Source organism: Anas acuta, chromosome 13 (assembly GCF_963932015.1).
Source record: "Anas acuta chromosome 13, bAnaAcu1.1, whole genome shotgun sequence".
Lineage (NCBI taxonomy): Eukaryota > Metazoa > Chordata > Aves > Anseriformes > Anatidae > Anas > Anas acuta.
The window spans coordinates 14,236,183-14,347,756 of record NC_088991.1 but is presented as its reverse complement, the minus strand read 5'-3'; the positions used below and the strand labels follow the sequence as shown (position 1 = coordinate 14,347,756).

The 111,574-nt window shown below is 44.6% G+C and overlaps 5 protein-coding genes and 1 long non-coding RNA gene across 11 annotated transcripts; 1 reads left to right on the top strand and 5 right to left on the bottom strand.

The window, feature by feature from the left end:
- Positions 1 to 1,221: 1,221 nt before the first annotated feature.
- Positions 1,222 to 39,671, top strand: ARHGEF6 (Rac/Cdc42 guanine nucleotide exchange factor 6). 5 transcript variants are annotated; one of them, XM_068696655.1, is made up of 22 exons: positions 1,223 to 1,435; positions 2,420 to 2,503; positions 9,930 to 10,014; positions 14,840 to 14,967; positions 15,381 to 15,582; positions 18,201 to 18,271; positions 19,722 to 19,816; positions 20,935 to 21,030; positions 21,685 to 21,807; positions 23,062 to 23,200; positions 24,992 to 25,051; positions 27,344 to 27,490; positions 28,388 to 28,474; positions 29,458 to 29,536; positions 29,916 to 30,049; positions 30,345 to 30,470; positions 33,086 to 33,106; positions 33,942 to 34,035; positions 34,985 to 35,074; positions 35,848 to 35,947; positions 36,874 to 36,928; positions 37,326 to 39,671. In XM_068696655.1, exons 1-22 carry the CDS (start codon positions 1,271 to 1,273, stop codon positions 37,464 to 37,466), a joined length of 2,322 nt encoding a protein of 773 aa, XP_068552756.1. In that variant the 5' UTR covers positions 1,223 to 1,270; the 3' UTR covers positions 37,467 to 39,671. The 5 variants fall into 5 exon arrangements, with proteins under 5 accessions (XP_068552758.1, XP_068552759.1, XP_068552756.1 ...); XM_068696657.1 differs by lacking the exon at positions 30,345 to 30,470 and having other exon boundaries at positions 1,222 to 1,435; XM_068696656.1 differs by lacking the exon at positions 33,086 to 33,106.
- Positions 33,278 to 34,991, bottom strand: LOC137863507 (uncharacterized). The gene is made up of 2 exons (XR_011100927.1): positions 34,364 to 34,991; positions 33,278 to 34,278 (listed from the first exon to the last, which is right to left on the bottom strand). It is a non-coding gene; the product is annotated as an uncharacterized lncRNA (long non-coding RNA).
- Positions 39,672 to 44,173: 4,502 nt separating the features above from the next.
- Positions 44,174 to 49,746, bottom strand: CD40LG (CD40 ligand). The gene is made up of 6 exons (XM_068696670.1): positions 49,500 to 49,746; positions 47,526 to 47,663; positions 46,615 to 46,660; positions 46,323 to 46,370; positions 46,068 to 46,130; positions 44,174 to 44,739 (listed from the first exon to the last, which is right to left on the bottom strand). The coding sequence occupies exons 1-6, from the start codon at positions 49,653 to 49,655 to the stop codon at positions 44,372 to 44,374; spliced, it is 819 nt and encodes a 272-aa protein (XP_068552771.1). The 5' UTR covers positions 49,656 to 49,746; the 3' UTR covers positions 44,174 to 44,371.
- Positions 49,747 to 67,509: 17,763 nt separating this feature from the next.
- On the bottom strand, positions 67,510 to 78,052 carry VGLL1 (vestigial like family member 1). 2 transcript variants are annotated; one of them, XM_068696839.1, is made up of 6 exons: positions 76,456 to 78,052; positions 73,667 to 73,731; positions 72,643 to 72,872; positions 71,641 to 72,057; positions 69,594 to 69,659; positions 67,510 to 68,752 (listed from the first exon to the last, which is right to left on the bottom strand). In XM_068696839.1, exons 3-6 carry the CDS (start codon positions 72,851 to 72,853, stop codon positions 68,712 to 68,714), a joined length of 735 nt encoding a protein of 244 aa, XP_068552940.1. In that variant the 5' UTR covers positions 72,854 to 72,872; positions 73,667 to 73,731; positions 76,456 to 78,052; the 3' UTR covers positions 67,510 to 68,711. The 2 variants fall into 2 exon arrangements, with proteins under 2 accessions (XP_068552940.1, XP_068552941.1); XM_068696840.1 differs by having other exon boundaries at positions 71,641 to 71,755.
- A 4,145-nt stretch (positions 78,053 to 82,197) lies between these two features.
- HTATSF1 (HIV-1 Tat specific factor 1) lies at positions 82,198 to 91,675 on the bottom strand. Its single transcript, XM_068696836.1, has 9 exons — positions 91,349 to 91,675; positions 88,526 to 88,730; positions 88,146 to 88,193; positions 87,272 to 87,426; positions 85,976 to 86,139; positions 84,238 to 84,337; positions 83,871 to 83,960; positions 83,232 to 83,369; positions 82,198 to 82,818 (listed from the first exon to the last, which is right to left on the bottom strand). The coding sequence occupies exons 1-9, from the start codon at positions 91,535 to 91,537 to the stop codon at positions 82,534 to 82,536; spliced, it is 1,374 nt and encodes a 457-aa protein (XP_068552937.1). The 5' UTR covers positions 91,538 to 91,675; the 3' UTR covers positions 82,198 to 82,533.
- Positions 91,676 to 91,952: 277 nt separating this feature from the next.
- BRS3 (bombesin receptor subtype 3) lies at positions 91,953 to 103,229 on the bottom strand. Its single transcript, XM_068696837.1, has 3 exons — positions 102,361 to 103,229; positions 99,342 to 99,693; positions 91,953 to 98,725 (listed from the first exon to the last, which is right to left on the bottom strand). The coding sequence occupies exons 1-3, from the start codon at positions 102,789 to 102,791 to the stop codon at positions 98,318 to 98,320; spliced, it is 1,191 nt and encodes a 396-aa protein (XP_068552938.1). The 5' UTR covers positions 102,792 to 103,229; the 3' UTR covers positions 91,953 to 98,317.
- Positions 103,230 to 111,574: the final 8,345 nt, after the last annotated feature.

The following is a 111,574-nucleotide window of genomic DNA, read 5'->3' as shown; positions in this document are numbered from 1 at the left end:
TATAATCCTAAAAAGGCAATGTTGATTTCTTATTGGTGGCTATTAAAAGTGATAATTAGGTAGGTCCAAGTACCAAGCATAAGACCTGGAAAATGATGAGACAAAGCCATGCATTTTCATTGTATGTAGCTTTCATGTTGCTGTTCTATTTCTCTCTACACTTCAAATTACTGTGTAAGCAGTTTAGCAGAGCTGGTGTCTTGAAAGCAATAACAAGGTTAGGAACTGGCTTGGAATATTGTCATTGAGAAGTTGTCTCTGGTATATTTTGTTCCTGTTTTATAATCCATAATATTCTAGGTAGGCATCATAAACTGATGGGAAAATAGCTTTATTTTCTGTTTGAGCTGGTGAAAGCAGTTGCAAATGGAGACTGCAAATGACTGGGCTCTTTTAAGTTAATGTGGCCGATACTGATGGTTAATATCTCCCAGTTCAGGGTGAAAAACTGAAAACACTTGTTCTTTAGACAGTAGATCTTGAAGAGCTGGTAGGAAGTGCCGTTTTAATAGGACAAGTAAAATTGTTGGAAATTTTCATTTGCAACTTTGGGTGACTTAGTTGTGAACTTTCAGTTACCTATGATATTTGTTCTGAGAGATTACATTTCATCCAAAGGACCATTTTGGATTATATGTGTTTCTTACATAAAACAGTTAAAAAATACATATTTTTTTTTTGTACATTAAGTGGATAATCAGAATTTATTTTTAAAAAATGTCTTGAAAATAGATAACTAAAATGGCAATTTTACTAACAAGGCTTACTACAGAAAAAGTTAAGAAATGTTATTTAAAGTTAGTGTGACGTTCACCCCCAGTCATCTGTAATGGGAATTTCAATTTTAACTCTGTAAATATCTCAGTGTATTAAAGACATTTAGTACTTTGGGCAATAGCCACAAGTTAAGACCAGGTTTACAAGATGATAGTGTCTGGCAAAAGGAGAAAGTCAGTAGGTAAGAGGTTTTGTGGAATAAAAATATCCACATTAAATACTTCTATTTACAATAGTTGAAGATCTGCTTTCGCTGTCTCTTTAACAGAGCATGCTAGAAAGCGTTTTGTAAAAAAAGTCGTTTCTTACCTTAAAGTAACATTACTTCTGATTGTTTAGCTTTGGTGAGCATTGGTGCTGAGCAAAAAGGAGGGAGAAAAATAGTTTCACATTTGAGCTCTGCAACCAGCAAAAGAGGCAGGAAGATGTAATCACGGATGTGGGTTAGTGCAAGCCTCTGCGCAGAACTGCGCTGGTGGCAGAAGTCTCAGCAATGAATCCAGAAGAGCAAATTGTAACGTGGCTTATTTCACTAGGAGTTCTGAATTCCCCTAAGAAAATAGTAGATGATCCAGAGGAGTTCCTGAAAACTTCTCTGAAAGATGGAACCGTGCTCTGTAGACTCATCAATCGACTTCTTCCGGGATCTGCAGAAAAGGTAATTCTCGTAAGATGTATTTTGCTAGTCTGAAATAACTGCACGGTCATTTTGAGAGAACATTTTCTTTTCTTCATCAATTAGATGAATGATTAACGTTCAAGTTGCTAGTTACACCTGAGAGCAGAATATGATTTAGCCTTCTTTGGTTTTGTCTCTTGACATCCAGAAAAACAACCCCAGACTGTTGCAGTTGGCTGAGTTAGCGCATGTTCATTCAGTGACAGGAAACACTGGGCCTACCAGAGATGAAAATCGTGGGGTTGAATAGGATATGCAGTTTGTCTACATTTACTTAAATACCATGAATTACAGCAGTGTAAATACACTCTTTCAGAACTGTTACTGTAAAACACTTCGCTAATCAGGAAGTACCCTAGAGAACAAGATTAGGAATAAATTAACATTACATCTATGCAATTTTGAGCTGTTCCAAGTCCAGCAAATCCATTGGTACTGAAGTCATTTAAATCATGTGAGTACCTCATATTACAGTTTTACAAGGCATGTATTCAAACAGTCCAAAAGTGCTATATAACTGCAGGAGAAAAAAAAAAAGGAAGGACTCCAGTGAGAGATAGGAAATGGCAACACAGAAGAGAAGCTGTTAAATTAAAAAAAAAAAAATCTGCACTATAAAACAGGAGCATTTATTATTAAAAAACAAACAAACTTGCTAGCTCCTTTTGCTTATCTGATGGTTTGGGACTGTGTGTTCTTAAAAGTCATCAATTTCCCCCTGTCATTTAGGGCATTGTCATATGCTGACATTCAAAACAAGATGCCGACCATTTCAATTTATGCATCACTTCCTCCAGTGGCTCTTTCTTCCTGGTTCGACAGCTTGCCTGCCACCCCCATCCGCCCCCTTAAGAAGCTTCCCTAATTCAGTATAAAACACACGTGTCAATATTCATGCAGGCCTTCTGACTACAGGCTATGCGGAAGGTAATGCAATGATCTCAGTGGATTTTGTTTCTTTAGTATTGTCTGGAGCCTAAGAATGAAGCTGATTGCATCAGTAATATCCAAGAGTTCTTGAAAGGCTGTGCACTTCTTAAAGTGGAGGTAAGTCAGCTTGTATCCTTTACATTATTTTGTTGTAATATTGTGCTTGTTTAATAAACCTGAATGGAAGCCAAATGCTAGATGGACAAAACTGGTAGTCATTCCTAGTCTTTTGTATTAATAGCATAAGTAGGAGGATCAGTAATTTGATATTCTTTCTGGAGAACTTGAAGTGTATTGATTGTGAGCTTAACAGGTTCCTCCACATCTTTAAGAATCTAAATGGTCAGGTAGAAATACATGTGTCAATAACAGGAGTTCTGTCTAAAAAGAGTTAAGCAGGGTGAACCTGTGCATGTTTTGTTTTGTTTTGTATTGGAGGTAAGGGCTTGCAGTTTTTAGCCTTGTTTTACTATAAAGATGAAATACTTTTAATCCTGCAGTGTTTTTCATCCCTTTGCAAATGTTGCATGAGATTCTGCCAAAGCCATAATATTAAATTGATCCTTATGCATATAAACAATCCTAATGAAGACAAAGAGTCTATCAGTGGCTATTCCTGATCCTATATACATGCAGATTCTTATGCCTAAGCATAATTCATATTTGCAAGATCAGAATCTAAATGAATTACTTAAGACTTAAGCTAATGTGCCATTACATTTTTTACTAAATGCATATGGATTTAAAATGTATTTTAAAGACTTTTGTATCACACTGGCATTCCTAAAGTAGAAAAGAAGCCTGTAATTAAGAGCTGTCAATGTCTTGTTTAAAATACCAACATTGTGAAAAAGACAAAATCTGCCAGAAGCAAGGAACAGCATCCTTGAGCATTATGCAAAACATTCACGCACCACAGTGAGGAGAAAGTCCAATTCATGGTAACCCTGTTCCTGCACGTCTCCTTTGAAGGTCTAAGCAAGCAAAGATCCTTTCTTCTCTTCAGACCTTTTCAGCTAACCAGCATGAAAATTTGCTTATTTCAGAACTGTTTCATTAGCCTGTTGTTTCCCAGTAATCCATTTCTAAAGCCTTTTGCAGCAGCATAGTTTAAGAGCAGATATATATAGAATCACCGAAGGCCCATCACATCAGAAATCAATGTTGACAGTCTTCTAGTACTTGACCATGTGATTTTCTCAAATTTTCAGAGAGATTATTTTTCTGTTTAAAAACTTATCATAATGGTTGTGATGGAAAATACCACAAAATAGAAATCTTAAACATCTAAAAGATAAGGCAGGAGTAGTCCTCAACTGTTGTGTTTTATTTAACATCTCATAGTATTTAAACCACTTCTGCAATACTGCAGTCATTTCATGATTTTCAGATATTATGGAATAGCAACACTGCATCTCGCTCCAGGTGATGCTTTGATCTTTCCCATTCCTTTTCTTCGTTATTTTAACTTAAGAAAATTGTTTTAGCTTTGTTTGTTTGTTTGTTTGTTTTTCCTGTTTCTTATTTATAACCCCCTTAATCTTTAAAATATTCTCAGCCTTCAGTAGCTTTGATAATACTCATGTGGCTGTCTTGGCTGAAAGGAGACCTCAGCAGCCTTGTCTTGGCAGCCTTGTCCTGGCTGAAAGGAGACCTCAAAAACTGAATAAAAGCTCATGCTCAGATCTCTCCAGCTAAAATGATTTTTTTTAATTATTTGTTTTCAAAAAAAAATAATAGCCATATTAGAATGCCAAGTGAAGAGGGATGCTCAAGGCAGGACAGCTGACATGGTGGACAATTTATGGTACATGTGTTATGTTTCTCTCCAGCTCTTCTCTCCCCACACTACCTGTTTTTTTCTGAGTGCTCTAAAGGGAAAGCCACAGGGAACTTGAAAACCTTCTGCCCTGGAAGTCTTCAAAAGACGTTTAGATGTAGAGCTTAGGGATATGGTTTAGTGGGACTGTTAGTGTTAGGTCAGAGGTTGGACTCGATGATCTTGAGGTCTCTTCCAACCTAGAAATTCTGTGATTCTGTGATTCTGTGATTTGTTCCTCCCAAACACTGTCCTGTTTGGACCCTCTTGGCAATGGCACTCTAAAAGCATGCCTATAGGTGGCTCTCCGTCATGTCTGATACTTAGTTTGCCTTGGGAAGGGCTGCTGCCTTTCAGAGGGATTTTCTGCCCAGCTCATTACTCTGAAAGCATGCCGGGAGCATCAAAACAGGCAGGGAGCCTTCTTGTTCCAGGATCTATCAGCAATGAAGTTGCAGTGATCTGGTGTTAGGTCTGAGGAAAATGAACACAGGGCAGAAAATCTGTTCTGCTCCAGTTACTGGGCTAGAGGAAAGGGTAACATCAGGAAAGCTTTTAGTTTAATAATAGGTTTGAGTTCCATGACTGCCATGCTGCTGCTTCGGATTTGACAAAAAAAAAAAAAAAAGGGGGGTTCTGTCAAATTCAGCCATTCTCCAAGTGCTGCAGAACTCTTAGTTCTCTTAGTTAGGAAGCAGTAGCCTGGCATTAGGGCTGAGCTACTTCTCCTGCCTTGAGACTGACAAGTGAGTGCACGTTAAGGTCAGAGATTCTGTTCCTGTTGCAGATGTGAGCAAAAGAGGATGTTTGAGGACATGCAGAGCTCAGAACTTCCTCTGGATAAGGACCTGTGTGAAAGGCTAGTCCAGGGGAATCTCAAGCATTCAGGACATCAGCATCCCCTCCTAGCATCCCATGGCTTTGTCATGCTTTACTACAGCAATCCCTACCTTTATACTATGCCTTAAATTTGTTTCAGTCACCACACACCTTTGTATAGCTGCCACTTGGAGCTGCATACATCCCTCACGATGCTAGTGTGCTAGGAAGGCATGGGTTAGTGCAGAAGGTAGATTTTCCAACAGAATATGGTTGAAACTCAAGTCCCACCTTCCGCTGAGTAGATGCTGCTTGGCTCTCTCTTGTGGTGGGGGCATGCCGAGAGGTTACTCCCGCAGAGCTACATACGTGCACTTTCCTCCCACCCTTCTTTGTTGTCCTGGTAACTCAGTCTCAGGAAATGGGAGACAGATAGAGCAAGGCAAACAGCACCAAACAGCCAGACATAGGCTTGGACCCAGTGGAAGGGAGGGAAAAGGACACTGTGTGACCTTTCTGCTTTGAGTGGCTCTGTAAAGTTGCAGCAGCTCCACAAGCTGCTGGGGTGAGCTGGAATAGCACATCCCGTTGCAGCATGTAAGTACCCGACCTCTTCGTTTGCTTCAGCCCAGGACTGAAGCCTGCAAAGATTTGCTGCATCAGATGTGTTAGTCCTAAAACAAAGGAGGCAAGCAGAGGAGTCAACACCTACTTCTAGCCAGACAAGTGCTGTAATAAGGTGAAATAATGAGACTGCATCTAAGATTTTCCTGCTGCTTTTCAATGCCAGAATTTGCCTGTCAGGAATGCCTATCAGCCCAGCTCTGCTGCGACAGAGAATGTGGGTGCTTACTTGGAGCTTAACTGTCCTTAGGGGATTCTGTGGTGGACTGAGGAACAGTGCAGATAACCTCACTGCACTTTGTTTACACAAAAAAGCTGTGTAAATGACCCAAGACCTGGTCCAGTGAGAGTGCTAAGGCAGTGGCAGCTGGATGCTGGTGGGTCAAGGGGGAGACTGGAAGGCAACGGGGTCTGTCCCAAGGGCCAAAGGCAGTCTAGTGTCAGAGGGATCAAGCAGAAGGATCACAAGGAAAGAGAAAAATGATGAAGCAGGTAAAAAGCCCTAGCTTGTTCTAAGGTCAAAAAATGGGAACAAGGAGTTGCTTTTGCTGTTGATACCTCTGTGCATATATAACAACAACTAAACAGCTTCACTTACTGCTGAAGAAGCACGAGATCATAACTCCCATTCAGCAGCAGCATTTTATTGCCAGTATGACCACAAAACTTCTGGCAAGGGGATGGAATTTGTCAACTCAGACTGGATTCTGAAGATAAATCAATATCTGGATTAAATCAGACTGTCCAGAATGACCGTGAAGCGTGCAGCGTGTCATTGGCATTGTGGGTGGAACTGAAGCTCTTTCTGAAGTTGGAGGTGCTCGCAACTTTCACCAAAGTCTTTGTAGACTGAGACATTGGGAAGGCAGCTGAAAAATCATCACCCTCTTGGCTCCCCATCCGTGTGCTTCCTAAGCCTGCTCTGCTTTGTCTTTGCTCCTGCTTTCCTAGCTGGGTGATGTCCCCAGCACTGACCACTGCAAGCGCTGAGGAATGGATATGGCTGGGACAGCGACCCAGCACCTGGAGACCTCCTGCCCAGAGGTGTAGGGGGTGTCTGTGAAACCCCTGCATCCCCCATGGGGTAGGGGCCTGGCTGGGCTCCGCAGGGGCTGCCAGCGCCTTCATCTCCTCTCCATGCCGCAGCCCGCTGCTGTGCGGAGGTGTCGGGGAATTTCAGGCTCCCCGCAGGAGCGCGTTCCCGAGCAGATGGGCACACGCAGCACAGGCTGTGCGAGGACACGGCGTTTGGGAGAATGGCACTGCCTCCGCCGAGCTGCGGCTCGAGCACAGCCCTGCTGCAGTGTGTCTGCGTGGTGCAAGAGCTGCAAATACCCAAATACCATTTCCACGGCTTGCGTTTTCCCTTCTATCCTTTCCCCTTCGTTTTTCCTGTCGCTTTTTTCTCTCTCTCTTTTTTTTTTTTTATTTTTTTTTATTTTCCTCCTTCCTTTTCCCTCGCTTCCCCCTTTTCCTCCTTCCCCCCTTCCCCATCTCCCGTTCCCCCCCCCCCTCCCCACCTTCTCCCTCCCGCTGCCTCCCGGAGGGAGCCGCGGCGGGGCGGAGCGGGGCGGCGGCGCCGCCTTCCCCTTCCCTTTCCCCTTCCCCTTCCTTCCCCTTCTCCTCGCCGCGATCCGGCTCCGGGTCAGAGCCGCAGCGGCCGGCCCCGGCCCGCAGCACCGCCCGCCGCCGCCGCCATGCCCCGGGGCTGCCCGCCCGCCCCCCGCCCGCCGTGAGTCCCCTCCGTGTCCCCTCCGTGTCCCCTCGGTGTCTCCCCGCGGCTCCTCAGCTCGGGCTCGAAACGCAGCCCCAACTTTTTTTGCTGCACCTCCCGGGATTTCGGGTGCCGGGTGGCTTGCCGGGTTGGGTTTATGTAGGGATTTGGGTTTTTTTTTTTGGAGGGTCGGGGAGGTGTCCGCGGGAAAGGTTCCTCCGGTGGCTGTCCCCTGCTGGCAGCAGCAGTGCGGTCTGTCCGTCTGTCCGTCCGTCCGTCTGTCTGTCCGCGGTGTGGAGCTTGCAGAGCAGCCGGAGCGATTCGCTGCCCGAGATGCTGGAAGCAGGAGAAGCGTTTTAACCCAGATTCCCTAAAGGCAGCTGGAGATTTAAGTGGGGTTTTGCTTCCGTGCCCCAGCTCTTCCATGAGCTAATAGCAGAAGGTCTCTCCCTCCCTCTCTGTTTTTCGTCCAGCCTTGCAGCTTGTCTTGTAATTAGGAATGGAATTATGGATGGATTGCACTGGAAAAAGCAACTTTTAGCTCATAAATGAGGACTTTTCTATAAGATCAGTTTATTCTGGAACAAGCAGAAGAGTACATTTAAATTATGCTGGAAGAGTTTTTCCCATTGTTTCACAGTAGCTGTTCCAGACAAATTCTCCATCCAAAAAAGTCCTAAAAGTTTGCTTGCTTTCATGCTAGGATTTATTTGTGTATCTATCACCACCATTTTCGTCTGGACTTTTGTCGGCTGAGGACTCTGAGCTTGCAGCATTATTCTGTGCATTAAAGGGCTGGGGAAGTATTTCTCCACCTTGGTCCTTTAAGAAAAAGCCAGCATTCATTCAAGGCAGGACTTGTTTTTCTGGACTTACTGAAGTGGAAGAAAAAAAGGCCTGACTGAGAAAATGACACACCAGAGGGATGCACGCAAACACTGCAGCCTCGCTGTTTACTTTCCGCTGCTGCTTGGCAGGCGGGTGAGGACGCGGTGCTGTAACGTTGCATCCGCTAGCGGCTGCCAACGGGGTCAGCGTGCGCTGGGGCTCTCCGTTACCGTCTCCCTTTCCACGGAGGCTCTAACGTTGCTGCTCGGGGCTGGAGGCAATGCTCAGATAGCATCGGTTGCCACTGCGAGGCAGGAAAATAGTTCTCGCTCCATTTGGCACGGGGGACAGGGTCTGTGTGGTCTGCAGGAGCAAAACCGAGTGAGAGCGGGCAATAGGTGAGCTCCAGATCAGCCCGAGGTAGGTGGGGATGTCCCAGAGCTGCTGATTTTAATGTTTGTAACATTTGGGTGTGAGCCGCAGCAGTGTGTTTCCCCTCTGAGCACGGATTAAATTGCTTTCTCTCGGGTAAAGCCTCTCTCTCGGTATCGAGTGTCCGAGTCAGGTTTTTAAAATATAATCAACAAAGAGTGGCCTTGTACTGTCCGTGTTGGACTTCTGCTGCACGGATGTGTAGGGGAAAGAGACGCCGCGAGCATCTAGGGCTGCAGAAAAGGCCAGTCCCATTCCTCGTTGAAATATGCCAAGCGTACCCAAGGAGCTGTATGTGGAAAGCAAGAGAGGGCCATTTTAGAGGGTAGTACTACCCTAAAGATAATTAATGCTCTTGTACTTACATGGCAAGTTAAACTCCTCAGTACATTGGAAGTATTTGTGTGTAGATGGTGTCTGACAGGACAGCTTTAAAATCACCTTTTGTACTTGTTGGATTTGCAGATCTGTAGCCTCTGTCTGCAAGACAACGTATTCGTGGATTAGCAGGTGGTGTCTTGGTGGTACCACGGCCAGGGGCTTTTTGTATCGCTTATTTCTGCTTCATTAATGGAAGAGTTTGTACAGTCTGTCTGAACTCCAGGGCTTTTCTCCCGTATTAGTGGGGATTGTGGTGCTTTGGAAACTCAGGTTGCCCCTCTTTGTGGTGAGGGTGATTTGTAGAGGGCTGGGTTTACAAGATCAGGTTTTCCAGGCACAAAAAATAAGCCGTTGCTATCCGTGTATTTCTGCTTTGCCATTGAGACTCAGCAGAACAAAATTCTTTAGAGTGGGAATTTTGCACATCAAATAACCTTTTCTTGCTTCCTGTGAAAAATTGTAAATGTATTATATGTGCCATATTGCAACAGCAGAAAATTCTGTGTTTGTTTCTTCTGCTGTGGAAAGTGTGTGTGTGTGTGTGTATGTACAGCCTCAATCTCTTTAGCTTTAGATAACAAAAATAGCAACAAAATCTTTCCTTCCCTCAAGGCAAGCAGTAACCTTCTCAGCGATTTTCAAAGGAGTCCCTTCTCTGCAGGCGGCACCAATTGCTTCCCTCTGTGTCTGCAGCACTGCACTCCGTATGCCGATGGGTGCCCCTGCCCTGCCCGCCCCCCATGCCACCGGCACCCCAGAAATGCCCTAGCCCCGAAGGAAATTGGACTATCAGCCCAAGTAAAGCCCCTAGCCCTGCAGAGACATTTGGGCTACTTCATCATCTCTGGTGCCGTGCAGCAACATGGGCTGCTCAGACGCGAGAGTGAGATGTTTTGTGCTAAACTGACAAAGTTCTTTTCTTGCAGCTATTTGATCCACATGATTTGTACACCGGAGAACAGTTCTCCAAGGTCCTGAGTACATTAACAGCTGTAAATAAAGCTACCGAAGGTAAGAAAAAGTTTTTGTTTTTTTTTTTCTGTTGTATTTTCAAATCCTATTTCATATGCTTGCTGGGTGGGTTTTTTGGGAGTTCATTGTTTATGATGATTTCTGAGGCTTGTCAAATTGTGCTGTCAGCCTTGTGTGCCTGATACTGAACGCTAGGATCAATACTTCATGTTTCTATCAACTCCAGGTTTAAATGTGGTGCTTCAGAGTTGCTATATGCGCTTTGCACAACAAGATTATCTCTTTGCTCTAAGGAACCTCTGTTCATTTTTGACAGCATTAAGGGACCTCAAAGTAGGTCATTGTAAAGGAGCCTCGACGTAAATTAGCATGTACCTCTCAAAATGCAAATGTCAGATTTCAAGTAGTATGTTTTAGAGCCGAGCAGAAAAGCAGATCCATCTGTGTAATATCTTTACTGAATGTCAAAACAAACAACGTTGCCAGATGCTCAGTCAATTGTATTGATGTTCCTCCTCAGGGCTCTGTGGAGTAGGATCCCATAATTGGGAACCGAACGCTGACAATTGCAGCTGATGACTTTTCCTGTCGCACTCAGTGCAGGAGCAGGCTGCTGAAGCAAAGCAAATCATCTTCTCTTTTTTCCATCCCCAGTATTTGGCTGTTCTCTACGGGCTGCTATATGCCAATGTATTCAGTCACTTGGGCTTTGAAAGCAGAGGTTTGATGGGAGGTACAAAAAGGTTTTCTGTATCTTCAGAGACGGTTCCCTGCTTTCGTACTGACAGAGGAAAGGGTTCCAGTGTGGTGTTCAGGGGAGGGATACAAGGACCAAGGTCTCCTTACTGAGGGGCTGAGGAACACGTCTGCACTGCACTGAGCTGGAGAGGTGTTTCAGGGTGGAGGACACTTACCGCCCCATCATACAAAATGGATTTGCATAGAGAATCCTGCACACCCTCCAAAATCCAACATCAGCATGCAAGTTCAATTTCCCTGTGGGAATTACATTTTAGATGATTAAAAGTAGAAAAATTCAAAACCCAAAACGCCATTTTCCTTTCATGGGAAGGTTTTTCTGTTGATTTGCTGTGTTTTGTCTAAATTTAGTTTGTTTTGGTTTTGAGTTGTTTCACTTTTTCCATTTAATTTTTGCTTTGGGATTCTTGTCTGCTGGTACAGTGCTGCAGAGCTGCTCGGGTGCTCAGTTAAACAACCTCATTGCTGGGACTCTTCTTTCTATTTCCCTATTCTGTTCTGATGCAAGGTTTGATAAAATCCTTTTTATATTTATATGTAGTATATACTGTGCTTATATAAACTATTACATAAACTCTAATGTATATATTATATAAACATCAAGGGGTAGATGATACATACACACACACACACAGAGAAGTAAGCGTGAGCATGTGTGTGCAGTGCTGCTCAAAGAGCCACAGGTTGCCAGACTGCCCCTCTGCAGCCAGCCCTCAGCCCTGCCGCCAGCCTGCTCCCCAGCTGCCCGTGATGGGAAGGCAGCCTCAGCACATCTTGCAGCCTCTCACTGGCCCATTAAATGGCAGCACCCAGTGACCCCATTTAGAAAATTCCCGCGGTTCAATATGATGCGGATATGAAATGCAGATCACCTAGACAAGGAGTAGCCTTTGCAAACGCTGTAATTGTGATAGACATTAGCTTCATTATTCCGAGAGCACAGAGTCAGAGGCTTTCCTGGCTTTCCTGCCTCTCCTGGCATGTTGCTGGAGCAGAGACAGCGTGACTTTGCTCCTTGGGTGATGATGGGACAGCAAGGCTGCCGTGCTGTTGTTGCAGCAGTCCCCGGATTAACAGCCCCAAATTGTTTTTTGCAATCACAGGGGGAAGCTCAGGACACGGCTTTGCAGTGGAATAGTTTCTATCACGTGTTCCCCAAGGGGCTTTGGGGGAGCTGGGATCCTCTTGGTTTCATGGCAAACATCTGTTTGAGCATATGCTTTCTTGTTTAAATGTTAAAAAGCGCAATGCCTGTGATATAATTAGCTGCTCAGGCAGAGAGCACCCTTGGGAAAAGTACAGGGTAAAATAAATACATGTCTAAAACGTTTGCTTTTTGGTGGCTTGGCCAAGTTCCTGAGAAACAGGAGCCTGCATCCTACAAGCCGCCACTGCGGATGGCCCGGTTTGTCTGTCCGCCAGGGCTGAAAGGGGTGGCAGGACCAGCCTGCTGCTGGCTCCTGCAGCTTCTGCTGTCACAAGGGCTCCGGCAGAGCTGCGCATACAGCCCTTCCCTGCAGAGCACCCGACACCCATGTAGGAGACGGCGAGAAGGAGATGACAGCTAGGGAAGCGGTGCGAGAACGTGTTTCTGAGCATCCACTTGAAGTCCAAATCCTCACGTCTTCATGGGTCTTGCTATGCAAATAACCAGGGGCATGGTGAAGTGTTAAACTCAGTATTCGGCAGCTGTCCATCAGATAACAGCAACACAGAGCTTGATGCTTTTATCTGAAGGAGAGGGCAGGGGAGGAAAACCAGCTGTGATGGATCAGGCTAGGCTCTTCTGCCCAAAATAGTGTAGGAATGTGAGCAGAAAACCCAGCTATTTTAACCATAGTTTAAGCAACATATGGCAGCAGTGTTCCATGCTGGACCAGGCATAAAATAGGACACTGTCATGATGCAATATAAATGATACACTTCTCTGCCAAACTGTCAAAGTCAGTTTTACATTTGTTTCTAGGTTGCTGCAGATATTTATAAAAGCTTTGGAAGATAGGGAGGGGCAGAGAGAAGCATAAAATCTGCAGCAACCAAGTCATTTCCGTGGGACTGTGGCTGATTGCTTGAATAAGCAGAGAAGTCTAGACTCGCGGTCTACGCCCTCCCTTTTTAGAAGGAATCAAGGGAAGAACATCTCAAACTGGCAGCAGGCCACCCCTCCTGGTCTGTGTGTTGCTGGGAGCAGCTGAAACCACTCCTGCTCAAATATCAGGGTGCTTCAGAGAAAAAAAATCCTGTGTTTGCAAAGCGCCTTTTCCATACCGAGAGGTTTTGCTATTGCTGCTGCAGTCTGGGGAGCTGGGAATTCACTGTGTGGTCATCAGGCAATTGTGTAATGAGCAGGGCGAGAGAGAAAACTGACTCACTGATGGCACACTTGATTTAGCATGAACGTTTTCCATTATTAGAGCAGGGATTGGACAGCCCGGTGCATGTTTAAGGTATGGCTGTTGACCTGTAAGGCAGCAGCGCCTGGAAGTCGTAGTCAGGGACCTGGTCCCATTGTGCAAGGCATTGTAGAGAAAGACAAAGCAGAAGGCAGTCCCCTCTCCAAAGAGCTTGCAGTTTGTGTTGCTCCAGGTCTGATCTAAGGACGAGGTGTTTTTCTATTGAAACAAAAATCCTCTTGGGAGAATAAAAGCCCAGCTGAGTTCCAGTAACTCCCACCAAGCTTCCCCTTTGGAATGATTTTTCCATATTGACATTCAGACAGGAGGACAACAGGGAAACAGCAGTCTTAACTTCGTGTTTTCTGAGTCCTGCACACACTTGGTCGCTTGATCACCTTCTCCTGTTGCAGTACTTTCAATGAATACCTCCAAATGTTATCCAGAGGACCTGCACACCCAGCAAAGTGACACCTGCAGACAGCAGTCTGCTCTTCTCAGGGCTTTTGTGATTTGCGGGCATGCAAGCTCCACAGTGCAGTTGGAGAATAACTTCTCTGGAATACAGACATTTTCTTAGATCTAAAAAGAAGCTAGAAGGGAAATCTCAAAGTACTCCACACAATTTCCTGAACTGATAATATCTGCTGTTGCTTCATTTTTGCATGCTGGCACATAGAGAGGGGGTGATCTGATTGTTTTCCCACAGTGTGGCATGAGGCACAGTAGCAGAGGACTACTGGAACCTGCAGTGCCTTGAAACTCCTCTTTCCACAGCTGTGCAGCATCTAAGCAGGATTAGGGCTGGGTGCTGTGAGGTCCTGCAGAGGCTGGTGCTTCCCTTCAAGGTGATTCTCTCTCAGCACGGGGCAGTTGCAACCACAAAACTTTTTACCCTCTGGCAGGTTTCTCGGTGTCAATATAAAAGCAAATTGCTCATTGTGAAACATAGATCTGTGTCAGAGCAGCACTATTTCCATCATCGGGCATGTGGTGTCAGGATCAGGCCCAGAGACCAGTATGCAAAGCGACGAGCGAAGGAAGCAGCTCCGAGAGCTGCTGGGATGGTTTCATCCCTTCTGTGTGCTGTCGGTCTCCTGTCCTTCCTCAGAGGAACCCGAATCCCTCTCTCATGTGGCTTGTGGCATCAGTCCATGAACAGTAATCAAAATTGTGCACAGGCTCTCTCAGCTGTGTACTGAACCCAGAAGGATTTATCTAGAGAAGGATGTGCTGAACAGCTGTTAGCATTCTTCCCCACTCTGCGGAGAAGCCCACGCTGCAGCTGCAGAGGTGACCTAAGAGCGCTCACTTGCGAGCTAACCTTTGAAACACCTTCAGTGGGGCTTACTTGGATCCCAGAGACATTCCCAGCTGGGCAGCACCGAGCTAAGCATTAGTCTATTTTTCAGCTGTTTTAAGGGCGATTTCAAACAAGTAGTGCAATTGGATATGTGGCCACAGGGCTGGTGTAATGTAGGAGTGCCTTGGGATGTAATTCAGCTCCTTCCCTCATGGAAGAGTTAACCCAGCCCAGCTAAACCATCCTGACTGTTGACTGGGAGTCGCTTCGGTATTGTGCTCTGATAGATGCTCCTCCAGCTGTTGTCCCATGTTCTTGTTTCCCTTGTGGGCGTTGTTCTTTGCTTGGTGTGATGCAGAGGGATTGGGGAGTGCTGGGTTAAACTCAGATGTTGTTTTTGCTTTACCAGATCAGCCGTCAAAAGGGCCATGTTCGCATCTGTCGTCTCTTAGCTCTGCGGCTGGAGGTGCCCACGCTGACTCCAACAGCACAGCTTCACAGTCAGCAAGGGTGTTAAGGAGGCAGTCCAAGCCTGTGGTATCCTTTATTTAAAATTTTATTAAGGGTTTAATGGCTGTGGGGGCAGAGGGATGTGATCACTACCCCTGGGTTCTGCATGCCAGCGTGGCTTGTTCAGCCCTGATCTCCATCGCAGCTTTGCTGCCTTGGCTGGAGAGAGTCTGGTGGCTTCTCAGACTGTGGTGCTGCTCTCTGGGAAATGAAGAGGGCGATGCTTATCTGCTTCCCAATGCACCGTGAGACTGAATTAATTCTTGGGAGGGACCTCGTGATCCTCTGGCGGGACTGCTTACACAAGAGCAAGATGTTAGTGCTGTTTTGAAGTGCAATACTGAAAAAAACAGCTGTAACAACAAAGAACAATGGCTTGTCCTACTGGCTTCTGCTTTTTTGGACTATCCACTAATGTTTTTCCATGTTTCTTTCCTTAGGAGATGACCGAGAATGGCAGTCATCAGCTGGTGGTAAAGGCCAGGTTCAATTTTAAGCAGACCAATGAGGACGAACTCTCCGTTAACAAAGGAGACATTATTTATGTCACCCGGGTTGAAGAAGGGGGCTGGTGGGAAGGGACCTTGAATGGAAAAACAGGCTGGTTCCCAAGCAACTACGTCAGAGAAATCAAATCCACCGGTAAGCAAATTGCTTTCAAGGGCTGATTGAATGACAGTGGTATAATGCAGTGTAGATCCTTATGCCTTTGGGAAATTGCTGCTATTTATTAAGGACCGTTAGTGTGCTTAAAGCAGCAGTGCTAATGGAAGTATGAATGGCGCCAGGAGGGAAAAGCCCAGTCTTTCGCATGACTTGTTTGAGAGCTGCTTTGCCCTCTTCCCCAGTGTGCTTTGCCAAGCCCCAGCAGCACAGACGAGGCTGGAGATTGCTCCGTGGGTCTGCTTGCCTCCTGCTGTTCTGGGGAGCTGTCAGGTCGCTCCAGTGTCGAAACACAGAATTAGCTTTTTGTTAGAGACCTAGGTCAGGCCATGCATCTGCCTTTGATCCTGCCATTTCTGGCAGTGGTGGAATGGATGCTCCCAGTCTGAGTGAGGAAAGCAACAAAAACTCTATGGCCGTAGGGAAAGACCCCTGTTTTTGTGCATAGCAATGGCTGATTTCACATAGTACATTTTCCCCCAGATGCATTTTCTGCTGTGAAGCTGCAGGCAGTGTTGAGAAAAGAGCGAGGGAACAATCCATCTGATGACATTTGCCTTTATTGAGCATTGTCTCGAGTGTCCTTAACATCTTCTGAGATGTGATTTTAACCAGATGTGGGGTGACGATGACATGAAGCATGCCCCTGGCGAACTGCCCTTAGTGTTACATAGCCATTCAAGCAGTTCACCCTATCGTGCTTCTGAGGATGCGTGACAGTAAACTTGTTTTTTCTTAACGTGCCATGAAGACTTACAATAGATGCAGACCTGTTGTGTGCTCAGTGTTGTGGGTCAGGATCAGCCCTGGCCTCAAACACCGTGAGACATAAAGAGTGGGCTGCAAAACGTGCAACCCCCATTAGACATCGTTACTCCCACACTAGCAATCAAAAAAGAAGAGGAAGGAAGAACAAAAGTAATGAGTAAGTGTTCAGAATTAGGCCAGTTTTTATTTAATTCTAAATGAAATGATCTTTGTTAGGATATCTCATCTCCCACTATTTCCCTCGGGGAAAATGATGTCTGAGCTGGAGCAGGACGTTGCAGCAGAGATCGAAGCCTTGTCTGGCACAACCCAGGAATCACTAATTAAGTCAGTGAGTGGAGAAGAGCACCATTTTATAAAAGGAGAGCAAAATTCAGTCCCACGGGATAAGTCAGATGGGAGCTGCATGAAGTAGCAGCACCTCATTGAAGCCAAGGATGAATTCCCCGTTGATCCCGATGTAGGAGCGCATCAGATTTTGTTATGTGCAAAGCTTTCCCCCCTGGTCTTCCCACTTCACGTGGGAGCAGGGCTTGTTCCCGTGGTGCAGGCACAAAGCCCAGGAGCAGTCTCCTCTTGCTCGAGGGCACATGGCTGTGTTTCAGCGACGGATGCAGGGAGCATCAGCTAACCCACCATGACTGCTGCTCGGGGGACAGCCCTTGCTGCAAGCCAGCGGGAGCTGCTCTCCTCGCCTCCGAAGCGTGAGACTTGTCACTCTAAATAGAGTCACTCGTTTTTCAGCAGCGTCTGTAGTTCCACCGTGTCCTAAGCGTGCCCTTTGGGTCGAAAAAAAAGAGGCTCCTCCGAGCCTTTAAACGAGACACAGAGCTCCTGGCTGGAAGTGACAGGAAGCTCTACAAGGGCAATAATTAGACAATACGTCAAGCTGCACTTCCCAGCAGCTAAATTTATCAATTTCAGCTTCTCCCCTGCTGTCAGCATGAAAGTAATTGCCTTCCCTGAGTGCATACAGGGAGAAAGGCCGGCCTGGCCGCCCTGCACAGCGCAGCCCTCCGAGGGGCTGAGGACTGGCCGGCTCCACAGCTGCGACCGTGGGTCTCTCACCTGTGAGACCGAAGCCAGCCTGCAATGGGAACATCTCCCAGCAGAAGTGGGAGTTTCCCAGCTGCATGTCCTGGCAGCAATGCAGCAGAGGTCCTGCTTCCTCTGCTGTGAGCACATCCTGCTTGGTGGTGGGTCTGCTGGCCGGGGACGCGCTTTGCGAGGGAAGGACTGGTGTGGGGGTGTGTTTGTGCCTGTATGCACGTGTGGCGTCCGCAGCGATTCAGCAAATGCATAAGAAAAGGATGACAAGAATTGACTGCCAGGTTTCTGTGAGCTTTTTGTCTTCAAATCTGCCTTCATTCACACACGGATTTTGCATCACCAGTGACTGCAGGGATGGATCGGGGTTAATTTACTGATTGGTGTTGGCGTCAGTTTGCGAATTGCCTGGAACTAAATGCTATATCCAACATTTTTGGTAGACACCCATTTTTATAACCCAAATTTTGTGGGCCAGGTAAAGGTGCACTGTAGCTCCAAACCGTGAAATACACGGGGCTGCTGCCAGGGATTTAGGAGCAAACCCGTGAGTTGCTGCCAAGTGCTGTGCACTGCCATGGCTGCGGCTTGCTTGGCTGCAGCAAGTGACTGCACGTTGTCAATTCGCTCCTGAATTTTCTGAAGCAGAAAAACCAACCCTGCAACTGAAGTCGTGTGTTTACAGGGATGATGTTATGGTTGCTGGACATGATGCAGCAGTGACTCTTCCTGCTAGAATGAGAGCTGTGCACTATAATTTATTGATGTGTTTTTTTGTACAGATAAACCACTCTCTCCCAAAGCATTAAAAGGACTTGAAAGCACTCAGCTGACAAAGAATTATTACCCTGTGGTAAGTTTTAAAGTGCTGATCATACATTTTAATAAGTAGCACATTATTAATCTTCTGAACTGTCTCCTTACCTTAGAAAGCATTGAAACGATTTGTAACAATTGGTGACAGTATTTAAAATGCAATTGTTGCCATTTCCTTGATTCAGGGCTATCAAGACAATAAACCGCAAGTGGAAGTCACTGCAAAATGTCACGAGGAGAGGCTGAAAGTAGGCAACTAAGATAGCATAGCAGAGGTGGTAGTTTGAGATCAGTGTTGGAGAATAAGGCACGATATCTCAGTCCCAGTCCTTTCCTGTCTGTTACTATCTCCCATCGATAAAGATAGGGAGACAATATCATGGTGCAAGGCGAGCCAGATTAGGGCTGTGACCCACGATCTCTTGTTTTGGGTTTGGCTGGAGGTGTTACACCTGAGCTGTCTGCCCTCTGCCTCCGCCAGAAGCTGCAGCCCCCAGGAAGGGGCAGTGGTCACAGCTCCCAGCCTGGCTTGTTGGCCTGGTTTTGGAGCAGGTTGATATGCCAGGCTGTGACGTGTGGCTGCGGAAAGGTTAGAGAAAGATTGCCTGTTCTGCCATCTCGCTACCAAAGTGGTGATGTATGGCAGAGGGGGCAGGTACCTTCCTCCAGGCTTGAGTAAGGCCTGCGGTATAAGCCAGATAAAATGCATGCATGTGGACGTCCCTGCCTCTCGGTGCTGGAGGTGAAACATGCTCATCAGCATGTCTAAATATATTTCAAACAAAGCAAAGCAGAAACAATATCTCCAGACAGCTGGGAACCACCTCCACTGTCTCAAAAGCTCTTCTGCATTGAGAAACTGGAGTGTTTTGTTTTTTTGTGTTGTTTTTTTTTTTTCTTCTGCATTTTGAAACTGGGAGCGAGGGCCGTGGGTTTGATGTACCCTGTGCTGGAGGCAAATTGGCTGCTGAGGTGGAATCGCAGGGCCAAGCCAAATTCAGCACTTCCTTGCAGTGGCCAGTGAGCTGTGCCCTGGCTTGAGCTATCTCAAGAGCCATCCTTATTCTGGCCACTGTTGTGTTTAAATCGTTGCCTGCCTTTGTGCAAACGGTGGTCCCAGGATGCATGCACAAATCGTTTGTTTGCATACCTTGGCAGCCAGTTCTGCATGCAGGATTAGGCATGAGCCTCTCAGGAATCAAATACTAAACTCAGATCTGAACTTACATTATATTCATGCTTTGCCAGAGAAGAAGAAACAGCCCTTAACACCCGCTGTCCAGGCCTCCCCCGGTTTGCAGTGTAAAATCCATAAATTGAACCACCAGGGTTTTCCTGAGCATTCTGGGTTCTGCATTAACAATTTTAAATGCATTCATGGACGTAAAATACACTTCTGTGGTTTGCCACACTTGGAAGCTGATGTCATGTTCCTTTGACTAGTCCCTAGTACTAAGATCTACTCAGTGCTCTGTCTCTCACCCTAGGTGTTGCAAAATATTCTGGAAACAGAACGAGATTATGCGAAGGAACTACAGTCACTTCTGGGAACTTACTTAAGACCCCTCCAGTCTTATGATAAGTAAGATATAAGGGCATCTGAGATGGACAGAACCCCGTAAAATTGACCATAGTTCATTACTTTCCTGCTTTTGAATGTTTAGGGACTGTTACTGCCTCGTAAAGCCTCACAACTTCTCTGTGAACCAGAAAAAAAACACACGTTTGTACAGGTTTCTGCTCTTTCCCATTCCTCAGCAATCACGCAGGCGTTCAGCTGCTAGAGATGGGCATTTCTGTCCGACCAAGGGCTGGCTGCTACCTCCATCTGCAAGCTCCTGTGTGGCTGTCCTGGCATGCATGTTTTCTGGCGGTGTGCCTTGCATGGCTTCTTCCCTCGTAATTTGTCTTGCTGTGACTTCTCAGCCCCAGGTGGCACCTCCTAGTCATCTCTTTGTGTAGTGAGCAACAGCACATATTCCTGTGGTTAGGTTGCTTCTCGCTAAACCCAAACTGCTGCTGAGCAAGAAGTGATCTCCCCATCTATGCAGTGATCTGTTTAAAGTCCCTCCACATCTTGCCTTCCTTCCCCAAATCTTCACATTGGGATATCTCCAGCTGTGAAAATTTCCCGTGCTCCCAGCCTGCCTCCCTTGTAGGCGGCAAATGGCTGAAACGAGGAGCGTAAGGGAGTGACAGAAGCAGGATGACAGAAGCAGACATGGTACTTTTGGTTAGGAAAAATCCAACCTGGAAAAATCCAAAGGGAACAAAGCAACCCCCACCTTAGGGGCTACACTGCAGGACCCTCCTCATGTAGGAAACCCACAGCATGAGCCCACGAAGACAAAGTTGTCTCTGTGTCTGTGCACACACCTCCCTCCCTGCCCCTGGAAGAAATCCCATCTGTCTGTGTCTATTAGACAGCTAAACATCTGAGAAGATTAGCGTGATTAAGTGATTAAAATCCAATTAAGGTAATCCTTGACAGCAGACATCTTCTCCAGGAGGCTGTGTTCTGTAGCTCACAGATCATGGGTTTTGTGTTTCCCCATGCCCCATGGTGCATCTGGGGAAACAGAAATTCTTAGGCCTTTTTGGAAGGGCTGCTTGCAGATACCATGGGGTGCTCCTGAGAGCTGTGCTCAGAGGCACTGCCCAACATCCTTTTGATGCTAATTGGTGATTTGACTCTTCTAGGCTCAGCGCCGTGGACATCGCATCATTGCTGGGAAATGTGGAAGAAATCAGCGCGTTTCAGCAAACACTGAATCAAGCCTTGGAAGATGTTGCAAAGTAAGCTCGTGCCACAGCACTGAGGGTGTTAAGCTATTGAACTGCAGCTAAAAATAATAGAAAGACCCATTCATTAATGTTCCTCCTGGCTGCTGTCTTAGGCTTGTTAAATATAGAAGAAAATAACAGGATTGAAGAAAGGCAGCAGGTAGTGCTTTGGCAGGAGGTAGAAGAAACGTTGACATTTCTACTATTCAGGTGTCTGCTGAAGCAGCTGACTTCAGAGTGTCACTAGCCCAAAGATGCAGACACGTGCATGATGGGAGATGTGGTAGGCATGAAGATGGGATTGCCTGTGAGCAAAAAGCAAATTATCAGAGGTAATCCTTTCCCTTCAGGACCAGCCACAGGGGGCTGCAGCATCCCATCCACATCTCAGCTGGTGAGACAGGGCAGGCTGGGTCACCCTGTGTCCCAGGCTGGTACCGAGCTGGGATACTGTCTGCAGCACAGAAACCCAGTCTCACCTGAGGACCTCCTTCCTCCTTCTCGAGTGACAGGCATGGGTGTTTGGCTGGGTGCTCCGGTCTTGAAGTAACCTGGGAGCGTCCCCGTGCAGTGGGTGGCTCCTGGGCAGATGGGTGAGTGTGTCGTAGCTGTAGGGTGCAGATGGAGAGCCTTAATAACAGTGTGCTGGTGTGTTGGTGCTTGTAGGCTCTCCGAGAACCAGCAACGTGTGGGAGGCTGCTTTATGAACCTGATGCCCCAGTTCCGGTCCCTCTACCTGACGTACTGTGCTAACCACCCGTCTGCAGTCAATGTCCTCACGCAGCACAGGTGAGTAATGGAGGAGGAGACCCAGACCGAAATTCCTCCTTTAAAAGTTACTTCTGACATTAGTGTGTGAGCTGGCTTGGCTTTTGCCCCGCATGTTGACAGCAGGGATCCTGCTACTGGGAAAACTGCTGGGGCTTTGGGCTCTTCAGCATTGCCTCTGCTGCAGCGTGCAGATATCACCTGCTGCTTTGTTCAGCTCATGCAGCTCTGCCATGCACTGACCTGAGCTGGTCTCACAGGTCCTGTCTGTGCATGCAGAGCTCTCTTGCCTTGGGTAAAGCAGAGGCAATAACCCTTTGCAGCAGCAGCTCCTGTGCTTGTTACAGGCTAAGGCCCCGGATGCTGTTTCAGACTCACTGCTGCAGTGCCCACACACTTGCAGATGGGGGGGATGTTCCCTCGTGGTATGATGGTGTGGGGCACGTTCTTGTAAAAGGAGGATGTTTGTTAAAATCACCCAGTTACCCAGTTTAATAATTGAGCTGCTGTTCAGCTGTCTGGTTGCTCTGCAGACTCTTTGATAGATCACAGTAATAACGCCTTCCTTCACAACGTGTCCCACTTGAGCAGACACCTGAATTTGTGTAAGGTCATGCTAAAGAGCACACTAAGCTGAAAGGCTGCCACTGTGTCATCCCTCATGCAACTTAGCTGTCTCCCTGCAGTGATGTTAAAGCCAGGATCCCGGCTGTACTGTTTAATTCTTCCCTTTCTGTAACGGAAGCTTGCAATATATTTACTTACCTGCTGAAATCCAGCTTTATTCAACTTAACAAAGATCCTGGTTCCTGTAAATGATTCAGTTATTTGGTTCACTAGCCTGACCCCTTTTCTTAAAGAATCAGCTTGGACAAATGTGCTGACATGGGAGTTGTGTGTGCTAAAAACACCAGCATCCCAGAGGGGTCCCGGTGGCACAGCTCCCACCACATCACTGCACGTCCCCTGGCATGGCATGAGTATTGTCAGCCAGCCCACACCATCAACCAGACACCTTGCCCTGGGCTACTCTGCTGTGCCATCACCGATGTGCCCCAGACACTGCGTGCACACCCACCACCACGCAGCATCCCCGGGGAGCGGGCTCTTGTGCTGCTGTGTTTGCAGATGGTTACTGGGAGGGGAGGCTGGAATGCCTGTAAGTCAAGTGCAGCTCCGAAGAGAGCCCCGGCCCTCAGGAGAGCAATGGGAGGCAGCAAAACACAGCCCTCGGCGGTGCTGAGCCCAGCTTCTTGTTGTTGTATCTATTTATAGTGATGAGCTGGAGAAGTTCATGGAGAGCCAGGGTGCGGCCAACCCAGGCATTCTCATCTTAACCACGAGCCTCAGCAAACCCTTCCTGAGGCTGGATAAATACGTGACACTGCTGCAGGAGCTGGAGCGGCACATGGAGGTAGGTGGGACACCAGGCAGGCTGCGCCCCTGGGTGCTGCAAGAGCTGTCCCCAGACTGCAGGAGGCATCTCTGCTCCTTCCCCTAGTGCTGAAGCATCACACTGCTAAATGGCTAAATGTCCTTAATCCCCACTCCAAGGAGCTGGAAGGGGCTGTTCTATCTGCACGGGATATTAGCTGCCCCAAAGCGGGGAAGGTGGGGGAGGCTGTGGGAAGACATCGCCTGCTCTTTGCCTGAGCCAAATATGGGCCAATCCCAAAGTGGAATTCAGCGTCAGGCTACAGCTGGCATTTATTTGCCCAGCACCTAATAAATCAGTATTTTTATAACCGTTTTGTGGGATTTCTATCCCTGGCTGCTCACTCCTGCTGCACACAGGCATGTCCCCATTCCTTGCCCAGGGCTTGTGCTCGGGGCTGGAAGCAGAGCCGCGCACACAGGCGTGGATCTGGCAGCCAGTGCAGACACGGGGGTGGAGGAGCGAGTGCCTGGGAGCAGGGAGAGCAGCCAGCGGGTAGAGACTTCCTCAGCGGGCAGCAGATCTGCTCTCGGACGTTTGTCCCCCCCAGGGATCATTGTCGTCTCTGTCCCTCACTGCTTTGGTTCTGCTACTTGCCTGGTGAGGTGAGGAAAGCAGAAGTAACAGTCTGGTTTTAAATGTTTTTGCTTTTCCTTCTTCTGATATTAATTACTACCAGTTAATTACTCAGCAGACTTAGCCGTGACCATTCAAATCCATGTCCCAACCAAAGGATTAAAACCTCTGTGTTTGAGCAAGAGGTTTTTCTTTATAGGAAAGGGCATAAGACCCTGTACCTTAGGCAAACCTGGCCTCTCGCCTGGCTTGGCTGAGCTGCAGGGGCAGAGCTGAGCTTGGATGCAGCCACTGTGACCATACAGGGACCAGTGTGCTCTTTGCAGAATGCCATGTCAGGGTCAGCAGTGGATGCAGGGACATGCACATCACCTGTTTCTTTGAGCTTCTAAGCCGGGTGTGGGAGTAGGGGTTTTATTACATGAGTAAGGAGGGTTGAGGTTTAAGCTGTGATGCCCTGGGAAGTGTTATGTATGTATACAATGTGGGTATACGCAGTGTGGATGTATATAGCACAACATACCCTGCACTGCTGCGCAGCTGGAGATGGGGCAGGCCTCTGAACAGCCATGGGAGTAGCTCCATCACAGCCTAGATACCTTATGATTTTCTTGACATGAGGTCTGGATGGTGAAGAGCTTGTGATGTAGGGCCCTGAATTCCCAGGGAATGTACCAGTGTGCAGCTGCAGCCAGAAATAAGAGGCAGCATCCTGCTTTCCCCTCCCTGGCCTGGGATTTGCCCTCTCTTGAACCAAGAGTTGGAGATCCCGCTGATGCTCATGGAAACTGCACCCTTTATGGTGCAATGGCTGGAATGTTTGCACCCTAATAGAAGTTCCATTTGTGAATGTGAAACAAGAAACCCACCCTACCTGCCTGTAGGGTCAGCCTGTTTGAATTTATTTTCCTTAAGCTTTGTAAAATTATCTCTAGTCTTGCTCTGCCCTCTTTACACTCATTAAATAGGCTGATATCATTGAATTGCATAGCTGCTTTAAAAGATGCCAAGTTGAGCAGGGTGGTGAGGAAGCCAGCACTGGTACCTGGGGGATTTGGGCTGCCTCCTGTAGTCCCTGATGCCTGCCCCTTGGGGCCTTGCAAGCCCTGGGAGCACTGGAGCCATCAGTCATGTTGGGCGCTTTGCAGGGCTGTTGCTGTTGGTGATTCAGGGTTTTTTCTCTCCCTTCACTAGGAGGCGCATGCAGATCATGAAGACATCTTGAAAGCCATCACATCCTTCAAATCTCTTGTGGTAGGTGGCAATTCTTAAAATAGAGCACTCCATTTCAGAGCTGCATTTCATGAAGAGTGAGTCAAGCCTGACATTTGTCTCCTCATTTAAAAGAAAAGAAAGGTCTTTTAGAATGGAAAAGATGGGTGATAAAGACACTTAATTTCAGGTTTCAAGCCTAGAGTGCCCCTCTGCTTGCATGTTTCAGCAGTTAGAGGCTGGCTCTGCGCACTGCTGCAGAAAGCCATGTATGGGTAGTGGTGGTGGCTGGGTCCCTTTCATCTCCTTTTGCCTTTTTACCCTGGTAATTTCCCCCTTGAAACTATACAACTATACTGCCCCTTGCTCTTGCAGGTGAGCTGTGAAAGGTTAGTACCGGCGTCTGACTCAAATGCTGGTGCCAGCCGAAAGGTCCCCTTTGTGGACAGCTCAGGGCTTTGTTGAGATGCGCACCATGGGCATCAGGAGGTCCTGGCTATGGTGCAGGTATTTGTGGCTCCTGGTTCTATGGCCATCAGTGGGGAATGGACAAATAGCAGCAAACTGATGAGTCAGAGGAAGATACCAGCTCTGTTTCTGTGCGCTGTGTTACCTATGCCCCTCAAAATCCTAGTGCAATGAGATCAAAAAGAGGGGTGAAAACCATCCACATGCACAAAGGTTTTACCTAGCAAAGCTTTCTTTCGATTATAATAAAAGCTGTCATTTCTCTTTGTAGCCATTAAATACCTTTCACTATAACCACTCCAGATGTGGTCCAACTTCCTTCCTTAGCTTGGCAGATGCAGGCTTTCAGTGCTTAGCAGTGCAGATAAAAGATGCGGAGGAGAAAGTTCATAGAAAACAGGAAAGGGCGATCATGTTACATTTACTTAGAAACTCAGCTCCCGTTCCATTAATTCTAGTAGGTAGTAGGGGAGTAATTCAGTTAAATTATAAGATGTCATTCATCTGTAGGAATGCTCGTAAGTTTTTTTACTTGAAAAATGCACTGAGCAATGCAGCGTAATTATGGTAGAATGAAAGGGGTTTGGCATAGGTTTGAGGTTAGATGGGCAGAGATGCTCCTCGCAATGCACACGTGGTGCCTGGGACCAGAGGCTCCTGGGCAAAGGCAGAGCAGTAATTGCAGAACTCTGCCATTTGCTGCCTCTGTACAGATCGTGGTGGACTGCTGTGCATTTAGTATGAATTTGCATCCTGAGAACTTCAAATTCAGACAATCAGGGAGCTGCTGAAGCACCCAGTAGTTGCAAAACCAGAGGAAGCCCCCACAAAATTGTGTCTTTTCATACTAGACCCAGGGCAGCCTTTCCTTTGGGCATGCCTGAAGATCTGGATAGTCAAAGAATTTGCATGAAACTCAACTCCTTCCTGAGTCTGAAAGGAGGAAAATCTCCATCAGAAACCAGGGTTTGGAAAAACCAAGCAGTGGGTGAAAACTGAGCCCAGATTTGGCCTTGCAGCAATTTTTCCCATTGGCAGAAAGGTCAGTTAAAACAAGTTTTGCTTGGATTTGCAGGGCTGCCTTTGCTCAGTCAGCATTGTCCTTTGCTTGCTGAAAGCAGCTGCAAGACCGGCTGCTCCATGGAGCTCTAAGAGTCCACAACTGCAAGTATCGCTGCAGTCTTTCAAATCGTGGCAGCTTCAGAAGCTCCCTTTTGTGTTGCTGTACTGCATTGCTGAAATACTGTGCCAAGTTCTCACTTCAGGGTTTGCAGATTTTGATAAGAAAATATCTGCCTATCTGAGTTGTGGGGGCTTTGCAGTGCTGCAAGGATAAGTTTTTTTTGCTGTTTCAGCAAAGTTGGATGAATCTTTCTGAGCACCAGCAAAATGAGCAACATTTAACTCTGTGGCTATCTTGGTTTGGAAAATGTGACCCTGTAGTCTCAGAGGTAGAACTGGTTTGGAAAGAAAGGTTTGCTCGGTACAGTTTGCAATTTCTTTGACATTTTAACATATTCATTACATCATAAATTGCTGTGGTGTGATTTTTGACAAGGTTTGTGTAATAGAGCCAAAGCAGGCTTTTCTGGTTGAAAAGTAGTGATGCTTTCACAAGAAGGCAAGCGTTTTGTATGTGTAACTCTGGCCAATACTTTCGACCTTTGCTAAGTTTGTCTCATCATTCTGGGTCTCTTTTGGGGTAAAGCGGTGAAACCTGGAGCACTGCAGTCAAGTTTTGCATGTGGTGCAATCTGTTGAGCGCTGAGCCCACATGCAGGCTTGGCTGGTGAAACCATCTTCCTTAGGATGGTCTGCATTTGCATCTGCACTTTTGCTAACAAAACATACCGTGGTGATTTCCAGACTCAGTGTCAGGAACTGAGGAAGAGGAAACAACTTGAGCTGCAGATCCTTTCTGAATCCATTCAGCGCTGGGAAGGAGAGGACATAAAAACGATGGGAAACATCATCTACATGTCCCAGGTTATGGTGCAGAGTGGGGGGAGCGAGGTGAGTGCAGCTTCCAGGTAAAGACATTGTGACCAAATGCCCTCTGCTTGGGGGATCAGCTGTGCAAGGTGACAACTACTCTGACCCCAGGCCAGCAAAGTGCTCACAAATAATGCCAGTACATAATTTTACTGGGACAAACACTGCACAACTGGAACTGTGCACGTCTGTTAGAGTCAGGTATCAAGACCTGGTTGCTTATCTTCAGCCCTTCAGTGACACACTTTTCCAGCAAAAGAAGAGTCTTAGTGTCATACAGTACACTAATTCCTCTCCTTTCCCCCTGTGACTTACTCTGAGAAATGAGAGTGACTTTCAAGTGTGCATTAGCATCATTGTTTTGCCACGTCCTGTGCGCAGCATGGTGGCTGTAATGATGTTCCACTCCAGAGCTGACTGTGTTTAGCAGGGAACTGGAGGGATCCCTGCCAAACCCATCGCTGGTCCCGAAGTATCACATCTGTGCTTTCAGCAGATGCTTACCAATAGTGTTAGACCCATATATGCCACATGTTTGGTGTTTGCTGTCTGTGAAAGTGCCCACTATCGATGAATTACTTGCTTGCTATAGCAACTTTTCCCTGGGAAGGGAAGACCTGTAAAACAAAACCCTGCAGAGTCTAGTCCCCGAGTTTTGTTTGGGATGTGAACTGCTGGGGACAAATTAGTAACATCTTTAGGACTAGCAGGGTGCAGACAAAAATGTACATAGGCTCCCTTGGAAAAGCTGGTACAGCTTTACAGCATAAGATGCTGTAAAGAAATAAAAGCCAAAATAATTGGTTTGAGTTTGGTCTCTCTAAGGCTGTGGTTCCAGCTGTAGTGGGTACCTTTTGCTGCAGGAAAGTACTCATGGTACACTGCGAACTGGACTAACCTAAATTCTTACCCCCGCAGGAGAAAGAAGAGCGGTATTTCTTGTTGTTTTCCAATGTTTTGCTCATGCTGTCTGCAAGCCCACGGATGAGTGGGTTCATCTATCAGGTAGGCATGCTAAATGTGAAGTTGCAAGGCATTAGCTGTGAAAAAGGAAATCAGATATCTGATCAAATTCAAATCCCCTCCTTCCGTAAATCTCTGTTTTATGTAAATGGGCTGGGAACCAAGGCTTGGTTTTGCCATGCATGCCAGGACACTTACTGCAAGTAGCTTTGTCCTGCCAACTGGTCAGGCAGCATTTGTTAAGTGTGAATACTTTGAAATTAGAAAAAATATAAAAATCAAACACACCAATCCCTATCCTTCATGCTCTTCTCAAGAATTCAGTGTGTGTGTCAAGTGTCGGGAGCCAGCTGTGGGGTTTTGCCCCAGACAGCCAGCTGGTTGTCAGTGTTGTGCTGTCTCCGTACAATATCTCACTATTACAAAGCCCACTATAAACAAGCCCACATCTCCTGTGTGTGAGGCACCCCAAATGATGCGCTTCAGGTGTCTTACTATTCTGAACGGCTGCCATCAGGCTCTTTCTAGCTTGGCTTCTCTCCAGTTGCCTGAAACAATCAATGCCCTCCAGGAAAAGGACACTCCTCTGCTGATGTGTCATATGAGAAGGTGGTGAGGCAGACGGTGAAGATTTGGGAAGGATTTGGCTGGGTCTTTAGATTTTACCCACCAGTGGGAGTAAGGTGAACGGGCAGCGCGCCATGCAAAACAGAGGGAAAGGGAAGGCTTTCAGAAAAAAGAGGGGAAGTTGATAGTCCTGACTTCTTTGTAAAAAGGGTTTGCACCTCATGAATAGAAAGGGTGGCAGATGAGCTGGGGATGACTCAGTTGTCATGGGAGCCTCTTCTCAGGGGGTTGACCTAATTGTGCAGGGAAATCTAGATCCATACATTAAAGGATACTCTTCCTGCAGTCTGAGGCCTTCGCTAATCAGTTTTTAATGGCAGTTCCCAAAGAGTCAGCAGAAAGGAGCAGAACAACATGGGAAGTAGATACAGACATTGACTCCTCCTCAATTCTCCTAGGGAAAGCTGCCTTTAACAGGAATGACGCTGACAAAGCTGGAAGATGCTGAAGGGAATGAACACATGTTTGAAATTGGAGGTGAGTGTGGCCCCTGCCTGGGGCCGTCCTACCAGCCCGAACAGCAGCTGTCACCAGTGATACCAGTCCTCCTCCTCCTCACAACCACCACGCTGTGCTTTTTGCTCTTTTATCATGCGTTGTCTGAGTTCTGGGCATGTCCCTCCTGGTTGAGGCTACCTCCTCCCAGTGCCAGTTCCCTTGGCATCTCTGTGCTGCTCCAAGGCTGCCTAGCACTGGCAGCCCAGAGCAGGACAGGCAGCCACATCTTTGTGGTCTCTGGCCACTGACCTTTGCAAACAGAGGAGCCACTTGCTGCCCTTCTGAGCTGAGCTCCTCCTGTGTTTCTTCCTGCATCTCTACCACTTGCTAAAGATGGTTGTTTGACCCTCTGCTGCAGGGAACATGACAGAGCGGATCACCGTGTCCTGCAGCACCAGCCAGGACTTGCACGAATGGCTTGACCACTTGCAAAGGCTGACCAAAGGGACATGCAACACCGTATCCAAAACGCAGTCCTGGAGCGCTCATTCGGTAAGCGTGCTGCCTCCCAGCCTGTTTGCTGCCTGTTGGTTCTCAGCCCTGGCTGATCTCTCTTTTTCAGCAGCGTGCTGTGATATTGAGGTAATACAGCTATAAAACTTTTCACATCCTGCAGTTTTGTTTATAACCATGCGGTGCTTGTACCATTGTTCATATATCCTGCCCTAATTTTGTTGCAACTCAGGTATCTAAAAGGCATTCATGGTGAACCTTTGTCCATCCCCCTCTGCTTGACTACTTTGTTTGGTGGCTAACAATCTTCACTGCTTCTCATCTATTTTCTCAGACATTTAGCTCAACCGGACAGATCCGTGGCCCTCTGGAACCCCCCAAAATCCTCAAGCCTTGGAGCTTGAGCTGCCTCCGTCCTGCTCCTCCACTCAGACCATCAGCGGCACTGAGTTACAAGGAGGTAATCCTGCGTGCGTGCAGAGGACCCTGATTTCATGGCAATCCCTAGCGCTTGTGCCCAGGTTTCTTACCCATCGTGAAGGCACAGGTTTGCTGCTCCTTCAGTTAATAGGGATGCTGAGAAAAAATACTGTGTAAAGCTATGCCCAGCCGTGCAAACCAACGATGGATGCTTGTCGCTGCAGCTGGCTTTGAGCTGCAAGCAAAGCATAAGCACGTGTTTGCAGAGTCAGCCCTGTCCCTGGTGTTTGCTGTAGCCAGTGCTCTTGGGACAGGTGCAGGGGATTTTGTTGCTGTAGCTTGCAGCGTCCTTACCCCGCCTGCCGGATGTCACCAGTCTCCTCCTCTGGGTTTGGCCAGAGCTGTGTCACAGCAGCACTCAGGATCGAGCCCCCAGCCATGCTGCACCAAGAGGAGGAGGAAAAGGCCTGTTGGTATCCTGTATGATTCTCACCTATGTTTTTGTGGGGTGCTCAACCCCAGTGCTTTGCATACCCGTAACTTGCTGGGATGCAGCAGCTGGGGCGTCGCTTCCCCCGCAGCAACCCCCAGCCTGGGAGGCAGGAGGTGGTGTGGGGAAACCCAAAATAAACCCCAGCTCCCATTCTCACCCCCTGTTGCAACTGCAGTGCTGTCCTTCCCTACCTTGCGGTAAACTTTTGGGATTACTCACCAGTAACTCTGTAACGTTCCTTTTACTGAATGAGCACTCCGGTTCTGAGTCACCAGCCTTTCTTGGTACAGCAGCCTGGGAGCGTCACTGCCCAGGCTCCCAGCAGGGACAGGGACAGGGATGGAGCTCGTGCATGGCTCAGCCCCTCAGCATCCAAGGACTGGAATGCCCAGCAGCCGGCGGGGCTGTGGGTCCTCTGCTCCAGGCAGATTCTAGGTAGCTTCACAGCGTTTTGTTAGGTTTACTTCTTAAAATTCATTAAGCAGTGCGTTTCACTTTGGGAATTAAATTGTTCCAAAACCAAACAAGCAGGCTGGAAACCACCCTTAATCTTTGCATGTTCCAAATCCCTGATGTAGACTAAACAGTCCTGTGCTTGCATGGTGCATTAAAATATAAGGAAAGGCTTTAATTAGAGGAGAAATTTTGCTGTGTGAAAGTGCAAGGATGGTATTTATTTATAATGCAGAGCAAAACCACAAATTGAGTGATATCATTAATACCACAGCTCTCTGCAATTTCTCAGTTATTCTCGGCTGCACACAGCAGAAGTTAAACCATCTGCATAGAAAGGAGCCGAGAGGTTTTTCAAGAGAGGCTGTGCTGGCAGGGAGCTCCAGGGGCAGGATGGGGCTGCAAGCTGGATGGCAGCATGCAGGGCATGGAAGGACCAAAAACGTGGACATAGGCATCCCTCCCAACTCTAACGAGCCTTCAGGTAAAGGCACTGCAGAGGGTTCTAAGTCCCCAGATAGAGAAAATCCATGTCCTTGCATTGGGCGTGGGCATGCAGCCCACGGACACAAGCTTGTAACGACAAACGCAAAATAAGTTCAGTTGTTGGCCCAAAATTAAAGTAGGGCACAAAGTGAACTATGCTAACAGCTCAGCACATCACCTTTCTATAGCAAAGAGATAATGAATGAATACAAATATCAAATGTTATTTGCAGGGAAGGGAGTAGGGGAGTTTGGTTTAAAAGATTAGAGATTTTCAGACATCCAGTGTTACTTTAATTGGCTACTAGTAACGTAGGATGGGATGGCATAGTCTTGTGCATTTCCTCATACCTAGTTGTGTTCAGGAAACCCCAGAACCTGCTCGCATACCGCACAGCACTGTTGTTATTTCCATTGAAATTGGGTCATTTTTCCTGTTCTGTTTCCAGTAATCATTTGAAATGACAGAGCAGGTGCTGTGGGTAAAGCAGTGTGTCCGGATTCAGGTTAGCAAAGTGAAAAAGATTTACAGATGATTTCCACTTTTTTTTTTTCCTTTTCTATTTTTAAGCGGCCTGCTTTGCATTAGGTGAAGGGGTTTTTAGCATTGGGATTTCTAGCTTTTGTTGGCCAGACTGGCAGGAGAGCAGTGAGGCTCCCTGTGCCGGGCATCCCACGGATAGGACCCTCTGCAGGGTATGGAGGGAAGTCCTACTGCACTGATGCCTGATACTATCAGGTTTCCAGTGAGCATGGCAGGTGCCCTCCAGGAGGGTCCCCTTTGAGAAGACAAGGTCTTGGGGGATTGTCACCAGATTGGGCAGAGCAGCACATCCCTTCCTCCCTGGGGCTCGACGGAGCCAGGTGTGCTGGGTGGCTGCAGCACTGGCACCAGCTATGTAGGTGCTAGCCTATTTTAAGCACTTTTCTCTTAAGCAACCAATAGGTACAGAAATCTACTACTAACACAGGAGGCATGTTCTCTATTTTGACGTGTTCAGAGTGCATTAATGCCCACTTACCATGCGTTTCACATGTAACTTTTTCAGTTTTGCATAACACCGTTCTTTGCATGTTGATAGCAAAACCAGTACAGAGGGTGTGCCAAATTAATCACAACACTAACATTTAAATGTGGTTTAGAAATGTTGATTTAATGGACTTGGTCAGTAAAATCATCAGTCTCTCACACTCATCTTCTCTTTCTTTGCATATTCATTGTAGAGGATGTCTTATATCTTAAAGGTAAGGGTAGATACATCTCTTTGGCTTATCGTGGCAAAGACTGCTTATTGCTGTTCATGCTTCTTGTGCTTGCATGACTCTAATTTTGCCTGGCTGTATCAGTAAGTTAACATGAGAGTCAGTGGTGACTGGTAAATGTATTTTGAGAGATCTTTCGAGAAGGATTTAGGATTGTGGTACTAAACTTCCTGGCATGCCTCTCCTGCCACTTGTCATTCCTTAAAGTTTGTATTGCATGTAACCTATTAATATACTAATTCTCTCCAAATCAGCATGATTTGTAACTCAGCGAAGGAGATAAAAGCTAAAAGCTTATGTTTCTTACTTGTGGAGTCAAAGCAAACACTAACTTTGTGTGTATTTGTTTGTTTTCCGTGTATGTTGGGGGGTATGTATACTCTCAAACAAATTGTATACATTGAGAAACAATGTCATTTGCCCACTTCTTTTTAATTAGAAATCAAATTGAGTCAAGGAAATAAACAGTATTTAAGGTTTTCTAACAAAGACCACGGAGTTGTTAAACAGACCCGAAGTGCTGTGAATATGTTGGAATTCTTTGGCCAAAGGATATTAGCTGAGGGATATTTGCTAAAGGAGTGTGTCCTGCCCTGGACCTGCAGGTGCAATTCTCACCGCTGTTAGAGGGAGCAGTGGCTAAAGGACTAGTGCATGGGAAAGGCAAAAAGCATAATGTCCTCCAGCTTTGCCATTGTCTGCTTTGTAGTTCTCTAATGTGTTGTGCTTAACACAGACAGCCACATTCAACCTGAGCTGCTCCATTGTTTGAGCTGCCTTTGGTTCTGGTCAAGTACAAGAGTCTGTTTCTCTATAGGACTCCAGCAAAAGTCCAAAAACCATGAAGAAGTTTCTTCCAAAAAGGAAAACTGAGAGAAAAGCATCAGATGAAGAGTTTGTTATTAGGAAAAGTAAGTGTTGAATTTTTCTCTTCTTTTCTGTGGTTTCTTTGTGCTCAGTAATCTCCACAGGGCTTTGAGAGCAACCTTTCTTATGGCGCTGAATGTGGCACATGAGCAAGCCTACGTGCTGCTGAGCATGGGAGGCTCCTGCACATGCAGCCTTTCCCAGGCACTTGCAGATCCCCTCCGAGCTGTGACTGTCCTCATCATGATTCTTACTGTGAGATCACGTGGCTCTGGCTGGTCTTGTGGCTACAAAGCCAAGAAACTACGTCAAAACAGTTAAAAGCTGCACTAGAAGTGCACACCAGATGTGTCTGAGCTGGGACAAACTTACCTGTCCATGTTGTCAGGTCCTGGAGCCATTTCCACAGGGCACAACAGAATAAAAATGAGGCCCTGTTCTTGCAGAGGTGTTCACCTGCAAAGAAAGATGTCCTGACTGCTACCTGAAGGCAGTCTGGGATATTCCTTGAGGGGGAAGGGGTGAAAGGCCAGTGGTACACTGCTGCAGTATGACCCTGAGGTCACTTGAAGACAGCACTGAACCAGGGTTAGGAATGAAGACTTCACCTTTCAGAGTCCTATTGTGTTGTGGCTGTACCAAACATCCCCAGGGCACTGTCCTCCTCTGGGAAGCCCTCCCAGGAAGGCTTTTCTGCCTGCCCATCTCCCTGTGCTGCTGGCACCCAAAGTCAGGCATCATCCCCCAAATTTTGCTAAGGTGAGCCCTAGAAGGGCTTTTTCATACCATTTAGTCATAGTGCTTGATGTCACAGGATGTTGCAAAGGCCAGAAAATGTAAGGGAATTCAAAAAGGGATTAGGGAAAGTCCCCAAGACTGTCAGTCGAGGAAACAATGCTCTCTTGCTCTGAAGTCCCTTGACAGGAAGGCTGGGAGAGAAGAATCCAGAGCACCTGGCTTTTTGTGGCAGCTGTTGTCTGCAATGTCTTACAGGTACTGCTGCATTGGAAGAAGATGCTCAGATCTTGAAGGTGATCGAGGCATACTGTACCGGGGCAGGCTTCCAGCAAGCTCTCAGTTCAGGTGGGCACAAACAGATTAGTTAATGTTCATTCTGCCTGTAACACTGATAACCTGTCTGGGAAAAAAAACAGATGGTTGCATCAGACAGCAATGAGACTCATGCTAGGAAACTGTGTGGTGTTCAATCTTCAAGATAAGGGAGCTTCATCTACCTAGTGGTTTAGTTGCCATTGTTTTTCTTCTAAACACAGAGAATGAGGAGGTAGGAGGGTAGATGAGACACAGCTACTTCACCAGCACTTGCAGCACTTGTTAGGAATTAAACGAACCTAGTCAGTGCCTGTGGCTGTCAGCACTGAAAATCTGATAGTAATCTCAGGTTGCATATAGCTTTAGAAAGGAAGCATGAATATTATCTCTCAATCAGCTGCATGTTTAGAACAAGCTACTTCATAAGAACCTATCTAACATCTTAAACTCTGGAAATATAACTATTTATCATTGCTGGTAAGATGTCAAATTAAATCACTGAACTATCAAATAATGGCATATTTATAGAAGGGAGACCATATTTCTTCTGAGAGCTCTTGACCTGAACTGAGTGATTTAATTTATAAATAATGATGTAGCTTTAGGTGCCCTGAGCACTCTTGGAAACTTTCCCTTCGTGGCCTGGCTCTGGCTCAGCCGCACACCCCAGCCCGCATTTAACCCTGCTGAGCCTCCCGCTCCCAGGGCGAGTGACGGCTGCATTTGCTGTGCTGCCTCCGGCACGGCGTGGGCGCCAGGGAAAGTCTCCCTTTTTCTTCCTGATGAGTAATTCTTGCACACAGGCTCCCGTAAAGACTCCATCCCCCAAGTCCTTCTTCCTGAGGAAGAGAAAATCATCATCGAGGAAACAAGAAGCAATGGCCAGACTGTCACCGAGGAAAAGTAAGCAAGGCTGCAGATTCCCCTGTCACTTTTTGGAAGGATGGTTAAAAACCAGTGCCCTCTCCGTCCTCCGCCCACAGAAGTGGTCAGGAGCCTTATCCTGGCTGTGCCAGAAATGCCGGGCTATTCCAGTTGCTATTTTGTCCCTTTTCGAGAACAGAGTCACATTCCCAGCTGCTCTGACATGGCTGCAGCCTCCTGGGAGCCTGTGCCTGGGTCTTGAGAGCATTTATTGCGTCCCAGAGCCTCTCCGGATGTATTGAACTGGGTCAGGGAGGACAGAACCAAACAAGTGTTTTTTTTTTTTTAAGCTACAGACATAGCAGGCTGCTGCTGCTACCCCTCGTGAGGCTGTGTGATACTGCCTGTGAGTGCTCCCAGTCTGCTCCATAGCGCTTAATGCTTCAGCATCTGGGTTATTATGTTGGTCCCCTCCTTTTCTAACCCAGGCAGTGCATTCCTTTTTTTTTTTTTTTTTCCTCTCCAGCACAGCCTCAAGGAATCAGGGCCATTTAACAAAAGATACTCAGGCACTTCAATTTTAAACCCCCCTTTTTTTTTTTTTGCAGTAGCATAAACAAGGAAGCCAAAGCCACAGACCTTTGTTGTTAACTTAAAGAGAGCAGAACAAGGTTGCTTGGTTTGCTTTTTTTTTTTTTTTTCCTTCAGTGTTGAGAAAAGAGCCCTGAATTTTTGGCTGGTAGTCCATAAATGCTCCTGGGCTCTGTTTCCAGAGTGACTTCATAGGTAACAGTGCCAGTGGCAGCCCAATGCCTGCAATTGGCAGTGGAGAAAAGGGAGCTGGAAGCACCTTCCCCATAAGTGCTTCAGTCACAAAAGCTCCCATGTTGATGCTGTTTTACTGCACTTCAGCTCGTTCTGTTTTAGTTTGGTTTTTGAGTTTTTGCATTTTTTTTTTTTTGCAGGAGCCTTGTTGACACAGTTTATGCACTGAAAGATGAAGTCAAGGAACTGAAGCAGGTAATTTGAGTGGTTTTGTTTGTGCTGTGAGTCGAGTGGTCCATGCCCAAGAAACATCTCACCGATTGTTGGTCCCATCCTGAAGCTACTCTGTGCGTGCAGCTGGATGGTGCCATGACAGGGTCCTCCATCCAGGCTTGGAATTAGGTTTCCAGGAGGATGCTTCTGCCTGCTTAGTCCTGGAACTTCTTTGTGTGTCTGTAAGGTGGTGAGGGTCTGCTTGAACAGCTCAGACCACATGTAATGCATGTTCATCCTCTCAAATGAGCATTGACCTGCCAAATGTCCCTGGTATCTTGCCTCTGAGCCACATACAGCCAGGCACACAGAAGAACCTCATTGCATCGAGTGCATGGGCATTAACTGCATCTTTGTTCCTTTATTTTTCACCTTGTAGGAGAACAAAAGGATGAAACAGTGTTTGGAGGAAGAGCTCAAATCCAGGAAGGACTTGGAGAAGCTGGTCAGAAGGCTGCTGAAGCAGACAGATGAGTGTGCCAGGGAGGACACGGGGCGCAAGTCGTCTCTGATTGCCTGAATTTGGGGAGAAGCTGCTGGCAGTGGTGTGTGACCTCAGGTGTTTTTTGGGAAGCAGAACTGGATCCTTTGCCTCTTCTTGCTCCTTATTTTGTTGGTTTGGGGGATTTTGTTACCAAAAAAAAAAATGTCAGAGAGAAAAAAAATAGTTTTTCTTCCATCCAATAAGGAAATAAAGCAAACAGAAACAATCGATCACAACTAAAACAGTCAGCAAGCGGTCCGTGATTCACAATTCATCTGCAGCAACTAATACCTCATCGTACCTACTACTGGGAGCAAACACAATCTCTGCTAGCGATTGCCGCTCACAAAGGGTATGGCAGCAGTTTCCTAGAGGAAGCTTAAGCACTTTTTAATGCTTTCATTCTTTTCAAAAGCACCGGTACCTATTTATTGAATGAAAACATTACTGAGTTGGCATTGAGCAGAAACCAAAAAGCACCTTGCTCCTTTTTTTCAGATAATCACAACTGGGGAAGCTTTTCCCATCCACCTTCTTTTTTCCCCATTAGTTGACTGTAGCGAACTAGAGCCCAGCAATACTGTGGTTCCCGTGTGGCCTTGATACTGATTAAAATGTGCAATTAACATGAAGACATTTTAACTCCTTGGGGAAGTCAGATGTGGAGCACCTGTCAGAGCGCACGGGAAGGTATGTTGCACAGTACTGCCTCCTAACAGCTCGTGATTAGCACAACGGGTAACTGCTGTTCTGTCCCCAGCCCCTTTTGTTAAGCATGACCCTAAACTCCTACACCCTGCCTTCTTTTCACTTTGAGTGTCCAGGTATTGTATGAATTTATAGTTTTGCTGTGCTTCCCCTTGCAGGACATGCTTTTCTCTGTATGAAATGCAAACACTGCTTGACAGCAAAAACAACACCCGAATATGCTTGTCCCCTGCTCCCTTCTGCCCACGTTAGGCTCTCCTTCCCAAAGGCTAGGAACGTGCAGCCAACAGTCACTTCTCCCCCATTGCCCCAAAGGGGCTTTGCTGTAGGAAAAAGGAACTTTTGGTATAGGAAAGGTATTTATATTTAGGCTTTGACAAGAGCTGTAATGCTCCTGGGGCAAGGACGTGCAGTACCTTCCCGATCCATGCACAGCTCCTCGAACACAGCACACAGACAACATGCATATGTATCGGCTATCTTCATCTTATTTGGTGTTACATCCTAGTTTATAACTGATGTTTTCCTTCCTTAGCAGCATTATACAAGTAACCTTCTGTTAAAGTTAATAATAAGTCTTATGTATATCACAGGGCAGCATGGTCCCAGGGCGTGCAGATACACTGCAGCTCCTTAGTCATACCGTTACATTGTTCATGAAGGATATAATAGAGGCAATAATAACAACTCCCTCATTGCAATTAAAATTCAGCCAGAACATAGCAAATGGTGTTTGGGGAGAACTAGACTCTGAATCATCACAAGGAATGTAAAAAGAAGCCCTCTTTAAGCTGTTTCTAGGACAAAACAGACTTTTTAATTTTTTCCCTGGCTACATTTGCCATCTCCAGGGCATCCTAGTTGGACAGCAGCTCTCTGCATCCTTGCCTGGGTACACAGGTGAAATATTGGGTCAACAATTGAGTTCTGCTGTGCTGGATAATCATTTTCTAGGATAAAGACCTTTGCTGCACAAGTTAGCATGGCTGAAGTGCTGTTCTGGGATGCCGTGCCCAGATGCCCCAGCATCATCCAGGCCAGCTGCCTGCTCGAGGGTGGGCTGGAAACAAGGCTAGCAATGTGCAGTCAGTGCAAGGAAGTCAAGCAAGGGCCATTTGTGCTCCCACGGGAAGGTAGAAATGTTTCCCTGCTGCCCACAGTTCAGTTAAAACCCATGCTGTGTACATATGCATGTTTCTAAGATGTAATGTGATGCAGGGCACACTGGGACACTTTGGATCAGGCACTTGTCAAGAGCTAGAAGCCAAAAAAAAGAAAAGAAAATAAAAAGGAAAAGAAGCCATGCCAGATGGACAGCAATGTTTCCATATTTACTTTGTTTACAGTGCTTTGTAAATAGGTTCCAGTGAGTCCGTCTTTAGATGGATGTTGTGTCAGCTGCCTTCCAGTTTATCTTTGTCATGTAGGTTTATTTACTGTAACTACTTATGCAAGTTCAACTTTTCTAACATGTTTTTATTTTGAACAGTTTTTTAATTGACATTTTCAACAAATAAAGAAGGATAAAAATTGCTTCTTAGCCCTCAGTGCTGCTTCCTTTGTGTCTGTCTCACCTCTCTCTGGGGCTGCACCCGGGGAAGCAAGAGGGTACATACGAAAACCTCACTGAGCTCTCAGCAAACATTAGAATGAAAGCAAAGCCAACACTTGCTCTGGGCATTCCTGATTTGAGAAAAGATATCAAAACACCACAGCTTCATCACCCACCCACCCCCGGTCTACTGGGCACCGGGGGGTGCTTGTGTGAATGGTCACGCTGGCAGTTGGACTGTCACTCCCACCATTGCATGGCCCCACAGCAGGGAGGGAGGTGGTCCTGGGGCAGGGTGATGCACTTCCATCCCTCAAGTCGCACATGGACTCTGCTAACAGGGATGCTTTATGGAGAAATTGCTCTTCTCCATTGCACCAGTTGGTTGCTGTAGATAAGTCATTTCCTGCCTGAGACTTTTTTTTTTTTCTTCTGGGGATTAGGTGTGGTGACAGGATTTCCTTTGGTCTACCACTTGGACAAGACCTCCTGCATGCTGGTATTTTTAACTCTTTGGTGAGGATGCCACGTTCTCAACCTGTGCCTGAAGTGAGTCTGAGGCTTGACCACGGCTGCTGCTCAGAGCCAGCAGACCAGCGGCACAGAACGGCTGTTCTCAGCATGCAGGAGTGCTCAGCCCTGCTCTTCCTCTCCAAGCACATCAGTCAGAGCAGGAAAGCAGAAAAACAAGCAAGGCACACCGACCGTGGGTGGAAAATACTGAGATCTGCAAGGGAGCACACTTGAGCCTAAGTGGTGCTTCAGGGAGTTACTGCAGAGCCAGAACAGGACCACATTCAGACCCAGGTACCCCCGAACCTTTCGGAAGGAACGTTTCCCCTCTTGTGCCAACACAAAGCCAAATCCAGGCCTTAGCCAGAAAGCCTCCATCCTATTCTCCCACTGAATATGGGGCCCATTTGTCCCCTTCTGTTGTGCCAGGTCCCAAATGTCCCCTTTGCACAAGCAATATAATGGAGGCAGCACCAGCATCCTCCAAGCAGTAGGGTTTGGCACCAAACCACCATCAGTGTGAAATCAGACCAGGAAAGAAAACACCAAAACCCAGCTTCATCTGTGCAGCCCAAACCGCTGGTGTGGCCGGGGAAACCCCGGCGGTGCCAATTCACAGTAGCCTCACTGGCACGTGGCACTGCCACAAAGCCCCCGAGCCTGAGCCAAAAGGATGTGGGAAGTGAAGGCTCCCATCGCCCACGGGGCTGTGTGGTGCTCAGAACACCGCCTGCTGCATCCCACTGCATCTTGCCACCCAGTGTGGGGTCAGCAACTGCAACACAAGAGGAAGCAGGCGAGCAGGGCTGGTCTTTCTAGGGACAGGAAAAGATCATTTGCTAGGCTAGTAGTTAGACTTGACAATCTTAGAGGTCTTTTCCAGCCCGAATGATTCAGGAAGGGATGCTAGGGCAGGCTTGTCAGATCAGCAGCCACATCACCGCCATGCAGCCCTAGGCTTGGTGGCACAAGCTGGGGGGACCCCACTTGGAAACTGGTGTCACAACTTTTGTTTGAGGAAAACAAACAAAACCAAAAGCCTCATTTCTTACACAAACCTAAAACCCAATACATTTCCCAGTGGGTTCAACACTTTAAAAGCCACGTGAGCACCATCCCCAGCAGATGACCATGCTGTTGTGCCACGGCTCATCAATGTCCCTCTGTGCCAGTCCTGCCAATGTGCCCAGTGTATTCACCTCCCCCTCAACCCCTTTTCACTTCACTCAGAACAAAGAAAAATTGTCTCACAAACTATAAATTCCACAGCCCAAGAAATGACAGAGAGGCCCCACAGTGAGGGAAAAATCAATGTATTGATGACCTTCAAACTTTCCACGGGGAGAGGAAAACTGTCCGCCACGGCACCGGGGAGGAGAACAAAGCCGCTCAGGAGAAGGCCACGGTCTGAAATGCACAGCTGGATGGCAGCACACACATCTCCTCCCCTCCCACGCATTACCTCTCATCTGCATCCCACAGGCTATTTTTGGCAAGCGAAGAAACAGAGGCAAGAAACAAAAGCCCCAGGAAAGACAGTGGCACGAGGCAAGGAGCCCCACTTGCAGTGGAGGCAGCAGCTGTTGTTGCACAATTTCATTTAGTGGTTTTTCAGCCCAACAGCATTTCTGCTCCTGAAGGTTTCCTGCGCCTGAGAGCAAGCACTTCCCTCCCCACCCACTCACACCCATCCTACTTTTTCTCCTTTCTCAGAGTGCACAGCTTCGATAGCTTTTTGTTCCCTCATGAAGTATTCAAGACCCTATCCCCACAGTGGCCATGCACATGCACACCCCCAACCCCACGCTGTCCCTGCTACCCCCACTGCCCCCACCAGCCCATCCTGGAGGAGCTGTCTGGGTTTTGGCAGCAGCAGGGATGCAGTCGAACCTGTGCCACTGTAGGAGCTGACCAGTAATCCCTGCCACCCCATATACAGTAGCTGAAGTATCTGACCTGATGCAGGATCCAAAGCAGACAGCCCTGCAGGGCTTAGGTGAGTGTGGGAATCTTCTCTTCTAGCCAGGTGCTGTAAATCCCCCTAAATGAGCCCCTACAGCTGTACCTCATGCCTCATCACTGCCCTCCTGCCCCCTGCTCCAGCCCAGCCTGGCCAAAATGCATCTAGTGGTGCTGCCCAGCCCCAAATCCCCATCGTGCCCCAAGAAGGGTTTAGAGGCTGCCCCAGGATGTGTTTGGGACTGGCCGTCCCCACGGTGCCTCTGCACTGTCCTGCTGCCTTTGTGGTTCCCAGACCCCAAGCAGGGCCCCAGGAAGCCTCAGCATGCCCCAAACAAGCCTCAGCCCAGGTGAGAAGGGGCAGTGACTTCCGAAGCAAAGTGCCCAGCCACAGATGTCCTAATTCATCACTGGTGTTAGCTGTAGCATGATGGTGTGCAAAACCCTACACTAGCACATGTTGTGGGGCACAGAGCTATGCAGCCTGCACGGTGCTTTGGATGTGCTCAGACAGGGGGACCTGAAATGTTGAAATAAACTGCAAAACAACCACGGCCACATTCACCTCATCACGCTACGCAGTTTCCCATGCACTTTGGGTTAGTCTCCCTTTTCTGTCCACAAATACAAGGCAGTTTTAGCTCTAGTTAAATAAACAGTTTTATACATAGCACTAGACAAGAACAGTCCGTTCTCTAGCAAAGTTATGCAGCTTTGAAGAACAGCCACCCAACTACAAATTAAATTACAGTGATACCAGGCGGGCAGCCTCCGAGCAATCCTCTCCCGCCTTTGGGAGGGGACAGTGGCAGGCACCCACCACTGGCAACGTGGTGCAACGACTGCCCCGTCTGTCCTGGCACTGCCTGCAGTTGAGCACCGCAGTAGGATCAGGTCTGCAGCCTCAAACCAAGCAAACCCTAACGAGTGCTCAAATCTGAAATCTCTTCCACTTGCAGACCTGCTGACTTGTAAGAGTACTGCCAGTCTTTGTGCTCAGATAAGCATGAGCTGGATACCTAAAATCACTGTACCAGCAGTCTTGTGTCCTGCTGTGGCTCAGCTCATCCTCCCTGTGTGCCAAGCTGGAGGAAGAGGGTGAGGGGACGCCCTGGTGAGCTGTGTCACCTGGGTGCCCCTGCCTGAGGGCATGTCCTGCCCGTCTGCATTGTCCTGCTGTCCTGGAGCACCAGAAAATGTGCCACTGTGGACACATCTGTCCTCATGAGGACAGCCAGGAGATGCTCTACACATGCTTCTTGGAGGACTTGGGGAGAAGCTGTTCCTGCCACCCCTGTGCTTTCCTGGTCCTCCTCCCAGGGGAAGACATGTCTCAGGGGAGAAAGCTGGTCCAAATCTGACCATGGTGGCCAATGCCCCTTCCACAGAGTCTGAAATAATCCACAGGCAGAGGGCCCTCAGCCTGGGAGGAGGACAGCCTCACGAGCACATTCAGCTCACCAAGAGCAGAGCACCACCAGAGCCTTACCAGAGCTCTGGGCTGAAATCAGCAGCCACCCCTTGGCCACCAATAACCCCTCTGGTGTGGGGCGAATTTTGCCCCATGCAAACCTGGCTGAGACAATGGCACTCTGAGAAAGAAGGCTTGTTGAGCTCTGTAGATAGCTATGGGTGGAAAAAAAAGGGAGTTCTCAAGATAACACAGGCAGTTAGGGTGGCAAGGATGCATCACCAGCAGCCACCACGTAAGGACAGTGCATGGCTGATTGATTCCTTTAGAGGAGACGTTCCTAAGCCTTTTAATGTTTTTTCCGTTGATGTTTTGTAAGCAGATTGGTACAGGAGATAAGCATGAATCTAGCATGGAGGGAGTACCCCGAACCATCCTATGGTGTTAGGAAAGAAAGGCTGCTGGTAGAGCCTGCTAAATAAAGCTTATGTGGTACAACTGAGCCATCCTCCCTGCCAGGCGAGCAGGGCACGGTGGTGCACAGCCCCAGCACCTCCCAAATGGTCAGGAATGAAAGAAAACAGCAAAGTGCAGACAATGACAGCTTCAAACTTTGTTCCATTTCTGTTCTTAGGGCCCCTTGGCCCTCATTAATAAATAACAAAATATACAAATTAACAAACATGGGCAATAAAGAGGCAGAGGAACATAAATACGGGAAACAGGGAGAGCCACTTGGCTCAACAAAGTTGGGCTGGGCCTCCTGGGGAGGGGGGGGTGGCTTGGGGTGGCCCCCTCCTACAGCTTGAAGATGCCAAAGTAGGTGCTGCCATGGCTGTAGTTCACTATCGTTGAGTCTGTCACGTTGACAAAGATCATGTCGCCCTCCCGGAGCTCAAAGACGCCTCCCTCCCGGATGGACTGGAGATCACAGACAGCCGTGGAGGTGCTGTGCGTGTTGAGTCCCCTCATCAAGAGCCGGTCCTCTTCCATGGGGAGGTACAAATAAATGTAGAGGGTAAACGGTGCCGAAGCCGCTGCCTTGGTGCAGAAGCTGACTTGTGCATAGATGTAGTAGAGCCCTGCCTTCTCCACCTTCAGCTTCCCTTTGTGGTAGGATATCAAGCTGCTCATTGGGGCGTAGCTCGTCTTGTTCCACTCTAGCACTGTGAGGAGAAAGCATGGCTGTTGAGCTGGGACACATCCAGCTTGGGAGGATGATTTTTAGGGGATAGCCCCAGGGACATTGGGCATCACAGCCTCCATCCCCTATGGGGCAGGCAGGGAGGTGCTGTCCATCTCAGGACACCTTCTCCAGCCCATGGGACATGGGTCCCTGTCTCTGAGGCTGGGGCATGCTTAACCCCTGCTTCTGGTTGCTGGCCTTCCACAAGCCTTGTGTTGATGATGTGAGTGGAGGAGCACTTTGCTTTCTTTGTCTAGCCAAATGGAAATACTTGGGATGCAGGATCTCCATGGCTTTTGGTGGCCCAGCCTCCAAACGCTCTGAGCACTTCCAGAACACCCTTCAGTTCCTATATTCAGAGGCACCCATCCCAAGCCACACAGTTTTTCCAAGCTGGAAAAACTGCATTTCTTCCAAAGTCCTTTCTCCACTTGGCCTCCACTAGCTCCTGGAGAAGGTAAGACTTCTCCAGGGAAGGACAAAAATGACCGTCCCTCAGTTTTGGTGCACTGGATCCCTGTCAGGGTGCAGAGCTCCAAGGGTTTGCATGGTACATGTTGCTCCCACCTCTCAGAGCTCCGTCCACCTCACAGACCTGCTGCTGCCATAACTTTTGGAGCACTACTGTCCTTGGAGCAGCTCATGGACATTAATTCTGACTGGAGCCAGCACAGAAAGCTGAGGGACAGAAACCAGGAAAGCTTGGCCATGGGTGTTGAGCCGGGCTATGGCTCTGGGAAGGGTTCTGCACCTCCTTCCTACAGAGACAACCATGCAAGCAGTGAGGGTGAGCAAACCAGCTCCAAACCCTGCTCCAAGGGGAACCCCACGCAGCCTGTGGTCTGTGCATCCCATGGGGACACCCCTGCTCCCCACCACCGAGCTGCGGAGCCAGCTCTGGGCAGCCTGCTGAGCGCGGCGCAGCGTCAGCCTGCTTTGTAATCGCAACAAGTGCTTGAGCGGGGAGTTTTAAAATGCAGCAAGCATCTCGCTTCTTTGATCTTATCTAACACAGAGCTTTCCACAGGTAGACTGAGCTCTGGGTGAATTGCTGCGTCAGAGATGGAAAGAGCAGTTGCTGATTACTGGCAGTTACTCCAGAATTAAATCAAACATGCTCAGGTTGAGAAATCCTTCCCAGATTGAGAGGCTGACCTTGCAAACTCTTATTCACCTCGGAAAGCCTTGCTCCTGCAGGTGGGAGGCTTGCTGTGCCATGGGACATGTTCCTGTGCAGTGTCCCCGTCCCTGTTGGATACCCACCACCATGCCCAGCCCTGTCGGGTGGCACCAAGGGGTCTGCCTTACCTGGCACCGCCTTGTTGCTCTTCAGTCCTGCCATGTGGGCTGCAATCGGCTGCCTCTTCTCAGCTGAAATTGGGAAAGGTCAATGTTATTGAAGGCCGAGCACCCTCTCTCCCCCCGCAGCACGGCTCTCCACCAGGACCACAGCGCCTCCCAGCCTTGGGGTTCCCCCAGGGGCCAAATCCAGCTCAGAGACACGGTCTCCAAAGCAGCCCCTGAGTGAGACAATGACAGGACCTGGATGTGTCTGCTCCTTACCTGCCACAGATGTCTCATTCCTGCTCTTCGAGTGGGGGTGCTCATGACCTGCAAGGAGAAAAGGCCGAGGTTTTAATTTTGGGTTCATTTTCATTGCCTTTGTGCAGTGCAGCTGACTGGTGAGATAGCCATGCCTGGCACCTGGTCTCTGCCAGCTCTGAGTCGTGCACAGTCCTACCCCATGGGGACGCCCTGCTACGCCCGGCTGACCCCACCACAGTCACCAAAGGACCTGACCCTGTCCCCTGCAGCCACTCATCTCCCAGCCCTCCAGCAGCACCAGGACACTCACCTCTTTGCATTTCAAACTTTGGCCCCTCCTTGTTGGCTGCCCCATCCTGAAACAACAGCAAAAATATACATTTGAAACGTATATCCTTACATTTCTAAAATATAATATTTTAAGATGTACATATCAAACATTGGTAAAGCCTCTGTGTAAAAGATGCTTTCTTTTTAGGTTGGTGCTGTTTGGCACCAACAGCCCTGCCAGATCTCAGCAGAAGGGTCCTGACCTACCAAGCCCCCCAGGATTGTGTGTGGCTATGGTCTGCTCTGCTTTTTGCAGTGGAGGGGGTGGGGGGTTGCAAGGCTTTTCTTCTTAGGTTTTATGTGCCTAAAAAGCTGTGCAATTAAAATGTTGTGCAAGGTGGCTCTTCTGCACCCAAATGAGAGAAGTCTCTGGACTGGCAGGAGGTGGTGTCCCTGAGCCATGGGGAGGCATTTGCACAACGTCTTCCTCCTCCTTGCAGGAGCTGTGCTGCCTGGCCCAAGCCCTGCACCGTCATCAATGCCAAGGCAAAGAGAACATAAAGGTGCTCCCACCATCAAGTGGCCACGAGTATCCTCATGCCCACCAGGTGCAGGATGCAACAAGGTGCCAGACAGCAGAAAATCAATATTTTTCAGGCCACGATGGAGCACAGAGGTGGTAGCTCCATCCCACCCCATCTTGGGCATGCCACAGTTGGGTGCGCTCTGCTCAAGCCCGCTTTGAGAAAAAAGGGATGAGATTTTTCAGTAATGTCAATGCAGTCTAAAAATATCGTGTTAAAAAGAGAAGAATAAAAAAGGCCACATGCTCTGCAGCCCCAATGTTAAGGACCCCCCCTGGTTTTCAAAAAAACCTTTGGGTGATGTGTGTGTGTCAGGGATCCTCCCTGCACCTTCAGCATGGTTTGTATGCACTCAACATCAATCTACCTTGCCCTGGAGGTCCTTGAAGCCTTTTAAAATTTTTTCACAGTCCAATAATGTCGACTTCTGACCTTCTGCTGTTTGGCATTTCTGTACTTTCCTCAGGAAGATGTAGTCTTCATTTAAGCTCAACGCCTCTTCCATCTGCCAGTGGGGGAAAGAAGAGAGGGTCAATGGGCTGTTACTGGGAAAAGCAGGAGCGCAGCCAGGCGGTATCTATCCCTTCCCACAAGAAATTGCAGCCTGGGAAGCTTGGTGGCAGTTCCTCAGCTTTGGGAGGAGAGGGGCAGACTCCCACAAGCTGCCAGCACGGCATGTGCGCACACATCCACCTGGAGCTGCACTGACCCGCTGGCTTGCAGCTCTGGGTGAGAGGAGAGCTGCTCCGAGCCTCCTGGACCTGCGTCAATAATTAATGTATATTTTCCACTCTACTTTTTACAAAAGGTGGCTGGCAAATCTGCATCGGACTGCATTTATGATAGTGACACAGAAATGCCAGTGAGCAGGTTGGGCAGACTGCTGGGAAGCCTGCCTAGCACACCAGCGGCAGCTCCTTGGTTTTGGGTAGCTTATAAGTTAAACAAGCTGCCAGAAGGTCAACACAGCTTGTGAAATGTGGCTGAATTCTGCTAGGAGTTTGAGATTAAAAAAAAAAAAAAAAAAAAAAAAAAAAGGATTAAAAAATTCAGAAAGCTGAAAAAGAATGATATATATATATAATTGTATATGTAATTATATATATATATAATATGTAATATATAATTATATATTTTATATGCAATTATAATATAATATAGTTATAATCATATTATATAATATATTTATATAATTATATATATACATATATAAAAAGATTGATTTTTGAAATGACACTTGTTTTCAGAAAAACTAATATTTGGCTAGGCAACAAAGAGAAGTCCAGGCTGACTTCTGGCAATGTTGGGTCAGGTTTCAAACCTGCCACAAGCACTACAGAGAGCTGTAATCCTCCTGCCCCTTATGACTGCCCCCCATCTGCTCTGTTGCAGTGGGGCAGATGCCACAGCCCGGAGCTGCCACACTTGGCTCCAGCAGGGACCCCCAGCCCCCAGGCTGCAGCCCTCAATGCAGCAAAGTCCCCCTTCCACCCTCTGCTCCAAGCCACCCCGTTCAGATTTGTTGTCCGCCCTTGAAGATCAGCAGTTACTCACTTGTATCTCAATTCGGATCAAGACAACACATTTAAAACCCACTTATATAAATCTTATCTTTGCATCTGCTGAGGAGATGGGTTTTCTGTAACTGGTAGTCTATGTGTTTTCTGCTTTGGGAATGAAATGTTTTAGATCGGTGATTTTAAGCATCATGCAGTGCAGCTGCAGTTATAGCAACCTCAAAAACAGCTTTTCAGTTTTTTAAATTTTTGGTATGTATTGTCCCACGTGTGGGACAGGATTATGGATATTGTGTCCCCTTCATAAAAATAAAGACAAAATATTAAGATCCACTGTTTCCTTCCCAAAGCAGAAAGACAGTATCTGAAGTGCAATATTGGTAAAATTAATACATGCAAAAGCAGAAAAAAATTCATTTCTGGACTCCCTCCTCCTCTTCATGAGCGCCCCAGTGCTGCCAGGTGCCATGGCACCAGAAAGACCACCAGGTAACCCGAAAAGCCTGAAACAGTCCTTCGTGTTTATGCCCCCTCTCCTCTCCCAGACCGGCCACTGTCTGCCAGGTTTGCTCTTAGCAGCTCCTCTTTATTGACCCATTCTCTCTTTGTTAATGAAGGGAACGGGTCTCTTCCTCTGTGTACGTCTTCACTTAGTTGCAAATTAAAGCAGAAATAAGAACATGGGTGTATAAACACCACTCCTGCAGCAGTCCAGTGGCCATCATCATCTTGCACCGTATTCATCCTGAGAGCGATCAGGGCTGTCCACACCGAAGGCAAATTGTGTTAGCAATCCATCAGAGACACCCTTATTTTACACTTACCTTATCCATCTTCATGTGAAGATACAAACAGAAGAGTACAGTCCCGATTGTCTGTACTACCATAAATACAGCGAGGAAGCACATGAACATTTTCATGGTGCTGGGAGAGGTGCTGCTCATGGATCGGGGTGCAGCAGAGCCGTAGACTTCATTCATCCTCCGTGCACGTTGCTGGTGCGCCTTCAAATGATCTGCTTGCAAGTAGCATGAGAACTGTTGTGTGAGCACCCGCTGCTCAAGGGATACAGGTTGCAGCAACCTACACTTCCTGGAAAAAAACCTTCGTAGTGGGTACGTTTGTTCACTACCATCTCCCACAACAAAAAAAAGGTTACTTAGACTTTCTTCTCTGGTTCACTTCCATGCTTTTTCCTACCATCCTACCAGAAGCAGATATCGATTCTTATTCCGTATATTCATATTTGCCTTCGAAACACTCCTGACTCTGCCCCGGTGTTTTTTTCCTGTTGTGGATGAAAGCTTCACAACTAGTCAGCCTCAGAGCAATGAAGACTGCAAATCCATGGGCAGCACTGCTGAATGGTGGTGCAAGCTGCCAGGGGTTAGGAAGCACTTGGGAAGCCAGCTGTTTCTCAAAAGGAGAAGAAAGGCTTTTTTCTCTCAGTTTTCTTCATGAGAAGGACAATTGTGTGGCTGAGGCAGGTGGGTTGTGCTGGTTCCTGGCCTTCCCTCATGCTCCCTGTAGGTGAAGTCTGCCCAAGTAAGACGGATGCTCCTGGGGAAAGGGACACCTCTTCAGGCATTGGGACCCCAATGTGGGTGTCGTGCTCCTTGATGGACAGCCAGCAGGACTTTGGGTCTCAGTGCTTGGCCACCAGTTTGGAGAGACATGTTTTGAGCCATCTTCCCAATACCACAGTGAGGTTCTTACCCTGAATCCATGGGCACAAGGATCCTCAGATCGTACTCCCATTTATACATATGATATTTATTTTCTGGGCATAAAAATGGTTACTGAGGACATTGCCACTCCTGACAGCCACTGACATCCCAGCACCACCTCCATGCAACTTCAGGTGTCCTCCCCACGTCCCTTGGCCCAGCAGCAGAGGTGTGCTCCTGCCCCTGTGCATCCCCTGCCCATGTTTGCAGCTCTTCAGGCATCTGACACTATGCAGCCATGCAGGACCCATACAAAAATTCATGGTAAATGCAGAGGGGTCCTGCTTTCAAGAAGGGACAGGCCTCCTTTGCTCCATGCTTGAGCAAAGAGGATGAAGCTGGGCTGCCAGGCTGCCTGCACGGGGGCTGGGGCGCTGGTTTAAAGGCAGCGATCAAACCATCATGCAAAGTTGTTTTGAAAGTAACAGCCTGAAGGCAACGGTCTTATCAGATGTGCATGCAGCAAATAAAGGGCCGGATCCTGCCAGCAGCAGAAGGGCACTGAGCAGGGTGCTGCTCGCCTGGCAGCCACAGCAGAGGATGGCACTCAGCACCATGGGGTTGCTCAGCACGGCAGGATGAGGTCCAGCATTCGCTTTTTCTATCTACCCAATCTCTCGCATCCTGTCCTGTGTGGTTAGGGTGCTCTTAGCTGCAAATGCAAGCTCTGGTAACAAAGCACAAACATCTCTGCAACTCAGTCAGCTTGTGACCTTGGCAGGTTACCATGTGCCTAAATATAGCACCCAAATCACAAATGTGTGACAGCGCCAGGGTCTTTGTTGGCAGCAATTCAGTGACCAGGCAAAGGGCAGCCTGAGGCTGATGCCCTGATGGTGCTCTGGGGCCATTCATTCCCTTGACTTGCTGGGGCTGCCACCTCCCTGTACCAAGAGGAGCTTTGGGATGGGTCTGTAGCACACCCCCCCACCCACACACACAGCCTGAGGACACTGCCAACCAGTCCTTTCCTTCTTTTCTATCTTAAATTTGGTGTTAATTTTAGAAATGCCAGCCCTGGCCCCCTGGCAGGAGTCTGAGCTAACACCAAGCTCCCAGGCACTGTCGGCCATGGAGAGTTTGCCACCTTCACCAGCAAGAAGATGTTTCGTGGTGGACATCTCCAAGGACACCCCATGGCACTGAGGGCCACAGCTGCGTTGCTGTTTGGGGCTTGGGGCCATGGTGAGCACCAGTGCCTGTTCCCCAAAGTCCTTGTCCCATCCATTGCCCAGATGGCAATCACCGACATTTTCCAAGGCTCTTCAGAGTTTCCTCTGAACTAAAGAGTTATGTTTGGAGGAAGTCTTCATATGAGAAACAAAACGACATGAGAAGTCATTACTTAATACTTTCCCCGAATCCTGAGTGTCAGGACTCAGAGGCAGCCGATAACGTGTGAAACCACAGCAGTGAGTGATGCAGAGAGCAAGTGAGGTTTTGCACAACTATTCCTGAGCCCTGGCCGTCCCCATCAGATGAAACTTTTTCAAAGACGTTTCTGGATAGTCACCCATCACCATTTCACTGAAATGAGAAGAAGCTGCAGGTAATGACGGAAAAACCCAGCACAGCTCTGGCCACGTTGCACACACCTGGCTGGGGAGGCAGAATTTCGGTGAGGATGAGGAATGGCTCCCCTTCAGCATCCCCAACATGAAACATCGACAGAGGGCTGGCCAGCTTGCTCTGAAAACCGGGAAACCCATACTCAATAGTCACCAGCGCCCTGACAAAAAAGACGGGGTGGAAATTATGACAGGGGGGATCCTGGCAGAGATTCGTCAGCACACCTCGCTGGGAGGGCAGGCTGGCAGCTCCTCTTCAGGAAAACATTGCTTTGTGTTGGCAACCCAGTCCTGGCCATCTCCTCCAGCCCCTATCAACAGGTCCTGTGGTGGCTTCTGCTGTGGGCAGGAGCCCAAATCGATGAGGAGGTGTTGGCTGAGCTCTGGGCAAGGCAAAGCCCCGTCGAGCCATGCCCTTACCTCTGCTGGGCAATGCCAGGAAGCCTGGTAGGTGCTCTGTCACTGTTTCACACAGATGGTAGGGATGGGGCAAGAGGCTCCGAATCCTCAAAGCTCATGTCATCTCTTGCCAGGGTCAGGTTGTATCATGGCTCCACATCCTTGGCCACTTGGCTGCTGTAGGAGCTTGGGGGAGTGTTGTAGGGAGGTAAAAGAGGGTCATGGTCCAAAGGGATGATAGGCAACAGAGGAGGACCCAGTGCTTGAGGGAAGAGCCTGCCTACATGAGAATTCCCCAGGGCAGGTGAAGTTCACCCGCACCTGGTGACAAGCCCGGCACTGAGCAACCAAAAGGGTTTTCTTTCACCCCAAACTCTCCGAACATAACCATAACCGTCTGCTTGCGCACCCAAACGGGCACGGTTCCTCCAGCCTGTGTGAGACGATGGGAAAATGTGATCCATCGCTTGCATTCCTATTGACCTAGTTGTGGTATTTCCGCTGATCAGCAAATTGTCTCCACTGCACTCGGCACTCGGCTTTGTTTACCGAGAAAATATCCGGTTGCCTGCCACGGTGATCTGTCAAAGGCTGGGAGCGTTTCTGAATGCAGTAAGGTGAAAGCTAACGAAAAGAGAGTGATTTTTTGGGTGCCTGCTGTGGTTTCGTATAACTAGCTCTATAAATTGTGCTGCTCACCCCACATACTCTTTACAATTAACAAAAGCCAGGTGCCGTGAAGTACTAAGAACAATAGATTCAGAAAGAGGATTTTATTCTGAGTCACAAAAGGAGTTTGCTTGCAATGCCGTGGGAGGGATGCAAAAGGGAACCTGTAAGAGAAACCTGAATTTGTCCCTTCAGCACTGGGCTATGGTTAGAAGGGAAATTTGAGCTTGTCCATAGTTTGTTTTGCCATTTCTTTAGATTTTCCTTCTGCCATATCTCCCAAGTCTTCAGGATTACGCCTGTCACCAGCGAGACGGGACAGACGGAGCCAGAACGTCACAGAAAACATCACCAGCATCCGGAGAAAGAAAGGTTACATTGCAGTTTCCGTTCATTTCTTTAACTGTATGAATTAGAGAATGCTCCAGAGTGAAGAGCAGCAAGAGGCAGGCTCAAGGATAGGAGGAGAGGTCAATACTCGTGATGGTCACATCTCCCTGTGGAAGAGAACAGCAGATGTTGGCTGTAGCCACTACTGCGATAATGGCAGGCTGCAGCCTGGTTGTTCGTGGTGTCCTTCACCCATAAAGTCCCAAGTGGAGGTCAGCAACCTTGCCAGGCTCCAGCAGGTGTGAACACAAGCCATCCTGGGCTGTGACACAGCCTGGCTGCTGGGGAGCACCCGGGCTAAAGAGCCAGGGGCCAATGCCCACACAGGTGAGGGGACATCTGCCCCTTCTCTACCACCTCGCAGAGCAGCAAAGAGCAACAGGGAAAGGCTGCAGGGGACAGCACCAGGTGCTGCTCTCCCTCTGAGCTGCCCTGCTCCAAGGGCTGTCATCTCCTGTGCCCTTCCCACTGTCTGTCCTCTCCCCCAGCCCCTTGGATGCACTCCAAGCTGGTCTTTCCCAAGGGGATCGGGGGGGTGCAGAGCTAGGAGGGGCAGAGGAGCCAGCCCCCCTGGAGGATGGAGAGCATGGAGGGGCACGTGGCTCTCGCCACATCTGGGCAGTGATGTGCCGTACTGAGCCACTGAGAGCGCGCATCTCCAAACTGCTGATGCAGAGCCTCACTGCAGCCGTGAAACCACAAATGGCACTAGAAACTTCTTGCAGTGACGGCTGCACCTACCTCTCCTGGCTTCCTAAAAATAGAGCTTGGCACAGGGCAGGCTGCAGCCCTGGCCCTGCCAAACAAGCGTGAGTCACCACGGAAGAAGGCAGGAGCACCCCGCACATCCCGGGGTGCAGCTCTGCCCGGCACAAGGTGCAGAGACCCGGAGCCATCAAAGCCGAAGCGAAACGCGCTGGGGATGAGCAAAGCACATGGGAGGTTTTGCACCCAGCGGCCGCCTCCCACGGCAGGGTGCCATTGGGTGGGTGGGGGGGGGCCCAGCTTTATCTGTGCGTCGCCCCCGGCTCCCCAGCCCAGGACAGGACCAAAACAGCCACGGCATCTGCATCTGTGTGGGACTGGTGAGCAAAACAAAAGTCTCAGGGAGGAAAGGAGGAATGCGGCTGCTGTGGGGGTCAGCAGTGCCCACCAGGACAGGGCCACCCACCCTTCAGCTCCCACTACCCCACAGGGGTCCCTGCCACCTGGGAGGGAAATGCCCCTAGGTCAGGGTCTCTACCTAAGGATGGGGTCACAGCCCCTGGCCAAATTTCAGGATGTGAAATTATCAGACAATGGGGAATCATCCAAAGCTGATTTGGCAGCCTTTAATTTAAACTTCTGCCTTGCTTTCCCACTCTGAGCATTCCTCCAGCGCCACCCCAACCCTCCAAAGCAGTACTTGTGCAGGGAAGGTGGCAGAGGTAGCAAGTTGCTGCTGGAGCCGTTTGGGCTTCTGTCCACCTATGCCGCATGGTTTGTGTCACCAGGCAAGCTGGAAAGCAAAGGCACATTGTGTTGTGCTCCTGTCTCATCACTCCATGTGAGATCGGCCACACTCTGAGTGGTGACAGCAGGGGCTGAAAAGGCTGGTTGCTAAATCTTATTAATGTTTCCTCTTGCATTAACATAGGATTTAGACACTGTGGAGAAGATGGTGACCAAATCTACTTGAAGGGGTCCCCCTAGAAGTGCCGGACAGTGGGAGAAGTGGTGTCTGCTTGGGAGACACCCAGCGTGCATCCCCTTGGGTCACTGGGATCCCTTGGGATCCTGCACAGCCCCTAGGTGAGAACGGGAGTCATGCTGCTGAAAATGACAGCAGGCAGGATGGCAAGGGTGAGCTGCCGAGTGGACGAGCCTTGAGAGGGGCAGACAAGGAGAAAAGCCTTAGCCCCTGTCTGACACTGGCCATACCATGGAGAAGGCAGCACCTGCACATAAATCCACACACTGCCACGCTCCCTAATAGATGCTCAGTCTGAGAGCCCAAGCACCATGATGCACACACGTCCTGAGCCAGCAAAACCAATCCTGAATCTCTCACAAAGCAACGTGAAGGCAGGGTAGCATTGCCTTCAGTCGTGTGCAACAGACACCGCAATGGTAACCCACAGCGCTTCGGTCTCAGCGCTGGCAGAAGCGAAGCTTTGAGCTGGGCTCGTGGATGTTGCTGCGCCTGCCGGGAGCCCTCTGCCCATGCCCTGTCCTGGCCATGCTGCAGCACCACGGCCTCGGCTGGTTTGCAGCAGACCTGGCCACAGCTCACTCCTTGGCCACGCTGCAATGGCCCGAGCCTTGGGACGCAATCTGGCTAACAAATCCAACACAAAATCCCTGTGAGCTTGCGGGAGATGCGGCAGAGAGTGGATGCTAAAACAACTCTGCCATCTACTGACTCCTCGGCTCCCCTCCCTCCCCTGCCCATCCCTGCTGCAGCCACGCTGAGGCTAAACCGAAGTGTCTGGCTGGATCAGAGCACCATCGCCTCTCTAGTGAAATTAAAAGGAAATGACACAGGCAGAGGTGGAAATGGAAGAAAAACAGCCCTGAAGGCCTCAGGCCTGGTGTCGTGCACCCCTCACCCTGCCAGCATGGGAGGGCACCTCTCGGGCTGAGCCCTAGTTGCGGGGTCAGCTCTCTCCTTGCAGCATGGCAAGGCAAAGGAGCCACTGCTGCAGAAAGTATCAGTGGGAGGCACCAGCCACGAGGACAAGGGTGTCACCTCAGGGTGCTTCTGCAGAGGAAAATGTCAGCAGCATGGTGACAAATGTCAGACCTGCATCTCAGGGGCCACGCACAGCCTCTCCCCGTAGCCCTCGGGGGCAGACGAGGACATTTCCATGGCCGTGTGGCAGCAGGATGATGCATTGATGTGGGGGTGTGTAGGATGTTTCTCTTTCTAAAGAGGAATGCACAGAGGAGCTGTGGCATGGCCATGGGCTCTCAGCTGGATGCATTGGAGGCTCTGGGGCCTGAGCTCTGTGCCACTGCAGGCTCTGAGGTCCCTTACACCCTCACTTAATGCCTTGGGTGAGAGAAGCAAAGCTGAGCACCCTGCTGAGCTATCTGGGCTACGCATCCTTTCTGCAAAGGGTGCTTCACACTTGAAAACGAGTAATGAGGTCAACAGACATGGCCTCACACAACAACATGCAAAGGCACGGCATCAGGTAGCCCACCTCCACTGCTCCTTTCTGCCCTTTTCAGCCAGCCCCAGCACTTCTGATGGCACAGGCAGCTGCAGTGCTGAGATCCTGCTCCCACCCCCAGCCAAGCCCACCCCTCTCAGGCAGCACCACTTCTCCTCGGGTGTCTGCCTTCAGCTAGAAGGCACAAGGCTCCAGGAAAAGCTTGGAGATGCTGGCTCTGCCCACCAAAATGCCTGTGCGATGGATGGGAGCTGGCACTGGCTCTGCAGACAGCAGGTTGGAGCCTGAGCCAGAGCAGTCAGTGGGTCCCTGCTGCACACCCATGTCTCTGGCTGGGCTTGGGAGAGGGCAGCAAGGTGAGCTGGGGGCTCAGGATGCTGTGTGGAGGTGGCTTTGCAAGGATGTCCCCAGCAACTTCCCTCCTAAGGGAAGTAGCTATTTTCAGAGCCATCAAGATCTCCTCCATCACCTGAGTTTTGTGACCAGAAGGGGCTCAGCGCAGGCAGTCTGTAGCTGATGGCAGCCTATCCCGGGCAAGCTTTAGACCATTTTAACACCCTGTTCTTTCTCCACCGCTCAGCCCACACCATGGCCCTGAAGCATCCCCTCCATGGGCTGGGAGTCCAGGTTGGCAGATCTGCTGCGGCTGTCCCCAGGCATGAGCAGTGCTTTGTGTGTGTACTGCTGCTGATCGCTGTGAATGCCACTGTTGCAGCATCAGCCTTCCCCAAGGTGCCAAAGGGAGGGAGCAGAGAGGGTTTAGGCTCTCCCCCAGAGCTCCCCAAGTCAGAGAAGAGGCATTTCCAAGAAGTGGCTGCAGCCCCTGTGAATCACAGCTCTGGTGGGGAGCCGGGCATCTCCCGTCCTTCCAGGAACGCAACAGCAGAAAATGCTGCAGCCTCACCCCAGGGCCCTCTGATACTGGGACCAAATTCACTGCAGTTTCTGGGTACAAGTCAGTCTTACCAGCAGATGCGAAACACTTCTCGGAGCTTGCAGGCTGCTTGCAGAGGGCTGGGAGACGTCAGCTTGCCTCGTGTTCACCACAGGGGCCAGGCTCGCACCCAGGCAGCTGCTGCAGGGTGCTGCTGTGCTGGGAGCCCAGCACCCGGCCCCGGTCATGGTTGCATCCTGGCAAGAGCAAGATGAAACGAGACAGTGCCTGGAGTCCCTTGGGACAGCAGGATGGGGCTAAAAACCCACATGAAAGGAAATGAGAGCTAGCCATATGCAGCCTCCCCAGGGTCACATCACACTGGAGGAGCAAGCTGCATCTGGAAAAGGCTACTGCAAACGTACCCCACTCATCCTTAAATTGGACACAGAGCTCTGGGTGCACGTGCAGGGGCAGATCCTTACAGCAAACTGCAGAATCATGGGATTCAGCTTTCCTGCTAACATCCCAGTATCATGTTCCTACTGCCCCAGCAGATTTCTAAAAACCCTGAGAACTCCCTCTCTTGCTGCAAAACACCATGAAAGGAAAACCCATAGAACATGTTGAAGGAAAACACCCAAATGGCAAGAACCATAAGGAGAGAGAAAAGGATTGTGTTCAGGGAGGGGAAGAGGAACATGCTGCTCTCAAGAAACTGACACCATTTTGCTGAGCCATGAGAAAACCTACCCACATAAGTGCTGAGTGTGGTCAGCCCTGTGACTGTAACCTGGGGCAGCTGTGCTGGAAATGGGGCTGAGCGGTTTGAGAGAAATTAAAGCAAACCCCACAAATATCCCAGCTCTTTCCCTCAGACTCCTTCATGCCTGCCACGGGCCATCGGGATGTGGCTCCTGTTGGGTTGTGCTGCTGCAGTCTGTGTCAGGATGCTCGCGATACCCTGGAGAAGTCAACTGGGATGGTGTTCACCAGAGCGGGGGCATCTCTGCTGCTGGGGAAGATCCAGGGGTGGAAAAAAGCAAACCTACACAGTGGGGTTAGAAAGAGTCACTGTGCCAGCTCTCGCCCAAAGAACAATAGGATTTCAGAGGGGAATTGGCTTCCATTGCTGCGTTCAGCATCCCAAGAGATGCAGCTGCTGAGGAGCATGAGTGAGCTTTTGGGTTTTCTGAGTGCAGAATTCCCCCTAATTCTCAACAAACTAGGCAAACCCTCTGCAGTCAGCAGCAATATTGTAGCAGCTTGGTATTGCAGCACGATACTGAGCCCCAGTGTTGCTGCACACACACACGTCTCCTCCCCACCAGCCATCCCCCAAGACCAGCAAGGTCTCTGGCAGTGCCACGTGCTGCAGACACTTCCAAGCAGAAGCCTACATTTGGTGCAGGAAGGCAAATTTCCCCCCATTCCCTCTTTCTGTGCATGAAATAACAGCTGAGCACATGGTCTCTGAGGTGGCCATCAGGACCTTCAGAAAGGGACTGCTTAGGTTTTTTTCTTTTATTTTGCACGGCAAGAACATCAATGGAACTGAAAGTAGGTTCACACCACAGTGCCCACCCATGCAAAGCTATAACGAACCACAAAACCAGGCAATTACACAATCTTCTTTTAATATTTACCAGGCTCATTTTCCGAGCACTGGCTGATGCTGGAAACAGCCTCCGAAGAGTTTAGTGGTAGAAATGACCTCTTGGCCTGCTCTCAATAGAAAAAACACTGAGCTTGTCCTTGAGGGCAGAAGCATGTGATTCAGGCCTCTAAGAACGAGCCCCAGTCTTCAAATAATCCTGCAAGTGCTCGGATTGCTTCTGGTACAGTCCCAGGAAGGCTTATAATACTCTCCCTCACATAGCTCAGCTCAAAGAGGGAAGATGTGAAGCATCTCCACCCAGCTGACCTTCCTCACCCTCAGGCCTCTTCACAGCCTGTCAAGGCTTCCTGAATCCCCGCTGCCAGCAAAACCTCAGCTGCTGGCTGTCAGGGAGGACACTGGGGTTTCCTTCCAGGCAGAAATCCGGTGGGGTATGTGGGCAGGACATGAGCTGCCATCACAGCATGCCAAAGCATGCCAGGGCACCTCCTGCTGTCTCCTGGGGTCTCATGCCCATCAGATGCAACCCAGGACCTCGGGGCAGAGGCAGGACAACCCTTCCACCAGCAGCAAGACAAGCACAGCTTTCCCTGCCGTGAAACCTCCACTTCCACTTAGGTAATGAGAATCCCACAGTAAAATCAAAGCACCCAGAACATCAGCTCGTTTGTTGAATTAGCACATTTAGCCAATTAACCTCAAGCCAGACACAAAAGCAGTGGTGGATGCTGAGCAGCTGTTTACACAATGCAGCTCCTGCCAGGACATGCTGTGCAGGGCAGCCCATTAACCATGGAGATCAACAGCACGGTCCCACAGGGCTCTTTTTCACCCTGACACTTGGGGGATGCGATCCAAAGAGAAATAAAAGCCAAGCTCCCCTTGTCAAGCTCCAGAGACATTAGGACATCAGTGCAGGCTCAGGAGGGGCAAATGTCTTCCTTCAGAGATGTGAGTGGTAGAGTGTGCTGTGCACACCTGGCAGAGGAGACGTACCAAAGGAGTGTGGCCACATCCCGAAAACCTGCAATTCTTTCACAAAAGGCAGGCCGAGACCTCTGTAGTAAGCTGGGGCAGCTGGGCTCTCACTGAAGTCCACAGACCAGGGAAGTGAGGATGAATTGCGGCCAGCATCTCTGAACAGGTTGAGAGCTGGGTTATGATGCAGCCTGAACAACTGAGCCAGGCCAGCCCTGCTGGAGCTCAGGGGACACCATGAACACAAGACACCTTACACTGAGACCAAAGGTTTGGTGACCACCTCCGGCAGTAGCTGATAGTCCAGAAAATTAAAGTCCCACCAAAATCCGTCTGCAAGTACCTAAACTGGGGGTTGCATCAAGAGCACTGCCTTTAGGAGAGCCTTGTGTGTACCTCTGCCTCTCCAGCATCCCAGGGCTGGGAGCACCACAGTTGGCTTACGCACTGCAGCAGAAACACTTTCTTCCCCTTGTTGCGCCCTGCTGTCTGATCCTTGCTGAGCCACTCTCCAGTTTTCATTTCCTTAGCAGCACGAATTCACTAGTCCTGCTGATGCAATACAGCAATGTAGCACTTATCAGGCTAAACCTGGTAGGAAGTCGGCTTCCCACGCTGCACCACTTGCTGGCAGCTCTGGGATGCAGTGCGGCTCCCGGGGAAGCAGCGGTCGCTGTGGGAGCCAGGACCTGGCTTGTGGTATGCAGTCTGCTGTTGCCTCCTTTTGAGGACTACGGCACATGCAGGCACTGGCAGCATGCACAAGCTTTGTATAACCTCTCTTCCGCTGGGCTTTGCAGTTTGCTTTTCCAAATATCTTCTTGTTTTATTATCAGGCAGGAGGACAGGATTTGCATTCCTTACCTCAAGCCATTCCTTATTCTTGTGTTTTGTTTTTTTTTTTTTGTTCTTTTGCTGTCTGTTCAGCAAATGTAATGTTCAAAGACCGCAACAGCAGCAGACCATGAAAAATGTTAAGGTCTTTGGGATCAGCAAGCATCTTTTCATTCTGTGCATTTACATAGCGGATGAGCCTTGTCCTGAAGGAGCCTCCTGGAATTACCACGCCAGCATCAGAACTTTGCATTTTTCACCCCGGCACCAGATATCCATCACAGTCACTGGCAGCATGGTGAATCCACCCACAAACAAGTGGCAAACCTAACGGCGTGTGGGGCAGCACACTGCATGTCCTCAGGCATGCAGAGCACTGCTGTTAGCACTAGCAATATCAAACAGCGATATAATACACACAAGCAGCCAGAGGTGACCCTTGCTGTTTTGACTGCAGGTCCAAGCCCTGAATCAGGCCCTTTAAAGAAACAAAGAATAATGAATCACATTTATCCAAGAAATAAATGGCAACATTGAGCAGTCAGGAAATGCACAACCAGACTCACTTCCTACATGGGGAGTAACAACATCTTCTTTCATGCCATAATGGCTTTCTGCTCTTAGGACTTTTACTGTATGCCAGATGACTGAAATAGAGCTACTTGTGTTTAGAGCCCCCGCAGACAGAGTGGAGTTAATGAAACTGTTACTTTGGCTGAGGTTTCAGAGGAAGGGCTTGTAGAGACCTACAGCAACAAACCAAACCTAAACGCAGCCTTGAGAGAAGGGCTCTTAGATTTATATCCAACCACTGTGAAAACCTTAGAACTGACAGATTATCAGCTGCAAAAGTTACCCAAACCTACTTCTAAATAATCATGAAAGTAGCTGTCAACCGAGAGGAGTCTCAAAAACACACATCAAGAGCCAACACAACAGCTTAAAAAATCCTTCAAACTCATAGACAAGGGAAGCTGTACAGCTTGACTCATTTAATTGCTTAAATCAAGCAAAATTCCAGTTTAATAACAGCCTTATATACAAGGAATATGTCACAAATAATGCGTCAACAGAAATACGTTTAACACAAAGAAGTTAAACTGGTTCTGTGGCAGATGCTCGTTTACATATGTATTGATTTAATTACAGATTTCTCTCCCTGCTTTCAAGATTGCTAAAAAAGATTCAGAACACAATTCCAGAACCTCTCAAGTTGAGCCAGGGCGATGAGATGCACTAATTTTTCCTTTGGTTGTGCCGACAGAGATGTGCAACAATCCTGCTCTTATTGACGTAAACAAAGTCAGAGGCGAGGGCAGTCCTGGCGCTGCCAAAGCTCCGGATGCACCACTGGATGTGCCGCTGTTTGTGGCTGCCTTCATACACATAAAAAGCGGAACCAGGCCAGAAGACCCTTGGGTTTTCAGTCTGCATTAAAGAGAATTTCTGTGCATGCTTCAGCTGTGTACATGAAAGATGGGGGGAATGCGTGTGCAGAGGGGAATAAACCTGACTTTAGGTTCAAGCACTCCCCAGTTTGCAAACCACAGAAAGCGTTGTTCCCAGGCAAGGAGGAGCAACAGAGAAGGCTCTTATTTCCCTGAAACCCCTCCCTTCCCAAGTGTTTCTGCATGGAGACAGGCAGCAGTTCTCATTAGTCACTGTTAGACAGTTGTTTTGTGCCCTCCGGCCTGTCAGTGTGGGAAAAATGCCTAAGAAAGCTTAGCCTGACAGCCTGCTGCAGAGCCGGCAGTGCGAGCGCCCCGCAGAGCTATTCCAGAGCTCGTTCCCAGACAGTTATTTCTCACCAGTGTTTCCAGGCTGCTTTCCTGTGTGAGGAACAAGAAGGAAGAACTATTTTTTGGGGTACCATTACAAGCCTGCAGGCAGACACAGTGTTTCTAAGCAGGGACCGCTGCAGCGAAGCAGAGATGGCACCAGGCACTTACCTATGTACCCAGTGATTGTGCCCAGATATAAGACGTGTAAGAGATGGCAGAATTCACACCCCCATTAAGGGAGAGCCCCAGAATCAGACACCTGCATCTCAGGAATGCTCCTCACACACCCCAAAGCTAGCAAAGCATCCTGCTGGGATGCATGTGGTGACTGCTCACCCATGAACAGGGTACCTCTGCTTGCATCCACGCTTGGGCAGGACAACCCAAATCACCCAGGGCAGGCATTGGGCAATCGTTTCATGCTCCGTCAGCAAACAGGGAGATCAATGAGTGGGTGCTTGGAGTCTGCATGCAGCAAATTGGAAACAGCCCCTGCCCCTCCTGCCCCAGCCCTTTTACTCAGTGTAAATCACACACGGTCCTGCTACCTGCAACACCCTGTGCTCCTTGATGCTGTGCCTCTAGCAAGGACCTTTGTGATTCATGAGCAAAATCATGCCTAGCTGCTCTTTGCACACTTCCAGTCAGCACCTATTGCCAACACCTTAGGAGGGGAAAAGAGAATTTGATGCTAAACTCTTCTTAAAATGTGGAGCTAAGCTAGCATCAACAGGTAATGCATGGTGGATGGAACTGTTAGTATAACATGGCTTAAATGTCTCAGTTATGTGGTAGCTTGACTGAAGTCAGGATTTTTTCCTTAAAATCTACTTATTCTATGTTTTAAAATCTCCTTTATGCATCAAAAAGTCCAGCTGGAGTACTAATCTAATTACCCATCATTTTTAATTAGCCCTGGTGTTTTTCTCTGGAGCAAGTTGAGCTCAGTACCCAGATTGCACACAACGTTCCTCACCCTGGTGAGCTGCACATGGTGACGTCTGTTAAATATCATTTATCCGGCACTCTCTTGAGAATTGATAATATCTAGGTAGTTCACAAGAAGCGATATTTGTCCTTCCTGCCTTCCTGAGAAGATCCAGACCTGATGTTTCTGGTTACACCATACTCCTACACAACACTGTAAAAATCCAGAGGTCCTGGTCTCCAGAGCCACCGCCAGAACCAGCTGGACATGGAGGCTGCTCTGTGGGACCAGGAGCTGGATAGGGTCTGTGAAACCTGTGGATGAATACAGAGTTGATCTGCCAAGATTGTGTCATGCTGCCTTTTGTTGTGCTTCCCCAAATTTTGTTCTCCTTCAAGTGTCTCTATCCAAGAGAAAAACCTGCCCAGGGAGGTGGTGGAGTCACCATCCCTGGAAGTCTTCAAAAGACGTTTAGATGTAGAGCTTAGGGATATGGTTTAGTGGGGACTGTTAGTGTTAGGTTAGAGGTTGGACTCGATGATCTTGAGGTCTCTTCCAACCTAGAAATTCTGTGATTCTGTGATTCTTTTAGGGTCTCTTCATAATTACTGAAGAGGACAAGGGACTTTTAGGATGTGGTTTACCTGATCAGTTTTATACTTCAGGGTGGGATGTTCAGACTTACAAACTCTTTTGTCTGCACTGTCTGTAAAGAGACCTTAGAGAGATTCCACTGTCTGTCTACGTGGCTAGATATGTATGGAGAAATTATCAAGACAAAGAGGAAGAAAGCAAAGCTTTCATAGAAACCAATCTTTAAAGAGCAAGAGAGAGTTAATCACATGAAAGGCCAAAAAAAGGTGTTATCCCTTGACTGCATCTTCCAGTGGTATCTGCAATAGTGGGGACCAAATTAGCTTCAGCAAGGATACAAGACAGGTAGGCAAGGCAAAGGGACAGAACAACAAGGAACAGAAAAACAAAGGAGGAGAAAAGTTGTTTAAATAATTGGTGGAAAACTCCTTTGTAGCAATGCACTGTGGTGGAGGCTCTGGGCTGGACAGGGACCTGCACCTTAACATAGAGGCAATGCCTTCTGAGCACAAGGACTCTGCTGAGCCCTGGGTGCAGCCACCACCAATGCACACCGAGTACTTCTCCCCAGCAGGGCCAGCACTCACAGACGGCCAGACACAGGAGGCAGCTTGCGACAGCTGCGACAGCCCAGGATTATTCTAGGCTGTGCTCAATTACAAGAGACACCCTTTGGGTGTTCAGTACATTCAGTTTCCTTCGATCCACTCAATTTGTTTTTCCAGCTGGCAGAGGGATTTACCTAGAGTAACATTTCTCTTTGGTAAATACAGGGCTTTATGAGCTAATGCAAGAGGTTTATAACACTGAGCATAGAAACCTTTAATCCTGGTGGCTGGGAGAGGGTTGTTACTTTATGCCTCACCCAGGCAGAAAGGTAGTCTGTAGGAAACATACAAAGTATTGCTTGTTCCTGTTTATGTTACCTTGCCCATTACCTAGCACTTGCCAGGTGGATAAAGACATGAGGAAAACACAGCTCTCTCTGCTCAGGCTGAAACCCAGAGTCTGCAAAGCCCAGGCTGAGAGAGCCTGTGATGGAGATGCAAGAGCACAGGATGATGCAAACCTTTGCACTTTCCTGTGAGCATGAGCTGGGTGCTCTTCTGCACAACCAGGACGGGTCTGCACCACTTCCCCTGTGCCCTAGGACCCGAAAAACCCATGGAGTGATGACACCTGACCACATGGAGACTGACCACATGGAGACAGCTCGAAGACCTCAGGTCAGCTTGGGGACAGCAGCGCTGCAGGAAGCTGGCACGCTGAAGGGCACTGTGGCTGCTGACAAGCAATGCAGCAGGAGCTGCAGTGGCTCAGCAGGGATGGGGTGCTCTCTTCATGCCATGCTTTGGGGACCGCCACATCTCAGCTGGCCCTTATCCAGCTCCAGCCAACCAGGTCTGCCCCAGCTGCCACCACACTGCTGCCACCCCCCCACAATCGCACCTTTGCACCTCTTCAGCAAAGAAACCACGATATCTGGATGATGCGACCACAGCCGAGCTGCTTGCACAGCAGCACTGTCACTGAGGTGACACACAGCCCTCCGAAACGGCATGTGATACCAAAACAGGGAACACTCGGCCCCTGAGGCACTAAAACCACCAGCCTGCAGCACTTCCCTGCTGAAACCCTCCAAGATAGAGAAGGCAGGGGAGAGCTCTCTGGATCACTTGGAAATGGCACAAGAGGAGGCAGCCCTTCAGAGCACCACACACAGGGTTTGGCTCAGCCACCATTTTCCTGGTAACTTCTGGGCACAGGAGCTCACCTACCCCTGAACAAGGAGCTGACATATTTTCCTACCCTTGCTTTCTCTCTCCATGCTGGGGGAGGGAGGATGCCATAAATTCACTGTTCTCTTCCCAAAACTGCTTGTTTTCTTCAATGCTTGGAGATGTTTTTTCTTAATAAAAAAAAATAAGAATCACTCATTTCCTGACCTTTGAAGCACTGTAGCTGTCTAAACTAAAGGTGTGAGACATGCCAGGCCTGCTCTGGCCAGAGCTTGTCCAGAGCTGCTCAACAGGAGGAGGGCTGCTCAGTGCAGAGCTTTAAAATCAATAAGATGGCTGTGGCCAAGTCACCTGGTAGCATTCCTGCCTTATTTTTCTTTCTTTCTTTTTTTTTTTATCCTTCAGTTTTTTCTTTAATAGTGAAAGAATTGTTCCTGTTTGTCACCACAGTCCGTGACTATTTTTAACGCTGCTCACAAGTGACTAAAGCAGGGTGGAGCAGCTAAGCCAGTCACGCTGCTCCCAGCCACCCACAAAGTTTATCTGACCATCAGAGCAGGAGCTGGAATGTGGCCACCTGTCCCTGCAAATGTCTGTGTCCAGGGACATGCATGGTTAAAAGGTGCAACAGTTCTGCTGGCTTATTAAAAAAAAAAAAAAAAAGCCCACACTCCCCACAGGATATGTGTATCAAATATACTTGCATACTTGCAAGAGATAGATGATTTCTCTCAGTGTTCATACTCACAGAGCACATAGTTCACATCTCAGCTGCCCCAGTCATCACAAAAAGATGGGAGGAAAGCCATCCATTCAAAGAAAATAATCCTGGGCTGGAGCAGAATGCTGTGAGCTTACACACTACCCAAGTGAAGGCAAATAGCTGTTTCCTACAGGGTCAGTAAATTACCGGAAAATGTAATGCCCAGGCCACATTTGTCCTTCTGTCCTTTGGAGCAGTCTCTGCAGAGATGCATGAGCATGCAGGGAGGCGGAAGCTGCTGAAATGGGCACAGACCAAGCATCCCTTCTCCTCCCGTCACCACAGTGATTGCTGCATTCAGAGTGGGAACCGAAAATAAACGTGGGAAGCGCCAGATGGTAGCTGCTGAATGCAGGGCGCTGCTTGCCAAGCCCTTCTGAGCAAAAGAGCACCCATTCTGAATGGGAATGAAGATGCTGTCATCAGAGCATAACAGCAGTGTGAGAGCATCAGGGACACATCGCAAGGCTGAGGCAGAAAAGCAAGAAACAGTACATTCTGGACAAACAATATTGTCGAGAAAGAAATAATGTATATTGTAGGCTTTTTATAAATAAGATCCCCTCAGGCTGGCCAGGCACTTGCTCTCTTTTGCCAGGTCTGCTGCACAAGGGCAGGACGACAACATTGCCAGGCATTGCAGCAATAGCTTGAAGCATTCTAGTGTCAAGGCAGAACCACTGATGTCTCATGTCCTTGCAATAAGAGACATGCATTTAAAAAAACATTTCCACCCCCAACTCCCTCCACACACACTTTGTCCAGCTCTAGATGGTTGGCTCACCAGAAATACTGACTTAATAGTTCATCTTAAATATTTTTATCTGTGACATGCACAGGACCAAATTGTTTCAAGAAGCATTAAACTTTAAAGGCATTTAAATATATCATTATATGTCTTTACAGACCTTAGGGATAAATCATTTCAGCATTTTCTTTTAGGGGGGATGGCAGAGGCAGACAAAAATTTTAAAGAAATAACTTCAATGGAATTACAACACAAATTGGCAAAGGAGATGTAGAGAGTACAGTGCAGAAATCTTTGCTTTGACTCGTAGAGGAAGCCAGATTATTTTACCATGTAGCCTTAAAAAACTGAGAAAGGTGGATGTAATAACAGAAGAACTAATTGGAAATGTATTAGTAAAGTTAAAAGAGAAGAAAGGCAATTTTGTAAATTGAAAAAAAAAAGAAAGAAAAAGAAAATATTAAAAATCACCTTGTTCAGATGGCTGAGCCCTGCGGTATAGTTATTAAAAAAAAAAATCAATCACACAATTTATTTAGAAAAAGAGTTCCTTTTTACCTGCAGAGAGGCTGGGAAAATAAAACATTCCCAGCTCCAGCTTTTTGCTCATAGTAGGATTTTAATCACATCCAATGATTTCTACATTTCTTTCCAGATCTACAGTTAAATTATTGTTTTCCAGAAAATTATACATTATGAGGGCAAAACAGAGCCTTCATGCATATGCTTATTATGTAGTTTCTGAAGAATGTCCCCGTGAATTGCATGCATAGCCACAAATTATCATATTTATATTTTGGGAAGTGCAGTAATGTACTTCTCTGGTGGCCTGTGGTTGTCTTGAAGTCTTGCAAAGGGAGCCCACAGTCTAATACTATTTTAAACAATATGGAGATATCAAATCAAGATAAGAAGTTGCAGCAATGAATTTATATTAATTGCATCCCTCGAAGATAGAATTGTGCTTCTTATCAAGAATGAATAAAAAGTGCTGAAAGTCCTTTTAGAGAGGTTTAAGTGTAAAAAGCCGTAAGTAGACATTTCTTCACAACAAACAGTCTGTTAGGTTCAATACCACAACCATCAGAAATTATTTACTGAATAGAGAAAGATTTTTCATTCTTAAAATAGTAAATTGTATGTGTATTCTTCCATCTGAAAGAAAAAGCATGGCATAGCTGCAGTTCATTTCTTCTTGATTCACAGTTGCAAATAATAAAAGTTCATGGCAAGAACTTTCTCTGTCAGAATAAAGTAGAAACATCCTGTTGCTAGAAGTACAAATCCCGTCTTCTGTCATGAATCTGAATACCTGAAAGACATAGCATTATCAGGACTGTCGAACAGCATAGTCCATGCAAACCCTTAGGATGTTGTGCAAACAAAATTGCACCTTTTGGTCTTCTCTGATGCAAGAGGGCACTTACTAGAATAACCAGAATGACCCATCCAAGGTCTCCCCAAAACATTGCACATCAAAGAACGAGCATCAGGGTAACCTCCCAGATACAGGATACAGACCAAAGAACACAGAAGCCCAAATACTTTGGGAATAATTTTGTAGAACTACCCTCCTAGCAGTGTTGTAGGTTTGCTGGTGAAAAAGGGACCAGAGCTAGCACACAGGTCAAACAGGGAGCACAGCATGAAGCTGGATGCTTGAGAAACAAAGCAAAGAGCAGTCTGCTGCAAAGCCACAAACTCCACAGCTACACCTCAACACCCCTAGAGACACACAATAAACATAAGTCCTACAGAAAGATGTAGCGTAAACTGTGCCTCACCAGCAGGGAAGACAGTACATTTCTTCAGCTAAGATTATGACAAATCCACCACCTTACATTTGGCATCTTTCTGGGATTTGAAACTTGGACAGGTAGTGAAAAATAGGCATGTTGTGAAGTGGCAGTCTGATGCTACAACAACAAAAACTAAGGTAGATGTGATTTTTCTAACTTCATCTCATTTTAACAGAATGTTTTCCCTCTTTCTGGTTAATGTAATTATAGGAGGTAGTATCTCTGGGGGAAAGGCAAATTTTGAAATGCAGTCTGGAAGCAGACAAAACCAGCTTTAATCCTTTGTGCATAAGAAAGGCAACTATCCTTTACAAGTGAGCATTAATTTGTTCCAAACCTGCTAGCATTACTCACCTGCAGTGGCATGGCTTGCACTTGTACTGGGATTTTCTGAGCCCTGGTAAGAGTTTGCTTTCCTGTCTTAAAAGAAGAAAAGAAAAATACTGGAGATGAGCTGAGATTCAGCATAGAGCTAAAAGTAGGAAGCAGTTCCTAAAGAAACCTTGTGCTTTTGCAGCCCAGCCTATAGCACAGGTGCTGGGGAGCTCTGTGCTGTCTGGCACAGAAATATACACTTCCATAAATATAAATATCAGCTGTTCTTAAACATGACACAGCGCAATGAGGAGTATATTTAACAGAGCCAAGAAACAGGGACTCTGACAGCCAGACTAGATGCATACATCCAAGGAACTTGCCAAAGGCTCCCTGTGAGCACAGGCCAGTTGCTTATCTATTCTTTCTGGTTTGCTCGATAAGCACATGTATAGCATTACACAGGTGGTGTTATGAGGCTCCCCAAACATTCAGAAAGGCCTTGTGAATATGCCTAAAGAAAATACTTTAATTGCAGGTGGTTGTGGGACATTAAGCAGTTTCATTTCCTTTCTTTTAATTTTTCACTCAATTCCTTTTTGAACCATTGAGCTGAAGTTGACCGTTTTTTGTGCTATTTCCCCTTATTGACCTGAGTTTCATGAAACATCTCATTTTTTTTTATTTTTTTTTGGAGGCGTCAGTTCCTCAGGCTCGCAAACCTTGGTAGGCTCACATTGCCCCCTTGGGGAAGAGAGCACCTACCTGTGTTCTTAAATGAAGTCCTAGAAACCCAGACAGTGTCTTTAAAGCAATTAGACTGTCCCTTAATAGCTGAAAAAAGTCTAGTATGCATGCCTGTGAAATGCATACGTATAGTTTCAGCTATATCTATATACGTACCTATCATGAGCAGAAAATTTGCATTTTCCATGCATGGGTAGGCATGCATTAGGCACTCTAGTAGGAATAAGTTAGCAACAGAACTACAGCTGGGGTCCTTATAACAAAGCTTTGGTGTAGCCTCAAAAGAGGAGCTGCGGACCAGACCACATGCAGATATAAACAATACTTTTAGCTCATGTCCTGCCAAATTTCTGCTGATGCAGATTAGAAACTGGGTAACCAGTAGGTGTTTTGCAGCTGGTTATTTTTCAAAACCAAAGGCTCGTGATCACTTCTTCACACGCCTGGTCCTTTTTATCTAGAAGCACCAGGTAGCACGTGCTGTTTTTTTCTAGCAGACTCCCTAAACAATTTCACAACCCATTTTCTGGGAAGCCAGTGCCAAGCTGCCATCCGGGAACGCCCAGGAGCAGCAATGCAGCTGTACCTCAGCCGAGCACCCAGGCTCCAGCCAGGAAGCTTGGTCACAGAAAACGTCTCAAATGCAGAAATTATTCACAAGGGAGCAATGTCATTCAGCAGCCCCAGATGCTGTAGGTACGTAAGCTCCTAGGAAATGGACTTTAGTCCTGATGCACAAAATCAGGGTTGTGATTCCTACTAATTGTTAGTAATAAATAAAACAATCTTTGCAACTCCGGTGTGAACTGCTTTAGGATTGGAAACTCTACTGCAGAGAGCAGTCTCAGCCTTTCACACACACACAGGGCAGCACAGCTTCATGGAAGAGAGCCATTAGCCATGAAGTGAGGCAAGGCTGGCCCACCAGCCCCCCTGCCCACATCTTTCCAGCTGCAGATTGAGACTAGGGAAGGGAGAAAAACACCCAGCCTTTCTGATAAGGGCTGCAATTTCACATCTCGTATTCACAGCATCATTAACGCCATGAGTAGTAAGATAGTTGCTCAGGGCTCTTACCTAGGCACCCCTTTCTAATAATACAGCAGCATCAGTGCCACCATGCCTGTTACCTACAGGCTAGAGATCTTGATAGCATATGGGTAGTATCTATATTCACTTAAGTGAAGTGCCACAGTATTCAGCAATGGTTATCTACTGAAAACTATTTCTATGAGCCAGGCTGAAGAAGTCTCAGATTTTAGCACTTTTGGGGCAGACTGTGTTATTTGTCTCTTTGCATAAGTTGCCATCAAAGAATAAAGCGATAGTATTTCCTTACCTCCCCCAGGAACTGAACTTTGACTTATATTTTGTAATCCAGTAGGTCCAGTCATACAAGCAGGACTTGAGTGTTGCTTCATGGTACATTCTTGCATGGATGTTAGGCACCTTTCCTGTTGCAGAAGACCAAGAAGAGAACCGTATTTCCTGTCAGAGATCGGTTCATCTACCACGTGCAGGTCAGGCAAGGCATGATGATACACCGAACTGGTAAGAGCGGGAGTACCGATCGAAGGGAAGGGCCACAGATCTGCAGGTTGAGTTGGATGACTCCGCAGAGCTGATGGCTGGTACTGGCCTGCCATACCAGCAGCAGAAAAATTCAGACCAGAGTTTGACATGCTTGTAGCAGAAGATGAAGGATATGGTTTGGAGCAATGTGAAGAGAAATTCCATTGATGGGGAGACATGCTATCTACTTAAAAAGAGAAAGAAAGCATCTGAAGTCTCATCAATTCCTGCTTTTTTTCCCCCCAAGGCAAATTCCAACATATTTCTAAGGAAACATTCCTAGACTGCATATTCATTTTTACTGAAATTATATATTCAGTTTTAGTGCTGGCTATCTTAAAAATTAATAATAAATTAATACTAAAAGCAGGCTAAATCACTACCACTTATGCTTTCAAATTAATATTATACATTTTTTTTATTACAGGCCATTGGCATAGGCCAAGTTTTAACACTTGCAAGCTTAGACAAATCTCTTTTTGCAAAAGACAACAAATTAAGCCATAACGCACTTACTGCATCTGACAGTGACAGAAGCTGGAAAATGAGGACCTGGTCTTGCCAACAAGCCCATGCAGAGTTTGGGAAGTATCCCAGCAAAGAGAGGGATTTATCCAGGAAGTCCCTGCTCCATAAACCACTGCTTTCAAAGCATGATTTTGCTGCTATTTGCACACAGTTCCAAATTATTCATCGACAAGATATGCATGAGAAAACACAGCACATTGCATCTTATATTTCTTAGTGAGAGCTAGTCACCCCGGCTCACCGTTCTTCAGGACAACAGTCTCGCTCTTGTGCTTCATGCTCAGGTCTTGTGGGTTCTTGGCACCGCTTAGAGCTCTAGAAAAATGTTCATCTACCACGCTGTTAATATCCCCTTGGAAATATGTAAACACGACACTCTGAGACCCCCATTCTGTTTTCACGGGTTCTTTGCTTTTACATGGCTTTGGAGAGAGCTTCCTTGTTTCCTCCATTTTCAATAACGAGCAGCTCCTGCCAAAAAAAATAGAGTGGTACAAGAAGTACTATTCAACTTACATCGCACAGCCAGCATGAGCCCATCTTCCTCCTGAAACTGGTAGTGCCAGAAGAACTGCTGCTGGTAAAATGAGATCCTTTATCTGGGTTTCTGCCCTTGTCACTCACCTTTTCTTTCTGATTTCCTTAATATATCCTCCTAATGCAAAATACTTCAGGAACATAACAAAAGGAGAAATCTTTCATTAAATACGCATTACATTTTTCAGAATCATGATGGAAATGTATTTGTCCCAATCAGATAAATTGAGTTATACTTATCTAACTCACTCAAAACGGCATCTTTTGCTGCTGAGCTTTATGTTTGATATCACTATGCAATATATAATGTTATTAAGGGATAGTGCATCTTGAAAGCAGTAAATGGACCTAGTGGGTATCAGCATTGTATGAGTTACTGGTTAATGCCATAGCACAGGCTCTCTTGCAGAATAAAGTGGACACTTCTGTCCACCAGCTGCTGTTTCTCAGCCTGCCTTCATCTTTATAACCCTGGGCCTAGAATACGGTACTGTGCAAAAATACCCTGAGGATGGAACGATACTAAAAGAACTGTAGCACTCCAACAAAGTAAATCAGACAAAATACAGAGGTGGCAGTAGCTGTGGATAACATTCAGGATTAACTTATCAAAATGCTTTATTCAATTCTGTTTTCTGCATTGTTCAAAAAGTATATCGATAAAGTGAAAAAAAAAGAAAAAAGACTAATTGAAGCTTAAAATAATACGTTAAAATAAGGGAAAGTACCTTGATGACTTGTCAGCACACACCTCCACAAGGAAAAGATTTTTGTGAGTAGTTGTTTGCTTCACCTGTTAGACAGACAGACACACTCAACTTCAAATAAAATAATAATAATAATAAAAAAAGCCTTTTAAAACTTATTTACTATATTTTTGGCGGGGGTTGGGGAACAACTTACCTAGAAATGCAGTGGGTCTGACAGTTGCTTTAAGCTTGGGTAGCAAGACTGATAAAATATGCTGTAGCTCAACCAGAAATTAAGGATTTAAGGCAGAAATTACTCTAAAATCATTTGCAGGAAGTCAACAGAAGACTGTAAGACTCCTTTTTGTTCTCCTTAAAATCTTTGCTGCCAGATATGGTAAGAGTAGGGCAAGGAACATCTCCGCTTGCACTGGGAAAGCCTTGTTTTTATGCATTTGTGCAGTTTCTGGCCACAGGGGAGCTAGTTCTATAGCCAGACCTCGCAAATTCTGCTGTAATCAAAATCATATTTAGCAGTGCTCATACTATGAATGCAGTGAGAAATGCCTGCTGTTTCTATTCAGTTTTTCAGTCGCACTGTCAGCTCATCACATGGCATAGTATAATTGATTGACCTTGGTAGCAATAAGGAGGCTGCTATTTTTCGGACACCAGGGAAACCTTTGGTCAATCATGCAAAACCTAAAGAATCATCGGATTTGTGTTTCAATCCGCCTAACCCTGCAATAGGAAGCATTGATTAGCCCACTCCTATATATTTACGATATTTCTTTTCTAATAAACCCTCTAAATCCTCAGAGATGTTTCCCAACAAACATTGAGTTCATCCGTGTGCCTGAAGTATCTGCAATGGCTGTCTCCAACTGTCTGTATTTCTTACACATGAAAAGACCATTCAGGCTGCAAAGTCAAGTACTCAGACATTAGGAAATGTGGGATTAACATTATCCAGCCATAATCCATCCCCCTTTTCATGACTAATCCTTACAATCCAATCCTTAATTATATATGTCATTTTAATCTAGTCACCCAGCCCCCAATGCTGAGGCAGAGCTTATTTCTTCCCCTTATCCTCTTTTTTTTTTTCCTCCCTCTCCACTGCCCCCTCCCCAGACATTTAAACTCTCCCAACTCCTGCACTCCCTTCATCTATAGAATTCTCATCCACATTTACCGTTTGCTTTACATCTGGTTTTGGGTGTTAACTCTTCCTCCCCCATATACTCTGTTCAGTTCTCCCCCTCATCATGGTCCCTCCCACAGCTTGCCCTAATCCCCTCTCAACAGCTACCAGTTTGTGTTAAAACTCAAGAGTTCCTCAGTCCTCATTTTAGGATTTCAGCTGCTTTGCCTTTCCTGCATCCTTTCCGCAGCACCAGCCTCCAGTCCACCTGAACACAGTGGTGAGCATGGGACATACACAGGTTGGGTACCAGTTAGGAAATGCAAGGAGATACTCCATAACAGTTATCTGATCGGGAAGACAATCTTTCAGAAATTTTAATACTGACTGAACTTTCCCAAATGCAGTGAAGTTAAACCAAAAAGGTTCCTCCTGATTTACAGCTACCTTCCCAAGGCATATGAGGGGAACAGGAACTAGCACACCTCAGCCAAACAGCTAGTTTAAGCACAAGGACAGGCACTACTTTTCTCCAGCCTTGTTTCAGAAAGCAGTGCACTATTTAGCTTATGAAACTTTCTGGCTGCTCAGCTGGAGGCTGATGCTTGCCATGGAAAATTCCAACCCGAGCGGTGAAAGTTTGGCAAAGCCATCAGCAACCATATGGCTCAAGAAAGGGTTGGGAAAGATCAGATGATCTCGACAGCAAGCAGCAAACCAGCTCCTCTTACACTGCTCCAACTACACATCAGCATACAATTTACAAGGCATTAGCTGTGGCCCAGAGGACCATTTCTCTTGTTCCTCACGCACTGCAAGCCAGCCATTGTGTCTTTATACCACTTTATTAACATGTTTAAGTTGCTCATGACATTAATTGTAAGCTCCTTTGGCACCATTTATTGGCATGTAGCAGCTGTTAACGCTTGTGTGAACTGAGACAACAGTACAGTTACAACACTAGGAAAAATAATAGGCTGATAAAGAAATAAACCACCAATCTTGCTTTCATGCTCCTCTTAAAAATCTTTTGGGTTTCCTAACAAATAGTCATACGAATGCTGGATATAACCTGTTTCCTCAGTCCTCTCAGGGCCCATGGAGTCTAAGTCCTGACTCTAATGGCATTAGGTTTTGGAGCACTGTGGTCTCCATTACCTGAACATCTCGCTCTTCTATCTTCTGGCAGGAAGACTGGAAAAAAGGCAGAACTCCTTTTAGTCTGCTTGCCACAAACTGCTGCCAAAATATAGTAGAAGTGGAGCTCAGGATGAACAGACTCAGTGAGCCTTATGTTGCTCTCAGAATGAGCGGATTATGGCAAAACAGTGCAGGTAATTGTCCAAGTTATTCGCTCTTCAGCAGACAAGGCTACATGGTAAACAGGCTTAAGAGATGTGGTTGTTGACTGCTCACCGCAAGTGACAGCACTTTGTTTCTCACGTTTCCAGCCTGTGTCTGTGCTACTGATTTACCATCACTATAGCTTCAGATAGGGAACTCTTTGCTATTTCGCACTGCCTGAATCAGTCTTAAAAATAAAAACAAAAAAAATTTCCCACTTTCCAAGTGCTGAGCAATAATTCAGCAAGCAAACATTCTCCTTCATTAAGTGTCTTCCAAATAAAGGGGCATTTGAGAAAGCCAGTGAACATGCATTGAAGTTATCATTAAATTCTCATACCTTAACTCACTGTCACGAGCTCTGGCACACCGGTAAGATTTTCTCCTTGCGGGGTGGTCATACTGTGTCCAGCAGCTTGCGATCCTTCCCCTGTACAGCTATATACACAGGCAGCGACTGCAGGAGGAGACAAGCAACGTTCATGAACTCCCTACATGCTTTCTAGCCTCTAGCTGTGACTGAACTAGGCGTTTCCCTCAGCCTATCTACTAAGAATGCATGAAATGCACTCCAACAAGTCAACCAGGTTAGGAGGTTTCAGGAATGAGGAAAATAGGATTGTAAGCAGGGCTTTTTTCATGACAATGTACACAATCAAGACGACAGTGTCTGGACCTCAGAAGAGTTTAGAATAAAGTGATAAACAAGTTATAGTAAAGAGCCAAGCTGCTTGCTTGGCCAGGGTCAGAAAGGACTTTCCTGTTACAGGTTATATCACATTCAGCATTAAGAGTTTCACTAGAAATATCTGCAAGGAGATCATCCATCTCCATTCCAGATAAGCTGGCTAACCAATTGTGGTTTATTTATTTATGGATCTCTTTAAATGACTACAGAAATCTTCAGAAAATGAAAATATCAATCTTGTTCTGTAAGTGCTGTAGCAAGAAACCAGTGGGTTTGTTCTGTCTGTTGTTTTCATGGTAGGTTTACCAAAATTACCAAATTGCTGCCATTCCAAAAATGTTGCATCAAGGTCAAATTCACCAGTGTCAGCTAGAAAAATACACTGGTGAACTAGTCACCAGACTGGTGACAATACCTTCTCTCTTTTATTCAGTGGCTTAAGAGTTTGTTTACTCACCTAGGCAGAAAGTAGGGCAGCGCAAGACAATTCCCTCTGTAGAAACACGGCACAGAACGGATTCATACATCTCCCAGAACAAGTTAACTATCAGCCAGTAAGATTTTCCAGGACTGTGCTTAAGTCTTTTGGTTGACACACTCTTCACGTAAACAAATTTCAACCACGAGACAGGCTGGATTTCCAGTGTATCAGCAGGGCCAGTGCCCTCAACATCTGAATCACTCTTGGATCCACCTTTCTAAATTCAGTTTTATATTGCAGAGATCATTTCTGCTAGAGCTTTTTTAGACGTTGCTCATGAACTTCCTCTGAGGTTTGTAGTTAAAGCATATTGGTGTTAGATGGCATCAATTTATAGCCCCTCAGCAAACACCCTGAAAAACGGTCATGTAAAAATGAGATTGCTATCCCTGTTTCTTTCCAGTGTATGAACTGAGACAACAGATTACCAATGTGCTTGGTTTTAGCATTCAGAATGTCAAGCTTTCAACAAAATAACAGTTTTGATTTGTGATAATAATTAAAATAAATCTGGTTGTCCTAACTTGGGGTGGGAGGGAGGTTGGGACATGAGCATGGACATACACACCAGAAAAAAAATATCTCAATTACAGCTCTGTGGTTTCTGCAGTTATTCCTCCTGATCATTCTATCTTCAAGCAAGGTCCATAATGCACCAAAGCAGGATGAAGTCTGGGGCAAAACCCACAAAGAAGGAAGAAAAAATGTGACCCAGTGTAAGCATTAGCAACTCTAGCAACATCTATGCTTGACTCCAGTTCAAAAGCTCTGGCATGTTAACACACATGCTTTATGAACTGAAATCACTGCCCACCAAATGATACGGTCCTTTTTTTACCAAGGAAAAAACAAAAGAAATACATTCTCTCAGAACTCATAAGGAAAGACTTTGTTCATGAGTTTGTTTATTAAAAAGGTAGTATAAAACACAACCCCTTTAAGAAACAAAATTGAAGACAAATCAAGGGATTTTCAGATGCTTTCACAGGTCTAGAAATTTTTCAAATATAGTATTTTGAAATGACTTTTTTCTAGAAGGTAACTGAAGATGATCAATTTAACTTATCAAAAGAAAATAACCTTTCAGAAAAATTCCATGTCAACTTATTGAATTTTAATCTAACAATATACTTTGATATTACAGAATGAGAAAAAAAAACAAAAAACAAAACAATCTGCTGCAAAAGATTCCATACTTCTCTAAATATTTTACAGAACTTTCAAGAGTATCATGACAGTAAGACTTCAAGCCCTGTATAATGAGCACTGAAATACACACAAGCCAAATCAACACAAGTACACAACTTACATAGTTATATTGCAGTATGTTTCCTCAAATCAGAGATTTAAAAATCCAATTAAAACCTATAGGTATCTTATCCCTCTCCCCTTTTTTTTTCTTTTAAAGAATTCTGTTAGGTTATACAGTTCAAGAATTCAGGGTAATGATATTGATTTTTACTGGAAAGTTTAAAGGCAGGTCTGGGTTTCTATGAAGCATCCAAGACCTTTAAGTGAATTAAGCTAAATAAATTTGATATTGTGACTAGATTAACCTTAACTGAATAATGACTAGGACATGGTTTAGTTAAAATGCACTGCATTTAACATACTAATGATTTTAAATGAATTGCAATCCCTATACAAAGTGTAAGTTGTATGAAGGACTGAAATTCAATTAAAAAAAGCAATAAAAAAGTCAGCAGGAGAAAGATAAACATTTTGATGCAAAATGAAACTAACTCTCTTTACAGCTGCATATGCACATTCGAGAACCTGCTGCAACTTCCATGCCTGTTCTTTTGGGGCTTTTTGTTTCTAGATGTCTACCTTGGCCACGCTCCTCAAACACAATCTCTGATGAATACTTTTAATTCCATACAATTACCTTGCCAGCAAACCACTAAATAGTGTTTTGATTGTAAAGCAAACCACAATATGTCTTGAATCTAAGCAACTGATTTTGTACTACATGGTTAGGAAAGTGATCACCTATGCTGAATTATATGGCAGTAACCATTAGTTGATATTCTTTCCCTGTCGTTGGATTTAAATTTGCTTCACATCCAATTTGTCACACCATGCGAATTAGCAGAAACATGTGTTTAGTCCAAAACTGAGCAACAATTATCCGCAAAGTGTTTCAACCTGCTGCTAGTTATTGTTTTCATAAAATATTGAGAGGAAGAGACAACTTTTTCTTAAGATGAACCTCTCCCTAAAAGGCTAGGGATGAAGAAACATGCAGTACACTGGAACAGAACCCAAGGGCAATTAGAAACTGAGCAAAAAGTTTGATTTTGTTGCTACTGATGAGCAAAACAGATTATAAAGTCAACCCTGCATTCTCAGGAAAGATCCATTTTAGTGAATTTTTTATTTAAGAAAAAAAATACAGTGAGAACTGGATTGGGGTTTTAACCCTTTACTTATCTATTTATGATAATGCTCAGAGAAAAAATTAAAAGCAACTCAGCTTGTTCAGCTTCCAATTAGTTAAAATTTGATACTAAACAATATTGCTCTACACTATGAAAATTTTTATAATCTTACTTTAAAAATAGTAATTTTAACTTCTGTGAAAAATGTAATTTATGTTCAGATTAATTTATAAAAGCTTGCATCATTTAGAAAAGGAAATCAGAAGAATTCGATCTCAATGCTGAAAAGAAAGTCATGGCTCCATTAACCTCTCCATAAGTCATTAAATGCCTTGGTAATTCAATGAATAGTTTATAAAAATATATTTTTACACTTTACTAGGGAATAACAGAGGTAGACAAAAAGAAAATACCAATTTGAGTGTAACGTCACTTCAGAACAACATTTTTGTGGAAAAACAGCTTTTATTTTCTTAAGAATCCTAGTTAATAGGAAAGCCAGTAAAGCATTTAGTCTCAGTCTTTGTCAGTGCTCTACTTCAGCATGAAGCCTAGAGGAAAAGGTGAAGCAACTAACATCACATTTTACTTTTGAAACAAGCCAATCAAATTTGTACATCAGAGAGAGGAAGATGACTGCACAAGCAATGATTCTTTATTTTTCAAGTCTTTTTTCAAACACTAATACTAACCTTATTTTTCATATTTGATACCATGATAAGGCTTCATAGAACTGTACAATATTTATAACATTTGTCAAATAACTTCCCTATATCAATAGCAATTCCACTGTAAAACAGGTGATTTAACTGTGTAGAGTGTTGCATGACCAGGCTCTCTTAAAAAAAAAAAAAAAAGCTAACAGAACACAATAGTTTTACAGATCTAAAACTTTGAGTCTAGAAGCTGGAAGAAAAAAGGAGCACTGAAAGCAGTACTCACCACATTAATTTACATTCTTTTTGTGCCAAAGCTCTTTCTGTGCCCTCAGAGGTCTGTGGTGTTGTTTACCAATAAAAATCCCAGGCAGAACAAACAACCCAGAGATGTAATCTGAATATGCCACCACATACAGCTACAAACCAAGTAGTATTTCAGATTCCCTGAACTGTTCAAACACTTGCTTTGCTTAAATGTACAATTCACACTCTTGTAGAGATGAGAAAGTGGTCCTACTTCGACAGCAAGCATTAAGAGTTCTCCTTTACAATACAGCTCATTAAAATTGGAATTTTGTCATGCCAAGTCAATTAGCCCCCAGAGTTTTAAACCTAGAATTCAAATATGCTTGTTGTAAAACGATGTATTTTGTCACAAAAGGATGTAATTTATAACCACAATGACAAGTGTTAACTTAGATGCTCTGGTTGCCATAACTACCCAAATACACTGATTACAAAAAAAAAGAGTATGAGATAGACCACTAGAAAAAATATAGATGGCGATCTCAGAGCACAGTTTGAAAATACCAACTTTCAGAGTATTCTGAATACTTCAGGATTGAAATATACCCAAGAATTAGCATCTATGGTTTCTCACAATCCAATATGAATTAAAAAAAAAAATTAAAAGATCCTCCTTACAAATATGCACTAACAGCCATCCATATGAACAATGTGCTACGAATTTAGCACCAATATTATAAACAATTCCATAAATCTTTACTCTTATATCCTTAGGTATCAAAATAATGGGATTATAAATGAAGAATGACCATGCCGAAAAGAACTCCCCCAGAGTTATTTTCAAAAGCCTGTTTTTCTGAAGCTAGAACGTCTTCTAAATCTTTGTTCTGGGAAATATTTCTAAGAGAGCTAGCAATATATGGCTAGCTTTTGATTTTTTTCCCCATAGAAAAGAGTAATATTCTTTTAAAGCATGTGTTCAAGTATTCTAACATTTACACAACAAAATGTAGTTCAAGTTGCCAAAAGCCTTTAGGTTTTATGGAATACGGGAGATCTCCCCACTACCCGTTGAAGGGCACATTAAGGCTAAACCAAAACATTGAAGAGAACTCACACTCACCATCCTAATTAAGTTAAACAAAAACCCTTATTCTAACGCTAAAAAAAAGTCAAACCATCAAAAGCATGTCTACTGCATACAGACCGTAAGTTTAAGATCAGTCTTCTTTCATTATAGGCTAGAGTGTTTGCTCATGCATTTATAGTCTCCTTGACACAATTCCAGCCTCAAAAGAAGATCTATAACATCAATAAAGTTTTAAACAGGAGAATAAGAAAAATAATTTACTCAATGCTGTGATTTAACCATCTATCTTTACTCAGTTCTGTTATGTTAGCTATAGAAATCTTGTTTGTTTTCTATTTAACTTTAAAATTTGCAACTTATTATTCTATCATTTGCTACTTGATGTATACCAACATATCCAATGCATTCGCCCTATACGTATCACAGCATCTGTTCCATAAAATGATCAAAAGTACTCAGGACAAGAGTAATTTTAAGGATGATACCAAGTTTTGAGGGCTACAGGAAAATTAATGGCAAAATCCACAAATCTTGTAATAGCTTTGCATTACTTAAGTTCTATTTAGTTACATAAACTTTAGTGTTGGAACATATTTTACACTTATGTAATGAAACACAGACAAGCATAGATAGAACAAAAGCCTGATGAGTTCTGCTGTATTCTTGGCAACTTGAGTTACTTTACCTGAACAGCCAATTAATACAAACGTTTAGAACCTCATTAAATACTGCTTTTAATGAAAACTTCAAAGCACACAGTTGATGACATTCTAGTAATGCATATCATATGAACATTGTCTGCAGTCACCCTGAAGAAAGGGATAAACTCAAACATCACCCTAAAAACCATGCTTTCATAAAGCATTGAAAATGTTATGTATCTGCTTCAGCATCACTGCCTGCGAGGCTGCTGTCTGTGGATGGAGCACCATCTTCATTAATGCCCTCACCATTATTCTCCCTCTTATGGGCTTCATCATTTACATCCTCCTTAGATGTGTCATTAACTTTTGAAGGTTGTCTGCCTTCAGGCATTTTAACACTACTTGTTGCGGAATCTGAATCAGACGTAGTTTGCTGCTCCTTTGCATCAGGATCCTCTAGAAATGATCCCCACACCTTCAGCCTTTCTTCCCTTTCTCTTGCAGTCTCCTCCACCTATTAAAGATACATTTATACAAGTCACTACAATATCATGCTTGTAGAGAGAACACATTTACACAGATAGAAGTTATATGAACATTTATATTGCAATAATACCTCAAGACTTCAATAGGACTTGTTTGACTGCAAACTGATAATATTTATATCCAGTAACCAATCCTCTATGTTTACATATCTAATGCCCAGTTTTTAAGATGAAACAGGTCCTTTTTTTTTTTTTTTCCTGAATTCAGTAATTAAGTATAATCCTGTCCTTCTGAAGGCATCCTAGTAGTTTTTGTGGAGAAGCAAGATGGGACAAGGGAGGAAATGGAGGGGTGTGGGAAGGGGGTCACCAAGCACTTCTCAAATGAACACATTTACAGTTCAGAGGGAGAATTTAGCAAAGTAGAACCATGAAAGACTACCTGATAATCTGTTACACCATCCCACGTTTCAGCACTGAGCTGACGGCCACCAAACCACCTTCCATTTAGAGTTAGTTTGCACAGATCAGCTTCTGTTGCTTCTTTAAAGGACACAGAAGCCACACCATCGGGATGTCGCTGTAAGGGGAGACAAGTTTTATTTAATAGTATTCTAAATAGCATAACTATTCCATCATCTTTTAGCTTGCCTTACAAAATCAGTCAGGATATAGCTCCATCCTGACAATAATCTTTTTTGAAAAATAAGTTGTAGTTTTACATGTTTTATTCTACTGCTTAAGACTACTTTTTTTTTGTCACATAGAGCAGAATTTTTGAACACAGAAGACAAAACATTTCAGCTAGTTTAGCTATAAAGAAATTTATTTATAGACTTCAGACTCGCGGCATGTATCCAAGTTCCTAAGAAGTTAGGATTTTATCTTTACATAGGCTAAAGTAGACAAGTGCTTCAAAATTAATTTCTGAAACAGCTAGTTTTAAAATACTGAAAGATTAGGTCAGGTTTCTATCAAATAAATCCAAGAAAAGAAATGCTTCTCTCATATTTAAAGAATCCTATTTTGCACACTTCCAGACTACATCAGATCTACCAACACAACATGTAAAAATACCTACATCAAATATGAGAACCTTCTTTACTTGACCAAACTTCTCACACTCTGTCCGTAGATCTTCTCTGATCTCATTTAGCACTAAGGGATCCTCCTGCAATGCAATCACACATTAAACATTCTTTGCTTAACCAGCAATGGAATACATCTGCCAATCTATTAGGAGTTCACATATCAAGTGTTACGCTGTATTTTCAAAGCTACATGGAGTTGACAGCCCTCACTTGAGTAAATTTATTCAAAATAAACTACTTATTAAGGTTATTTTGTGCTAGCTTCTCCACTTTAAGAGTTACTCTGGACTCTTGGCAGGAAGTTTGATGTTACCTATAATAGCATATAATCTATAGTAGCAAATTGCATCTTCCTACCTCAAAGTCCTTTGGGTGAAACATATTCCTGATAATAACGATGCGTTCATGTCGCATTCGAGCTGCACCATCTTTCTTCTCAGGCCTCCAATCCAGCTGTCTAATGAAATGAAGCAACAGTAAGAAGATATTGTTGCGGCTCTCTTCTGTTTCTACAAGTATTTGTTGAAAAAAAATCATTAATTTTTTATTTCTTGCAATACATCAACTAAAACACATTTTGACAGATTTAAATTACTCTTAAAAATGCAATCAAAATAAAATTAACATTTCTACTACAAAGTAGTTGAGGTTTTCAAGTACTTAAACGCTCACAGAAATAAAAGCTACTTTAACAATTGAAGCATTTTTCTAAACAGTGAAAAATCTTCCAAGTTTCAATTCCTCCCTCATCAATTTAGATTAACCAGCTGCTGCCAAATACAATAAGTGTCAACATTCTAATAACCCTTCTAAATGAAGATTTATTTTGTAAAAGGAAATCCACTGTTCCCTTTGGTAAAATTTTACTGCTTATGTTTATACAAACACGCAAGAACACCTTGGGTCTTACAAAGATTGCTACAATCACAGTGTACAGAGCCACTGCCACAAACTAGCAACGCAATTCAGGTTATCTGTCCTAGGACTTTGCTGTCTCATAAAAATGATACTTCTTGGAGAGAAGTCTACTTCATATCCTGTAACAAAATAAAAAGGGACAAATTCATTTACACTTCTAAATCTCAAAATCTTAGATTTAAGGGAAAAAAAATCTTGTTTAAACTCCTCTTTGTATCTGCTACTTCAGCTGAAGAAAACCTGGATTCCCCATCAAGGTAGTTTGAAAGTAAATTATGCTCTTCAACTCAAAAGGAACACCAACTGAAGTCAATTTGTATAAGACAGGTTGAAAACAGCTAAATGACTTAAGAGAAAAGCACAATTTCTTATTCACACAAATTGATGTCAAATGCAATTCCATTATTTTCATACTTTACCCCCCTCCACACTAAAGACTTCTTAAAAAAAGAACTAGCAGTGTATCTTTGAGGCAGATACATTTCAAGCTATTTGAACTCTTAGACTTTGATCCCTTTAGCTACGGCAAAGTATATCTGCATTATTATTTAAAACGTTGAGTGGAATGTTGCTTTCATTAAAATGATAGTCCTATACAAACTTTTTCTTCTTTTTAATCTTCATCTTCCTCCAAAATGCAAAAAATCAATTATTAAAAGTTAAAAACAATATACGCATATATAATTTAAAAAACACAACAAAATATCACATACCAAAAGTCAGATGTCTGGGGAAATCTACAGAGATATTTTGATATTTGCTCCTAAGAAAGACAGCATCCCTTGCCATTTGTGGAAAGTAAAGTATGGTACAAACAGTACATAGACACCTAGGGCGTTACCACCTTATGCAAGTAAACTTAAATATGACAGAATTCAGGCATTCTCACACAATGGGGGAAAAAAGTCTTAACTCCCTCAAGTTGTAATATTTTCTTCTCTAACTGCAAGAATATTACATAGGGATTGAAGATTCTTAATTTGGCAGTTGTGAAGAAGTTCATTATGTCAACAGTTAACTTAGAAGCTCCTCCCCTCCAAACGTATATTATTTCCACTATTTCTCTCTCAGACTCTGGCTTTTGTGCAACTCTTAGAATTTCAACTAGAAGCAACATCTTACTAATAGCACTTAGAATTCAAGCAATATTCTACTGAAAGAAAAAAAAAATACAAACTTTTGCTGTTGAGACAATTTCTTCTTGTAGTCTTTACATTTCTTCTTCTTTTTGCTTGCATCATACTCCCCCTTCAGTTGGAACTTTGCAACTTCAACATGCAATTTATAGCCTCTAACTTCTGCCTCATCCAGAAGTCTCAAAGCAAGTTGAACTGATTCTCTCTGTGTGAAGACAAAACAGAGCACAAGCTTTAAAAAACAGAAAAACAAAAACAAACAACAAAAAAAAAAACAGCGCAGTCAAATTATTCCAGTAAGATTTAATTATTATTCTGCTACAAATTAATTCCCTGACACTTCCCAGCCATAAGGCTGGATCTCCTCTGAGTCTCAACTAAAAAAACTTCACTGAAACACACACAGTTGGCCATGTGGTTCTTTTATTACTATCAAAATAAAACCAGTATTTCTTTACCATTGTTTTAGCAGATTAATGCTCCCAAAAGCAATTGCTTACATTTCAACCAAGTTGATCATAAGAACTAGTCTGCAATGCACAAGCTGGTGAACTTAAAAAAAAAAAAAATCAGATGGTTGATTTATTTTCTGTTTTCTCCTATAACAGCAGACAGTTAACACTCTTAAGCCATTTAAAAATTTTTCCAAGAAGTTCTTCAGAGGGGAGACTGTCTTTATACTTGTGTGCTAAGCAGCCCTAACTTCTAAAATTATAGCCAGAATATAGAATGCAAGACAGCTGAGTTAGTACTACCCGTTGCTTCATGCAGAGTTAAAGCAGATTGCACTAGTGTACACTAACTTGCCAAATGATCCACAAGTGAAACACACGAAGGAAATACTACTGGAACACTAACTTTTATAGATTAACCAGATTTATCTGTTTTATTGAGAACAAGAACAGTTCTAAAATCAAAGTCTGAACTTAAAGCAGGTCTCAATTAAAAGCTATGAACACACAGCTACAGTATATGCTCCTTTCCATCTCATTATTTCTATGTTTTTGGCCACACAGAAGTGTATTTTTTTTCCTAAGTAAAATGTGAAGAGGTCTCCCATTCCACACCATAATTGCTGGCACCTAAGATAGGAACCTTTTTAGACATCTTCGGCAGGTATTAATGGATATTTTCAGTAGGGGGGGAACTGGGTAAAGGAAAAACAAATGAGGTACACAGACAGTGATTCCAGAGCTGCCCACATATCTGCTTAAAACAGACATCCATGTTCTGAGCTATACTTCAGATACATTAAGAATCTTCTTAACATGATTCTGAGGCAGTGGCCAAAAGGATCTTTACCAGAAAGGAATACCCCATTTCATTGCACCACTGACCTTTAGATAGCAACACAGGCCGTCTCCTTTGAGATTTCCTTCCTTATCTTTGTAAAGTTTGATTTTGTGTTCTTCTGTCTGCGGATCTCGCATAATGATACCACATTTTGACATGACTTGTACAAATTCATCTTTTGTAATGTCTGGTGGTAAACCTACAAAGTATGTTAAAACAGAAGGTTAAGTATGTTTAGTTGGTTCAATTATTATTATTTTTTTCGTATCTCACTAGAGCAGAAAAACCAGTGTTTCTTAAAATGAAAGATAGGAGACTTGGAAAATGTCTACATATAAAATAATAAATCACAGCCCTTGGAACTTTTTGTTATTACCTTTTAAACATTACTTCATACCAATATTTTGAGAACATTTTTACTTCTAAATAGGTTTAACATAGTGATATTGTTGTGCTCCCCAATATACAGACCTAGAGTATTCCTGTTACAGATAATACCAACCTTCCAAGTGCTCACAGCAATCTACATGAATGCTGCTATCCTGACCAAGTTTTAAGTCCCACTACACCTCTAAGCAACATAGAAAAAGCCTTATGAACAACCGTTTTCTCTACCCACAAATTCAGTAATTTTGCGACTGATAATTGCAAGTGATGCATACAAAACAAAGCGTGTCAACTATAAACTTGTTCTCTTTAACCTATTCCTTACAAGTTTGCAGGGATTGGAGAATGTCCCTTAGGTTACTTTTCTACATATGCAGTTATAAAGGTCACAAAGATGTTATGTGGACAGAAACAACGTTAAATAGTTTGAAAATGGCAGACTAAAAATGTAATATTAGAAGTCAGTGAGACAAGTCCAATTCTCTTTTGCCACTTTTAGGTCAAAGTAGGTAAATAAATGCTGTTACTTACCGGTCACATAAACATTTGTGTTTCTGTCCTCTTCAACATGAAACCATCCTAAAAAATAGAATTTTAATCCAGTTACATCAATATATTAAACATGGGAGCACACACCAATGCACTTCTGATGTTCACATTCCATCAGATTTCTAAGAAGTTTTTGCTTATTCACAGGAAAACCTCTGACCATGCTTGAATTTGCTTATTTTCCACCTCGTATACAGTCTTAGAAAGATGCCTATGAAATATCACACAATTTAAAATTTGTTTTGGAAGTTTGCAGAACGATATATGCCTTTACTGTTCATGGTAACACTGAACAACTGACAGTTTCCACTTGGTACTACGCAGATTGAGGCCTACATGGAAAGAAACACTTAATCACTTACCTGGCTCAAGCTTCCGTTTTTCTGATTTTTGCTTTGGATCTGTTTGTTTTGGTCCTTTCTCATTTGCCGATGGTTGTGTATCTGATGTCTTAGAACTTACTGGTAGCTTGCTGTCAGTTGCTGTGCCAGAAGCAGATGAACTGTCTGTGTCATCTGCATGGAAGCCATAGTTAGCATGATACGTTGCCAGAAAATCTTCCGTTATCTGAAAAAGAAATTGGGAAAATTAAAACAAAGGTTCGAAGAACTACAAATGCAGACTGGTGTGTTAGTGTTAATGTTCTGCAAATGACCTTAATTAATGATGGTCATTTTCTAATACAGCACCATAGAAAATAACAGTACTTTAAAACTTTTTTAAAAGAACTTTGTAAAAAGCCATACGGACAGCAAAAATTATTTCCTGACCTCAACTAACATATTAATTTCACACAGTACATCAAGTTTTGAAAAAAACATTTCACAAGTTCTGCCTTTTTATCATGCAAAGCTTTCTGCTTTCAATTTAAATGAGAACCGCCTGAAGGTCAGAAATGAAGAGCTCCTGACCACGCTGAAGAGATAAAGTGACACTGAAGGTAAGCCAACAATTTATCCACAGATGATGAATGACGGACACTTGTAGGCATCTGCCTTTTCACAGAAACATTTTCAGAGATGAAATATATTTGTGGTGATAGACAATAAATATTGCACTTGAACAGTGATATTAACACGTTGTTTATGGCTGCACATTGTACTTTATATTCAACTAATACATTCCATATGTTTTACTTTTTATTCTATGAACAATTAGCTTGGTCTTCTCTGGAGAGAGACAATATTTGGATAAAAGGTGAGATTAGCTAATTTCTATCTTTAGAGACTGAAAACAAACTACAAATTGCACCCAGTGCTGTCAGCCAAGTACATTTTAGTACTAGATACTAACAGTAACTTGCAAAACGATAACATATCGTAGCTGATTTTACTATCATCACTGCACAAGAAAGTGCTTTCTTAAGTTACACACATTGAAATTATTCTTTCCCAAAGCTTAGTCTTAAGCTTTGACCTGTGCTGCACGTGCTTTATCTGCATTCAAAAGGGAACAAACTCCATTCCAGTATGCTATTGTAAGAATGACACAATGGACAGTAGCAAGAGACCATGATGCTCTCATACCTTCCACGGTGATTTGAAGCTCAATATTTCAACTCTAAACTTCTATTTTTGACAAATCAAATCAGCTATGCAGAGTTGACAGAGACAGGCTTGCCATGGACCATAAGTGGCTGCTCTTACAGACATGGCATGACGTTAACGCCAAAAGTAATGAAGAATAAAACACACTCTGGAGGAAAAAAAGCTCTGAGATCCAGTAACATTTAGTATGTTTGACACTAGCAATCTTAGCAAGTCCACAGTTTCACAGTTAATGAAATCAAGAGAATTAAAAAGCTTCTACACTTTCTGGTGAACAGTATTGTCATTAGGTTCTCTGACAAAAACGAGTAACTCTGTGATTAAACCTCCTATAACTAGCCACCGTTCTCTAACGATATCATTTTCAACTTCACATGAACCCTTTTATTATGTAAAGTTAAATTTATTCTTAGCATATGACCTACTACGGACTGTCAAATTCTACCAGTCAACATCAAAGACTTTACTTCCAATATATGTGATCAGAGCGCCATTTCTACCATTACAACTACATAATTTTTTAAACACCTCTGTACAAGCATTAAGGAATGCAGGCAAGCATAAGGGCTTTTACTGGAATTTAAGTGACTCCATGCTTGCATGGAAAACAAGTACCCACAGAGTTCCTTGCTCAGGACTTCAAACTAGTTCTGGTGGCAGACATCATGGACAAGTAGTAAAATTTATCTCCGTACCCACTGTTGTACAGTTTGGTTCACTCAACCTTATAGGAAAGGAAACACAATACTTCAGGACATGCTAGCATATAATTAACTACTAATTACTCTGAAGTGGAAAGGAATCAATTAACCAAATGAAACACAGATACTCCAGGCTTACAGAAGAAAATCCCACACGTGTTTTTTCCTAGTAAACAAGGAAAGCAGATGAATTCAACGTGTGATTTTGTTCTGTGTATAAAGGGCTATAAAACGGTGGCATCTATTGATACAGTACTTTTGAAAGAAAAGTCAATAGACAAAGTTACAATCACTTTTATTATGTATTTGAACATCTCCAAATTTTTGAACAGGAAGAAACACTGGGAATGGAAGAACAGTTTTTTTAAAAAAGTTTCTGTGTTTACTGGATACAGCAACCCACAGTGAGCCAGGAATATTCAGTTCTCTGCTGTTCTGCGTTGTGAGTCTGGATTTTGCACGTGGTTTTAACCCTCTGTGAGCCATCTGCTGCACGGACACCTTACTAGGGCTACAAGATACAAACCTGGCTTCATTCTCACTCAGATTCTCTGAACTGCAGTGAAAGCACTGATTTCCCTGATAGATGGTGTAAAGCACCTTCATAGCTATAAACGAAGTAGCAGCCCCTCACTGCTGTATGGTAGCACGAGTATTTACATGCAGATCATCAGGCTGGATCACCACGTGAAGCTGGTGAGAGGCGGCATCGGTTTCACCTTTTCTATTTAAAATACTCGAAGGAAACACCGCAAAACGAGCGCTTCCCACCTGCACCTCACGTACACTGCATTTCGACGCACAAAACCTCAAGAAAGGGTGGCAAGAGGTGGTTGGGAGCGCAGGGCAGACGAGCCAGGCACTCCCCCACCTCTCCGGGCCCTCTCCGTGCCCTCCCCGCCCCCTGCCCGTGCCGTGCCCGCCCGGCCCGCAGCACCTTGGGGAACCAGGCCTTCTTCTCGCGGTCCCACTCGTAGGCCGCGCCGTCGGCCGGGTCCACGTAGGTGAAGGGGTCGGGGGCGGCCTCGCCCTCGCCCTCTCCCTCGCCGCCGCCGCGCTCGGCGTCGTACTGCTGCTGGAGCTGCAGCTGCCGGTAGAACTCCTCGTTGCCGTCCTCGCCGCTCATCCTGAACCGGGACGGGACCGGGGGGGCACGGAGGAGGCGTGAAGGGGGAGGCGCGCACCGGCAGAGGCCCGCCGCCGCCGCCGACCGAGCGGCCTGAGGCACCGCGCAGCGCAGAAGCGGAAGCGACCTCTCCGCCCGCCCCGCCTCAGCCAGTGAGGAGCGAGCTAGGCGGTCACGTGAGGGAGGCGCAGCCAATCGGGAGGAGGGAAAGGGGCGGCGGGGTGCTTCCTGGTTGAGGGCGCCGCGCAGTGCTCTGCCCTGCCCTGCCTCCTGAGGCGGTGCCCGTTCACTCACCCGGAGGAACAAAAGCCTGCGGGGGGGGGGGGGGGGGTGCCGGGCCTCGCAGCCCCCCTGTGCCTCAGGGAGCCGAGCAGCCCCCCTGCGGCCGTCTTGTCACTGAGCCCCTGTTCATGTCGTGCTGCAAGCAAACACAGAACACATTTCGGGGGGAGATGACGCCGAAACGGCGTGGAAAATGTCAAAACATCGGCTCCTGCCTCTCCCCTGGCACAGGGGGGCAGCCCGACGCCTTCCAGAGCCCCCCTCGCTGCCTTCTGAGAGGGATCTGGCATCGAGCTTATCTTCGGATTTTTAAATACGTTTGAATTAATAAAGGTCGTAATTAGGCACCCGCCGGTGTAGGCGGTTAAATATTTTTAATAAAAAAAAAATCTTGAATCGGTTCGTTTGAAAGAGCCTTACTTGGTGCCATCTAGTGGCTTTCACACTGCAGTCTGGATAGATCTGCGTCCATAGCAAATTTAACGTGGTAAAGGGTGTATTCAAAAGTATTTTTATTTAGAGTAGGAAGAGGCACACTATTTACGTGTCAGTATGCAAAGTTTAACACCGAGCTATAAAATGTAGGTATTAAAACAGTGCAGGTGTTTTAAACAGAAATATAACAGCTCCACCAGGGGTGGCAGGGGCAGGTTGCCAGGTGGCTTTAGTGGCAAAGCAATCGGTGCACTCAGAAATGAAAATGATATTCTCTACAGAAGCTTTCTGGAAATAAGCGATCCAAGGACAAATATATCTTTGCTGTCATATAGACTGGAACGATAATAAAATCAAAGATGCAGTCCTGAGCTTGTGAAGCTCTGTAGGGAGAGAAGACCAGTATCAGCTAGCTGTCTGGTCAACAGACCGTCAGATAAAATTGCTAAGGATATAAATATAGACTTTTAGTAACCTTTGGCTGTTACACAAAGAACACGCAGCCTAGTTAACAACATCTTTCATGCTTCAAGAATTTTCTCTTGGCAGGGCTATTCCAATAGTTGTCAAAAGATTGTTTCATGTTCACTTACCAGCTGACAGCTTAGGAAACTCTTAATAGCTCCCAAATAGCTCATTTTGGTGGGGTGCATGTGAGGCTTAACATAGAATCACAGAATGGTTTAGGTTGGAAGGATTAAAGATCACCTAATTCCAACCCCCTTCCATGGGCAGGGACACCTCCCACCACACCACGTTGCCCAAAGCCCCATCCACCCTGGCCTTGAACACTTCCAAGGAGGAGGCATCCACAGCTTCTTGGGGCAGCCTGTACCAGTGCCTCACCACCCTTATAGTAAAGAAATTCTTCCTTGCATCTAATCTAAATCTGCCTCCTTTTGGCTTCACATAAACTGTGCATATTTGAAAAGTAAAGTATATCTAACTGTAGGTTAGAAAAATTATTGTCCTTGATATGTTGCTGACACTAGTAAACTCAGAATAGCCTAAACTGATGTTTGAGGGGAAAAAATAATCAATGAATTAGCTACTGAGGTTTGATGCCCACTCCCTCAACTTCCATTGTTAGATAGTAAAATGCAGGGAGGCCAAGTCTAATTGTTCTAAGCATTTACAGGATTAGAATTGGATATATGTTTGAGAGTAAGATAATTATAGCATTAAATCTTGTAAGAGCTATACAACGTAAGTCTTAAACTGCTCATTTGATTCTGGCATTTTTTTTACATTTATAACCTGACTAAATGTAGTGAGCACTGTGTGGACACAGTGTCCACTACATTTCACAGTGTTCTCTGTGCTCACCGTAGTGTTTTGCATTTTACTTTAATGAACAGTGGATCAGATGTCCTCGGACCAATCATCCAGTTGGTCATTGGACCAATAATTCAGAGAGCTAGTACAGAGCTCTCTTTGACCCCCAGTTGAGTGCTTAACAGTTAACTTTAAAAGTCAAATTCTTTCTCTTACTTTCCAGTGCAACAAATGTTTTGTAGAATGATATAGCTGTGATGGGAGGAGTGGGGAGTGTTTTAACTGCATGACCTGCCTAAAATAAGTCATTAGGGCACTGTCCTGGGGAGTAAGACATCAAAGTTTAATCCCCGCCATCTGATGGAAGTGAGAGCATGGTTGCATGCAGCAGGGTTAACAAGCTGCCACACATCAGTTCTTGCACGGTAAATCTAATCTGTACACTTTTACTGCAGATATGAGGACAAACTACCTCAAATTCCTTCGCACTTCCCACAGATAACAGCATGCATGAAGGCAGCTACTGAGGAACAGCTGACATCCAGTAGCTTCCTACCTTGTCACCACCATCTGTTCTCTTCCTCTTCAGTAAAGACTGCACAGTGATCCAGCTCAGGGAGCTAATTCAGCTGAAAACCAGTAACTTTTTTTGGTTGAGACAGCATTCATCTCAATCATGTCCTTGAAACAATTGAATTCATGGCTGCACAAACACAGCTGCTGCAGCAGTGGAAGGATGAGCTGCAGGTTCTGGGGATATGGCTAAGAGCTGGAACATCACAGCTCAGATCAGCCTGAACTGTCAGGAAACAGCATTTTAAATGACAAAATATCTCAAAGCAAACAGTAAAAGGAGGCATTAGCATGTTAGGTAATGATGATTTTGTATCTGTGTCTGACTTCTCTGAGTGATAAAAGGAAATCTTGATTCATCAGAGCTGATTGTTGTTCTGGAGATACCACCTACTAAAAGTACAAAATCTTGGCATAATAAAGTGTTTTGATTTCTATTAAAGCAGAACCAGCAATTCACTAGCTGATGCTGATCAGGTAAACATTTAACACTTTTTTTCTTAAGAAGATTCTTTGTTACGTTAAATCAAGGAGGCAGTAAATACTGATTAATTACAGAAAGGTTATTACTCTTTCTGTGCTTTCTGTGGGGCTGAATCCTTAGCTGGTACACACACATGCTAGTGAGAGTGAAGTGGTGTCTTAACTGCGTGAAAAATGGCAGGACTGGATCCAGATGTGCTAAAAACTAAAACATCTTTCCTATGTTGACAATGGAAATTCCACAGAACAGTCAGCCTTTCACCGAGGGCATTGTTTGCAGCACAGCCTGTATATTTTTTTTCAATTCTAAGTACCACTGATTGAAATGTACAAGTGGTATAGCTGTGTGTAACTTTAGCTTATTCTTTAATTGCAATATTCTTAGCAGAAACACATGACCATCAGCAGGCAGACCATATTTAACTATGTAAAATAAAACAATGCTTTCTATGGAAACAAGAGGGTGGGCTTTAAAATGGCTATAGTTTCACAAACTGATTTTAATGTCATTCTGTGCCATTTGCTGGAGAGGCAGCCTGTTACACCATATCCATGCTTTGACATGATTTTATTAATTTTATGTGGAAAATATTTTTTTTGAAACTAAACAAGTATCTTATACTGAGAGTGCAAATCAGAGCACCCATACTGAACCTGTTGCTGACTCAATTATTTGTTACATCTAAATCTATTAAAGCTGGCAGCGTGAACATATTCACAAAACAAATTATAAAAAGGCACATCTTAAAAATAGTATTTACTTACCCAATAAGATTCCACATGAACAAGTCCTTTGATAGAGTCTTGTCTTTCAGTATTTTGTACCTTTCTTCTACATAGTCTTTCATTGTGGATATGAATAGTAAAACCCTAATTCCTCATGCCAATTGTTTGCTAAATGACATTCAATATTTCTGTAAACACACATTGTTCCCATATAGAATTACATGTATATTACCTAGGGCTGAAAGAACTGTTTTTAACACTCAGAAAAGGTACCGAAAGAAACGATTCTTTTCTCCTCAATCCAGTTGTGGTAACATGGAGATATTTTATGGATAGTTATATTGGACGAATTGATGGAATGAGTAACATCAGATCATTTAGATAAAAATAAATATTGACCAATATATCACTCCAATTCAACATTTCATGAAGGTTTGAAAATATAGAATTATTAACATAGAATAGCTAAATTATGACTTAAAATATTGCCAGTCTTTAACGAAAATATGTGTAGCATATAGCAAAAACATCACATTTCTAATACAATATATTAGCAATTGATAAACCATCCAGTTGGAGGAGTAGTTACACAAGAAACGATTAGCTGCATGCAAAGCAAAGAAAATGGTGAATTAGGAAACTGATTTTTAAGGGTCACTGTGAGGTATCACCAAGGACTTTGTAATGAAAAATATGCCCTCCAGCAGAGACAAATTGTGAAGTCCAGAAACATGTGGCATATTTATTTTCTAAAAGTTTCAATAAACTAAAATAGTATTGTAAGGGACTATAATGTTTGTTGATCTTTCTTTTATTTAGAATTCCCTATAGTAAGATCTAGGAAAAGAAAAGTAGGGTCTTAAGTGTGCAGGCTTATTTGCCCATTTCAGTCTCACCCTGCAGCTCCATTAAAGAGAGTGAGAAGGGGAAAATATCAGTGTAATGTGTTCTTTTTGTACATTGCTCAGTACCAGGGAATGTGTTCTGTTAAGACAAAGAGAGTAAGATGAGGTCTCTGGAGTCTGCTTTGCCATAAATTGCATTTCTGTGCTGTTATAATTCTATTTACTTCAATGATCCTATCCTGGTATACAATTGGCACAATAAAATGGAGAAACCATTTGAAAATTAGTGCTTACAGTCTTGCAGCAAATAATGTGAAGAGCGTAGTACAATAAGGCCAGGCCTGATGGGATTAAAATGGGCTATCATTAAACTGGTTTAAGATGACTACAGAGGTTGTATTCCAATGCCTTTGGGATTTGTAGATTAGTTTTATTATTCTGATTAGGACAGTCAGAAGAGAGAGACTGCAAATAGATTTCCTGCATCTTATAATGAACTCAAATAACAGTGCACGGATGGATGGATTTCCATCCATGTGTTGTTAAGGGCTCTGTGCAACTGGAGGAGTGTTATGTCTTCAAGGGTTAGTTAGCCTTTCAAATAAGAGATAAAATTCAAACTTCTGTGACTGACAGCAGTGGTTTGTATAATTCATATGTTGCAACCTCTCTTCAATAATTCAATGCACAACTTCTTTTTTGAGAAAGAAGTTCCTTATTTTAAGCAATAAAAAATCTATTGTGGATTTTTAACACCAACTCCCACAGAACAAAATTTTGGTTCAATGTACACAAGCCTAATAAAAATAGGTTTCATTCAACATTTTGGTAATATGGGGCTGGAAGATTTGCTTCTTCTATTTCCTGGTAGGAAGACAGTCCCTGCCAGCAGTGCTGCTTTGCTTTTTAGGCATAAACAGGCTGCCCATGATAGGCTATAGCTGACTTGTTTACACATGCAGAGTCGTTAAAATCAGTGGATTTGAGATTAAAAGGCCAATCTCATAAAGACAGTCTATCATAATATGAAAAAGAGATGTTACTTGAATAACTCAAAAATAGAAGGCTGGTACAATAGAAAAATACATCTCCTCCAGCATGCTTGTAAATGTGCAGATGATTTAGAAATGACCACATTATCAAGCAACACATTACAGGTGCAGTGAATCTGTATAGGGAAATGGTTAGCCTGACACCCACCCCGTACACTTTTGTGGGCTCTACTTCACTCCAGCTCCAGTCTGGTTACATGGACTGAACACAGTTTTATCTGAAAGAAAGGCAGGTTGTGCACTCTGGGAGGCAGACCAAAGTAAGGCAGATAGGGTTGTCTGAGCAGTTTGCTTCAAAAGTGCACTGCAAATCCAAACTACAGCTCTCATAAAGATCCATACCAATTTCATGATGTAAAATCATTATAACAATGAATAATTCTGCTCATTTGAGTAGTATCTATAGATCACAAAGAACTTTACAAATGTGGCTAAAGACGATTATCACAGCTTAGGAGAGATGATCACCTGCTGGTTCCCTTGACCTTCTTGGGATGTGAGAAGGCCATCCCTTTAAACTGCAATCAGCTCATACCCAAAATTTCAAAGTCACTGGCAGAGCAAAGCGTAGCATTGATCTGGCTCATAGTGCTTTTCTTTGTTACTACACCAAACTTAGCTTTTTTTTTTTTTTAACTTGCTTTCCAATGCATTTACTGATTTTCAACATCTGGGACAAGAAAAGAAATAAAAACCTGTCAGGTTGATGGTTTTATCAAGATGCATGGTTTTACTTGCTTGCTTTAGATGGAAGTACTTGACAGAAGGGAGCTCCCAGTCTCAAGTCACCAAGAGCGAAACAATCCCCACAGCCAATTCTCACAGCAACTTTGCTGGCTCCACTCCTGCTCAACACAAGGATCTCCACTAATGGCACGTGTTGATGCTTGGGCAAATGACCAACTCCTTTGAGCCTATGCTGAAAATTTCAGCTGCTTTATCTTCGTCTGCCGCACACTTTGATTTCTTTGTTGTATGCTTTAAAAAATGAGGAACTCCTGGTGAAAATCCTTTCAGAGGCAGGGCAGGGCATGGCATCTCTCCATGATGCAGACGGTAGTGACTCAGCTGCTATTGGTCAGTTTCTGTCATTCTTCATCACAGATGGACTAAACACTTTCCTCTTCTTTTGTAATGCTGTAATCTGTTAGCAGTGTAACACTGATTTCTGAGCCATGTGTGCTGCCTGTGATTGACAGGGCTCTGGTTGGTGAATTACTTTGGGTAGCACTGGGAGGCTTTGTACGAAGTTTTGCCTTGCAGCATGAGACTTGCTTTTTAAAATGTTGCCGGAAACTTTTACTCAGCCAATAAAGAGCAAAAGGATTGACACAAGAATTGCTGAAGGCCAACGCACGGGAAAAAATAGTAGCTATCAGATGAAAGGTGGAAGCATCTACAGAAGAATGGTATGTAAAGGAGCGGTATAGGTAGAGGATGTGGTTAGGCAACCAGCAAAAGGCAAACAAAGCAACAAGTACCAGAACTGTTTTTGCAACTCTCTTGCGGGATTCAATCTACAAGAAAATAATGCATACCTGGTATTAATAGCAATTAGTAACACTTTCATGTACTTGGTGCTGATTTTTAAAAGAGTCTAAAAGTCTAAACGCATTAGTGACAAAATAAATAAATAAATAAATAAAACATAAAATAGCAAAGAAAAAAAATAAATCAAATAAATCAAACTCGTTTTGTTTAAAAAAGTACTTCCAATAAAAAGCAAATTCCCCTTCTATTATAAATCACATGGGAATCTCAGCTAGATTAGGATTTATAAGTAAGTACAAGTCAGCTAACATGGATGAGGTCTTACTGTTTAGAATTCTACTCCATAACTCCTGAGTTTCATAGGGTCATAATAAAGCAAAGCAAACTTCTAGGGGAAAAAAAAAAAAAAAAAAGTTTGTCTTTAGGAAAGCATGTACACTCACAATTAAGTTGATGAGACATAAGTATATGCGTAAGTGTACAGCTGCATTTGGATTGCTAATGTGCCCTGAGTTGAAGGAGAATTTTATTCATCTGTTTGTGCATATTATTAGGAGAAGGTTTTGCACTCAAGAATGAAGACTTGAATCAACTTGATAGATTATGGAAAATTGAACACTTTAGTCCTTGATCGTAACTTACCTGCTTACGGGCATGACCGTGTTCTTCTGCTGGCATGTTGAATGTACTTTTATATAAAGTTCTGGCAATGAGAAAATAATAGACAGAAATGACAGCTAATGGCACAATGTAGAACACTAAGAAGCAAACCAGGGAGTGAGCTTCCTGCAGTATCTTCTCAGATACAGGATAGGGGGCACATGCCTCAAAAGTTACATTTTTTTCAGGATTGCTGAAAGAATACAGATCTGAAAAAACGGCCTCCGGAATAGCAAGTATCATGGAGACAATCCAGACAGAGCCAGCTTTACAGCAGGTCTTCAGGAGTGCATCTGAGGTCTGCAGTTCCAAGGGCTTAACAATAGCTCTGTACCTAAAAGCAACCAACACCACTGTCAGAGTAAATACAGTATTAGTGCAAGCACTGATTATGTAAACTTTCTGAGGATAAAGCCATCCCTATTTGCACTAAACTAAATTTTGAAGAATCATCTTGTAAATGAAACATACGCTAGTTCATTATAATTAACATGAAAATGCAAAAGTTAATTTCAAGCATGTATCATTTTAAAGAATTGGCTGGCCTGACTTGTGCTTGAAGCCTTCCTTAAAGCTTAAAGGCACTTTCTACTGTTTGGATTAGAATCAGTAAACTCTCCTAGTTCTGTGGAGGTGCACAGAAAGATAAATGAGAGAGTTAGTTGCAAAACTGGTAAAGGTATGAAGTAAAGGTATGAATTAAGTTAACAGGCTTATAAACACTTGAAACAATCTATGTGCACTCTTACTTTCCTCCTTGTTCCTAAGATCCTAGCTGAGTGCAGTGATTGTACTCAAACTAATGCTCAGGTGTTCATTCACATTCATAAAGTATGAGCTAACACTGCTGTTGATTCATGGCTGTGATTCTGCTGCATCCGGACTGAGTGAAACATATGAGAAAATCTGGGCAAATCTATGGATGAGTCAAAATCTCTGTGGAAAGGGGACATGGAAAAGGAAGCAGCTCCCACAAAGGTGGGTAAGACACACAAATCAACATACCCTGCTCTCTAAACACCAGGGACACTTAACAATGTGAAGAGAAGAGGTCGTTCTAGGGGCGCACAAGACTGGTATGAAAGGAAACATAGTGAAAAAGGATCCAGAGAACAAGACAGTTTAGGTGTAATATTTTGCACAAGCTGAGGATCTGCTCTTCTCTTTCTCCTCTAGTCAAGTTTAAATTGAAAACTGAAGTCTGGATTGTTGTTTATCAAATAAACACAATTTTTATTGACCTCAAGCTCTTCTAGTGTACTGGAACGTGATTATGCACATGACTTATGTTCTGAACTGTCTGAGTAAGTTTGCTATATAGTTATCCTGTGAAAACATCTTATGTAGTATTTATATAACAGCTACTATGAAGAATCAAATACAGAAACAAGTGTCTCAGTGATGGATGCTGAATTGACCTAATGCAGGACCACAATCTTGAAATTGTGATAAATATTTCAATGAAAACATCATCTTAATATTCAGCATTAGTAACAAATAAAATGCAAAATGTTAGGAATTATTAGGAAAGCAAAGGATTGAAAAGAGAGATTGTGCAATTATCTATCTCTGGTTAAAGCAACTCATGAATACCATGTGCTGCTCTGCACGCATCTCAAAAAAACATACTAAGGATGGAATATAACATGAGCAGCCTAGAGAGGATGGATAGGGATTATTAAGTCTTCCAGCACAAGAGCCAGAGCCATCAAATGAAGCCATGTCAAAACAAAACAAAACAAAAATCAAAACACCGACAAAAAAAGAAAGAAAGAGGCAGTGAAATTCATTGCTAACCAAGTTCAAGAAGAGACTGGACAAGGATCTAAAAGAAAAATGCACTGAGATTATTAAGTAGACAGAAACCACATCTGCTCAGGAGATCGTGTCAAGGCTTAAGTGTAGTGTTGTAACATCACTGTGTTCTTACCCTACCTATGTGTCTTTTCTTGTCTTTGTATTACCACTAGTGGAGTCTGGGTATCAGCCTGCATGCACCCCTTGACCTGACAAAGTATGTCTCGTTTTATGTTGGCTGATTTTTTTTAGGTTACAGTAACAGTAGCATTACTTGGGATTTAAAGTCTGGACACATGCTAATACATACAATCTACAACTGCTGATATCCAAGATGAAAATCTTTTTCTTTATTAGTACTAAAACTAATTTTGTCTTTTTCTGCTCCTTGCCATGCTCACGCTGATTGGTCTGGAATCTCATTGTAGTATTGTTCATTCAGAAAGGAGGTGCATTGAAAAATGGTTATTCAGCAGTTCCTTATGAAAAGAGTCAGATGGGAGCACTGATCCCTTTCAACAATGCTTCATTTGTAACCTGAGTTTAATTTCAGGACCTCTGAGTTAAAATATATCTGGAAAAAATATAAGAACTGTAAACTCAAAGCAGAGAAAGTATTCCAATTGTGCCACATTATCTCACACTAAGCACTTATTAACATGAAAACTACCATAAGTATTGCAGTAACCATCAAGTCATGAAAGTCATGAAAGTAGTTTGTCCCAAAGTATGTTCTGAGTTTACTTTTGGCTCTTCATCCCACATGCCACTTGTTTTAGTTCTAAGATTTTAGAGCCTCACTGAGTGCACAGGAGTAAGACAAAAGATTTCCACTCAGTCATTTTTCACAGTTTTATTTTTCATCTTCATTGACTACTTCAGCGCACCACTAGATAGCACCAATATACTGTCTTTTCCCTGCCTTAAGCAATTTACCTTTTCTGTGCAATGGAGAAAAAAAAAACGTACTGTACTTCAAACTAATAAAAGGTCAGAAGACTTAAAGAGTCTCACTTCACTCTATTAAAAAGAACTGTTCCAATTTTTCTAACACACATTTTAAAAATAAATGGGAGATACATTTTTTTTTCAGTTCATTAAAATGTGCCATTTACTGTTGTGAAAATTATCATTTATGCTCTTTTATTCATTTCTAATTTCACACCTGAGGTATTTCCTGGCAAACCAGTTGCATCAGACCCACCTGTCAGCACTGAGAACAGTCAGTGTGAACACTGATACTCCAACTGAGGTTAACTGGATGAAAGACAGCAGCTTGCACCCAATTCTTCCGAAGAGCCAGGTATCCACAATGTAACGTGTTGCATCTACAGGCACACAAGTTAATAAAAGCAGTAGGTCTCCAAATGCCAGGCTGGTGATGAAGATGTTTGGAACCGTCTGCATTGATTTAATCTTGAAAAAGACTTTGATGAGTATAGCATTTCCAAGGAGACCCACTGAAATGATCACAGCATATGTAACATAAATTGTGCACAGTATTTCTAATCCTGGAAAGGAGTCTTCAGTCCATTTTTCATTTGTGGTTTCATTATCAATGATTGATTTCAGTTCTGTACCATTTGTAGATGCACACAAAGTCTGATTAGATGAATGCAAGTATACTTGAGACATTTCTTTAACTGTTTCTTCTCCCCAGGCTGGACTTAAATTGATCCAAAAAATAAAAAAATAATTATAAAGTTTAATAATTAGCTTGCAGCATATCAGCAAGGTCAAGAGAGAAGTACAGATTAGTGTCTGAAGTTAAGATTCCCGTTGCACATTGACTACTTTCATCCCCTTCTGGGTCTCAAAGCATGCCTAGGATAAATGCACACAGATCTTGTTCTGAACTGTGTAGGAGGTGGAGAATTTTTTTATTGGCTTTTCAGCTAGTGGAGCAGAGAGGGAGGAGGAAAAAGAGAAAAGGAGTTTCCTTAAAGACAGTAGCAGAAATGGTGTTTTTTTTTTCTTTTTCTTTTTTTTTTTTTTCTTGGAGGTATCTGGCAAATAACTATTGTATTATATTTACTGTGCTATTACAGTTCATGTAGTACCTATCAAATGTTTGTTAATATTTTTTTCAAAATACTCTAAAAAGGAAATAAAACTAAAACCTGAAATAGTTTTATAAAACATACAGGTAAGCATAGAATATACTAATTTAACATAAAACTGTAAAGTATAACCTAACGACAGACAAAAATTCTCAAAATATAGATAGTATTCATTTAAAAAAAAAAAAAAAAAAGCCTTAGAGACAGCCTGTACTCATCTACATTCTGATTAGTATTTCCATAAATGAAATGCAGTGACGTTCCTGAAGGCAACATAAGATAGAAATTTATGGCTGTAACGCTGCTAACACTTACATTAACTTACATTAAAATTTAGGTCTCTCCTTTGAAACAGTCCCATTGACAACAAAGAAGTTTGCTGAAGCTTGGACAGGCTTACAGACAGTCGCAGTACAGAAGCCCACTATTTTGCAATAGTCCGTGTATTTATAGGCTTTGAATGGTACAACTGATGATTCAAGTCTTTTGAGAGAAAAAAACAACTTTTCATGATGCTGTCTCAATCACATGTGTTATTACTACGGGCTTTCTTATCTTTAGATTAGTCAACAGTCCAATCTGAAACTGTACTCTGTGATGAACCCCTGATTAACGTTAGTGGAAACTAAGGTATGAGGAATGTGACCTATTGGGCTAAATTTCCTGAAAGTAAGAAAGTCAAAATCTTATTTATAAATAATGAAAGAGGAAAGGATGTAAAAGGGCTGAGTTTTATGTCTTGAAAATGAAGATCAATAGCTGGAGTATTTTTTCCTCCAGATTGTTCTTCAGCTGTGATGTTGGAGTGAAGAAAGTAGTCTGCTCCAATCACAAAAACCATCTTATAGCCAAGTCCACTATCTTTAGCTATACACATACATAAACACACAAATCAAGCTCATTTCATTCAAATTACCTCATCTAAGTACTAAATATGAAAAATCCCAGTCCCAAGCCTTGAAAGCACAACTATGCCATGGTTATTAGGCAGTGATGCAAGTAGACCTATGCTATGGCCCGATGGAAGAAGTAATCACTGATACAGAAAGGGTGTAGGGGTTAAACATTCCAATTACATTTTTTGTAAGTGCTTTTAGAAGAAAGTTCTTGTCACGATCAACCATAATATGTCCTTTTATACAGGCACAGTATGTAGGTTGCTCACAGATTTAGGTGTCTTTGAGGATGCCCGATTATGTTGTCCACCCACACCAGTGTAGTACTGTGCATTATATTTAATACAGAGTTCGGCAACTGTAGCAGATTGTGACAGCTTAATGTCAGATACTTACATAAAATGTTTAGATTTCCTGTATAGGAGAAGTGGGGTATCAGCAAACATTAGGAACTAATTGTTATCCACCAAGTGTTGAATGCTCAAGGGCAACATCTGAATTAAATATCAGGTGTTTGACTAAAACTGCAATTTAGCTGAAAGAAGCTTGTTACTTACCTAGATTTGCACAAGAGCAAGTTGATGTAGCAAAGTTCAGTTAGCAGCATAGATTCCCAGCCTTGTGCAGTCCCAGAGCTTTCAGACCCATCAGATTTAGGCTGACAACTTGAGATCATAACTCAGTTTAATCTGCCCCTTGATTTTGTACAGCAAGATAGAGGACCCAAACTGGTATCCTTCTGTGTAAGAGAGAACCCAGAGGACTGGAGACTTTTGAGTTATGAGGTGCTCCCAGTGTTTGGCTTGGGGGATGATTCAGGTATGAAAGGAAAGGTGACAGACCTAACAAGCTGTAGTTAAAATTCTTGAGGTTGCTAACATCTGTCACAGATGAAAGCAACCCCAGAAAGGTGCAAGGGCTTAAAATTCTGTTTACTCCTGACATTTTGTGTGCTGTTTATTCATAACAGAACCTAAATTTAACTACCTGAACCTGAATGTTCTGTCTGATGCTTCACACTGTGAGGCCTGCATTACCTGGAAGCACAAAAACGTTTTTCCCACTCTCTCTCTAATAGGGCACGGTACATATGTCTAACCAACTTCACAGCAGCATGAAATTCTACTTGTTTCTCTCTTACTATTGAGAGAATATATTTTCCCCAACTTTCTGCCTCCTTAGTGGAATATGGCAGAAGGAAGCTCTTTTGTTTCTCACAATTCTTCCTACAGAGCTTGTATTACTGCAGGCTTTAGCTCATCAGAGAGGTCCTCTCCTTATAGAACATAAGATGTTCTTAGTTGACTGTCAGGAGGTGAAAAACATTATTTTGAAAAACCACATAGAATCGTCTTCTATAGGAAAATCCAGGAAAATTCCAAGGAAATCCAGGAAAACTGACAGACAGATAGTAAACATCAGATACACAGTTTGTTAGTGATGGTAGAATTTCAGTGTTTCTGTTCAACACTTCTTGTGTGCTCTTCATTGGTTTCATGGGTAGAAACCAGGCAAGGTGAAACACACCACATTTTTAATACAGACTCCAATGACTTTGAATCCAAAAATCCAGCTTAAAAGGAAGAGAATGACATCTTTATTCTAAATAGTAAACAACTGTAAAATGTTATTTTACAGCTTTGTCTTCTGGTGTTAAGAGAAAAGCAATTTGGGTAATTCTGACTATTGTTTAAAGTACTGCATTTCACAGAAAATGAATGTTCCTTCTGAACTCCATGCTGAAAAAAAGTGCAAATAAAACACTCAAGAGTATATCATGTAGCAATATTTTTCATGCAAATTTTCTGTTTTAATGCAGTGTGACTGCTGACTTAAGTCATTTCCATGTGCTGTGTAGTGTCACCCACTCAGAAAAATCTCTTTTGGAACCATTTGCTCTGCACCAAACCAAAGTATGGAGAAAGCAGCCAAAATCTTATCGTGTGCAACACATTTTTTTTTGTTTCAGTATACACTGGTCATACAGAGCTGATTGTTGTTTACACAAATATGTCAAAATGCTTTGTAGCTAGAGTGGTAGGAATTCAGAACTGATGCACAGGGAACTACGGCTGTATTTGTGAACCTGTTCTTTTTAGGCTTATTTTAACTCACTTTCTTAGGTCATTATTTGTATCAGTGCTCCATAAAGCTATTTATTTGTCTTATTTTTTCTTCTATATCTCAAATGCATTTTCGACCCTTGCTTTAATTGAATCTCCCAGCAGTGTTGCCATCTGTTTATTGCTGGCTGATATATCTTTCAGTCTCTCTGCTGAGCGAACTGACGTTTATGTTCTTAGGGTGTTAACAACAGAGAGATACCGAACAGCTTGTCTGTCCTAGTAGGTGGAGTCAGTCTTGAATTTTGGTAGACTCTGTCATGGCATCCTCTCTTAAGAAGGTTTTTCTCTGCTAAAGAGCTCTCCTACAGATGAGCCACTTGACCATCCTGAGAACTCCAAAAAGGCCCTAATGCTCAGTCTCAATAATAGCAGTGCTGTTGGATGCCTTGTGAGTACACCATCAAATAGCTGCCATGAAGTGCCATGCTAAAAAAATGGATATGATGTACTAGATTAGCACCTCAGATTGTGAAAGGGGTGAAGGGAAAGCACCAAGGCAGAAGACAGACTGTGCAAACATGGTGGGAAATAGGGAGCTTCCCTGGGCAGCTGCTGTTGGCATTTGTGCCACAGAGGGCCAGCAGAGCAAGGCCCATCACATACCCTTTCCCAGCACGGTGGAGACCAGCAGACCCATTATTTTAGGCTGTTCACAACAGAGCAGAACTCTGCTGCACAGCGGACAGTCCTCTTACTCCCCTCCTTTAAAACTTATTTGAAGCTTAGCAGTCTGCTGAGTTCCATGTAAATCTTTTCTTTCCAGGACAACAGTCCAGTGATTCTCAGCAGCCTTTTTTTTTTTTTTTTTTTGAGTTGCACCTTTAGTATCTTCCCCTTAAATTGAAATTCCCGTGAGCATGACAAATAACGCCAAGATGAGGGATCAAAGAGTCTCATGTCTCAGGTCAATAGTAAGAATGAAGCTTTTACTTGACACTTTTTTCATAGGTTGTATGACACATATGACTTCTGAGTCCATTTTCTAGTACCCAGGCAGGCAAGTATTAAATGGGAAAGAGTGAATGCACACCCAGAGTGAGTTTTGCTGTCAGAGACAGCAGTCCATGTTTAGAGCAAATTACCAGCAAATCCAAGGCTGTTTCCAGCTCTGCTCTGGGTGGAATGAATCATTTCCGTGAGCTGCATCTGAGTCCCTCCTTAAACAGAGGGAACATTTTCTCCCCATCTTGTCAGACATTCATTTCGGAGCTACCAAGCATCAGGAAATAGAAGGTTACATAAGGTACTGCCCATGCTGTATTTCTTCACTTGTGAGTACAGGAGCTTGGTTTCCATGCCTGTCAATCTGATGTTTTTCACCCGTATCTGGGAACTCTTCTCTGTCCTGTATTTTGATTTTTACCATTGCCCAGTGTCCTTGGTAAAAACTGATGGAGGCAAAACATAGCTGGAGCTATTAAAAAGAAGAATATCTTTTCAGGACACTTTAGTGACAATTTGGTCATCTGTATCACATTCATACTAGAGTCTAACCACTCATTGTCAAGACTATTTATTTGTGAAAAAAATGCATTGTTCTATTACTGGCTCTATCCCCTGTCACCTGTGCAGAGCTGATACTAAATGAAGACCACATGGAGCTGTACAGGCACTGAGACTGAGTTATGTTATATTGGAACTGGTTTTTGGAACTGAAGATGAGTAGCCAAGTTACACCTCCAAATGCCTTAAGACTTACCAGCAGGATTAGGAGCAAAAAAAATGTCATCCCATCCTGCAACATTATGAAGATGAAGTGGAAGGCCAGTTCAGATGAGCTGTCAAAAGCAGCCTTCAGTAACACAGCAACAAGACTTACATCTTGTTGGTTAAAACCTAAGAAAATATCTTCTGATTTTATTGCTAAGTCTAAATCCGGACTGTGCAGAAGACTCAGTCTGCCTGTGACAAGATCTCGAAGGCACTCACTCATCAATGACTCCAAATACCTTTCATCCTGTTTTTTCCACTCTTGCATCCCATTCCAGCCACTCTCCAAGAGTTTCCTCAGCCAGCTTCAGTATGAGAATGGCAAGTGAAATACCAGTGTCAGAAAAGAAAGAAAAGTAAACATTAAAACATATCTTTGAATTTCTTCCCTCTAGGGAACAGTCGGGGAATGAAATAATATAGCAAGCATATTCTTTTGGGCATCCTTGAAACATTCAATGATTCATTTAATTTAAAACAATTAGAATGCCATTACATGTGAAATACTTTCTGATAGTTAAAAGCACAGAGTATTATGCAATAGGTAATTATCTTCCCAGTATTTTGATTTTCAATCTCAATTTTTTTCCCATAATGACATTTCTTTCTATGTCCCACTAATAACTGCCTTCTAAATTTAGAAAGAATTTTACATCTTGGGCGTAAGTACATACCTATATTGCTAACCATTACTGTAGATTCATAAACTGTCAGAAGGAAACTTAAAACAAAATTACTGACCTTTAACTGTCACACTATTTAATATCTATCTATCATATCATATCAATGTGCTGTAAATACAGGTGTCAGCTTTAGCCACCAGTCCATGCAAAGGAATAAAAAGCCTCTATGGCCCCGTGGGTGAGCTACCAGACCTTGGGTCTGAATGCATGGGCTTAGCTGGTACAAAGGGTGGGAGGGCTTGGGGCTGGTCTAAGCAGCAGGATGGGAGTGGGGAGGGTTTTGTCCTTCTGAGTCACCACAGAGGCTGTGGGGATTTTACTATCATTTTTTATTTGTTTTGCCTGCAACTGGCTTGTCTAACCCATTGTTAACAACTCACTGAGATCTGACATCAAATAATTGCCTTCACAGATAAATACACTTTTAGAAATCCTTCTTTCATCAGCTTAAAATAGAGCATGCATTTTCTGGTGTATGTATGGCTAAAAATAAGCAATTTAGGAGTAACTGAGAACAACTTAAAAAATCAAAAGAGCTTTTAGACACTGTTTTTCCTGATAGTGAACAGAGACAACTGATAGAATCAAAAGGGGGTACACAGAGGACTCATTCGTGCTGGTAACGCTCCTCAAGCCATCAGGTCCTATTCCAAGCTAGAGCTGCAGGAGCTATTCCTGTCACTTGAAATTGTCAGGATGTGAATCAGAAGTGCATAGCAATTTTTTATTAGACTTGTCATTGTGCATGTCCTCTCCCTGTGAAAAACATCAATGCACAATTCTGTGACAGAATGTCAGCATAGATACATTGGAGAAGAGCAGATGTAATGGTGCCAGTGCGGAAGATATTATTTCAGCCCAAAGAAAATTACACATCTTCATTCTGGCTGACAACCTAAACAATGCCATGCTTGAAACATAAATGATATACTGTTTAGCTGGAAAAGCCATTAGGCATATGATGGAGAGTGGAAGTGAGCTAACTGCCTTCCTAGAACAAACAGAGCTTTGCATTTCACATAAGCATGTTGACAGGTTTTTAAAAATTTACTTCCAGATTTTGCTTTTCAGACAGAAGAAAAAAAATCAATAGCAACAATTGAGAAGTGACATAGCTACATGCCATGCTGCTTGCTCTTCTTCCCACTCCTACACCTCTGAAGCAGGAACCACACGGTGACCTGCCAGCATTTCCATCCATTTTTAGGCAGTCTGAAGTATTCTAGCATGTCTCACTTTTATCCAAAGCTTTGTTCCTCCTGGTCATTTAAGCATGTTAAGGCATTTAGCAAAAGCTTTAGAAAATCAAGGTACGTTTCATATTTTATCAGGAATGATACAAAGCAATTACAGTATGCAGACCTGGCCAATCTCATGTTGCTTCCGTATTGATTCTCTTTGGATGCCATTTTATTTTAAACCAGAGTAACAGAAAACAGAGTTAGCAGAACTTTCAGCAGGTCTTGCACTCCATTCTTTGCCCTAAGGCAAAATCAACCTTGCTTTTACCAGTTCTGGCAGGTATTTGTCTTAGCATCATAAGTCGTTTTTAAGACTTGTAACGATAGAAGTTCCATGTGCTCTCTATACCACTTACTCCAGTGTTATTTGACCTTAAAATTAGAAATTAGAAGAATTAGAAAAAAGGAAACAGTGTCAAGCTGTCCATCCACCTGGACTTGGTGATCTCACCACAGAGGCAAATTGATGTGAATGGGGTTTAGGGAAGGACTGAAGCTCCTCTTCCCCCAGAGGCCTCCCACCATAGCCTCTGTCCTTACCCTGGCAGGACACTCTGGTGGTGGCACAGCCAGGTTCAGTGCACAAGGGGCGTCAGGCACCATGGTCAGCAGCAGGCTGTGGAACAGAGTTTTCATTCATGCTACTAGTGAAAATAAGGAACACAAGCAGAGGATTATAGATCACGTGCCCAACATACTGAATTGTATTTCATTCCAAATTTCTTTTTTTTTTTTTTTCTCCTCATTAAAAACATTTTCAAATTACAAACAAGTGGGTACTAGGTGGAACTTGTTTGGCTGTTTTTAATACTAACATTTCTCCCAGAAAGCCAAGGATCTGAAGGTGGTCTGTCTAATTTCAAGTAGGCTGGCTGTAGCTACTGTACATTGAAATATTCATCTTTTCCACTAATTGCTGTGTGGGAGTTATTCACAGAATGAAAGAACCTTTTGTATTTGCTGTCGTACATACCAGCTCTAAGACAACGTTCCATTACGTGTTTTTTTTTCTTCTCTGCCATTTGTACCAGTTAGTATTTTACTATATTAGCAATCATCCAAAAAATCTTCACTTGAATGATATAGAGAAGGGCATTCAAAATTGAAACTAGCATTTGGTTAAGCAGGCACGTTACTGATTCAAGCACACTTGTTGAAATAAAGACCTTCTTCAGTAAGAGAGGAAAGCTACATCTCCCAGTAGCCAGGATGGTGCATTTCTTCTTACCACTACTGTGATCAAATTTCCTCTTTTACAACCACAAATCTTATCCATCTCTTGCTGCAGTTATTCAAGAGACTGCTGCAGACATTGAGTGTGAGCTGCAGTCAGGTCACAAACAAAGGCAGAAGTGGTTGCTGATACCAGCAGCAAATGCCAAGCAGTTTCATTCCAACCTCTAATGCTCTACTGTTGTGATGTTATGATATGGACTTTGCCTCCTGCTGTATTCACATAAAAGTAAAGTTTTTAATTGCCACCTCCAAAATTCTAAAATGATAGGATTTTATGTGCTTTTTTTTTTTTTTTTTTTTTTTCAAGAGATGTAATCAGATACATTTATCATACATAATGGATATCCATTACAGGTAGGAATTTCAATTTTTCTTGATTCTACATTCCATTTTAGGGTACTGGGCAATGTTTTCCAATATTTAAATGATAGACTCCTCTTTAGAGTTCTAAATCTAAGGCAGAAAT

Bases quoted from the DNA above. Each gene is read 5' to 3' on its own strand.
- VGLL1 (XM_068696839.1), bottom strand. From the start codon at position 72,853: ATGGAGGAAACAAGGAAGCTCTCTCCAAAGCCATGTAAAAGCAAAGAA. The intron at 72,058-72,642 runs GTGAGCCGGGGT...CTTTTTAAGTAG, and splicing joins GACTGTTGTCCTGAAGAACG to ATAGCATGTCTCCCCATCAA. The intron at 68,753-69,593 runs GTGAGTAATGCT...TATGTCTTTCAG, and splicing joins TGCAAGCCATGCCACTGCAG to GTATTCAGATTCATGACAGA.
- BRS3 (XM_068696837.1), bottom strand. From the start codon at position 102,791: ATGTCTCAAGTATACTTGCATTCATCTAATCAGACTTTGTGTGCATCT. The intron at 99,694-102,360 runs GTGGGTCTGATG...GGTTGCTTTTAG, and splicing joins ACTGTTCTCAGTGCTGACAG to GTACAGAGCTATTGTTAAGC. The intron at 98,726-99,341 runs GTAAGTTACGAT...ATTTTCTTGTAG, and splicing joins ACGGTCATGCCCGTAAGCAG to ATTGAATCCCGCAAGAGAGT.
- HTATSF1 (XM_068696836.1), bottom strand. From the start codon at position 91,537: ATGAGCGGCGAGGACGGCAACGAGGAGTTCTACCGGCAGCTGCAGCTC. The intron at 87,427-88,145 runs GTAAGTAACAGC...CATACTTTGTAG, and splicing joins CACAAATGTTTATGTGACCG to GTTTACCACCAGACATTACA. The intron at 86,140-87,271 runs GTCAGTGGTGCA...GTCTTCACACAG, and splicing joins GCCTGTGTTGCTATCTAAAG to AGAGAATCAGTTCAACTTGC.
- CD40LG (XM_068696670.1), bottom strand. From the start codon at position 49,655: ATGAATGAAGTCTACGGCTCTGCTGCACCCCGATCCATGAGCAGCACC. The intron at 46,371-46,614 runs GTGAGTGTCCTG...TTCTCCTTGCAG, and splicing joins AAAGTTTGAAATGCAAAGAG to GTCATGAGCACCCCCACTCG. The intron at 44,740-46,067 runs GTAAGGCAGACC...TTCTCCTCACAG, and splicing joins GAGCAACAAGGCGGTGCCAG to TGCTAGAGTGGAACAAGACG.
- ARHGEF6 (XM_068696655.1), top strand. From the start codon at position 1,271: ATGAATCCAGAAGAGCAAATTGTAACGTGGCTTATTTCACTAGGAGTT. The intron at 15,583-18,200 runs GTAAGCAAATTG...TTTTTTGTACAG, and splicing joins CAGAGAAATCAAATCCACCG to ATAAACCACTCTCTCCCAAA. The intron at 21,808-23,061 runs GTGAGTAATGGA...ATCTATTTATAG, and splicing joins AATGTCCTCACGCAGCACAG to TGATGAGCTGGAGAAGTTCA.